Genomic DNA, 144,179 nt, shown 5'->3' with positions numbered 1-144,179 from the left:
TTAGTTGCATCCCATGAATTTTGGTATGAAGTATTTTCATTTAAAGAAGTGGATCTGAGTGGAGCGAGAGGAGGTGTGTGGTGAGTGCTGTGATGCGCTTCCTTATCACCCTTCAGAAGGGAATAGCGGATGCCATCAATTACTGAGAATCCTCCAGGCAGAAAGCCTTCCACTCTAGGCCCCCTTCACGTACTGCCTTGACTGATGAGAGCTGCCTCACTCAAGGTTATGCCTCCTGCCTCGGGTACTCTGCACCCAGTGCCTGGTTGATCTGGGCTACAAATTCCCCACCCTGTCTCCCAACTTAGGACAGCACTTAAGGGTCAGCTTCAAAACTCCCTCTGGAGTCAGCTCAGGTTTCTTCTGATATTTCATCACAGCTATACTTCCCCTTCTGTCCAATCTTGTTTTCTTCCCTTTCTTCCATCAGATATTGATCCTAAGACGACTCTTTAAAAATCTTCTGGCAGAGTAACCTCTGTGTCATTCTTCTTCTCAGAGAATGAAACCTACGAGAGAAGGCTTTCTGGAGGAAAGGACATTCAGCCTGGAACTAAAGTAAGTCTATTTAAGAATATATACAGTGAGTACCAACAGCTCACAAGGTTGGAGAGTAGGTGTTGGCACATGTCTGTGTGCTAAAGTAGAGGGATGCTGGGGAAGCATGTGTTATGAGAGATAGAACTGGAAAGGCAAACTTTACCTAAATTACACAGGGTCTTATAATCCACCTTGAGATGTTTGGAGCCTTAGATCCCACTACTAGTACTCTAGCTGTGGGTGCTAGGCACAGCTCATTAATTAGAAGAGCTAGGTGGGAACTCTTTACTGGATAGAATTCAAGAGTATAAAGGGAGCCAGATTTCCTTCAAATAATAAAGATATTATCATTTCTTGAAGTGTGAGAGCACTTAGCCAACCACAAATGTTTGCAGATAAAATGATCACTAAACGATTATAGAATTTCTAACTACCCAATTCCTCATTAGAAGTCCATTTCACTGTTGACTTACCCAGCAGGATTTTGGAAAATGTTTTCACCCTATGGGGACCATGCAGCCTTCTCCTCTTATCGCTTGCGGGCAAATAGCACCCACTGGGAAAATTCTAGTGCACAATGTCAGTGTTCAGATATGCAACCAGATCACTGCTGTGCTTTATTAAAGGCATAAATCTGAACTTGTGCTGAATATGTGCAAAGTAAATTTGATTTGTGCATCTTTATAACATAAAAGAGTTACTCCAGTTTCCAAAGGCGGCCTACTTGCTATCTCATTAAAGGATCAGCACCACAGTAATATTTTTCAATAGGTGATATCATTGACAGGTCTGCATTTCCTTATTTCAAATTCAGTGGAGAATTCAACATAGTCATGAGTAAAATCCAAGCAAATGCCTACTTCTTCAATTGTTAATTATTCATCAGATATGGAAAATAATGATTTTATGATTATAAAAAATGCAGTTAAAATTAGGCCTTTTGGTTAGAAAAAGAAATTTGAATAAGTATTTAGCGAATCTAAGTAGGCGTGGGTGACAGAAGGAGAATGAAAGAGGAGAAAGAGAGGAAAGTGAGGGAATATCTACCTGTGCTTGATTGAAGAGAAAAATGATGATGATTTTCTAAAGATTGGAATAAGCTCTTCAAAGATCTGCCACCAGCAGAAAAGTCAGCAGAGTCACTTTGATAATGAATTCAGCTGAAAGTAGCAAACCCTGTTGCATAATACAGTACTTCAAAAGCAGTGTCGCAACTCCTGGGTGACATACTGTTAACCTCACCAGCTCAGCGTATCCAGGAGAAAACGATGTTTGTGTATAAAGTTTCATAAAAGGGACTCGTAGGCATAGGGATATTTTGTGGTTTCTATTAGGTTCAGAGCAGCTGCTGAATAATTGAAAGCACCAAAATTCAGTCGCTCAACACAAGGGAAGTTATTTCTCACACGTACAGAAATCCAGTGAGGATTAATCATATGCTCCCACCTACCTGCAGCGGAGGCTGGGGAATGTAAGCCATGCCTATGAAGCCACTTCTCAATGTCACCTTTGTACTCTGGCAGATTTTAGTGGGCAGTTAACTCTCCTCCACCTGTGCCATCACTGTCCTCAGAAAATAAAAAACAGATCCCCTTTTGATGTGTTTTTCTGATCATTTCTGCATTGGAATGCACACATCTGATCTAGTCTAGTCCTCTGCCTTCATTTAGAAATAAAAAGGATTCTATTCAGTTCAATGTAACACAAATTTTTGTACTAAATACTATAGGGATCTAAGATTGTTGCAGGGCAACTGTAGAGTCTGTGAATATTAATAGTAAATAAGATATTGTTAGGATCGTCAGGGAATACATAGAGAAGATGTTCTAATAAAACCCAATTTCAGTACAATGCAGTAAGTGCTAGGCTCCTTTAAGAGTATCAGAGGTTTACCCTTTTTTAATATTTTAATGAAGCATCATTCATTGGAGGATTAATTGTCACAAATTATCACAATTGTGCTGACATTTGAATTAAGTTGATTTATGTCACATGCCAAAAAATGAAATAAACTTTATAAGATTTTAGTAAATTTCTAAAATGTAACCATATCGAGAACTTGGCATTGCATCAAAAATGTCTGAGATTTTAAAGAAAATTCTTCTCAATTCTGTCTTTCCAAAGTGGAGGAAGAACGTCAGGCAGACTCAGAGTAGCCAATGTCATTTTTAATTCTGTAACATAGCACATGGAGTCAGTCTTTTATTGACAACTAATAATTGATATTTTGTTTTAATGAGATTTAGTTCAACAAGTTCTCCCAGACTGAGGAGTCTGAGAAGTCACACAGTAGCACAACCACAGTGCATACAATAAATAGTTCATCTCGACTATATCATTACTTTCTATGTTATTCAGTGTTCTCCACAGCCCAGATTACTACTCCCAATTCCACTCTTATATTTTTGCTCAAAAATCAAATGCATTTTGGAACTTCATGTGTAATTAGATATTGTAATGGAAAAAATCAAACCCAAACGGTCTGGATCTGCCATTGGGTGACCCAAAATATGCATTTAAACATGCAGTGTCTTAGCAGTTTCCTCTTGTGTGAAATCAGAGTTTCAGATTAATGAAGCTTCCGTGCCCTATGTATCCTGTTTGGTGAGTCTATTATTCTAACACATTTCTGTATAACTATGTTGTCTATGCAGGGAATTTCAATGTAAAAAGTCCAGTGGACATAGGATATTTCAATAATAGCCCTTTTGTTATTTAGTTGTAAACTTACCTACTTGTTCAATTTGGAAGTCAGTTTGTTTATGCTACCTTCTGTTTATGTCTTTAGCTTCTTCTGTGCTATATCTCTCTTATCCCCATCCCCATGAATGCAAAGTATTGACTACCTGAAACTTAATTCATAAGCTACAAGCTTAAAACCTTGCACAATTCTTATGTTTGTCACAACTCTGCTGAGGAAGATAATATATTGAAAAGAAATAGGCTCGGTCTTGGGAATACTTCCAGTTGTGAGTCCTTGGCAGGTTTGGACTTCCACTGGAGAATAAAAGTAGCCAAAGCTCTAGTTCAAAATCTTTTGAAAGATAAAGCTATGGGGATTACTCTAATGTAGTCAAGGTGTGCATGGACTTTGAGTACAGCTAATAATCAGCTCCCTGGAAAATATGATGAAGACATTGGCAGATTATCAAAGTTCAACAAAATCAACTTCATGCACATCCGAGACTACCGTTTCCAAAATAGATTGCTGGATTGCAGGTTTACCGTTTCATTTGGAATGTTACCTTTGGGAGTATGGGAGGCATTTTTCATAACCACAGGGAAGGGGACAAGAGCTTTGCCCCCCACCTTCAGTATGTGTCCTGATGCTGTTGTCTCTTAGCGTCTGAAGCTCAAAGTAGCTTCCTCCAAAGCAGAAGGCCACCCAGGAGCTGGAATGAGAGGAGCGTGTGGAGGAATTTGTGGTGAAATTTGGCTGCAGTCCCTGAAAGCCCCCTTTTCTGTATTTTTAAAAGAGTGTTGAGTAATATTTGAGTGCTTATAATGAGATAGATGTTCTACACACCAAACTCGGCCTCTAGGGATTCTGGAGCTGCACTGTATTCTTCTCAGGGTGATCAGTCTTCAGAAGTGACAAAAGATATTACTTCCCGGTTTGAAAATACAGAGAAACTAATAAAAGTATTTCAGATCATGTGAATTTCCCCAGTAATCTACCTACATCCAGGATTCATAGAAGAGGGTTTAATTTTCATAACTGAATATACAAATGCCCTTTCTATTGAGGAATTACATCACTTCTAGAAGTCGTTTTCAGCTAAGGAGGGGACGTGAAGGTTGTATCAGAGTCACTTGTGACACTTTTTCAGCTCATACATTCTCCCCTCTCGACAGACTCCATTTCTCCCTGAGATTCTAGGGAATCCCTGCCCCTGGTCAGCATGGCTATAGTCTGTCACTGTGATCAATAGTTACTTGTAAGAGTGGGTTGTGGCTTCTTGATATTGGAGTGGGACAAAAGTTGAGAAAAAGCTCTTCTGTCTTGGGACAATGCTTACCGACAGTGTCCCAAGCTCTTTGGGGATTTACGAAATTAGTAACGGAGACCTGCAGGCGGTGTTCATTATTTTTTAAAACAATCCTGTGGAAACTGTAAACCTACTGACAATAAAGCTGCTTCAGCTGCTGGATAAAACCTTGTCTCTCCTCTATGGGCTAAAATTATATCAACTCATGGTGATAAGCGAACTATCACAAGCTCTGTACAAGCTCTGATGAATACTTACATATTCCTTGGTGAATAGAAATGGAAAAATTAATTAATTTCTATTTGTCTGGTCATTTGATCAGTAGACTGTTTCAAAACATGGAACACATAGAAGAAAAATAATTCCAAGGGCAGGTGGCAACTCAAATTTTGGCAACCATTGACCTAAAATGAGGTAGAATTCAGCACAGGAGAAGTATCTGTTGATTTCCCTTTAATCAATAATTTATTAATGGCAGCATCTATATGTATATATGGGCACAGATATGTATATTGTTTTAAAATAGGATGGAACAAAGAACATCAAACCTATTAATTAAGGAGAGGGCTCTCTATATATTGACAGCTGTAACCATTATTAATTTTAATTATGATCTTCTAAAATTATTCATGTTTTATTATCTTCAGTAAATTTGAATTCCACACCCTTACTCTGCCCGGGATGGGTGATGTGGGTGACAAGACTGTGGGAGACCCAAATTTAGAATGCATTTTTACCAAGTTACTCTCATCAGTAAGTTCTGGTTCTTAAGATATGAGTGATCGACCTTAAAAATATATCTGCTAATATGAATCTCATTAAAGTAGTTCTTACTACTTTTTGTATAATGGTTGATAAATTAGAGTCTGGACACTTAGGTCTCTTTCTTTCTATTATAGAATTAGCATGAATTTCTACCAGCAACTTATTATTAGCAAAGTTGTTGTCAAGGCAAGAAAATCACAAAGCAGAGATAGGAGGCTTTGAAAGCTACCAGGCTTTTAACTTTCAGGGAACAGAAAGCTCTTTGTCCTTTTCTCTATTTTCTTCCTAATTCCAATTAGAATTGGAGGGAGAAGGATGAAAGGTGACAGACTCTGTGAAATGGCAGTGAGAAGGGTGACAAAGATTTGAGATGAACAAATATCTGTGTCTGTTGGCTTGATTTCCAAGGTATCGGTAAGAAAACAATGAAAGAAGGCTGACTTGCGGACTTTCCTTCATGGAAGAAAGGTGTCATTTAACTCTGAAACTAAAGTGCATTCTAGAAGGATTCTGCTTTTTAAAACAATAGTTAACAAGTTCTTGAGACTCCAGGTCATCCTTTTAAGTAACAAGTTCTTGAGACTCCAGGTCATCCTTTTAAGTTGCTTGAAGAGAGAGCAATAATACACTGTAAATATCAACCCCAGTCCACTAACATATTTATTTAACAATAGCTTGGCACTCTTGGAGTGATTCCAGGCTGCATGATTTTCAGTGTTCAACTGGTGGTCATAGCGACTCTTCAGTCAGATTTTGACAAAAGGAGGTTGGGCAGAGAAAGAAAGAAAAGACATGAAGACTGCCAAGCATTTGCCTTGTGAAATAACATTATAGGGATTCATCTTTTTGAAATCCCTTTCTCATCTCTGCTTGTTTCCATTGTAAAGCAGGAATAATAATCGGGAACTTGAAAGCAGTATGACATCTGTTCCACTTCATGTGTCTAATATCTCTCCTCCACCAGCATGCACTCTATCTAGACAGCAGAGGAGAGAAGCCCAGAGCACAGCCATCAGAGAATCAGCATAATACAGACCCTTTGTTCTGTGGTCCAGAGTGTCAGAGGGCTCGGAACAAAGTCAGGAAGAGAGTTTTTCAGATGCTCTGAGAACCTAACAAACAACTGCCAGGAAAAGTCAGAGATCATTGCATTGTCCAGCAGTTCTGAAATGATCTTTCCCCTGCTCAGAACTCAGTGAATTTTTTATCCTTTGTATTCTTCTTCCGCATCACAATACTTAATGTAGTACTCTGTATGCACGTCGGCCTCTCCACAATTGTGGGCAGGTTGGAAATATGATAAATTGGAAATAATAGGATGGGGCAGGGTGAGGGCCATGAAAATGCTCCACTTGGATCTAACGTGGGGAACATAATTGATGGGTGGTCCCAGTGATGCCTTCCAAGTCCTCCCTTGGGTTTGTATGGGGCTTGCTTTTGGCAGGGCTGCTCCTGTGAGGGCAGGACTCTTCTCATGGGTGACTTTAGCTTGCAGACTCTCTTTAGACGTACCCAAGGCTGTCTGGAGCTGTGCTGCAGTGTTAGACCCTTCCTACCAGCCCTCCCTCCTTTTCCCTCTCCTTCCGCAGGAGTCAGAACTGCAGTGCCCCCCCACCCCGAGGTTTCCCCTGCTCCTCCAGTTTCCTCCCCTCCACCCTACAAAAGGGATTTTCTCCAATGAATCTCTTGCAGGTCTAATACTGTGTAGGCAACTGCTCCTCGGAGGACCTGAGCTGAAACAAAAGGGAAAGAGATTTTCTCCCACACTTTAGAGCTCTAAATTTGATGTGAATAATGCATTAGAGAAAAGCTAAGGGACAAAAGGCAGATATTCTAACGGAATTCCAAACTGTGCTTGGTCACCCTCTCTCTCCTTTAACTGTTTTGCTTCTTCCCAGCCCATAGCAGGGGTTGGTCAACATTTCGGTAAAGGGCAAGATAGTAAATGTTTTATGCTTATGGGTGACATGGTCTCTGCTGCAACTACAAAACTCTGCTATTGTAGAGTAAAAGTACCCAGAGGCAACACATGAAAGAGTGGACATGGCTGTGTTCCAGTAAAACTTTATTTAAAAAAAAACAGGTGGTAGGGCATGTTTGGCCTGTGGGCCGTAGTTTGCGGACCCCTGGTCTTTCAAGTTCATATTGGAAATTTCCTTTGGCTGAATTATTCAATCACTTATTTAGGTCCCTGGGAACTGAGAAGATCATTTAAAGCTAAAAAAGAACAGGAGGCTCTGTGTTTTGCCTTGGTATCTTCTCCCTTAGAGATACCTCACCCTGTAGTCAGCATTCAAGGCCCTCTTTCCTGGGGATCCGGTGTCTTATGTGCTCCCAGATCTCTGTGCTTTGCTTATAAATTTGCTAAGCACTCCACTTCCTATTCTGACAAAGGAAACTTCATTTTTCTTGTTGCTGGAAATTTTAAAACTGAAATATAACAAGACGATGACTGCATCTTACAAAAGCTTCTAGCAACTACAATAGGAGTCACCATGGCAACACAAATGTTTTTGGATTAAGGCATTTTGGAGTGGGAGCTGATGAGGAAAAGAAAATGTTGCATGCAGCCAACTGAGGTTTTGACTTTAGCTAGAAAAAATACCTTGAAGTCTCCCCAGATGTGTAGGGATTGGGAAAAAGGAAGTAGAGCTGAAGAAGGTCCCATGGCTGAGAACAAAGCCAGGTAGGAGGTGAGTCAATCAAGTGGCCAGGTATTCTGCAGCCGCAAGTGAGATGGGAAGGTTTTACTTCCCGGATTATGCTTCACTGGTCGTGAATTTGGGTATTTTGTGATTCATATTTTGTATGCTTGAAGTCACTTTATTCATATCCTTGCTCAGATATTACACTTGGATTTTACTATTCTCAAAGAAAGGATTTAGCAAAGGGCACTGGAACCATTTGGATTGTCTTTGGCACTTGTTCCAAACTTCAAGACAGAATGGCAGAAAATGGCCTCAATACTTGGAAAAAGAACTGGGATGGTGGCAATATAAACATTGACTCTCCCTCTTGAGAGAGATCCGTGACTCAGAATGGATTTCCAAGCCATATCCTTTTGTCTCTTGGCACTTCACCCTCATCCCGTTGTCCTTCCCTCCCTCTTTGTTCTTGTTGAGGACTGAGACAGAGCCAAGCCAGCAATAAGTAATAGACGATAAAACTTCATTAACACAGAGCCTCTTAAAAATAGTAACAGTCTGCAATACTTGTAATGAAGCACCCATAGTTGTGAGGATTAATCATTTAATTAATGATAACATAATTAATATAAATCATTAGTGACAACAATAATAGTTATAAAGTGGTAGACTAAGCAGGATCACAATGACTACGAAAATAATAATGAAATGTGTATCATCTCATTTGATTTACACAACATCGTGTGTAGTTGGCATTTTCAAGATTAGAAAATTTAGGCTCAGAGTTTAATTCTGATTAAACGATTCTACCAAGGGCATAAAGCTGATATTTCATAAAGTGGAAATTTTTGGCTAGTCTGGCCTCTAATGACTGAGAAAATGGTTAGGCTCAGAACTTTGAAGTCAGATGATCTGGGTTTGAATCCTGGTTCTACTCGTTCATAGTAAGTTACTCAACCTCTGTGTCTGCCCCGCAAAGTTGTTAGGAGGATTAAATGAGTAGTATTGGGATAATATTTAGAACCACGTTCAGCATACTTACTATTATTAGTGTTTGTAAAATAAATAATTATACCCCACTGGTTCTGAGAATTTGAATAAATTAACTGACATTAGGAGACCTGACCTTTCTAAGCTTCAATTTCTATTTATCTGCAAAATGGAGATAATAATGGTATCTACCTTACAGTTATTTACAAGCCTAATTGGACTTAACATAAGTACCTCATTACAGTATCTGGGACTATTAAGGGCTCTATTTTTGTTAGCTATTGAACTAGTCTGGGTTCTCTAGAGAAACAGAACAAATTATATAAATATATAATATAATAATATAATATAATATAATATAATATAATATAATATAATATATTTTAAACTATAAGGAGTTGCCTTATACAGCTGTGGAGGCTGAGAAGTAAGTCCATGATCTGCAGTCAGCCAGCTGGATACCCAGGGGAGACAACGGTGTGAATTTCAATCTGAATCTGAGTCTAAAGGCAGGAGATCAAGGTCCCAGCTCAAAGACAGTCAAGCAGAAAGCATTTGTTCTTTATCAGCCTTTTATTCCATTCAGACCTTCAATGAACCCCATCCACATGGGGGAGGGTGATCTGTTTTATTCAGGCTACCAGTTCAAGTGTTAATCTCATTCAGAAACACCCTCCCAGACACACTCAGAAATAATGTTTGTAATGGACTGAATGTTTATGTCCCTCTAAAATTTATATGTTGAAATCCCAAACCTCAAGGAAATAGTATTAGGAGGTGGGAGTCTTTGAAATGTTCTAGGGTCGTGAGGGTGGAGCCCTTATGGAAGAGTTTAGTGCCCTTTATAAGGGAGACCCTAGAAAGATCCCTTCCTCCTTTCACCATGTGAGGTAACAGGGAAAAGACAGCTGTCTGGGAAGTGGGCCCCCAACAGACACTGAATCTACTGGTGTCTTTATCTTGGACTCCAGCCTCCAGAACTGTGAGAAGTACATTTCTGTTGTCCATAAGCCACTCAGTTTATGCTATTTTGTTACAAGAGCCCAAATGGATGAAGACAATATTTAACCAGATATCTGGGCACCCAGTGGCCCAGTCAAGTTGCTGCATACAATTAACCATCCAAGCTAATATGGTTATTTTTGTTGTTACTGTATTATCTACTTTTGTGGAGCTGCAACCTGTGCAGATAGATCAACCACATCGACACTGAAATATAAACAAGTATAAATGGCTAATGTGGGTGATGTCCATAATATTTTAAATTTCGTAGGAGCACACACACGTTATTCAAAGATTAATCTGCTTGGCTGACAAAATAATTTCAACTACATTTTAAGGCCATTTCTTCTTATAGAGAGACATCTTGTTCAGGCACCAGACAACTTAAGAATAATGGGTTGATTTAAAAGACAGTAGACTCAGAACTGACCAGTGTATAAAAATAATTAAGACCTTCCTTAAGTGTTGGAATTTTAAGGCTTCGATTGGACAGCAGACTTTTAAAACTGCAAAGTTAAGGCAGAGTTCTCGCCAGACAAAGCACCTTTGCCTGTGAGGGGGATTTGTGAAATGTCACAGATGGCTTCCTAAAAAAGACCCAGAGGAAATTCTTACAACCTATGAGCAAAGCGGCAGGTGCAGAACATAACTCCCCTCAAGCTGCCCCTATGAACACGTAGAGCCTCAGCCTGTGTAACCCGGGAAGACCTGGGCCTGTGTGTGATACAGCCCCTGCCTACCTCTCCAGCTCTATCTGTGTCTCCTCCCCCTTTCTCTCCTTCACTTACGTTCGACTTTTCTTAGTTCCATAGTTAGCTGTGCTTGTGCTCGCTTTCAGGGCTTTGCACCTGCTACTCCTTTCTGTGAAGAATGTTATGTCCTCACTCCTGGCTAACTCCTTCTCATTTTTCTGTCCTAGTTTAGCTATCATTTTTCCAAGGAGGTTTCCACGATCCCCCAGGCAAGATTAGACCTCTCTGATGTATGCTCCGTGAGCAGTATTTTCCAGTGTTATAGCACCCATCTCCCTTAATTAGTTTTCTTACTTCATATTTTAGTAACTATACGTACTAAGACCATGTAAACTCCTGAAGGGCAGGGCCTGCATTCATTCCAAATTCTCCATTCTTACCACAGTGCCTGACACATAGTAGGACCTCATTAAATACTATCTTTGATTGAATCTAAGATACATTGATTGTAAGACACACCAGTATTTCATCTACCTGTAGGAAGAAAAACACTTCCAATTAAAGTATGACATCATACTTTTTTTGTACCATTTAGCTTTTTTTTTTTTTTTTTTTTTGTGGTACGCGGGCCTCTCACTGTTGTGGCCTCTCCCGTTGCGGAGCACAGGCTCCGGATGCGCAGGCTCAGCAGCCATGGCTCACGGGCCCAGCCGCTCCGCGGCATATGGGATCCTCCCAGACCGGGGCACGAACCCGTATCCCCTGCATCGGCAGGCGGACTCTCAACCACTGCGCCACCAGGGAGGCCCCATTTAGCATTTTTTAAAGAGTTTTTTTTTTTTTGATATGAACCATTTTTAAAGTCTTTATTGAATTTCTTACAATATTGCTTCTGTTGTTTGGTTTTTTGGCCGTGAGGCATGTGGGATCTTAGCTTCCCGACCAGGGATTGAATCTGCACTCCCTGTATTGGAAGGCGAAGTCTTAACCACTGGACCACCAGGGAAGTCCCACCATTTAGCATTTTTATTCTATATTTAACAGAAGACATTGTTTAGTCTTGCATAGGTATAGATTTTTATCACATATCACTCTTGTACTTATATGAAAGGAAAAAAATGGAATAAATTTGTAAGTACATGTCCTAAACATCTTCATATTCAGAATCTGACTCTTCTGATCATTTTATTTTTTACTGTGGTTAACGATACATCACATAACATTTAACATCTTAACCATTTAAAATGCACAGTTCAGTGGCATTCAGTACATTCCCATTGTTGTGAGATTTATTTATTTATTTATTTTTGCGGTACGCAGGCCTCTCACTGTTGTGGCCTCTCCTGTTGCGGAGCACAGGCTCCGGACGCGCAGGCTCAGCGGCCATGGCTCACGGGCCCAGCCGCTCCGCGGCATGTGGGATCTTCCCGGACCGGGGCACGAACCCGCGTCCCCTACATCGGCAGGTGGACCCTCAACCACTGCGCCACCAGGGAAGCCCTGTGAGATTTATTTTTTAACACTTAGTTTAGGTGTTCTTTTTTCCTCTGCCCCATCCCCCCACCCTCAAAATATCCTCTGTGCCATCAAGCACATTGGTGAGGCACAACTTAAAAAGATGATCAAGTATTGGCTCTGAGAATTTCTTGTAAATTTCACACCCATTCCTCAAGAATTTATATACACATGTCCAGGCAATGACAACTCCATCATGACTGCAGCTAGGCCAAAGTGATTTTAAGATGCATCCTATTTCTGGAGTTGTTGAAAGTGAAACAAAGTGAAACAACACACATGGCATTTGCCAAATAAATACTGCAAAACAAGCCAAGTAGAGAAGCTTCAGAGGAAACTAACCCTGCTGACAACTTCATCTTAGACGTCTAGCCTCCAGAACTGTGAGAAAAGCAATTCCTGTTGTTTAAACCTTCCTGTGTATGGTAGTTTGTTATGACAGCCCTAGCAAACTAATACAACATCCTAATGAGGGAAGAGAAGAGGGGATTCAGAAAGATAATTACAAATGAGGGAGGAGTGCACACGAATGTTTTAATAATTTACAGCAAGATTGAGCTATTAGTGTTGTCCAAGGAGTCCCAGGAGCAACTAAATCTTCCATCAAATCACAGCACTCTTCTTCCCAAGGCACTCAAGGAAAATATGGAAGACATGGATCAAAGACAAAACTGCAGCACTTTGTGGTGAGCAAGGCTAGGTGTCGAATTCCATTAGAGAACTCTGGTTTTCTGGGCTGGCGAACAGAAGGCGGCCTTCTCTCTTACCCTGACTTCACACCAGTTTTAGCCTCCAGTTGGTTATGCAGGAGGAATGTACACAGAAGAGAAGAAAATGCCATTCTCGGCAGTTTCAGCTTTTTAAATTTATTGCTGAGTAAATCCGTGCTATTTATATTTCCCCATAAAGTCATCAATTTCATTAAAATTTTTAAATGTATTAGTACAAAATTGTACAGATTTTTCTTTTCTAATAAAAAATACATTTTCTGTATTTATTACAGACCTTTTCTCATTCCTTGTTTTGTTTGTCTTTTCCCTCCTTTTTCTTCCCTACTCTTTATTGCCTCAAAAGAGAATTTTTTTTAAACATCGTTATTGGAGTATAATTGCTTTACAATGGTGTGTTAGTTTCTGCTTTATAACAAGGTGAATCAGCTATACATATACATATATCCCCATACCTCCTCTCTCTTGCATCTTCCTCCCACCCTCCCTAACCCACTCGTCTAGGTGGTCACAAAACACTGAGCTGATCTCCCTGTGCTATGCAGCTGCTTCCCACTAGCTATCTATTTTACATTTGGTAGTGTGCATATGTCCACACCACTCTCTCACTTTGTCCCAGCTTACCTTTCCCCCTCCCCGTGTCTTCAAGTCCATTCTGTACGTCTGCATCTTTATTCCTGTCCTGCCCCTAGGTTCTTTAGAACCTTTTTGTTCCTTTTTTTTTTTTTAGATTCCATTTATAGGTATTAGCATACGGTATTTGTTTTTCTCTTTCTGACTTACTTCACTCTGTATGACAGACTCTAGGTCCATCCACCTCACTACAAATAACTCAATTTTGTTTCTTTTTATGGCGAGTAATATTCCATTGTATATATGTATCACATCTTCTTTATCTATTCATCTATTGATGGACACTTAGGTTGCTTCCATATCCTGGCTATTGTAAATAGTGCTGCAATGAACATTGTGGTACATGACTCTTTTTGAATTATGGTTTTCTCAGGGTAATGCCCAGTAGTGGGATTGCTGGGTCGTATGGTAGTTCTATTTTTAGTTTCAAAAGAGAATTTTAATTCTACTGTACCTGGTTCCCTTGGAATCTTCAAAACACTTGTGCTCACATGCTGCCATTGCCTCTTAACCTGTGCTCTTAATGTTGGTTTCTTTGTGTCATAGGGGTCATGCTCTCTTCCAAGCTTATGCGACGATTCTCATGATAAATCTGTTTCAGACCTATGCTCTCCTTCTGAGTCTTCCTTATCTTGTTCTATTCTCCTGTACTGCAGCTTTTCTTCACAGGCTGTATTTTACTAGCTTGTTGTTTACTCTTCCTTGAAGGAAATGGATCTATACCTGGTGTTTATAAACACATACAATATGTAGATTGCCTTGATCTCACTCACCATCCACCTGAGTGTTTGTTCAATCTCATATGCATGACAAGAGAACAAATTGCTACACAGTTTCCATTTCCATTTCTGGAGTTTGGCAGCCTTTCACCTGGTAAACCCTGTTGAGGTTCAATCATGTGACACCCCTCCTTCAGCTCCCCGTCCCCAACTTCCTTCTGTAACAATTCGAATCAGCACGCTAGATGAAAAAGAAAAATACTCAGAATATTCTATTCCTAGGACTCTTTTTGTGCATGCACTTAAGACCTGTTCCTACTTTCTAGCCTGCTGTTTTCTGAGTGTTGCAGTCTCTCTATGGAGAATAGAGAGGTATTATAGAAAGAGAGGTAGGGTGTCTTGGGGACGAAGAAGCATGAGACTATCATCTTGCTCGCCTCAAAAAATAGAATCCACGCAGCCACAGGATTCATGCTCCATGTTTTAGTTAGGTCATATCCTCTTTTTGAGTGGGCAAACAGTGAGAAAATAAAACGACATTTTCCTTTCCATTATCTTGCTTTTCAGAGAAACAGGTTTGCTCTCTTTTCAGAAGCAAAGTATTTGTGGGGCCTTTTCCAGTTCCATTTCGTTATCTTAATTCTAGTTTTAGGCAAATGTATGAGTTTTAATCTTTCTCTCTGACCTCTAAGTGGGCAATAGCTATGTCCGTCTTGCCATTTTACTTCTGACATAGTGACAGTGTTCCCAGTAAATAATTCACCTAATAAATTGATGTATGTCACCATTGTTATATTACTAGGGTATTAGGAAAAAATGTATCAAGGACAATTAGCCAGAAGAAATTTTAAACTAGGTTTTCCTATTAAGGTAGGTTTTGTTAAAATTTCAGGGCCAATTTTATTTCCTTTCCACCTAGTAATGTGGCTATAGCTATAACATAGGCTAATGACTTGATTTGGAAACTTTGATGTGCCAGAAATTGTATTAAGATCACTCGTTCATTCCACATGCATGCATTGAGTGCCTATTAAGCTTGGCTCTATGCCGTGGTAGAATTCTTTCCAGCCCCATGGGAATGAGGATTTGGAAGTGGCTATGTAAATACAAAGAGCACAGGTTAAATATACAAATATATTTTTATATTAAAATCATTGCAATCAATTGTGAGATATAATAGAGTTATATAGAATGTACAATGAAACACAGAAGGAGTGACATTTGAGTTCTGTTGTGGGTCTTTAGAGAAAGCTATAAAGTCTAAGAGTTATGGAGGATGGTGGTCTAAGAGGAAGAGCATTTCTGGGGAAGGTAGTAATACCTAAGGTCTGGAATAGTCAGGGATTTGCTTGTAGTTAATTGTGATCGAAATAAGAGGGTGGAAAATAACTGGAAGGGTTTTGAAAATGCAGTTACCCATGGATCACTGAGGATAACTTTCACCTAGAATTCATGGATGGTACTAGATTCAGAAGGGTGGTGGACCATAAGCCAAAGTGATAATGACTAGGGAAGATTTTTTGCTTTGCCTAATCGTGTTTATGTCCTGACAAAAGAGTCACAGATTCAATGTAGATACGACTAATTGAATACAGAATACACAGATGAGTGAATGCCTCAAGGAAACATTATAGTGTAAGAGATAGAGAATGATAAGCCCCTGTTGGTTCACAGGTAGTTCCTCTTTACCAATTTGCAACATGCTGAGTGGTTGATAAAATTGAAAATGATCTTACCTTATCTCTAACTATATTCTTAATAGTTATCTCACTATTGATACCAAGCAGAAATATCTGCTGGGTCCACGGGCAATATATTAGATTTAAAAACCTAGTTGTAGTCTTTTTTGAGAAGAAAACTGGAGAATGAGAGTATCTAGTAGGGCAACTGATTTATAATTTAACATAGTTTTTCTTTATAAAAATCATATAGACAACACTTTATTTTGAAGAATTAATTGTATAGCTTGACAAGCATTTGATTCTATCACTAAGCACTGGTTCTGAACTATTTGATATTTTAAAGTATTGTTCTGTCTCCCTGCTCCCTCTTTTTAGTTTTGGGTAATAGAGTTACTAGATTTCAGGATTGGGGGTCCTAGACTCCATGGGCGTGTGCTGTCCAATATGGTAGTCTTGAAACATGGTAGCTATTGAACATTTGAAATGTGGGCAAGTCTGAATTGAGATGAGCTGTAAGTGTAAAATGCACAACTGATTTCAAAGACTTAGTTTGGAAAAAAGAACATATTTCTTTCATAGTTAATGTATATATATATTGAAATAATTAATTTCATCTGTTTCTATTTTTTGATGTGACTACTAGAAAATTTTAAATTACATATGTGGCTCACATCACATTTCTATTGAATAGCATTGCTTTAGACTATAGAAAAGTTGTCATAGGATTGTGAGTCTAGTGGTATAATTTGCTTAGATATCAGTGAATATGTAAGCTTTAATCATTCTGTTAGCCCAAAACATTCTGATAATAAGTGTCTCCAAATAAGTACCTATTAAATTCTGTTTTTTTTTTTTTTTTTTTCCTCATGAAGCTAAGATGTTGTTAAGAGAATTTTCTCTTTAAGTCTTTGGCTGAATAACTTCTTGTTGACATAATGACAGTTTTGGTAATCTAGCAGTCACGATTACATTCTGGGCAAGGTCAGTAGGCTAACTGATCTTTCAAGTCTAGGGAAAGATAAATTTCAGCTTCTCTGATGGAAATGGCTTTGAACTAGAAGTCAGAAGACCTGGATTATAGCCAAAGCTTTCTTGGCCACTTATAAACAGTCTGCATATTCGTTAGTAATAAATTATTTTGCTGGGAGCCAACCATATGTTTCCATATATATAAAAAGGGGAAAATTGATAATAGCAACCCAACCCACCCACAAGGTTATTATGGCAAGTTTATGTATAAGATGATAATTACAGTACAAGATGTGCTTAAGTTGTCATAGCTTGCACTTTCATGAGGATTTTTGCCTACATGAAACTTTGCAATGTCTTTTACAGAATAATGGAAACCTGCTTCCCAATGCCCATAATTGGACAGTATATATTATAATTGGTCATTATTGCTGTTCATCACCTTGGGATAAAAGAAGCTGGCAGGTTACCTCAAAGGACAGATCCAGCGATCTGTTGACCTTGATCCTGGATGAATCAATTTTTAAAACTCCATGCCTTTTAAAATGGGGGTAGAGTGGGGTGAGTCACAGAAAATCTCAGGCCTTTGAAACAATTCAGGAGAGAGATTCATGTGGCTGAAGTTTGAAAATCCAGTGTGGGTAATTGTTGATTATTAATTAATAATACTGAGTTGAGTAGCAAATAAAGGGATCTTTTCTGGAAATCTTTAGATGAATGTTTGTATCTTAAGGGTGTGAATCTTTCACTGCTTTAGTAAAGTACCTTATTAATTAATTGGGTTCAGCAAGGAGAAGGGAGTCTTTCTTGATCTTTGGCCAAAACTATCCCCTAAAATAGACCAAGAGAAGGAAATATAATCCCGTGGCATGAAATTGTGCCCCTCAAGGGAGCTATTCTCAGCATCAAAATCACATATATTCTTTTGGAAATATTTTTGACTCTTCCCTTTTCCTTCCTTTCTGCATTAAAAATAATTTAAAAGCAAAATAAAAAAGATCTGCTGCTGCATCATTCTTTAACTAGTTCTTGCCTCCATAAGGTTCTACTTGGCTGAAATACATTTAGAGTTTCTTCAGTACCTATAGAAAGAGAGGCAAAACTTTTCCAGGATGTGGCTTCTATTTATGCTTGAAACTTGTATACTTAATTATTTGTCTGTATTAGCCTTCTGCTACATTTAATTTTGTTTTGTTTTGAAGTTATTGTTTTTCATGCTTGGTTTATATGCTAGTCATTGTGCTAAATGATTTGCATGCGTTATTTTACTTAATCTTCTCAAAACCTTAATATCACCATCTCAGAATTGAGAGGAAAACTGATGGAACCTAGCTCATCTCTAACTCAGAGCTCATCGTTTATTCCATGCCTGTGCTCTGTGCCCAGTGCACACAGCTTGGAGAACAAGCAATGCCATATAACATTTAGTTTTCCATTTAATCACTTCATCTCACTTGCCCATGTTAGCAGTAAGTCACAAAGAGCCCTCCTCTTAAACTATATGTATTATCTTCTATATAATAAGCTCCTAGAGGGAATTATCACTTATGGTGTCTTTTGGTTACTGCTGTGTCTAAAACAATACCCTGGGCTAGTAGGAGGTAATAAAACTTTATTGAGGAGGATGATGATGATGTTGATAACTATTAGAATGTGGTATTAATAGATGATTTCACTTTCTCTTCCCTTCCCACACACATTTTTAAAAACTTCAACCTTTGAAAACTTCCCACATTTCTCTATCCAGACAGTTCAACTTCATTTCTATACTCCACATTCTGAACCTCCACAGAGTGGGAAGCTCAGCTAGCAGGATTTTAGAGGAACTAGTCTTCTTTTGAAATAAAAATTCATGGCAATCCCAGGGAGTGGCCATATCCCAACAACAAGACGGAGTTGAGACTGGGCTCATCTGTCGATGATGTCAGAGTGAAGTTCAATACTTTTCTGAATCATGGTTCTTAACTAGTAGAACTAATTATTAAAACTAATTAATTAAAACCTGCCTCTTGTAGCACACATACCACAAACAGTGGTACCACACTCAGCAAATCCCACGAAAACCTCATCTGTGCCTCCTCCAATCTATCAACTCATCTAAGCTCTTTGAGATCATTAAATGGCAATCCAGTGGGAACAGCAATGTAGTGGCTGACAGTTTTTGTTTTAAATGCCTTCATTTGCTTTAGTTTTAGTTCCAAGCAAAATGCTATAAATAATGCACTGTACTTACATTTATAATTTAAATGCACACAGCATTATTATACTGTACTGCAACAGCAGCAGGAGAAGCTCCCTGATAATATTTTGCCAGCATGCCAAAGACACTCTGTCCTTTATCAGAGTTTATCACACACACACACACACACACACACACAGGCTTGGTTTTTGTTTGTGAGCAAGGGTGTACACAGATATTACAAACACCTGATACTAGAGAAGGGTGCTCAAAATCTAATCAAATGTAAAAACTTTTGCACAGCAAAGGAAATCATAAACAACTCACAGAATGGGAGAGAATATTTGCAAACTATGCAACTGACAACTGACTAATCTCCAAAATATACAAGCAGGTCATGCAGCTCAATATCAAAAAAACACAAACAACCCAATCAGTAAATGGGCAGAAGATCTTAACAGACATTTCTCCAAAGAAGACATACAGATGGCCAAAAACACATGAAAAGATGCTCAACATCACTAACTATTAAAAATACCTTTAAAGTCAATTTTATTAAGGTATATTTTACATATAAAAATAAACCCATTTTAAGTCTACAGCATGAGTTTTGGCAAATATGTACACCTCTGTAATCAGTGCCATAATCAAACTACAGAAATTTCTATCATCTCAAAAACTTCCCTCTCTCTTGGCATTCCCCTTATATCCTGGCTTAAGACAGCCACTGGGCTGATTTCTTTTCTAGTGCTTCATATAAATGAAGTCATAAAATATGCATTCCACTATGTCTGGCTTCTTTTTTTGCAGCATAATGCATAATGTTTTTTAGATTCATTTTGTTGGGTGTATTAGTAGTTTTTTCTATTTTATTTCTGAGTGGTATTCCATTGTGTGACTAGACTATACCACAATTTGTTTAGTAGCATTTGGCTATTATGAATAAAGCTAATATGAACCTTTGGTTACAGGTCTTTGTATAGGCATGACATGTGTTTTCATTTGTCTTGGGTAAATACATATGAATGGAGATGGTGTGTCATATAAGAAGTATATATTTAACTTTCAAAATTTTATCTCAGAAAGAATCTGCTAAATTGTTTTTCAAATTGTTGAATGATTTTACATTCCCACTAGCAATGTATGAGAGTTCTAGTTTCTCCATATTTCCATCAACACTTGGCATTATTGGCCTTTATAATTTTAGCCACTCCTGTGGATATGTAGTGGTATCTCACTGTAGTTTTAAACTTGCATTTTCCTGATGAATAACTGATATTGAGTATCTTTTCATGTGCTTATCAGAAAATCATATATCCCCTTTAGTGAATTGTCTTTTCAAATTTTTTTTCTGTTTTTAGGGGATTGACTTCTTATTTTTAAGCTTTTTGAGCTCCTTATATGTCCTAGATCTAAGCCATGTCAGATATATATAATGTAAATATTTTCTCCTATTCTTTGGCTTTGCATTTTCAGTTTATTAACGCTCATTTGGAGAGCAGAATTTTTAGTTTAAAGTTCGACTGACATTGTCTTTAATTTTGGCCTTTTGGGCCTTATCTAGGAAATCTTTACTGACATTAAAGAAGGCAAATGTTATAGATCTGGATTTAATGTTTAAGGTTATGACACTTTAGAGTCAGTTTTGTGTGTGGTATGAGGTAAGTGTTGAGCTTTGCTTTTTCATCACGTGAGTTCCAGAACAATTTGTTGAGAGGACTGTCCTTTCCCCATTGAATTATTGTGGCACACTTGTCAAAAATCAGTTGACCATATATTCATGTATATATAGGAGAAAAGCATACATTTAATTCTTTCTGTAATCTCTATTTTATTTCATTGATTAAATTCTATTCTTAGGTCAGTTCTGAACTGTCTTGATTTAAAGTAAGTTTTTAAATCCAGTATTGTGAGTCCTCCAAATTTAGGCTTTTAAAAAAATGTTTTAGCTATTCTAAGTCCATTTTATTTCCATATAAACATTGGAACCATCTTATCAATTTCTACAAAGAAGAAAATTAAATTCAGCCTGAAACTGTAATAAATCTGTAGATCAATTTGAATAGAACTGACATCTTAATAATACTGAGTCTTTTAATGAATGATTTAGTATTCTTTAATTTCTCTTAGAAGTTTGACAGTTTTTAAGTGTACAAGGAGTGAAGATAGCTTGTAAAATTTATCCCTCAGAATTTTATATATACTGACATTACTGTAAATGGTATATATATTTTTTTAATTTTCATTTTTTGGTTACTAAACAAATCAGTTGATTCTGTATATTGATCTTATATTCTTCAACTATTACAAATTAATTTATTAATTTTGGTAGGTTTTTTGGAGATTTCATAGGATTAATGCAGGACTTTGTCACCTTTGTTTATAATGGGATGATAAAGTGGTCCTGTTTTAACTATAGCCAGGAGCATAATTGTTAACCCGTTTCTATATATAGGTAAACTGAGATTAGAAAGACTAAGTAATAAAGTGATGAAGAGCAGGGATTTGGGGTTTAGGTTGGAATCCAAATTTTTACTGCTCACTAGTTGTACCACCTTGGGTAAGTTATTTAATTTTCTGTCTTGGTTTCCATATATCTAAAATGAATATGCTGCTGCTGAGAAAAATAATAAAACAAATATAATGTAATATTAGAAGTTGTATCTTATCATTGTTTTCTTATTAACTGAGATGACAGATGTGAAGGTTTTAGCACAGTGCCTGGAAACAGAGCCTCAGACACAGTGTCACTAACCAATGATATTATCCGTAATCACTTTGGTAGAATTCTGACTTTAAGTTCAGGAATGTAATATTGATGAACAAGATAGATGTTTTTTCATTATTTATCAAAACTGTTTTTCCTTTAAAAAGTATCCAGAACAAGAAAAAGGTGTTCAGGCCCATAGGATAAATCCCCTTGAAGAAAAGACAAAGTATACTCATTTAAAGGAACACGAGAAGTCTTGTTTGTGTTTGTGGGGAAATTTTGACCGGAAATTCTGTAGATAATCCATGACATATTCTCAATTCAAGGTACTTATTAGTTAATTAATCACAATGATGGATATCTTCAATATTAGGCAATAATTAACAAATTCACAGCCTTGAGACTACCACTCAAAACAACTTTTAAAGGACTTATCCACTTTTCTTTTTAGAACCCCATAAATTCTCGATGGAGAAAAATCAGGCGGAAGAGCTAGCATGCTCATTGTTGAAGGTTTGTCAGTGTCCTAAGTTGATCCTCAAGAACTTAAGTTTGGCAGGTAGACAAGAAATAAGATACAGATTTGTCAGATATGTAAGGGAATATTTCAGCTCAGCAAGGGGAACTTAGAAGTCTTTCTCTGCCGACTGATCACAACCAGTGTGTCAGACAACAACGTCCACTTATTCTTAGATGACAACAGTGCCAGTTAATTAGCTCTTGTTTATGTTTTGACTATTGATAGACTTAAATTATATTCATATTGTCATGCAGAACAAACACACAGAAAGGTTTGCCTTTGATCTAAATACATTTTTTCCTTGGCTGCAGTGACATTTGAACTGTCTATCAGAATAAAAAACTTAGAAGAAATCAGGCATAAAAAAATAGGGGCGGGGTGGGAGGGGGGGTGCAAAAAAAAAAGTCGATCATCTAAATCAGATAATTAAAAAACATCTGATTAATGAAAATTTTGGCTTGAAAACCAAGTGCCCTATTTCAACAGAGGTTCAAGTTGACTTATAAAAATGCAGACATTACCTTTGAGATTGACTTTACAAAATGCCATGAATATCTCTGCAAATTTCCCAATCCTCTTATCACTTTGACTTTTTAAAGATTTAGTGCTATAGTTGTAAGTATAAAGCATATTCCTTATGTATAATTTTTGAACTAGAGTGAATTTCATTCTTTCATTATGTTTAAAAAGCTTTCCTTCTTCCTGATCCTTATAAACTCCCTTCGAACAATATTTATTAAAGGTCAAGAAAATGGTTTTTCGGGCTTTCCTGGTGGCGCAGTGGTTGAGAGTCCGTCTGCCGATGCAGGGGACACGGGTTCGTGCCCCGGTCCGGGAAGATCCCACATGCCGCGGAGTGGCTAGGCCCGTGAGCCATGGCCGCTGAGCCTGCATGTCTGGAGACTGTGCTCCGCAACGGGAGAGGCCACGACAGTGAGAGGCTCACGTACCGCAAAAAAAAAAAAAAAAAAAGAGAATGGTTTTTCTAGAAGTCAAAATAGCATATCACTTGTAGTAATTTAAATTGCAGAAGAGTTTGTATCTTTACTACATTCTGTGTAACAATGCTTTTGCTCTGTAAAGCATTCTGGGGGTGTTGGAATATTCTTTTGAAGACAAATGCTCCATGGTTGGCATGCTCTAGCCACTGTTGCACCCATTTAAAGACTTCTAGGTTAGAGTTAAGCATGGGCAAAGCATCCCTCAAGGGAAAGTGTAGGTACTGGAGATCCTAGCCTTTTTCTATACCCTATTGTTCTTTTTCTTTTTCTTTTTTATTCCCCATTTTTCTTCTCAAAGAAACATAAAGAGGCACCAGTAAAAAATATAAGTATTCTTGTTTGGTGTTCTTGATTAGAAGTAGTGCAGACATCAGGGAGCAAAAACCAAAATGATTATTCACATAATCCTCAACGCTGACCATTTTAAAATACACTGCAACAAAATAAATTGTAAAAGGTAGTTTTAAATGTACCCTTCTGTCTCTACTACATTGTCCTCATGTCACTAAGATAATTTAGCACCGAAATCAGCTTAGGTAATCGTAAAAGTTAAAGAGCTGCCACTGGCAGCTTTTTCGTTCCAAAACTTTCCACAGAACTTCAGCCAACATGATGTCTTGATCCCTTGTGTCCAAGGAGTGGTCAAGGTTTATCATTCAGCCTTCAACAGAAGAATTTGACCCCGACGGAGTGGCAGCTATAATCATATGGTATTTTTAGGAAAGTGATACACTGAAAAATAATATCACAATTATGTATTTATGAAATGTTGGTTTCTACAAACTGGAGATTTAACAATGATTGCTAGAACAAATCAATACATTTCTAAAAGAAAATAAAAATGCACAGAGATAGTGTCAATCAAATGGATTATGAAAAATCACAGTCCTGTTATCTTTGTAATGAATGCAGTACAGTGTCATAAATGCCCTTACATCCTTGTCACACAGTGTGAATTACAAAGAGAAAGACCAAAGAAATGGTAAATTGACTTCCCTTGAACAGGGCCTGATACGTGAATCCTTTGTCCCTTTCTCACTTATTAGATGCCTTTCATTAGTGAGTTCTCATAGTCTAATAATCAATCCAAAAATACTCATAATTATGGGAAGACAATATGATTGCCATTTTCACAGTCGTATTATCATATTTTTAGTGTGTTGAGTACAGCAAGTATTTATGAAAAGTAACACATGGAAGTATGAATAAAATATCTTTATGTACAAAGTGGCATGGCAGGATTTCGACCCAATATTTAATAATACACTTGCAAATTTTCCCTGCATTAACATAGTGGAAAACAATAAATACAAACGTTAGGTAATAAAAGAACACTGAGAAAGTAGGAAAGTCTCCGTGGATAAGAAATGTTAGTTCTGAAAACTTTAAACTCAAGGAACAGTCATTTCATCAGTGAAGCCACCTGCCTGGGCTGTCAGGTTACCTGCACACAGATGCCCCTCCTAAAATTCCCTCCCCTAGGAATGTTCCTATAAAATGTGATAATGTGTTTTTTTCACATCTTAAAGGACAGGAGAGGCCCAGGATGGTTTCCGATTCTCTTGGATTATTGCGTGTCATCTGGACATCACTCTATTGGGACAGGTGACTGGTGCACACTGGTGAGCAGGATTGGAGGTCAGGATTGAATCCACAGGGCTTTCTCCCTTTCTACCCCTGGAGCACAGAAGCTGAAGAGTAAGCCTGTGGGGTGGAAAAGGGGGAAACAAAAAAGTTCAGATTCTGAGAAAGTAAAGAAGTAGAGATGCTGGGGGAGACCATCTCTTGGTAAGAGATGTTAGTGACCAGCTGAATTTTTCCACCCAGTAGAGTCACTGGAATGTCTCATAAGCACTTCAACCTCAACAAGTCTGAGAGGAAACCCACTAGACTGCCTCCCAAACCTATTCCCTCTCTCTCCGTAATTCCAATCTTTGCTCTTACCTTCATGATCCATCCAGGCACTCATGCTAGATGTGTGGGCATAATCTATACCCCTAATAGTTCTCCTTCCCCAATGCCTACATTCACACAATCCCTACCTCTGGAGAACGTTACCTTCCAGACAATTCTTTATTCTATTCTGCCTCTTCCTCTGTATCCCTACTGTACCTGCAGACCTGGTGAAGCCCTTGTCCTTTTCCCGGGGAATACTGAAAGAGTCCTCTGACCTCTCGGCTTCCTGTCTTACTCCTGTTGAATTAATCTTCCACACTGAACACTCAGTGATGTGTCTCAAGCACAAATCTCATCATATGCCTCTTCTGATTAAAGCGCTTCACTGTACCCTATCACTAACGCGACATCGTTCGAGGTCTGTTGCTTGGGGTAACAATGTGAGTAATTAAGAAATTGATTGGCAACTTTCATGCTTTGCTGCCGTGTACTTATCAGGGAGAAGAGTGAACAGGCAACTCTGCACTTCTCCTTCACAGAAAGGAGAGTCAGGGCTTTGGTTTATTACTTTGGGTTTTCTTGTTTGTGGTACAGAAAGAACTTTCTGTATTGGCCCCCCAAAAGAGCAGGAGATGGAAGCTTCTGTGCTTTAATTGGGAAAGGGGCACATGCCCGGCATGGCAGGGTAGGTGCTGTCGTGCTGCTGATGGCAGTGCTGGTGGTTTGCTGGAGTCTGGGAGGAGGATGATATGGTGGGGGTGAGGGTGGGCAGTGGACCAGGGTGGAGACCTGCATCTTGCTCCCTCATGGCATGGTCAGTGAGGCAGGACCTTTGCTAGGGATGGTTGCATTGCTGCCTTGCAGTGCGGGAGCCAGACACTGGTTACCACCGTGTCTTACGGGACAGTTGGAAGAACGGAGAGTGGACACAGGATCCAGGTCAAGTCTTAGTCTGTGGAAAGGACTGTAAAGCAGGGCATTTCTTTCTTTTTTTTTTGCGGTATGCGGGCCTCTCACTGTTGTGGCCTCTCCCGTTGCGGAGCACAGGCTCCAGACGCGCAGGCTCAGTGGCCATAGCCGCTCCGCGGCATGTGGGATCTTCCCGGACCAGGGCACGAACCCGTGTCCCTTGCATCGGCAGCTGCACTCTCAGCCACTGCGCCACCAGGGAAGGCCCCATGATAGATTCTTTAATCATATTGACAACACTTTATAAGCAAAGCAGCACAATGGTTCTAGGAGAAAATGTCATTCTATCCTGGTTTTATAGATGTGGAACCTACTGCAAAGCATTATAAAGAAATTTGTTGAAGGCCATAGACCAGGATCAGAAAATAAATCTTGTTTTACTTGTGATGTTTTCTTTTTAGCCCCCATTATTCATTTTAAAATGTAAGAAAAATAATTGAAAAACATATTAAGCTTTTCTGGAAGTTCACAAAGATGCTTTTAGATTATCAAGGGTATCATTTAGAAAATTAGAGAAGTACAGTGAATTGTATCTGCAAGAAAAACAGAAATGGGTAACATTCCACTTTGTTGAGGATCTGTGGGATGAGACTTTCATACAAGTTATTGGTCTTGCTGCCCCTTGATTCTTCGTTGATCTGAAACTCCCCTCACTTCTTAAACTGGCAGGTGGCTTGGAACAGAACGGACAGGAGACCTACTGGAGAGGGAGCGGCCAGGTGGCAGTAGGTCTCCTCCCTTCTACAGCACAGGATTGCTCTCAGAACAATCAAAAGACTTTCTTTTCAGTTCTAAAATTGTTTTCCTCCTCATTTAAGATAGATCTTGGACATGTCTACATGCAATTTAAAAATTGTCTTGATAATCACTTTTGCTAGTTGTATAATGTCATCGATTGGATCATACCTAATTTATCTGAAATTTCCATACCACTGCACATGCTGTTTCTAAATGTTGGCTACCATTCTTTGTATATTAATCTTTAATCACATTTCAAATAATTTCCTTTTGAAAATTTCCTAAAAGTGAAGTTGCTAGGTGACAAATGTGAATATGTTAAGTCTGTTAGTGAATATTACCAAGCTGTTCTTTGCAAAGATTAATCCAGTTAATCCAATTTATACTGTCAAATGCAGCATATGATACTATTTGCTTCACCAGTATGATTTTTAAAAATTAGAAAAAGAAAAACTCAAGTAATTGAAAGTTATAATTTTTTTGGTCTTAATTCCATTTTTGATTAGTAACAGTATAGGAACTCTTCTATAATTTTATATTACCATTTTTATTTCCTCCTCTGTGAATTGCCTGTTCATGGCCTTTGCTCACTTAAAAAATTTCTGATTTGTATAACTGTCTTTGTATATTTAAAATATTAATGAATTGGTCTCATATTTATGACAAACATATTCCCAATTTATAATTTATAGTTTTCTTTATGATAATTTTTATGTTTGGAAGTTTTAAGTCATGATGTAGTAGAATTCCTATTATTTCCATTGTGTTATATTGTTTCATGGTCTGAAAATTCTTAATCAGACACATAATAAAACCTAACAAATTTTTCTTCTACTTTTTTTTACATTTAGTTTTTTTATATATATTTTCCCCATATAGATATTATTAGCTAATGTCCCTTCACACTCATTATTAACCAACTTGTTCAGACCATTTGTTGGCATCGGTAAGAAAAGGATGTGCTTTCCTGCTCTACATTTTGGCATAAAAATTCTGGCCTTAGCAGAAGTCCTATGTAACAGCAAATCAATTCCTTGTCACTTTGTCATAAAAGAATTAATCTCTTGTCATAAAAGAATTAATCTCAGAAGAAGATAACAGAGCATATTTGCATTATAAGTGAGCACAAATATGTATAGAAGTACATACAGCTAATGTATCTCTAATCTTTGATTCCAGTGGCCTTCAAAACTTACCACAAGTTATTTTTGCACAAAGAGCCATTTTGAGGGAGGTATCAGCTAATAGCTGAGGGGAAAATGAATTATACAGGGAAAGTTTAAACTAAAATAATCATTTTCTTATTCTAAATAAATTATGGTCCCTAAATATAGCAATAAATCTGCAGTGAAAGATAATATTTTTTGAAACTCCTATCAACCTTCCTCTTGTTGACATAAAAGTCTTAAGAGATTTTAGAACTAGATTGAATTGATCAATTGTATCAATCATGCCCATATAGCTTTTTAATTTTTTCTCTATTTTCTTATTTCTTGTGTGTGATTTCATGTTCTCACTAGACAAAGCTTTGCAGAGAGGGCAAGGATCATAGATTAAAGGTATTTTGGAATTCCATTAAATATAACATTCAGCACAAAATAGATGATCATTATACAAAGCAGCAGGCATTAAATACATCTAGAAATTTATCCTGAGGTGAAAAATTTTAACATGAGTGAATGTTTCCATATCAGTGTTTGCTGTTGCATAGCAATCCAAAAACTTCTCAACTTCTTTTCTCAACTTCTAGTTCTGATAAATGCATTCCTATTTATCCTGAATTTCTGAGTTGATATCTTATTTCTAGGTGATATCTGATTTCTAGGAGAAAGCAATTACTCAGCGGTTACTACATTTAAAGTACAATGGTCGCTAAGAGAAATATATTGAAAAAGGGTAAGACAAGTAGACAATAGAACTGACCAATTTCAAACATGTTTCTTCCCATTACTTTCATCTTTACTCTTCAGAACATTGTTATGTAATTCCACAATTACTCAGAAAGGCAACAGAAGCTATTTACCTCTGCAAATCAAAAGACATGAGATTAGAGGCTAGGAATATTTTTTAAAGTACAAAAATTGAAAGGAATGGGAGTTGGATAATAATTCATTTTGTTGAGCTTGTTTGGGTCAATACTCTTCCTTTTGTCCTGTAGAGAGACTGTCTCCTGCATAGAGACTTTTCTTTCTTTCTCTTTCCAACTGAACAGAAGACTTCTTCTTCCTCCAAACTGGACAATTAGTCACTAAGATTTGAGCATTTTAACAATCTGGAAAGCATCCTTTTACTAGCCACAGCATTGCAAATAAACCATAGCTTGTACGGAAGGAAGCTTGCCATATACTAGAGAGGGCTGGACCACGTCTCCACAAATTTCTCACACTTCTCAGGTTCTTGAATCTTGCATCTGAAAGAGTGCATTGCAAAAGGATAGGCAAAGGCCCAGACTCCTCTCATCCTAACCCACCCCTTGCTGGCTAGAGAAGGATGAAATTCTGACACTGATGCATGTCTGGATGACACTCCTTTGTTTACGTCTCCTGCTCCTGGCCAGAGAAGCATGGCTGGCATCATTTATTCAGTAAACACTGGCTGAGTATCCATAACAGCATTGTCTTTGTGCTGGGAAGTAGACATAGGTAGTGGGAATAACAATGATATTCCCCCCGGAAGCTACCCAGAGTGACTACCATTGTGTTTAGGCCAATTCTGGGCATACACCTATTTATCTGTTCTTTTGCTTTTCTACTATTAGTTGCTAAAGGGTAAATTTCTCTGCAGGTTCTAAAAATTATCAAACACTAATTGTGAGGGCACTTAATCAATGCTGCTTGTGAAAAATAAATCAAAAGAAACTTTTCTTAGCCAATTCTAGAAAAGCAAAAGACAGTCCCATGCTAAGCTGGAAAGGTTAATTCCAACAGGCCTGAAAACGGGCTGAGTTGTTTTACTGAAATAAGACATGTACCTGCATTGCACTGACTCCTGGTCAAAGAATGGAACACACAGAATAGCAGTTGCTTGTAACCATAGTTTTGAGAGGTTTCAGTTATTCATTGATTAACAATTAATGTAACGAGATTGATCACCTTGCATCTGGTCTCATTGAGACACCTGGAGGGCTCTGTCACTCATCTAGTTATACAGCAAGAATGTGCCTACATGACCGTCTGGGTACTGTAAATTCCCTATAATACAAGCAAGTTCCATTCCAAGAGTGTGTTCGTAAGTCCAATTTGTTCGTAAGTCAAACAAAGTTAGCCTAGGTACCCAACTAACACAATCAGCTGTATAGTACTGTACTGTAATAGGTTTATAATACTTTTCACACAAATAATACATTAAAAAAACAAAAAATGAAGAAAACATTTTTACTCTTACAGTATGGTACTTTGAAAAGTACAGTAGTACAGTACAACAGCTGGCATACAGGGGCTGGCATCGAGTGAACAGGCAAGAAGAGTTACTGACTGGAGGAGGGAGAGGAGGTGGGGGACGGTAGAGCTGAAGGGTCGTGAGGTATAGGAGACAGAGTGCAATTTCACCCATGCCTGACGTTGATGGAACACATGTTCGCATCTTTGAAAGTTCACAACTTGAAGGTTCATATGTAGGGGACTTACTGTATAAGAAACCCCAGCTGAGGGCTTCCCTGGTGGCGCAGTGGTTGAGAGTCCTCTTGCCGATGCAGGGGACGCGGGTTCGTGCCCCGGTCAGGGAGGATCCCACATGCCGCTGAGCGGCTGCGCCCGTGAGCCATGGCTGCTGAGCCTGCGCGTCCGGAGCCTGCGCTCCGCAACGGGAGAGGCCACAACGGTGAGAGGCCCGCGTACCGCAAAAAAAAAAAAAAAAAAAAAGAAAGAAACCCTAGCTGAGAGTGCATTTTGGATCACCTTGTTTGAGGTACTTTGTGCACACATCCATGGTTCCTGGCTCCAGAGAGGAAGTACATCTGGGTACGGTTCTTACTGAGAGAGGACATTTGGACCTCCCACCTGGCATCTCTGGACCCCTCTCCCTGAGCCAGCCTTTGGCTGTGATGCACATTCTTACCTTAATGCAGCTGCTATGTCATATACTTTTTTTTTTTTTTACTGTCATTTTGGGCCCTTCAAATCTTCCTTAGCAATAGAACCCTGTCTAACTGCCACTGTTAAGTACGTATATGCTGAGCCAGGCAGAGGCAAACTGCATCTATGAGGAAACATTACCAACAGGCAGAAAGAATGAATTGTATCATTCCTGAGATAGGCAGGGCAACTGGAAGAATCTTCTACAGCCCCCAAGACATTTATTTCTCTAGCAAGTGTTCTTAGAGTTTGTTTTTAGACAAATAGAAAATGGTGGTTTAACTGACACAAGCTATTAACTTTTCAGGTTATAAAAGTCTTTAAAAATAATCTGAGCTGCAGCAGGCTAACAAAACAGATATTAATGAGTATCTCAGTGAGTGAAATTAGGGAACTTACATATTTATTGCCCAGGTGTGGAGAGGATTCATCAAGCTGTCAGTTCTTGGTTTTTCCTTGTGCAGAGTGCTCACCTAAAAACAGAAGATATGCTTTGATCTATAAGCTCAGGGAGTGAATAACGATGAAAATAAAAGTTTCTTGGCTTGTTTTTTGTTTTTCAAGGAAAGTCCAATTTCCCTTCAAGAACGTCATTAGAGCCACAACTTAACTCTTGGTATTGCCTGGAAATTGTTCACCAAGATTTATGAGCTTTATTCGGCCACTGTTTATTTTTACCCTAGAGGAGCAATGCTAACTCACTCCCTGCAGATAGGGGGTGTGAGTTGGGAGGTGATAGCAAGAGAGGCACCCTAGGGAATAAATTATTCAATTTTGCTTGTTCCATAAGCTGGCTCTGCCTGAGCAAAACTACATCATATATTTAAAATGCCATCTTATCAGGAAAACATTCTAGGGTCCTTTGTTTAAATAATTCAGTGAGAGTTTTGTGAAAATGAATTTATAGGCCAACATGAATACTTTGGTGACATACAAAGCAGCACAGGGAACATTGCTCAAAATAACAATGTTATTCCATCATCAATATAAAGATAAATATTAACTTAGGATGATGGGGAGCTGAGAGGCCCCAAGCTTTTTTTTTTTAATTTATTAATTTAATTTATTTTTGGCTGCATTGGGTCTTCGTTGCTGCACGTGGGCTTTCTCTAGTTGCGGCAAGCAGGGGCTACTCTTCATTGCGGTGCTCAGGCTTCTCATTGCGGTGGCTTCTCTTGTTGCAGAGCAGGGCTCCAGGTGCACAGGCTTCAGTAGTTGTGGCTCATGGGCTCTAGAGCGTGGGCTCAGTAGTTGTGGCACATGGGCTTAGTTGCTCCGCGGCATGTGGGATCTTCCCGGCCCAGCACTCGAACCCGTGTCCCCTGCATTGGCAGGCAGATTCTTAACCACTGCGCCACCAGGGAAGCCCCCAAGCATTTTTACTTGCTCTTGGATTTGTGTTCAAAGCATTTCACATTACCTGTGTCTTTCATGTAGATTCAAGTAACAACAGCAGTCACATTATATAAAAGCAGTATGGGTCCAAGTGTCCAGCTTTGAGAACAAATGTCATTGTTTTGCTCCAGCTTTTATCTGCCAGCTAGGAAACCAGTCTTCTGGGGACTCCATTGATGTCACCCGCTACCTGCACTGTCATGGCGATAGTAAATAGTACCAGAGACCTAAGAAGAACAAACCTGGGACTCCCCTTCAAGAGTTCCTCAAGTCTTCTGCTTCAAAAAATGTCAGGCTCAGAGCAACAGCCCTCACAGCCCCTGCCCCACTACAACCCTTTGCTCACTATTGTTTATTTAACAAAAAGCACAGCATGTCCTGGAATCCATGGCTATAAAGTACAGGAATAAGAAGTAAACAAAAGAAACATTTATTGAACCCCTACTGTCTGCCAGAGTCATGTAAAACAAATCATACGAAAAACTTCAATTCTTAATATCTCCCAAAGTCTGTCTAACTGGGAATAGAAAGTGTGGAAAGATTCAATAACCATATGATTCAAATAACAGTTACAATAATGATATATACGGTAAAAGCAAACAAAGTACATACACACTTAGAAAAAAAAAAACAACTGGAAAGAAATACACCAAATGCCAATACTGATCATATCAAGGTTTTCTCTTATAAGTAATTTTTAATTCTTTTCTATTCTCCACTTTCCCCCATTCTCCATTATGCATAACGTGGTCAAATATTAAAATGGCAGTTTAAGCCATGAAGAGATATTCAAGGCAGTAATGCGTGCTGACTTGCCAATCAACAGTTAGAGGAGAGAAAGACCACGTACAGCTGGGACAGTCAAGGAAGCCTTGGTGTAAATGCAGAGATTGATGCAACTATTGAAGGGCTGTGAAGACAGATGCTGAATCTCTGTATGGTTTTATACATCTATGAATCTTTCCCTCACCTTTACAGTTGTTCATTTCTAGTTGTTAATGAACGTTTGTAAAGCATAAATAAACAGAAAAGTAACTGTACATTTAATGAGTAATTACCATAACATACTGATTAGTATTAGTATACTAATAATATATGAATAATATATAATCACCACAATGTGTAGGAGGGGAGGTGGGAGTGACAAAGGAGACCAAGGTGCTGTCTCCTCCTTCAAAAGAGCTTGAGTTCAGTGAGGAACACAGAGGATAGGAGATGAGTGACATCTGGGAAGTACATGTTATTAAGTGGTTCAGAATTTGAGCAAGTGAAATCTGGCACATCATGAAAGGCCTCGTAGACATGCTAAAGTGTTGGAACTTAATCTTAAGTAATAAAAACTTATTAGAGTTTTCTAAGCAAAGGAAAATTATAAACGGATTCAGATCTGCTTTTTCTCCCTCCAAATAGTTCAAAACCAAGTGATGCTTTGAAATTAAATTCAGTGATACAGTATTTTCTTTCTTTTGTGGAATCATGTATTCCTTAATTTAGGCAATTTTCTTTATATTTATATAGCCTTACATGTTAAAAATGAGATAATGTACGTTAACTTTCTGAGGAGTGGTGTAAGTGGGAATCATGTTTAAAATGCATCGTCACATGTATATTTTGTAGTAAATCATGAGGATGTTTAACTTGGCAAGACTTCTTACTAAACCTGAGTGGCATCTTATATGTTCTCATAAAGGACTCCGTGATCTGCTATGTTTGGTGCTCATTTTTTTCTGAAAGCACATTCTTGTGTATGCCCTAATAGGCTTTTTCTTTTACATTAAAGAAAGCTCCCAATTGAAATAATCAAATTTTAAACATTATGGGCCACATTTTCAACGGAAGAACCCTGCTTGAGAAAGAACATATTTAGAAGAAGCAGGAAGTGTGGCTGGATGAACATCATGGCCAATTAGAGGAGGAGGATTTGAGGCAAGGAACTGTCTTATCCGGAGAAAATACTCAGAACAATAACCATTACACATAGAGGCTTGTAGAAACCCAGAAAACTTAGCATCCACTGGCATTCCCCCTGAAGGTGAGTTGCTGCAGAGCTCTGTTTCCTTGGAAACATGATATATTGACCTCTAAAATGGCAAAATTTATTTTGAGATGTAAGACCAGAGTTTATAAATTGACATACTGACCAATCCAATGAATTCTTAAGACCATTGGATCTCAAATTTCATGCTGTTACCCACATTGGTGCATTAATTAATACTATGTCCCTTAGGCCATGTAGCACATAATATGAAATATAACAATCATCAGTTCTGAGTGGTAAGTAGTCACACATTCATTCTATCAAATTCTTTTTCTGTATTTTTTAACTATTTAAAAATTTTTATATAGGAGATAGTGGAAATTTAGGCTAAACCTGTGAACTTATATAAAACCTAATCCTTTCAGACTATTCTAGTTATATTTTAGAATGGTGTCACTATTAGGGAAGAGATATTTAAGTGAAAATAATTATAATAATGTAATTTCTATTGAGTGTGGTGAGCATAATTTTATAAGGAAAGCATATTTGAATAAGTTTTGAAAGAAGGTAGAAAGAGATTTGTTTGCAGGTGTTTCAGGAACCATCAAATCCTGTTAATGGTGGACAGACTTTAATAAAAACTGTGGTAGTACAAAGAGAATTTGGAGAGCATTGTTTTAGATTATCAGTTCTAGGCTATTGAAATCAACTCTGAGTCACCCATTTTAGTTTTCCCCTATTACCAAATATTTTCTATAATCAGCTAGGTTGACTTTTGAGAGATTATTTTATTAAAAGAAGTGTGCTTCCTAACTTGAGGTTGGCAGAAATAAAAGTACCAGAGACTAGATCTTATTATTTCCATAGAAATATTTCCTCCTTAGACCTATGACCTGAAAAGCTACTTATGAAGAAAAGGAAGTTTGGGTAGTTAAGGGTCTTCTTAACTATCCCACCATGATCTACCCACTTATTATTGCAGTTAGTATGAGGGTGGGAGATAGTAGCTTACACAGAATTATCCTTGGGCCTTGAAGAAGAATCAGAAAGCAAATCTGCAACCAAGAAACACAAGGTTTCTCTGTGGATTTCCCCTCCTGAAAGCCGCGATTCTGGTGTCAATTGTCATTTCCCTGGTAGAAATAGGTAGCAGAGCAGGTGGTCCTGATCTCAGCCCCCTCCTCACCAGGAGAGCCAAGGGCTCCTATACAGAGGCTTCTGGTCCACAGCTTGGAGACCCCCAGAAGCTGCCGAGTGTTTGGTTTAAATCCCGAGGGGATAAAGGAGCGTGCATGAAATTACAGGTTGTCATGCTGCTTACAAGTCACAGGCAGATTCTGAGAACTTTTCTTGATAAATGGTGTAGTCACACTCTGGGTCCTTCATAACCTTACTCAAGACTAGTTCACGTTTAGTCTGGTTGCCTGGAGGTTTTCCCTGACCAAGTAGAATAGGCTCAGCTACTTAGTCAAGGCTGGTAAACAGCTAGGAGAACCTGGTGAGTGGTTTCCAATTATCTGTGGAGGAATTTTACTCTTTCATTCATTCATATGATTACCTTCAAGAGAACAGTGTGGGAATAAAGAAGTGTGTAAGAGATACAAGAATGAAAGTCTCTCTTAAGAAAATGGCTCCCATGAGGGATTTGGCCATGTCTCTGCAGATTTTGGGTACCCTTGCTTTTCAACTCTTTTGTTTATCTGTTGTAGTTTGGTCTGGTTAGAATCTCCTACCTGAAATGGGGATCTCATTCAGCCTTTGATATGTTGTTCTTCAGTTGGGACTATATTTATAGCCTTTTGTTTTACAAATTTTTTTTTTGCACCATATTTATAATGTTTATCATCTGATAGCTCTCACTTCACATAACATATGTATTATGGGAGTATTTTGTATAGGTAAAATTGGGGGGACTGGATATAGTAAATGTCTTGATGTAACTTGATATTTAATTTAAAGCCACATAGATTGTTTCATAAAACTCATAATTACTTTTTTTTACTTTTTATTTTTTTGTCATATTGATGTTTTAAATATTTTGTTTACTCAAAGCAAAAATGTAATCTGTGTTTTTTAATTTTTAAAAACTATCTAGCCTCTCATTTTTCATTGCTTACAATACAAATATAATTCATACAAATCATACCTATATTTTGAAAATCTTTTTAGATTTCAAACCAAACAAAATCAAAACCTAAGAAACTAGAAAAAAGAAATGTAAATTTTATCAACAGGAAATTGTGTTTTGTCCTTACTGAGAAGCTCAATTAAAGTATTTGAAGTGATATAAAATATGATATACATTTTAACTGATGAATCCTAGTTCCAGTTGACTGTACACAACCATTACCAAAAATGAAACAAAACAACAGCAATACTTTAAAGAAAACCCTGCAGCATACTTAATGTTTTTTCTGCCACTACTGCAGAATAGAAAATGCCTCTAGTCACCACCCATTCTTTAGAACACATCTGCATGCAACCTCCAAAAGCCAGATAGTCTAATAATCTTACCAAAAATGATATTTCTAGGGCTCATCTTTCCTTCATAGGAGAATTTTGTATTTCTTGGGAGTTAATGATTGAGTTTTTCTAGAGAAGTTATGCTTTTTGGTTATGTTCACATGAACAAAATCGAAGTTAGATTTTGAAATAACAATTTTTCATCTAATCGACAATCTGGGAGCTTACCAGACTCATGAGAAATTGTCTTAACAGTGAGAAGCTTCACACTCTCTTTATCGGACTGAGGTCTATTTGGAACAGAAAACATTAAGTTAGCACCACAGTAATTAGCATTACATATCTGTGAAGGAAAGTAAACATGATACAAACAGAAAGAAGAAGATACACATGCATATATATTTTTTTGTGTTTCTATGGCAAAACTTGTGTTTCTTCATGTACAGACACATATACTTTTATAGCACTTTCATTTCTGGAATCAAGCCAATAAATCTCTGTTATTCTGTTACGGTGATGATCAGATCATCAGCTAAATTAAACATCAAGATGGGTCATGTAGAGACTTCCCTGGTGGTCTGGTGGTTAAGACTCTGCGCTCTCAATGCAGGGGGCACAGTTTCCATCCCTGGTGAGAGAACTAACATCCCTCATGCCGAGTGGCACAGCCAAATTAAAAAAACAAAAACAACCCCACCTGTCATGAGGTCCATGTTGCACATGCCTCCACTTCTGAATTGTGAGGGGAAGACATGGAAATGTTTCCAAACCTTTTGGACTGATCTGAGTTCTGGGTAATTCCTTTTCATGAGGTCGTGGATACTGCAGTATAGTGTCTGAACTGTCTATTTCAACAAGAGTTCCCACCTATCCCTTCTCAGACTCAAAATAGTTTCAAACCCCAGTTCCTCCCCTTGGACATCTCAAGAACCTCTACTTTTAATTAAGAAGGGTAGGTGGTGTAGGGACATTTTTCTTAAAGTTCACATCCCAATGAATATACAAAAACACCCACAAAAATGCAGGCTACAAAGTCAGGTCAACACAGAAAACTTAACCGCAGAATTTGGTTTTGACATTAAAATAGTTTGTCTCTTTGCAGCACCTTGATTGTAACAGTTGGTTGGATTGCTAACAACTGCTTTGTTTGTTTTAGTAAAGTCGAAGCAAAATAACCATCTGTTGTTAAAGTAAAGCCACTCAGAGCTGTCTCAAGGTGAAGGCATGATTTTTCCCTAATTGTGAGAAGCATATTGAAAATTTCAATGGGAAAACTATTTTAAAACTCTAACTATGTTTTTCTATGGTGTTTTGGGGCAACTTTTGATTTCTGATATTACCACTTTACCCAAGCTTAAGAGCCAGTTGTTGGAACTTCTCAGTTGAATTTCTCATACTTGAGACCTCTCTGACAAATAGGTAGCCAAACCCCATGTACTACGCCTTCTGCAAAATGCTTGAAAAACCCGAAGAAGAAGTATGAGTAGAGGATCAATACTTTCCCCTATATAAATGACAGGGTCAGAGCTTCTAGAAGAAAACAATGATGCAGCATTACTTACTGGTCATTTCCATTTTCAGGTGTGCCTAGGAGGGGAGGGAATTTTTATTAGAATTGTGAGAAGCTTGGCTGCAAAAAACCTGAGACCCCTGCCACTTTCTGCTCAAAGATGTCTCTAAAGCCAATTTTTAACGTTTCAGTCTCTCACCCCATTCCCCGTCCCACTGACCATTTCCTCAGACGTGGTAACTACTCATTCCTTAGTCACAGCTAATACATTCATGGTATAGTCTCAACTAGACTAACTCCACTGAACTTAGCTCTGGACTAATTTTTTTTTAAACATCTTTATTGGAGTATAATTGCTTTACAATGGTGTGTTCGTTTCTGCTTTATAACAAAGTGAATCAGTTATACATATACATGTTCCCATATCTCTTCCCTCTTGCGTCTCCCTCCCTCCCACCCTCCCTATCCCACCCCTCTAGGTGGTCACAAAGCACCGAGCTGATCTCCCTGTGCTATGCGGCTGCTTCCCGCTAATTTTAATCTTATAGTTTCGTATCACTGTGTGGAACTATTATCCATTATTGTACATCCCACAGACACCAAAAAAGGTTTCAGTATCTCTGGAAACAAATTCTTCTCAGAGTATTGAATTACCTTCTTAAAACAAAGACTTGAATTTTTGGCTTTTCTTTATATGTTGCTCTCTCTGGGGACCTAAATCTCTGTATTTGTGGTGAGCCATGATGCTGATATTGCTTCTAATTGCATCTGAAGCCCACGGATTCAGCTTCTCAGAAGTGCCCTACAAAACGTCACTGAGCCTACTAACTGTAACTAATCTTTTGCCTGCTTTGCCAGGCTGTTCCATGAGGGTCGGTAGAAAGCAAGTCGGGCCCATGAGAACGCAGAGTGATTCATTTTGCACAAGAGCATGGCCTCTCGGGAGCAGATCATGCTGGTCAAACCTTGCATTAATCTGTGACCTATTAGGCAAAATATTTAATGTAATCACTTAAGGTCCTTGCTTTGTTCCGGATTTTGCTGTGATTTTATTCCATGGCTTGGCTCCCATCTCTTGGATTTCCTTTCATCTCTAAGGTAGCTCTTGTCATCAGGATATGCCTTTGAATATCATTCCCTTGACTTTGACCATGATTGTTTTATAAAGACGTTGATTTCCATGAAAATTTTGGCTACTGCTATTTCTGTCACCTTGGCTAAGTTACTCCAACATGAATCTTTATCCCTAGAATTTAATTCATGGCACGGTATGCTGTTCACCAACTAGATCTAACTTCATCTTCCCTACCATCAGTAGGGTTTTAACAACATTTAAAAATGCCCATTATAACTGTTATGTATGATATCACCTGTACTGCTCATAGCCCTGTTTCACAATGAGCAGATATTTTCTTGTTTGCCTGTTTTAATATTTTTTCTTAGAATACTGCAATATGGGTTCATTAGCAGATAGATGCATACCAGCAGACTACTTTCTGCATATATGCCACTGTTATTTGGGTTAAAGCTCACACTACTGTCAACATTATCCAGATAAGCTTAATTTCATACAGAAATCTCTGATTCATATTGGCTTCCAGAGAGCACAGTGGGTTTACGAATTTTCTGAACTTAATGAAGTCTCACCCACATACTTGAAGAGTGATTAACGCTGGGCATTTAATGGTGCTAATTTAATGATAACAATGCTGTTAATTCTGTTTGGAAAACAAAGTTGACAAGTAGATTTGGCTAATTGTACAATTGCCCAACTTGGTTATAAACTATTGCATGTCTTCAGAATAACTCTCCATAGTGGTAGGAATCTCATACCTTTTTTCTGAATGATCCAGTTCACCTATAAAGTCCCCTTTAATAGAAAGTGTCAACTTTTCAAATAACTTATTTGCAAATCTTCCTATGCAAAGCAGTTTTTCAGTACAGGGTATTTTTACTAATGGATTTAGCCCACACTTTTTTTTCCCTATCCTGTATACTCAACACCCACTGGCTTCAACTAGATTGGTTGAGTTCCCATAAAAGATAGGATTGGTGGTTTAGAAACTTAGAGAAATTAAACTGATTTATAAAAATGCTATTTCCCCTCTGGAAACTGAGTGAGGAAACATATTTCAGACTTTATTAAGAATTTTATTCACTAACTCCCAGAGGGAAAGACATTGATTTGTTTTCTTCTTATTTTACAGCAAGAGCTAAAATGGACACTGCTGTTTTCATATCACTACTTTCCCTTGCACTGTCCTGCTCAGGCTCCAAACTGTCCGCGCCCTGCACAGTCAGGGATTGGCCTCAGGAACAGCATTCATTAGTGTCCTGGGGGCACATTGTCCATGGGGTAAACAAAGAAGAGTGTGGCTCATAAAAATGATTCATTTTTACTTTTTAACAGTATATGAGACTTAGGTAGAGTTCTGTTAGTGAACTGTTTAGAATTAAAGTGAGGAAAGGAAAGGTTCTATTTTACTGAAAATTACAAAATTTAACTCAACAAGCGTATCATAAGTCTCTCTCTGCTATTTATTATGCACAATGCCATGTGAGTCATATGTAGTTTGTGACTTGGAGGGGTTGCCTGAAGTTATGGACTGAATGTTTGTGTCCCCTCAAAATTCATATGTTAAATCTTAATGCCCAATGTGATGGTATTAGGATGCTGGGCCTTTGGAAAGTGATTAGGTCATGAGGGCAGAGTCCTTAGGAATGGCTTAGTGCCCTTATAAAAGAGACCCCAGAGAATTCTCTTGTCCCTTCTGCGTCCCAAGAAGACGCAGGCAGATCTGAAAACCAGGAAGAGTGCACTCATCAGACGTCAAATCTGATGGTGTGTTGGTTGAACTTCTCAGCCTCGGGAACTGTGAGAAATAAATGTTTGTTGTTTAAGCCACCCAGTCTATGGCATTTTTGTTACAGCAGCCTAGACAGAATAAGATGTTTGACTTGCAGGGGGAGCAGGCTTATAGAGAAGTAACTATATTATAGTGTGATGAATACTATCATTAAATTCTGTGGAATTAGAAGTAATAGAACACTCCACTCTGCTTAAAGAGATGGGGTGTCAAAAAATATGGATTAAGTTTGTTTTTAAGCTAGATCCATATGGATAAGATGGAGATTAGGTGTGTTATAAAAGTTAAGGTGTGTTATAAAAGTTAAGCAGTGGGCTGGACATTCTAAGAGAAGGAATAACATGGATGAAGCAGAATACATGGCACTACATTATACAACCAGGAAGGTGTCTGACATGGAAAGATAGATTGAAGTTTAAGATAACATAGGTGAGTTCCTGGGAACTGGAGGGGGATTCAGTGGAAGCATGAACTAAAAAGAGAGCTCAAGTTCCTGGCACAGAAAAAAGACTGAATAAAGACCGAAAGAAATCTCAATAAAATCGGGACTTTAGTTAATAATGTATCAATTTCAGTCAATTAATTGTGACAAATAAACCATACTAACGTAAGATATTAATAATAAGGGCAGATGGGAACTCTCTACCTATCTTCACAACTTTTCTGTAAATCTAGATCTATCCTAAGGTTTAAAAGTTTATTTTAAAAAAGGCTTTAAAATGTAATGCCATTATGGGAATCATAAATATTCAAGAGGCAGGGAGAAGAAGATGAAGCAGCAAAAAGAAGAAAAAGAGTGAGGCTGTAAAAGAAGGCAGTGTCATTTTAAATGAAAGAAGAAAGACTTTCCAAAGCTAATGGAGAGATTAAGGAGGATAATAAAGAACTGTTAGACTAGAATCCCTCTAAAAATTGCAATAGGGTTCAATCCTGAGGAACTGATTCAATTAGCAGAACACACAGTTGTGGAAGACACCTTCATAGGAAGGAAGCCATGCCTCCCAGGAGGGACGTAAGTCACAAAACACTCTTCTTGAAATTATGGGTCCCAAAGTGAAATTCTTAGCGATACTTCCCTTTATTCTCTGTTATATGGAAATGGAACAAATCTTCGCTATAGCTAACACATGTCATTTCATGCCTTCTTTACTACCATATTCCCCTGACTGCCCACAAAACTAGGGCTTTTTCATTTTAAAAAAGTGTCCATATTAGGTATTATCTGCCATTAGTAGCTAATTTCTACTCCTTACCTTCACCAGTATTCAATGGATTTCTATGCCCCTTTCCCTCTACCTCTGTGATCAAGCAATACAGCAGTTTGTTTCTGTGTATGATTCCTCTCTCCTCTTAAGAGTTTAAATTCAAGTTTAGACTGAGCATGTATATTCTCCTTTTAGGAAAACAAAATGAAACAAAACACTGTTACCTACCTGGGTCTGTCTTCCAGCACATTCGATACAAACCCACCAAAGCAAAGACTGAAAGTGTTATTGCAATCAAAGCAATAACCACAGGCAAAATAATACCTAAAAAGTATTGGAGACATTGTCAGTTAGAGTGGCTATTGAATTTCACAACAAATAGTTCATGAACTGAGGGAAAGCATGTATGCTTCCTTTCTTCTTTAAACATCATTCTATTTAAAAGAAGTTTTTTTTTAAGCAAAGAAGATAATTATCTGATTCCTGGGTTTTGCCCTAGTTGTCATTTCTGATGTATCCACTTGATGTCAGTCTTGTAGCCTTTCTGAAATGAAACTCCAAACCTAAGGAAGACAGTTCCCACTTTCCTGGTGACTGAAGGAATGAGGAGATGGGAGACTGGCCAGGCAGAAGCTGTCCCCTATGGTCAGAACCATATTCACACTTTATATTCTTTACTACTTTATAGTGAAGTTACTAATACATAGCTTGGATGAAGGCAGTCAGAAGGCACAAACTTCCAATTATAAGATAAATAAGCACTAGGGTTTTAATGTATAACATGATAAATAGAATTAACTCTGTTGTATGTTACATAGGAAAGTTGTTAAGAGAGCAAGTCCCCAGAGTTCTCATCACAAGAAAAAAAATTTTTCTATGTCTTTAATTTTGTATCCATATGAGGTGATGGATGTTCACTAACTTATTGTGATAAGTTTCATGATGTATGTAAGTCAAATCATTATGCTGTACACCTAAAACTTATGCAGTGCTGTATGTCAATTATATCTCAATAAAACTGGAAGAAAAAGAAATATATATCCTCTTCTCGTTCTAGTGGAAACGCTCTATTCATAAAGCTGGCTTCTTAAAAAAAACACTAATATCTTTCTGTAAAATTATCTTAGGACTAAAAAGGCATACAATAACATAAGTGGATATAGATGGATATCATGGTGGAACAATATGGTCCAAGAAAGATAAGCATGTGTGTATTTGTGAATGTCTGCTTGGGGGAGTGGTGTTGCTACAGTAAACTAGGGTGAGTTTTTCCTGTTCTCATTAAAAGAAGGGCTTTGCTGTTTGTTTGTTTTAGCATCTGCCTTCTTTTCTGATGGTCATTTCCCAGGTTAAAACAAGAGTGAAGAAAGGAAAAAGCTGTCATAGGGATATAAGTAGAGATATAGATGTTATAGTTACTATTTAGTTAGGTGTTCTCATCTGCTGGCATATGTCCTCCTTATATTTACCGGGGGGTTGAGAATAGCTAGGCGATTCATTTGTAGGGTGGGTTACACTCCACTGTTATGGTTAAATATTTGTTTTAAGTAAGTTCTGCTGGGTTCATATTAGACCTTACATGAGATCATTAGTGCCTCCCAAAATGAAGATGGCATGAATCAGCAGCTCAGTAAAGGCAATACTGACTTATTGAATGGAATGACTTTACCTAAACCTAAGATAATCTTTTATCATCACAGCTTCATATATATTCATCTTATTCTTAATTTTCAGGGAAATTAATGAATATTCTCTATTCAGTCCTAGCATAAACAGTGGCTGACATATATATGTTTTTGCTAAAATGTAACTTTTCTTAAAAGGCCATTTTTAACATTAAGATAAAGTTTTGTAAAGGTGAAAATTCATTTTTATGGAGATCTCTGCCCATGCACTTTGGCTTATCAGAGATTAGTCCCATCAATTCACTTTGACCCCTGGTGGTAGCTGCTTAGCACTAAGGTAAGAAAAAAAAATCCCCAAAGTGTATGTATTAAAACCAGACTCAATGGGAGGAAACTTTCAATTATATAGGATTATAATGGGATTGCAGGTTCAGTAAAGTTGAGAAAAGGCTGTCTATAGTTGAGTCCCTTCCCTTATTGGTAACATTCAAACCTTCTGCAGTTCTACTGCCTTGAACGAAGATGCACGTATTACTCACTGGAATAGGAGGGGCTGGGTGAAGAAGAGCTTGCATTTTTTGCGTTCTCAGTGCCTATTATTTTAAGAAAGAAAAAAAGTCACCTTTGGTTAATGTGTGCCAATTCTCACAATCCTCCCCCCCCACCTCCCCACTCCCCGTTTAGGTGAGCCTCTGTGATTTATAGGTATGAGTCTTGGAGTGAAAACATTTTATCTCATTCTGAAAGAGTTCTGTCTTATGACTCAAGATCGGTAGGGAGTTAATGTATACAATCTGATGAGTTTGGACACATGCATATACCCATGAAACCACCCCCACAATCAAGGTAATAGACAGAGTCATCACCTCCAAAAGTTTCCTCGTGTGCCCTCCCTCTTTTGAGGATGTGCAGCTTTGTTGTGTATAAGTTATACCTCAATAAGCTGTTTTTTAAATTGGTGAGGTTTTCTTGGTGAGAAAGGGTCAGGCGAAGCAAGCTTCCACTCATACACACAGAAGTCATACCTTGAGACTGGGAGATGTTTTCCAGAACTGTTACTGATACTGAGGATAATGTAGGGCTTCTGGAAGGCGATGCATCTGGTTGTAGAGTGTTAACTGTAGGAAAATGATAAATGTAGCGTCAGATGATAGTATTTGCTCTTCTGACTGGATTTCTTTGCAGATTCAAACAATTTGCATTTCTGATGATCTGTAAAAAACTGCTTGTTGTTGAATAATGGGATACATACAATTATACATTAAATCACGAGTTCATTCTATCTCCTCCTGTAGAGATGATTAAATTTGGAATGAGAAAACTTGGGTGTTAGTCTTATATCTTCAAGAACTGGCCAAAAATACTTGAGCAAGTTTCTCATCTTAGGCTACAGACTGTATCACCTACTGCATGAAGTTCTGTATCCCATAAGAATGCAAATCAATGCAAAAGCATTAATCACATTTTAGATATTACAACTTTGAGTGATAGTGATTTTTTTCACTATAAATACTTAAAATGGACATAAGTACACAGGACTTCAGATTTTATAATGTTTCTTAGTGGTCAAAGAGAAAGATTGCAATTGAGACTTTGGTTGGAAGAACTGGGGGAAAAAATAATAGAAGATCCCTTCATTTTTATCTCAGCAGTGATTTACACTTGTATGCCTTTTCTAGAGTAACTGCTGCTTGGACGCATTTCCACCACTGTCCATGCTCTTTTTACCATGGCAAATGTTAATTTTAAATTGATTATTATTATTTGTTTGCATAAGTCAACATTTGCCATCTTTAGTCAGAAGGACTAAAACAAAAAAATAATAAATAAAAATTTATTATTCAAAACTCATAAATCTCAATAAATTTCAAGGAAACATAGATAATTATATGTTTTATAAGTGTACAACGTTTATTCTTGTGAATCTGTAATAAAATGTAATTTGTATTTTGAACATTTTTTGAAAAATAATTCTTTTTCTTGAAATATGAAGTAATATCTTTTAATCACACCTGTTTGCCTTGTCTCTACACTGAATTGCAAGCTCCTGGAGTGTGAGGGCAGTAATTCCCACCATCCACCACACGAAGCTCTGACCACTGTGGGTATGCAGTAAGATGTAGCTGACTGCTTGAATAAACTAAGAGGCACCTCTTACAATTATGGCCCCCTTAAGAGTGTGAAGGCCATGCATAATTGCATGAAAGAAATTGATATTGCCTATGACTGCCTTGGATCTTTCCCTCTTTGTCACCCACAGCCCAGCATGCACTGCATGCTTATGCATTTTTGACATTTGTGGGGGGAGAATAATGTTAAGAGTCTGTTCTTGCCAGGCAAGAGATCTGTGGGAGGAAGCTAGATATATGCCCGTAAGAACAAAGAAAAATGTCAGGCTCGTGCACTGAGCAGGCAGAAAAAGGAATCTTAAATACAAGAGTGGGAACTAGCTCAAACCTTGGTACTTAGTTGCTTTTTCCAGTGTCAAGTGTTCTAGTGAGGATGAATGGTCTTTTGGTTGTGTTGGTAGAGAATGAGATGGCTGATTAAATAACCAATGGCATTAATTCCCCTGGGATTTCCCAAGGGTTAATTTTCAAGACTCCACATTCTACCTTATTACCTTCTCATAGACAGGCTAGGTGGCGGCTACAGTTCTGAGTATAATCTATCTGGTTCAGATGAAACTCCAAGCTTTCCTCCTTAAAAGGTTAAAACGTGTTGACTGTCCAGTGCCATTATTGCTAATGATCCACAGGGAGGCAATAGAATTAACCCTTCTTAAAAGAGGATTCGTTGGCTCCTTGAACAAAGACTTATTTTTTTTCTTTTAACCGCAAACTTTAGTTAATAAATCATTTCTGAAACCAGCACACACGCACACACATACACACATACACACACTTCACCTCTATTACATTGAATGATTTCTGGTGTCTTCTAGTCTCTTTTACTTCATTTTAAAAAATAATAGTCATGACCCACTAATGGGAATTAACTTACAGTTTGAGAAACCCTGTCCATTAGCGTGATCATATTGATGAAATTACAGGTCTTGGCTGAATTCATAAATTGTGAGTTTAATGTAATTCTTCCTGCAATTAAGATGGAGCCATGGTATGTTCAGAGCTTATGATTTCTGTGGATTTCATTGAGACTCTATTATGCCACGTTACTACTAAAGCGGCATCGGCAGAGGAGGTACAGGAGAGGTACAGTGGATGGTTGAGAGCATGATTCTGAAGACTGAGTACGCGGGCTCAAATCTGACTCTAGCACTTATTTGCTGTGGAATCTTAGGCAAGGCACTTAAACTCTTTGTGTCTGAGTTTCCACTTCTACAAATGGTGATTATAATTTTTCTACATCATAGTGTTGTGAAAATTAAATGAGTAAAAATAAATTTAAATTGCTTAGAAGTGTTGATACTGATATGTTTATAATATATATAATTGCTATAAAATTATGTTAATTTATATTATATTAATATATTACTTTATAATAATATCCTATTGTTATATTGTGATTAGGCACCTACAGAGTTGTGTCTTTCAACCAAAGTCAATTTATCTAATTTTCTCAGATATTCTAAGTGTAAAGCTATATGACTCTTCAGACACTTACATGTTTTCAGAAGCTTCTTTGCTCTAGTCAGGAACTGGAGAAACTGGAGTATATGGTGTTCTTAGATGACATCAGTTTGCTCTTAGACCTTGACTTTTGGTGATTGTAATGATTATTGAATTGCAGATATGCTATGCTATGACTTAAATTTAGTTTGCAAACTTCAGGCCAGAAATCGGAGCAGGCTGTTTGAGGCAGAGACCTCAGAATAAAGTCTTTTGTAATAAAGAGACTTGCAGAACCAAGTCTATTGTAATAATGTATACCCAAATTTACCCTATGGATTAGTCTCCAAAATTTACAAACAGCTCATGAGGCTTAATATCCTCAAAACAAACAACCCAATCAAAAAATGGGCAGAAGACCTAGACAGACAATTCTCCAAAGAAGACATACAGATGGCCAAAAGGCACATGAAAAGATGGTCAACATCACTAATTATTAGAGAAATGCAAATCAAAACTACAATGAGGTATCACTTCACACCAGTTAGAATGACTATCATCAAAAAATCCACAAACAATAAATGCTGGAGAGGGTGTGGAGAGAAGGGAACCCTCCTACACTCTTGGTGGGAATGTGAATTGGTACAGCCACTATGGAGAACAGTATGGAGGTTCCTTAAAAAACTACAAATAGAGCTACTATGTGACCATGCAGTCCCACTCTTGGGCATATATGTGGAGAAAAACATGGTCCAAAAGGATACATGCACCCCAATGTTCATTGCAGCACTGTTTACAATAGCCAAGACATGGAAGCAACCTAAATGCCCCTCGATAGAGGAATACATAAAGAAGATGTGGTATGTATACACACACACACACACACACACACACACACACACACACACAGTGGAATATTACTCAGCCATTAAAAAGAATGAAAACAATGCCATTCACAGCAACATGGAGGGACCTAGAGATTCTCATACTGAGTGAAGTAAGTCAGACAGAGAAAGAGAAATATCGTGATATCCCTTATATGCGGAATCTAAAAAGAAATGATACAAATGAACTTATTTACAAAACAGAAACAGACTCACAGACTTAGAGAATGAACTTATGGTTACCGGGGGGGGAAAATGGGGAGAAGGGATAGTCAGTGAGTTTGGGATCGACATGTACACACTGCTATATTTAAAATGGATAACCAACAAGGGCCTACTGTATGGCACAGGGAACTCTGCTCAATGTTATGTGGCAGCCTGGATGGGAGGGGAGTTTGGGAGAGAATGGATACATGTATATGTATGGCTGAGTCCCTTTGCTGTGCACCTGAAACTATCACAACATTGTTAATTGGTTATACTCCAATATAAAGTAAAAAGTTAAAAAAAAAACAAATTTACCCTATTGCCATCTGACAGTGGAATACATTTGGCTCTTGCTGTAAACCAATTACTAGGTAAATCATTGGAAGTTTTAAAGACAGAAGACCTTATTGATGTCCCAGGGTACCTCTGGTGGTTATGAGAATGCACCTCATGGAAGGCGAACTACAGTGTAATTGACTGAGGTTCCCCACCTGCTCTCTGAATTCCATCATTGTGTTTGTGCTGATGCCATACCTCCTGCAGGCTGCTCCCAGCCAGTGATTGAGCCTGGCAAGTATATGAAAGCAGGTCTGCTCCTGGGAACCATGGGTTTCTCTGAGGAGGGACTTGAGCTGGAGGAGTCCCTGACGGCCTTCTCAAACCTTCCTTAAAGGAAGGCATAACATACACAGATATTAACAGGAGAAAAAGTGTGAGAGGCAGTAAGGGATAAAATATTCTAGTGTGAGAAAGAAAATAAAACTGTGTGTTCTATTTTCATTTCACCATGTTTCCTATACTTCTTTTTGATATTTGCGCATTTGATATGTGTTTGAGGGGCTAAATTCAATTGAACAGAATGCTTATTCATTTTTTTCATTATTTATAAATAATTGGAACTGGTCTCTAACTGCAGTTTGATGGATTCATGTCTCACTTTTAAAAAAAACTTTCCAGCATTTGTCACAATAACTCATTCACTCCTCCTTCACACATTTTCTTCATGTGGCTCCAGTAGAGCACACACTGCTGGTTTTTCTCCTACCTTATGTCTTATTCTTCTCAGTCTCCTTGGCTGGTTTCATCTCTTCTTCCTGACTCAGTTTTGGAGGGCCCCAAAATGTAGTCCTTTGTCCTCATCTCTAACTACACTAATTTCATTGGTGATTTCAGTCAATTTCAAGGTTTAAATAGAATATCAGTGCAAATGATCTCCTAATTTATACTTCCAGCCTAGACCTCTTTCCTAAATTTCAGATTCGTAATAATGGCAAATAATAAAAATCTGAAACTCAACATGTCCAAACTTGAATTTCTGCTCAATCTGAAGCCTTTCTATCTTAGCTGATGGCAGATATTCCTTCCAATTGCTCAGGCAAAAAGCCTCAGAGTTATTTTTGATTCATCTCTTTCTATACTATTCCAAATGCAATCATCAAGAATATCTATAGGCTCCACCTCCAAAATATATTTGGAATTCAGAGATTGCATGCCACCCTATGACCCTATGACCACACTGGTCCAAGCTACCATCATTTCTCTCCTCGAAAATTTGCAAAAGATAATCTTGCTTCACTTGACAGTCTCTCCTCAGCAATCAGAGTTATACTTATAAAACATGAGTCAGATCATGTCACCCCTCTGTTCAAAATCCTCAGTGTTTTTCCATTCCACTTACAGAAAAGTCACAGTCCTTGAAATAGCCCACCAAATCTTAGTTAATCTGCCTGGTATATCCCCTGCCTTTCTCCCTGCCCTGTTTCTTTAACACACCAGTCCTCTCCTCAAGTTGTAGCTCTGTTTAGATGCTCTTCCCCCACGTATTAGGTGGCTCACTTCCTTCTTGTGTTTTCTCAAACCTATTTTATGACTTATCTTGACCACTTTTTCAATACTGAAAATGGTCCCCACCTCTCTGGCACTCATAATCCCTCCCTTCTACACTGTTCTACATCTTCTCTTTCTCATAGCACTTATCACCTCCCACCTTGCTTTATAACTTGGTGAATTAATATGTGTATTGATTATAGTTCGTCTATACTTATACTAGAATATAAGATCTCTAGGGCAAGGATCTTTATTTTGCTCACTGATATTTCCCAAGCGCTAGAGCAGTGTGTACAAGTAGCGACCATAAGTTTTGCTGAATGGACAAACAAATTTTTTGGCAGCAGACGTGACTACTGTTGAGGAGGAAGTGAATCCATGTGTTTTCCTTTTTTGCCTTAATATTAGGATGGGTACTTATTTAAAATCATTCTCATTAATTTTTTTCATTCATTCTGAAGTAATAGAAAAAAATAGACACCTACTCTGGGTCCAACAGTAGATGCTGAAGGAAATACAGCAGAGTACATGAGATAGTTATTTCATTTAAGGAGCTCTCACAGGGAAGGTGAACAGCACAAAGTTGATAGATGTGAAAAAAAAAAACCCAGCATGTCAGGGATTAAAATAAGAGATACCATGTTATTGTTAATTGAATTTTACTTATAAATTAATTCTTAACAGAAAGAATTAGAGGTGCTTAAGCAATGATATAGGCCATAAGATGAATAAAATAAAAATGAGAAATCAGAACAAAAGAAAATGGAAGAAAAAAATAAGCTCCTTCTAAGAGTTAATACCAAGCATCAATACGGTTGCTGGTGTTGGCCATAAGAATTGATTCTGAGCATCCTGACACTCGGGAAAGGGAGCATGGTTTACTCTAGGCTTTCATTATCAGAGTGGAAAATGATCTATTATATAAGTAAGTGGCACATCAGCGGTCCAGTCAATAAATGCTATGAGTATGGTTGGTTCCATTCTCTGTTTTGGGAGGGGAATATGCTGGTATGATCCCTGAGGTCTCTTCTAGCTTTAAGATTTAGATTCTTGTCAGGGTTCCTTTCCACTCAGATTTTGTCATAGGTATTCTGCATTTTCACTTTTAACGGGATCCCCTCATCTACTTAATGGGCAAAATGACAAAAGGAAACTTTTCTGCCTTCACATGATAAAAATTAATTTCTGCTCTCATCAGACCTGAACTTTCTGACCTAGTTGTACACTTCAAGCTATGCAAAAGCAATTTTTATCCCAAAGTTCTTTCACTTTGCTTTGGGCCATCAACATAACTAACCAGAAGTAATAGCATCCTCTAACCCAGGAATAACTGTGACTAGAGATTTGTTTACTTTAGGTAACTCTGTAGAAATATATGTTGAAGAAGGAGAGCATATTTTTCTTTTGTGATTTAATATAAATAGTTATTAATTTCCAGAAAATTATATACAATGCACAAAGAATGAATGGGGCACTGTGCTAATTACTTCCATATGTGCTAACTCACCTTATTCTTAAACATTTTTATTATGGCTTTAAAGATGAGAGATACTGTGGCTCAGAGAGATAAGGTAACATGTCTGACAATAAGTAGAAGGGCTAAGACATAAGCCAAGTATGACTCAAAACCCTATCTGTTTCCTTTCCATTATGCCATGCAACCAACAGATTTCAAGTGAGTTGAGTCCGTCTTACTTGTTAATGGTATCATTATCAATGAGACCAGTGAAATTTTTTTCTCAGCATTCTGAAAGTTTTAGAATGTTCTCATCTCTCTCCCAAAATATATACATCATCTTACCTTAAATTCACAATTTGGATAGTATGACCTGAAAACACTGAGAAGCTTTTCAATATGTAACTCTTCCTGTGCCATATGCTTTCTGAGAATGGGAGCATAAGCGATCCAAAACACGGACATGAAAATATTAAAAAGGATTTTATTTTCAAGTTATGGGTCACTATGTGCCAGGCATTGTTCTAAGTGTTTTACACTCACTATTGTATTAATAATATTTGCATTTTATAAAGTGGAAACTGAAGCCCAGAGAGTTTAAATAATTTGCCCAAAGTCACACAGAGCTGGGGTTTGAATGCAAACTCTAGACTCTGTTCAGTCAACCAAAATTCTGTGCTGCCTAAGCTGAAGCTCCTCAGTCGGAATGAGTTCTAAGTGCATGCCTCTTATTTTTGTTACATGAAATATTATCTATTTCAATTTCAGCTCCAATCGAGAAGGTATTCTTCCTACCAAGGCAAACTAAACACCTCTGTCCTTCAATAGGCCAAACCAGACTCTGCATATACATACAAGCAGACAGAATTATTCCTAGTGTATTAAATAAAGCACATTGTAGAGCTCATTGGAAGAGCTCACACCCTTAGCAATATCATTGAAATGTGTTTGTTCTTAAAGTGAGTGTTGGCTAGCTAATCAGTTGAGACTGTGAGTTTTTATGACCTTTCAGTGTAGACTAGAGAGCCACAAGAACAGGGCCAAGCACTTCTTAGAGAGTTATCAGATCCCTGAACTAGAGGAGAACCCAAATAGCCATACCTAGATTCATAGATTCATACAATTTCCTAAGTGGAAGTTTATGCCAGACCCTATCGCATAAATATTGATATATTTTTCATTCCATAACTGAATTATTTTATTCTCAACTTATTTTCAAACAGCATAAAATTTCCAAGTTAATAAAAACAACTCTGGATATCACTTCGCTATGGGTATATTTCTAGTTTGAGTGCGTATCAAGATTCTGTCATTCAAAGTTCAAACATTCAGGTAAGTAATCCTCTGTATAAAAATAATTCATGCTTCACATTATATGAATTCTGAGAGATGAGTAACCAATCCCAGGCATTACATAAGATGTCAAGCATAATGAATGAATCAAGACAGAGCATCCTCCTTTCCAAAGGCCAATAATCAGTTTTGATGGGACTTTTGTCTGTACTGGCTTCTGATTTTCCATTAAAATTCATGTCTACGATACAACTGAGGTCCTGAAACACAGTTGAGAAAGTAAAGAAGACGGGTACAATGAGAACTTTCACAAGCTGTGCTGGTGACAATGAGAATGTTGCTGTGGTGATTAGTTTTATGTGTCAACTAGACTTGGCCATGGGGTTCTCAGATATTTAGTCAAGCATTATTCTGGTTGTGCCTGTGAATGTGTTTTTGGATGAGATTAACATTCAGATCAGTAGATTGAGTGAAATAGATTACCCTCCATTAGGGTGGCTCTTATCCAATCAGTTGAAGGCCTGTATAGAACAGAAAGGCTCCCTGGAGTAAGAAGAACTCTTTCTGCCAGATTGCCTTGAGCTGGGATATCAGTGTTTTCTTGCCTTTGAACTGAGATATCGACTCTTCTTGGGTCTTGAACTTGCCAGCTTTCAGACTGGAACTTACACCGTTTGCTCTCCTGGTCCTCAGCCCTTTGGACTGGGACTAGAAGTATACCATCCATTCTCCTACCTTTCCAGACCTCTAGTTTGCCAACTGAGATCTTAGGACTTTTCAGACTCTGTAATGCATGAGCCAATTCTTTATAATCAATCTCTTTATAGATTTCCATGCATATATACAAACACACACATATATATATATATATATATATATATTCTTTTTGTTCTGTTTCTCTGGAAAACCCTGACAAATATAGTTGTATTTTCAGAAAGTTAACGGAAGATGATTTATTCCTTTCCCAATACTCTGAGGCATATTGTTCCATTTTTCTCTGGAGCTGAGGTCTCTTATCAAAGAAATCAAGAGGTTCATTTTCAAGGACAAGTTATTAGCTCTGCCTGTCTGTGAGAAAATGATAAGGCTAAAGAAAAGTGAATTCTATCATTGCTTTAAATTGTTGTAATGGCCACATGATGGCTGCGTATATCTCTGGGGAATAAATAGTCTTTCATCACTTTTTAGTGGGTCTTTCTATCTCCTCATTAGCTCTGAATTCAGAGCTAAATTTTTCATGAACCCCTTCCTCATCTTTCTTAAAATGCTTTTTCCCACCCAATGTATACCACAACAGCTAAAGGGGAAAACAATCTCTTCCTCCTCTGATCTTAACATAAGGTTATCTGAGGCTCATCTATGACACATCACTTTATACCGACATGACTGCTGGAGTTATTATAGTTATTTATAATATTGACTAGTCTTTGGTAACCCTTAATGGCAGGCTCCACATAACACTCAAACTCTTAGCTAGCGTTATGTGTGATGGAACAGAACAAATATTTATTGAATGCCTCAGTTAGTGGTGATTGATTGAATATACCATTCTGTATATTTGGCAGGGGATTATACAAAATTTGGAGTCTCACCAGGTATGTTACAGTGGTCAGGTGAAGTTTGACTTTCCCACATGCTTTAGATATTGGGCATGAATTCCTCATGCTTAGCATTGGTAAACTCAGTTGTCCATTCATACTACCTTTGCTCTGTTGAATGGAATGAATGGACATGTCTTCTGACTTTGATCATTTCCATCTAACTATGACTATCTTTTATCTTTATTACATAAAATTGAATGTCATATCTTTGTACAATTGCTTATAATTCACATTTTATATATAGTTGCCGTACTTATCCTGAATTCCAAAAAAAGATCCTACATAAAACAATCAACAATTTCAACAAGAGAGTGGTAAAAACATAATTTTTCAAGAAAATTAAAGTCAGATGCATAATCTGAAAGAAAATATCAAACATGAGAACTCAGTATGTTCTAGTCAAAAACTAAATGTATATTTAGCTCATATTTATGGAAGGAAGCAGTACTAATAATTCTGTGGTCAAGAAGTCTACCTCAACTTTACCTAAAAGAGAAATGTTAATTATTTTAAGGAAGATGCCTCTCCTTGATCATATGGGTGAATATTTGTGAATTTTTTTGAGTGTATCTGGATTTAGTCTTTAGCCAAAACATACATCTGAAGTTTGAGACTGACTTTTCTACAGCTGATAGAATCAGCCTCATTTCTTTCTAGTCTGCTATTCAAATCAATGGTTTGTCTATTATTTGTTTTAGGAGAATTAGTTTCTATAATTCAAAATTAAAGTCTAAATGGGCTTTTTATTACATTTAAAAATCAATTATAGCTAAAGTTGGCATTGTGTTAATACCATTATTTCAAACAAAATAAAAGATGCTTCAGTCTCCCCTTAAAATGAGCTGACACTTTGTCAGCTTCCCAATTGTCTTTCACCTGTAACTTCTCCTTGATAACCAGTCCATGAAGCAGGGGGACAGGACTTCTCCAGAACAGTGCAAAGCATCAGCCAACGTAAAGCTACGCTCTTTGCCTGGATGTAGTATTTTTATGCTTTGTTTTGCTTTGTTTCTCCCAATGTTTTTTTCTGTTGCATTTCTAGACTATGTAGATGGAAATAAGAATAAAAAATATGGTGATAAGGTGAAATAGAGTTAACAATATAAAAATAACTTCTTTATTCATTTGATGTATTATGTAGAAGATAAATAATGAAAAGTTAAAAGCATAATAATTTCCATTTCTAATTCTTTGAAAGTAGACTATGATGATTATTTAGGACATTTGCTGTGAAAATGTTATCAGAGTCACTTATAATTTTCATGGCTTTATTTTTCCAATTTTTAAAAAATTTACATGATCTTACAAGTTTACTTCATGTATTTCTCATTTTATATATACCAAAGGTGGTTATTACTGAGAACCTAAGAGATTTGTCATTTATATAAATACCAGGTAGGATGTAGGAAGACAAAAAAATCCCCCAAACAATTATAATTTCAAAACAATAGGAAGATTCAACATTATCATTTTCCTCTGCCCAATAATCTTTTTCAATTTCTGCTGCTCCATCATCCAGAATTTATTCAGTTTAAAACTAATGATGGCAAAGCATGAGCACTTCTTGAAGTGATAACATTTTAGGCTGTTAACTGTGGTTTATAACATCATCTCTTTGGATGCCAGGACCAGGCTTTGTTAGAAAGTAGAGAAGACAGCAAACACACACTCTATACTTCTGAGAGAGGGCAAGCTGACCACATAAACAGACCAGGAACAGAGGAAAATTCCACAGGCTTTATGCATTTACCAGAACTGGTTCCACTCATCCCAGCCCCAGAGCACTGAGGCACATCATTGTATATTCTCCGGGACTGCATTTTTTTTAACACAAGGTTTCCTAAATATTTTAGTTGCCACGTAATGTTTTCCTTTGTGCTATTTCACCCTGTCCTCAGACCGATTGATCTACTTTGTCTCTTTCTTGGGATTTTACCCAGGAATATTTTCAGAGAAAGAAAATTAACTTACCTGGTGTTTCTGTGGCTTTGATTGAACTCTGAATCTCAGCTTTAGAGGAAAGAAAAGAAAATTGCTAAAATTAAATGTTGAATATCAAATGTACTCTCACAGTTGTTTCAGGTGGTAAATAGATATAGATCTTAGCTCATTTCTGATTTACTTTTATCAAATCATAAAATCAAGAGGCTTCCTGATTAGAAGAAACCTCAGAGCAGGGGTCAGCCAAATTTTTCTTAAAGGGCCAAATAGTATTTTAAGCTTTGTGGGTCATAAGTCTCTAGTGACTATTCAACTTTGCCATTGTAGTGTGAATGCAGCTATACAGAATACCTAAAGAATATATATGGCTGTATTCCCATTAAACTTTATTTACAAAAACAGGTGTGGGTCTGGATTGGCCTGTGAGCTGTATTTTGCTGAATCCTCTTTTGGAGCACCTAGTACAGCCCCACATCTTGAATACGCCTAGATAAGCCAGACAACTACAGAAATTTTGGTAGGCACTTCATGAGTGGCACTGCCATGTGTCATATTCCTACTAAGATATTGTGCATCTCCTGACCTGAGGAAGATTCAGAATGGTTCATACAGATTCCTCTGAAACCTAGGGAATTCCTCTAAAGTAAATATAGCTCAGAAGAGCTTCTACAAATAAAATCACCTGAGAAAATTATAATCAAAGATCACTTCAACAACTTGGAGTGTGTGCACCATGAACCAAGATTTGCCAAACGAAAAAATATAGAAAAAATTTGAAACAAATAGAAGCCCAGTAATGATAGTTTAAAAATATTCACTTGCTTCCTTTGTATTTTCACTTGACTGTCTCACCAGCATCTTAAATTTAACATGCCCGAAACAGAACTCTTTTTTATTGAAGTATAGTTGATTTATAATGTTGTGTTAATATCAGGTGTACAGCACAGTGATAGTAATTCAGTTTATATATATATATAATATATATATATAATATATATATATTATATATATATATATTCTTTTTCAGATTTTTCCCCTTATATGTTATTACAAAATATTGACTATAATTCCCTGTGCTATATAGTAAGTCCCTGTTGGTTGTCTATTTTACATACAGTAATATGTATATGTTAATCCCAAACTCCTAATTTATCTCCCTCACTTCCCCTTTGGTAGCCATAAGTTTGTTCTCTATGTCTGTGGCTCTATTCCTGTGGGTCTATTCCTGTAAATAAGTTCATCTGTATCTTTTTGTTTTAGATTCCACATATAAGCAATAGTATAATATTAGACTTCCATGTCTCACTTACTTCACTTAGCATGATAATCTCTAGGTCTATCCATGTTGCTGCAAATGGCATTATTTCATTCTTTTTTATGGCTGAGTAATATTCCATTGTATCTATATACCACATCTTCTTTATCCATTCATAACTCTTGACTAGAATCCTCAAACCCACCTCCCCCCTCACCATCTTAGATCAAAGCATGGTACAATTGTCTCCCAGGTGCACAAGCCAAAAACTAGTGGCCTTTCTTATTCACTTCTTTTTCTCACCCCATCAGCTCTAGCTTCAAAATATATTCCAAATATGTCTCACCATTCAATCAAATACTGTTCATCTAGCACCTATATCTGTCCCCTTGGTACCTGCAATAACCACCTAGAAAACTCTTTTGGAATTTGAATTTGGCTGCTCCAAGAATAAGGAGTTATTCTTCTCCTCAGTGCAGCTGGCAGTTCTTCAGAGCACGTGGCTCCTGCCTTCCTCCTCAATTCACTCCAGCTGTTTCACCCTGCTGGGCATCTCTGTGGTAGATCAACGTCCCAGGGCTCCTCCTGCCTCCGGGGTCCCTGCTTGCTCTTCTCTAGCCTCAGTGCTGCCCTCTCAGGTCTACACTGGCTCCTTCCCACCCTTCACGACTCTGCTCAGGTTCCACCACTCAGAGAAGTCTTCTCCAACCACCTTATCTAACGTTGTACACCTCATTTCCCTCCACGCTAGTCCACCACTCTGCCTCATCTGCTCAACAGTCCTTTTAGCACTCCAGGGCATTGATTTTTTAAAAATTTGTTTGTTGTTAGTTAGAATGTAACTCCAGGAGGACAGGATTTCTTGTTTTACTCAGAGCTGTAATCGCAGAGCCTACTACCAGGTCTCTGGTAAAAAGATAAGGAATGAACGAATAACAATAGAAAGTAATAATTATAAAACTAATTCTACCTCTTTGAATTCAATTTTTAAGAGAAAATGAATGCCTTACTTAATATTCCTGCTTGGATAATTATAGCTACTATTTTTCAAGCAACTCTTATGATCAGTTCCATATATTAATTGCTGATGTCTACAAGAAAGACGTTATTATTTCCATTTTGCAGATTTGCAAATATTAGTTGAAAGCAGTGAAACTGCTTTCTCAAAGGGAGGACCGTGATTATAATTCAGGTCTGTTGGTTCTAAGGTCCATTCTCTTTTACTCAAAGAGACAGCTTTTCCTTCCACTAAACCGTTCTGAGTGGAAAGCTTATGTAATTAATTCCTACTTTTGATAACTAGTTAAAATACTTTTGAACATGGCATAATGTTGTATTTGAAAGTTGCAGTTAAAATATTTATCAGCTGCCAGAGGATTAGAATACAAATGAAATCAAAACCTTTTGTTCCTCCTGCTTTTAATATCAGGTCATAACCTTCTTGCTGATAGACTTTACAGAGAATGAAAAAATTTTAAACTCATATCAGACAAAACCTTCTGACTATCCTTTTTTGCATTTTCTTCATCCTTCAAAAATGCATAATGAGAGAATGGACTTGGGGACACAGGGAGGGGAAATGGTAAGCTGGGACCAAGTGAGAGAGTGGCATGGACATATATACACTACCAGTTGTAAAATGGATAGCTAGTGGGAAGCAGCTGCATAGCACAGGGAGATTAGCTCAGTGCTTTGTGACCACCTAGAGGGGTGGGATAGGGAGGGTGGGAGGGAGACGCAAGAGGGAGGGGATATGGGGATATATGTATACGTATAGCTGATTCACTTTCTTATACAGCAGAAACTAACACACCATTGTAAAGCAATTATACTCCAATAAAGATGTTTTTAAAAATGCATAATGATTTTAGAGGGACATATTACACAAAAGAAAAATAACTATGCCTTAAAGATGTAGCTGAATATTAAAAAAATAACATATAACAATTCAAAATCCGGGCTTCCCTGGTGGCGCAGTGGTTAAGAATCCGCCTGCCATTGCAGGGGACACGGGTTCAAGCCCTACCCCAGGAAGATCCCGCATGCTGCGGAGTAACTAAGCCTGTGCACCACAACTACTGAGCCTGCGCTCTAGAGCCTGCAAGCCACAACTACTGAGCCTGTGTGCCACAACTACTGAAGCCCACGTACCTAGAGCCAGTGCTGTGCAACAAGAGAAGCCACGGCAATGAGAAGCCCACTCCCAGCAACGAAGAGGAGCCCATGCTCGCTGCAACCAGAGAAAAGCCCGCGTGCAGCAACGAAGACCCAACACGGCCAAAGAGAAAATAAATTTATTAAAAAAAAATTCAAAATCCTTTTATTGAGTCTTAAGAGGTCCAGACTTTTATATATGAATGAATATATTATCATTCTGAGGACAAAATTCTGTAAATCTTAAATATTTAATCAATACTGGAATATATATAACTTTTTATCCTAAAATCAAGGATGTATTATTCTGAAGATAATAAAGTGTTTTCATATGGCATACTATTTTCAAATTTGGATTCAGTTCTGTGGATATAAAATCTTAATAGAGAGGAATGCTATGGAATATGGCTAAAGTATTATTCTTGTTTTTTTTTTAATTTATAAATTTCACAATGCAAATGTGTTTTTAAGAAAAGGAAGTAGGTGAAGTCAAATAGCAAATAAGTGTGTAACCTAGTCTCAAACTTAGAAGTTTAGTAAAAACTAAATCCTTAATCAGGGTGGTTGGCAACTTAAAATTTCTTGGTTGAGTTTGTCTCTCATATGAAACTGAAGTCTTATGAAATGCAAATGAACTTTGAAATGCTAAACTTTAATCCACAATTTAATCCAAAGCTAAACTTTGCTTAAGCTATCAGCTTTTAAAACAGAAATAATAAGCAATAATACAACAAGTAACTTTGCTAAATATTCTTATCTTATGAAGGCCATTATATTTACAGCTATATATAACTGTATGTAATTACACACACAACATGATTTATCATTAACAGGCCCAGGACAAAGAAATATATACAGCCATTTCCATATATAATTCTTTTCTGATTTGCTTAAAAATAATTTACTATGACCAATTCAAATTTTACTTTTTATTTCCACCACCCCCCCTTCCAAACAAAGCATTGACTGAGTCACTGTACATGAGATGAGTTCTGGTTTGGCTAAACTGTGACTTGTGACTAAGACCTTGTTATCCTGAGTATTCGTCCTTTATCAGCCCACATGAAATGGTACAAACTAATTAAATATCATGTAAGAAACATTGTAATTAAGTTCCCAAATAAATGTCATAGATAAATGGTGACATTCACAAGAGAACTAAGGAGGATAGGTGATCAGATAAATTAGTGTTTTCTAAAGCTTGAGATGCATAGCATTGTAAGAGAGATTCTATGATGCAGTACTGGAAAGTGGCATTAAATAAGATTGAAACACTAAATGAGAAAGTTATTTTCTTTTCAGCTTTTTTGTTTATTTCAATGACGAAGTTTCAAAATTTCAATTTGATGCAAATATGTCAGTAATACGTAGCATGTTCTTATCATTTTTTTTTTTCACCCCACAGCGGGAAGTACAAATGCAGTCCCCAACAATCACAAATTATTCAGTGAAGTTTTCCACATTTGGGGAAATCACAGGGGTCAGCACAGCACATCCAGAGTGCTATGGATAAACCTCGACGGGGGACAATCACCTTCATGATCCTGGTATCTTCCCTTCCAGGTAAGTATTTGATTTATTTCTTAAACAAGGACAAGCAAGCCTCACACTCAGAGCCTTTGGCAAGCAACAAAATCTAGCTAGAATTTTGTTTTATTTTGCTTACATCATAGTGACTTTCTAGCTTCTGTTTATGCCAAGTCAAACTGGTTTTTCATTTATGATGGTTTACTTTTCAAACAAATTTAAGACTAAAAAGTGCATCAATTGAAAGAAAGTACTAAATAAATAATAGTGCAGATGGTACGCATATCTGGCAACACTCATTAAGTTGTGGGAAATACTGAGGTAGCATCTTGCAGAGGCTCTTGATAGTTGTGTAGAATTTGAATAAGCAATTGGAGGAAGGACAAGGGGATGAAAGAAGGACCATACAGATGAGGAGGGCAGCAGGAACAAATACCACAGTCAGGAATAAATCTGGTAACAGCAAGAGAACCACCCTGGCGAGAATCACAGCTTTATATTCAGCCAGCCTATCAGTCTGTCAACCTCTCATGTTGATTGAACTCCTACTTGTCAAGCATATGATGCACCCAATTAAAAGCTTGTTGTTTTCTACTTCCTTTAGGTACCTTATGTAAAACAGTTGTAATGAGAACAAGTGTGGTATAGTGACTTTTATGGGATTTGAGGTGAGAAAAACAGGGTTTGAATTTCATCTTTTAATTTAACCTTGGCCAAGTCATTTAGTCTTTCTGAACCTGTTTTCTTACTTGTGAAACTGGTATCATAAATACCAACTTTGCCTGGCTTTTATAAGGATTATCATTAATAAAATAATAGCTAAAATGTATTATTTACTTTCCAGACGCTGTTTTAAGCTTTATATATTTTTACCTCTTTTAATCTTCACATGAATCCTGTAAGGGTGTAGTCTTATTACAACTACTTTACAGATGAGGAAACTGAGGCACAGAGAAGTTAAGGAGCTTAGCAAAGGCCACAGTCCAAATAAATGGTTGTGCTGTTATTTGAACCTAAGCTATCTGATTTCAGAATCATTGTTTGTAACCAATAAGCTAACTTCCTCTTGGCATGATTGTAGAGCCCTATGTTTTCATTTTAAGAAGGGTGTGGTGCCTTGAAAAGCACAGGCTTGGGCAGAGGCCATTCTCATGTTCAACCAGTAGTATATCTGAAGTGGCTACTTGATTACTACAATTATATATGATTTTTGTGTTAAACTCCATACTAAACTAGGATAAATTTTGCAAAAAGGAAACATATACGATCAACTATTTGTTACATATAAATGTTATTAACTCTGACTAAATAACCTACTGATTACTTATAAATGTTACTCATTTTTACTTAACAAAAGTCAGATTTTTCCCTTTAGATTTCAAGTCTGTAATATTGTATATGCTGTGGTAGCAGAAGCTCTAAGTGGCAAAAGCCTGAGAAGTATTTTTATCCACGCACTTGCCTTAGTAGAGTTATGTCCTGGCATTTGCCCATCTCAATTTGTCTTCTACCTATAATCTTATTCCACATTCTCTCCTCAGCTAAGACAAAATCCACCAAAGGGAGAAAGAGCAATGGTCTCTCCTTCCCTGTCAATCTCTTACAGTGTGAACTATACCTGCTTTCAAATCTGGTTATAGATATCTGAATGACTAAGTTTCCAGCAAGAAAAGCATCTATTTTGCTTTCTCCCCTCCATCTTCCTTTTACTTTTCTCTCTTCAGAAACCAGCAGGTATGCAAAGGAAATTAAAAGAGTCAGAGAGGATGCCACATTTTTAAGCCACTGGCAGAAACAGGGAACTCAGGAAGAAAAGATTTGTAATTTTACAACAGAGGTTTTTTTTTTTTTCATCTTTATTGGAGTATAATTGCTTTACAATGGTGTGTTAGTTTCTGCTTTATAACAAAGTGAATCAGTTATACATATACATATGTTCCCATATCTCTTCCCTCTTGCATCTCCCTCCCTCCCACCCTCCCTATCCCACCCCTCTAGGTGGTCACAAAGCACCAACCTGATCTCCCTGTGCTATGCGGCTCCTTCCCACTAGCTATCTATTTTACGTTTGGTAGTGTATATATGTCCATGCCACTCTCTCACTTTGTCACAGCTTCCCCTTCCCCCTCCCCATATCCTCAAGTCCATTCTCTAGTAGGTTTGTGTCTTTATTCCTTTCTTACCCCTAGGTTCTTCATGACAATTTTTTTTCCTTAAATTCGTCCTATTTTCCCACAGTTTAGTTACTGGAGGATGGGGACTCCTGTGATTGACATTTCTTTGAATCATCACTCAGTGCCCAGTGAGGTAGCCCTACCAATGGACAATGACAAATGCATGGATGTTGAAATCTAGGTGTAACAAGGGTAAATTAAGGACATGGTCTGGAGTGGGTTAAATGGTGACATCCCCCTCCCCCTGACTTCCTTGGAAAGATATGTGTACCTAGAACTGGTGAATACAACCTTATTAGAAAAAGGATCTTTGCCAGTGTAATTATGGATCTTGAGATGAAATCATTCCAGATTGAGGTGGGCCCAAAATCCCGAGAAATTGTCTTTATAAAAAAAGAAGACACAGACAGAAGAGGAGACACAGAAGGGAAGGCCGTATGTAGACACACAGGGAAAAAGACAATGTGAAGACAGAGGCAGAGATTAGAGTGATGTATCTATAAGCCAAGGCCGTATGTAGACACACAGGGAAAAAGACAATGTGAAGACAGAGGCAGAGATTAGAGTGATGTATCTATAAGCCAAGGAATGCAGAGAATTACTGGCAATTTCCAGAAGCTAGGGGGCATGTCAGGTCACCGATGCTCTGCAAAAGATTTTTAGTGAATAAATTAATTTACTGATTAATCCAAAGGGCCCTCGTTTCTTTATAAAGTCAGATCACTGAATTAATGAGGATTTCTATCTTAAAAATCCTAGTATTCTAGAAATTTATCTTCTACAGGCAGAATAAAAGAATAAAACAGGAGAAATACACACAACTTTAAGGGAATGGGAAATGATTAGAAATGTTTTGAGAACATGCTTTTTTGATCTACATTCCACCTTTCTAGGGGGTAAAGCAACAGACCTCAATAACTCTTCTCTACTCTAAATCAAGCCTGCATTTAAGATAATGTACCCACCGTGCCTTTATCTGATAGTCACTCTCCGAGGACCCATTGCCCATATGTTTAAGAGGTGTTCAACCTTCCCCTGCCTATAGATTGTTTTGTTCTCCTTCTGTTTCTCTGTCTTGGCTCCATTAATTTTGAATGTTTGTGTGTGTGAGGGGTGGAGATGGAAAGGGAGCATTGCCCTGCTAACCAGGAATCTGGGCAGACTCCTGGTCTCATCAGGCGCCGATGGAAATGTGTGCAAACTCATTATATCAAGTGGAGTCCATGCTTAGCAGGAAGCATCTTGAGGAATGAGAGAGATCTAGGGAGGATGGCTGCCCAAAGAATGAGTTTTATAACAAAATTTCTAAAGGACTTAGCATAGAACTGGTTAATCAAATGGCAAATGCAAAGGGAAGCAGTAAGTACCCTTCTTTCATTACCTTGCTTTCCAGGGTGTTTCATTTTTCGAGAAATGGCTTTTTGGGTGTATTTTTTAAACTACTTGGAAGAAGGCCACTTCAGACTGTGTTTAGAAGCTAAATAAATACAGGAGTCTCCAGAACTGAGATGCAGAGGGCATTTTATTGCATGAATCAAGGCAGAATTAGGAATCTCAAGTGACCCATGGGATTGACCACAGACTTCTAAGTGCGAATTTTAATAAACCATGGTCCTTGAATGACATTTTCCACATCAGACACTGCCTGGGTGGGTGTCAGCGCAAAGTACAAATTATTTGAGTTTCATCTTCAACTGCTACACATTTTGCAGATGCGTATTCACTTTTATTCTTGTTTGTCTTGGGGGCAGTCATATTATGAGATGGAGGGGGTTTTGGTTTGCCAAAGGTACTTTTCAGACATATATTGCCTACACAATAGGTTCTATTCATCAGAGCCCAAAACACTACCACAAAAAAATGTTCTTCTTATGAAGGAAAAATGACCCTCTTCTTTAAGTTCCTTTATGTGGTGACTAATTAAATAAAATTATTAGTTTACAATTATGGTGTGAAATTCAACTTTTTCTAGATAACCTTTTTTATGTCGTGCCTAAGATGATTACAATAAAAAAGGGGGAAATGGAGGTTCTCGATGTGTTTCTAGACAACAGTGGGCCTTGGGCGTCCACAGTCCCCACTTGCTGTGTCATTCTACCTTAGAGGTCTCCCAAGAAGAGACTTGGAGACTGTGAGTCACCTGTAGCTGCTTTTCCTTAAGGACTATGGGTATGCCAACAGTACATCCAGTATTTATAATGAATGGGATCTGATAAGGCTCTTACAGAAGATTGCTAGCTTTTCTACTCAGGATAGTTTGACTAAAAGTACAGATTACTTCCAGTCACAGAGGCCAGAATAAGGGAAGTCCTTGTTGTGAAGATACATGGGGACTGGAACTGGAAAACTGTCAGGAATCAGGGGATCTCTCAGAACTGCTACTCTCTCTGTCTCGCCTGAACAACTTAACCTTGCTCGCGGGGCCTCTCTATTTCTGCACATAGTCTCTCTCCATTCTTCTTCTACCAACTCTGCTTACTCATAATACCTGCTTCCTTATGCTGCAGGCATGCACACCAATCACCGTGGTTGTCTCAGACTCACTCTACTAAAACCTTGCTACTACAGTTCCTCTGACTTTTTGGTTTCTTTGGGTTTTCTAGTTCAGATTACCCAGAAGGGAATTTTATTGGCCTAGATCAACATTCTCTTTCTTTTTGTTTTTAAACAAATCTTTATTTGGAAACTCACCACTTAAGGCACTCATTTTAAGTACACAACCCAATAATATTTAGTAAATTTATAGAATTGTGTGACCATCACTATACTCCAGTTTTAGAACCTTTTCTTCAACACAAAAAACTTCCTTGGGTCTTTCTGCAGTCAATCCCCAGGCCCATCTCCAGGTGTAGGCAGCCACTTATCTGCTTTCTGTCCCTATAAAAATATCCTTTCTGGATATTTCACAGAAATGGAATCATATACGTTGTATTTTGAGAAAGACTTCTTTCACTGTATGATGTTTTTCAGATTCATGCTATTACAGAATGTATCAGTATTTTGTTCCTTTAAATTGATGAATAGTATTCTATTATACGGATACCCCATGTTTTGGAATATTACAGATGAATTCCAAATGGAAAAATCAAATGAGATATTCTATTTTGCCAGTTAATGGACATTTGGATTATTTTCAGTGTTTGACTATTATGAATCATGCTATTCTTAACACATTAACCACACCCTGTTTTGATTACTATAGCTTTAGAGTAAGTTTTGAAATTGGCTGTGTTCGAGTCTTCCAATCTTGTTGCTCTTTTTCAAAAGTGTTTTGACTATTCAAGGTCCTTTTCATTTCCATATATATTTTAGGATTGGCTTATCAATTTCTATGCAAAAAACCTGCTGGTATTCTAATAGGGATTGCACTGACTATTTTATCAATTATTGATCAACTTGGAAACAACCGCCGTCTTAAAATATCAAGTCTTCCAATCCATAAACATGTAATGTTTGTTTGTTTATTTATTCTTTGCAATGTTAAATACGTATTTGAATTTTAATCGTGAGGTTATGCTGATGCCTTTGGTTTCAATATGATAATGCAGTGTTTTTTTCCTTCCCCTATTCTGTATTTGTATCTCCCCTTTTCACATTGAGAACACATCTATATGTTTTTTCAATCTTGTAGTACCAAGTATTTAGATTCGCTATATTCATTTCAATAAAACAAACTCATCAAGTGGATTTCAGGATTTCTCTGCAGTGTTTTCCTTTTCTCTCCCCCTCTTTACCTGTTCTACTGAGGAGGGTATGCAGTTAAGACTATGTTGTTTAAAGTACTTGGATTCTTTTTGTGTGCTTTTTTAACAATTTTATATATGGTTAGGTAAAGTGTCTCTGTTTGTATTTAATTTTTTCTATTTCTGTCTTTGTTGATGGTTATATACATAGAAACAAATATATTTGTTATGAAAATTGACGGTAGATTATTACAGTATAAAACCTAAGGAAGCAAATGTTCAAAACATTCATCACTGGCTTTTAAAATTTTTTAAACATACAGAAGCAACACACTCACATTCTACTTTTCTTTCCTCCGTGATTCCATCTTCCTTGTGAACCCTTGAAATGGCTTTGTGTGGCTAAAGTCAGAATCAAAATGATGTCATTTTTGCATCTCACTAGCACTTTCCCACTGGCAGTAATGTTTTAAAATCTGATTTCTTTGCTCAAGTACCAGATGTAATTGTACTAATGAAAAATTTTCTTTTTTGACCCTTAGTGGGCTTGTCTGAATCACTAAAACTAACAAGTGGTCTTTTCACATAATACTAAAATAAATGTATTATTTAAATTGTGTGTGCATTACATTAAAAATGCATAAATTGCCTTTCCCTCCCTGCTCTGCTGTGTATGGCCTGCTGGCTCACACCTGCCACATCTCCCAGATGTGCTCTGATACCAGGCTCCACATTGTGAATGTCCAGAGCATGTGATCAGAATAGGCTCAGCTCTGCTTTGGTTTTAGGGGTCCCTTAGTTCTTTTGCTCCTCTTGCCTGGAAACTGACCCCATGATGTGTCCTTTTTAGGGTCCCAGACACCCACTAGAGCCCCTCCAGGTGATGTGCCAGGTACCACTGACTAGTCTTACTTAGTTCAGTTATACTCATATGACTATCTGCCTTAAGACAAAAAAGTCAGGGAGGTGGCAGCGTGCAATAAAGAAAAGAACACAGGGCAAGGAATCAGATATGCCCAGTTGTTAATTCTGGTACTCACTAGCCCTACTGATGGGGACAAATCTTTCTTGATAATTCACTCCGTTACCTCATTAGATCACTGGCTTATGATAAAAGGATATAACTCAGGGACAGCCAGATGGAAGACATGCACAGGGCAAGGTATGGAGAAAGGACGTGGAGCTTCCATGTCCTCTCCTAGTGCATCACTCTCCTCAAATCTTCACATGTTCACCAACTCAGAAATTTCCATTTATATATTTAATTTCTCACAGAAGTGTTTTATAGTTCAGTGTATAAATCTTGCATTTCTATTGTTAAATTTACTCTTAAATACTTTATTCTTTCTGATGCTATTATGAATGGAATTATTTCCTTATCTTTTGGATTGCCATTGCTAACATAAAGAAATATGATTTATTGGTGCATATCTTGGATCCTCTGGTATAGAATACTCTTTATTAGTTCTAGTAGCTTTACTGTGAAATCTTTGGGTTTTCTACATAGATAATGATGCAGTCTACTGAGAGAAACACATTTATTTCCTCCTTTCCAATCTGGATGAATGAGTCTATCTGTCCCTTTCTATCTATCTATCTACCTATCTATCTATCAGTTTATTGCACTGTCTAGAACCTCTAGTTATAATTTTGAATAGAATTGGTGAGAGTGGAATCTTTGTTTTGTTCCAGATCTTAAGAGGAAAGTATTAAGTCTTTCACTATTAAGTATAATGTTTGCTGTATATTTTTCATAGACATCCTTTACCAGTTTGAGGAAGTTCCATTTTATTTATATTTAATTGAGTTTTAATTATGAGTGGGTGTTATATTTTGTCAAATACTTTTTCTGCACCTACTGAGTCTACTAATATGGTGTATTACATTACTTGATTTTCATATGTAAAACCAACCTTGCATTCCTGGATAAATTCCATTTGTTCATTCTTTATATCACTTTTCATATGTTACAGATTTTTTTCTAATATTTTATTAAGGATATTTGTATCTGTTTTCATGACAGATACTGGTCTGTAGCTTTCTTTACTTGTGTTTTCTTTTCATTCTTTTCTATCTTTGGTGTTAGGGTAATACTGGTCTCAGATAATTATCTGTGCGATGTTTCCTCTACATCATGAAAGAGTTTGAGAAGAATTAGTATTACTTCTTTTGTGAATATTTTGATAGAATTCACACTTGATGCCATCCTGCTTGGAGTTTTCTCCATGGGCCCATTTTAAATTTCTAATGCAGAATCTTAAATTGCTTTAGGTCTTTTCAGTCTTTCTATCTTCTTGAGGCAGTTTTAGCAATTTGTTTCTAAGAATTTTTCCATTTCATCAAAGTTGTCTAATTTTTTGGCCAAGCTCACCTTTTTGTGCCAGGTGATATCATAGATTATTGCTCAGGCTTGGACTGATCCTCCTTGGCATCCACTCATTTGTGGCTATGGAGGGATAGAGTATCACTGTACAAGGCAATGTTGCTAAATTGTTCTCCCATTTGGTAGAGACTAGGAGAGAATATAAGTAAGGCATTGTTCTTTGGTAGCTGTGGCCTGGAAAACATTCAGAGTTTAGTTCTATCCAATATACTAGTTTAACATTTTGGCACAAATTCTTGTACTTACTCTTGGATTGGGAACTTTGTAATGTTGAAATAGCATTTGGAAGATTTATCACTGTTGTTCTTGTAGTGATGAACTCAGTCTTTGTGACACCTTTGGCTGTAGATCCTAATTATGTAAAAAAGAATGAGTAACCATCAGGGGTGTAAACAATCACTAGATCATATCATTAATATTAATATAAACATCCAGTTACAACTTGAAGATTAGTTACTTAAAGTCTTCTGATCAAGATATAGAAATCCAGTGTTTTGATGTCTGTCTTTTGGTGAGTCAGTTAACAACATTTTTAAAAGTGGAGGGACATTAGACTCTCCTACATGTCTGATATAGGTTATTTCACTTGATCATAACAGTAATTCTATGAATTAAGTAGTAATTATGATCATAATTTTACGTATGATTCTGAAAAGTTATATAATTTTCCCACAGTCACAGAGAGCCAAACCTTTCTGATGTAAAACTTGGTTGCTCAGCTACCCTAGAAAGGGGGTGGTAAGGCAGTAGTAATACTTGAAAGTGGTAGTATGATTCCCATGCTGTCTAGGAGAGAATTTTCAGGTAGGTGGAATAGCAGGGAGGAGAGAGATAACAAGAAGTAAACAGAATAAACTTTTAATTATATTTAGTTCATTTTGGGGGGAGGCAAAAAGGAAATTCAGCAACAAAGAAAAAATAAGCTGAGTTTTCAAAAATTGCATTGGAATAAGGTTACTTTAAATAATCTATATTTGCACAAATATTATAAAACAAAATGATTGATGACCTTCAGTCTTTTCAAAGTCTAGCATGGGGAACACTGAGTTAGTAAAGAAAAGACAGGCATGCTGGTTAGTGCACGCTTAGTGTTAGCTAGATACGATGTTGGCTGGAGATGGGGGCAAGACAGTTTAATAGACTCCTACCACAAAGAGGTCTGGAAACCTGAACTGCCGGTGCCTTCCAGAAGTGCCAATCAGCTTTCATTCTATGGCAATAAGCATCTATAGTGTAAAGCAAATTCTTAGTGCATTTCAGAGATTCATGCTAGAGAAGTTTATAGTTTGCAGGAAGACCTCATAGACAGTGGGTAAATATGTCTTCAGGCAAAAAGCCTTTAGAAATTGGTATGCTAAAGAAAGTGAATAAATTTGAATATAGGCTATAGGATTAACACTGCATATGAGAAAGAATGAGTGAAAATGGTCACCAACTTCAAAGGAATCTTGAAGTATTAAATTGAGAGGGAAATATTTGAGGAAGAAAAGAAATGTCTTATTATATAAGGAAAGCAGAAATTGATCTTTGTAATAGTATGGAAGTGGGAAAGGTACAGAAACTCAACACTTGAGGACGGAGGAACGTGGGGATAAAGATCTTGCTTCTCACTGGAACTCCAAGAACATATGCTTTGAAAACATCAGAACAGGAGTTCTTCTTCAGAAATCTTCAGAGAAGAATTCTTCTGCTGAGCTAAAATTGGAAACCATGAAAAAGCTATCCTGATGGGCTAAATAATTCCCTCGTATAAAGCAGACTCAACAGTCTCGGTGATGGGAAAAAATAGAATGTATAGCTAGGGAAGCTGTGAGGAGCTGCCAGTTTATGAAAATACAAAGAGAAAAGGAGAATAATGGAGTAGCTGGGGGTACAATCCCCAAAATTTTATTTGGAGAATTGCCTATTATTAATGTGGAATATACTTCACAAATGAGAACAGAATTAGAGCCCACACTCAATTCAGGACAGGTTGTCAATTACACATGTCAATTAGGCCATGGAAGGAGACAGGAATGTTTTGAAAGTGATCCAAATATTTAGAAATATTCATGGTGAACTATGAAAATAGAACAGAATGAAAGATGTATTAAATGAAAAGTGAATAGAATGAAAAATGTGGAGACTAATGCTGCCATAGGCATAAATTTTCAAATTTTACTGGTGTACTAAATATTTCAAATCCTAATCTCAGAAGAAAAAAAAATGGGTAACTTACATTTATTAAAATATGAGAATCATAGTCTTATATTAACATCTTCTTGGGAAAATGTTCCCAATTGCACTTCAGGTTCACAGGTAGTAGATTCTGGACTTCTGCCAAGAAGTGACTGACACCTCAGAGCAAAAGGAAACCAATCTCAAAGCTGTTCTTTAAACTTATACAGTTTGCTCTCTTTCAGTTTTTCTGTCTGGCCGTTTTCCCCCAGAAAACACTATATATCAGCTGTGGTCTACAGGTGTGACTCACACTGTTAAGTCTAGGTAATAATATGTGTATTAGATTTGACAAACATTTTGCTTGAGCAAGACTAATTTAAATCACAGCATCAAGATAATAGTGGCTTTACCTTTAGGACTTGTGTTTTTGAAATTTATGTTCTTTTAAGTCTTAGAATTTAATACAGGTGGAATGTATGAAAGACAAAATATGAGTAATTTTTAAACCATATTTAACTTGGAATAAAGAATCAAACACAAGAGATGCTTGAGAAAGTCTCATCAATACCAGAGTGTAAATGCAGAGAAGAGACTTTGACTCCAACCAGAGCCCTAAGTTAGAACCATCGGCTAGAACCAAGCAGAATGAGGAATATGGGCTGTTTTATAATTTGTCTTGGCATTATCAATGCGAAATTCATGTTATATGTTTTGGGAGGTTAAATTTTGGGGAGTAAGCAACAAATGTGAACATTAATTATATTAGGAATTTAAAGTGTGTTTACAACAGACTGACTTGAAAGGGAGGATTTATGGAATTAAATTGCGAAGCAAAGAGGATTAAGCAGCTTTATTCCTTTGAAATTACATAATTTGACTTACAGTATTGTTTTGTCCAATATACATAACAAAAGCTTCTTGTGTGGTCACTTTGTCTTCAGAAATAGAATATAGGATAAGCGACTTTTTGATGAAATCAACATTTACCAAGATATATGCTATAGAATACTAGTACTTTGGTATATTACTTTGTCTATGTTAAAAAACACGTTTATAGTCAAATTATTTGGAGCTGCATAGATTTTGAAGTCAACAGTTACTAAAACATACGCTATAGAATACTAGTACTTTGGTGTGTTATTTAGTTTATGTTAAAAACCCCTTTTATAGTCAAATTATTTAGAGCTGCATAGATTCTGAAAAAACATCAAATGAATGTCTTTGTGTTAGGATTACTGAGAATCTTTACAGATGTTGTTGCGCATTGTAAAACCCTCGGAGGGTAGTATTTTCTGAAACAATTGCCCAAGTAGCTCCATTTTCAGGGATCATTTTATGGGCTAGTGCTTCATAGAAATTATGTACCCATAACAATGAGGGTAGTCTGGGGTAAAATTAATTAATATCCTGATTCATTTAAGTGACTTCTGAGGTAATATTAAAGAGCCCATAGAAAGACTGTGAAGGGCCTAAATGTTTATACCAATGATCCTAGGAAGATGTGTCAAAGCAGTGGCAAAGAATGGCAAAGAAGCTTCTTGAGGTTTTGCTCAGATTCTTCTGAACGCCTCCATTGGAGTGAAAAGGAATACTTCAGAATGTAAATAAGTTAAAATGCTAAACCCAAGGGAAAAAGATGTGAAGGAATGTCGGCCAAATACCTGAACAATTCAAAGAGAACGTAAGACGTAGTTCCCTCTAGTACTCACTCCTGAGGAAGAGGAGCTTAGATCATGCAACCAGACTATCCTGGTGTCCCCAAAGTTTCTGGAGAAGCACAAAATGGTGCTGGTGAAGGAATGTACGTAAAGTAGGACTATAGCTTTCAGTGGGAGACAAGAAGAGGGGAAAGTTTTATTTCTATATAGATTTAAATTTCCTTTTTCTTTTCCATATTATTTAGAGGGTAGATTAAGGTAGGCATTAAGGGTCCCTTGGAATTGCGTGTTTAGCAATGTCCTACCTCTTGCAAAACCATCAAGTACCATGTAGTATGACCCCAGGAAAGTAGGCCAGAGCAGACTACTGAGACCTCCCTGCTGTTTAGGCCTGGCCTAATAAGGTGTTTAGGTGTCTCCAGATTTATCAGTTCTCTAACCCAATTTACCAGGGTAAGCTCATATAGGAACTTGGGACTGATCCTAGGTCATGAATAAACTTATATCTGTACTTAGAGTGGCTTTTTGCATTATATATCCCCCAAATCAAGTGGGTTGAGGTATTTGGTGCCCTCAGAGCAATGTAGTAATTTTTTAATCCCTTCGTTCTTTCTTAGAGACTTCACTAACAAATAGAGGTTGACTTTCTATTTCCTTAAAATCTATTTTAAGTGTTTCTTGGAGCCAGAGCAAATATTGGTAGGAGCTTCTTCTTTATTTTCTCATATCAATTGATCCTATTTACCCATAAGTTCTTACATATAAAAGATCAGCAACAGTGCTTATGGGGACATTAAAAGCTTCTCAGGGGGCTTCCCTGGTGGCGCAGTGGTTGAGAGTCCGCCTGCCGATGCAGGGGACACGGGTTCATGCCCCGGTCTGGGAAGATCCCACATGCCGCGGAGCGGCTGGGCCCGTGAGCCATGGCCGTTGGGCCTGCGCGTCCGGAGCCTGTGCTCCGCAACGGGAGAGGCCACAACAGTGAGAAGCCCACATACGAAAAAAAAAAAAAAAAAAAAAAGCTTCTCAAACATTTGAGCTGCCCCTTTGGAAAAACTGTAATTAACAATTACAGATGAGGTTATTCCCAGCTTAGGTGGAGGGTGAAAAAGAATTGCTTTGCTTGTTTTCCAGTTGTAGAACACATTCATTACTTATTTTACTATGAATAGAATTTAACTAAACAGAATAATGACTTATTTCAGTAAATTTTAACTGTACTACTAAAGTCCTAAGGGTTCAGTAGGGAAGCCTCACAGACTTGGTGGTAAGAGAGAGAAATGGCTAGCAGTCCACCCTGCACATACCACCACACTGCTTCAAAATGGGCGGTTGAACTTCTATTTGTCTGATATATTCACATTTTGGACTTTCGCAAAAGATTTTATGAGGAAATGTTTCTGCTAATTACAAACAATTTTAGACAACAACTAATTGCATTAATTTTGAGGGTCCTAAAATCAGACATTGTCTGACCACACTGAAAGTAAGATGAACAACATCAGAGTAGGCAGAAATAACAAGATCTTGTGTTATTGTGAAATTCATCTGCTAGTAATGTTTCTATACTATGCTCAAGAATATCACCTTTCACTTGGACTTATTTACTCTTTTTAAAACACAATGCTAACAAGTTGGTTGTGTGTGTTTATGTATGTGTGTATGTGTTTTCCACTTAAAGGAGCAACCTAAAAGAAATAACCATTCATAGCAGGCTGGCAATCTCACCCAAAATATAGCCTAAAAGCAGGGAAAGAACCAGAACATGCACCAAAAAGGGAAAAGAAAGGCAAAAAGTTACAGAATTCTGTGACTATTTTGTGTAGGAAGGAAAAGTGCTATATAAGCACTGTTAAAACCTGAGGGGCTCACTATTTAATAGTGAAGTCTAAATAGTTGAGATGAAAATAGTAATACTTACTCATTAAGTAATAGTTGATTATGAATTAGTTCAATAGAGAGAAAAATTTAAAATTAAAGAGCCAACTTTCAAATCCCAAATTGTTATTATGAAGTTTGTACTTTTTGTTAAGTCATTTAAGCTCTCTGAAACTCAGTTTTTTGGTTTTTAAACAATTTTAAAATAATCTTTAAAAAATGATAATATATCCTGAGGTGTGGGCAAGATTATGGGGTAGGAAGACCCTGAGCTAACTCTGCCCACAGGTACAGAGAAATTACAACTATTTACGGGACAACTATCTATGAAAGTCACCTGAAGACTAGCAGAAAAGATTTTCCACAACTAAAGATACAAAGAAGGAACCACAACAAGACAGGTAGGAGGGGTAGAGATGTAGTATAGTCAAGACCCACACCCACAGATAGGTGACACACAAACAGGAGGATTATCACAATTCCAGAGGTTCTCCCCAAGGAACGAGGGGTCTGAATTCTACATTGGGACCCGCTACCTGCATGTCCTACACTCCCAGGAAAATGAGTGCCCAGAACATCTGGCTTTGAAGGCCTGCAGGGCTTGTGTAATGGGAGAGCTAGAGGGCTATAGGAAACAGAGACTCCACTCTTAAAGGGCTCATGCAAAGTTTCACATGCTCTGAGTTCCAGTACAGAGGCAGTAATTTGAAAGGAGCCTGCGTCAGATTCGTTTGCTGATCTTGGAGAGCCTCACAGAGAGAGAAGAAGCAACGCGGATTCTCCTTGGGAACATAGATGCTGGCAGCAAACATTCTGGGGAGCTTGTTCTACCATGAGGATGCTGGTGATGACAAGCACAATTTTGGAAACCTCCTTCCAGCCTTGAAGTGCCAGGGGCTTACCCACCCACCAGCAGGCAGGCACCAGTCTCTAGAGATCTGGGGCTCTGCAACCAGCTGCTCTGGGTCCCAACCCGTCCTGCCAACAGGCTGTCACCAGCCCTAGGACTCCCCAGGTTGCACAGCAGCCACACTGGGACCTGGTCCTATCTACCAGCAGGAAGGCACCAGCTCCGGGACCTGCTGAGTCACACAGCCAGCCATGCCAGATCCTGGCCCTACCTACCAGTGGGCTGGCAGTCACCATATGAGTTACAGCTTGGCAGCCAACTGGCCTGAGGGCCAGCCCTGCCTACCAGTGTGCCCACAGTAGTTGGTTCCACCACAACAGAAGGGCCCACACAGTCAACACAGGGGGCACCCCTAGAGCATACAGCTCTGGTGACCAGAAGGATGTGGGCTGCTGAGCCCCATAGGATGTCTCCTACATAAGGCCACTTCTCAAAGATTGGAAAACACAACCAACTTATATAATACATAGAAATAAATGTATAGAGATAGGCAAAATGAAGAGACAAAAGAATATGTTCCAAATGAAGGAACAAGGCAAAACCCAAGAACTAAGTGAAGTGGAGATAAGTAATCTACATGATAAAGAGGTCAAGGTAATGATCATGAAAATGCTCAGTGAACTTGGGAGAAGAATGAATGATCACGTTGAGAAGTTAATAAAGAGTTAGAAAATATAAAAAAGAATCAAACAGAGCTGAAGAATACAATAACTGAAATAAAAAATACACTAGAAGGAATCAGCAGGAGATTAGATAATACAGAGGAACGATCAGTGAACTGGAGACTGAGTAGTGAAAAATCACCCAAGCTGAACAAAAAAGAAAAAAAGAATTTTAAAAGATGGGGACAGTTTAAGAGGCCTCTGTGATAAGATCAAGCATACTAACATTCACATTATAAGGGGTCCTAGAAGGAGAAAAAAGAGAAAAAAGCAGAGAACATATTTGAAGAAATAATAGCTGAAAACCCCCCTAACCTAGAAAAGGAAACATGCATCTATTTCTGGAAATTACAGAGAGTTCCAAACAAGATGAACCTAAAGTGGTTTACAGCAAGAAACATTATAATTAAAATGACAAATATTAAAGACAAGAAGAGAATCTTAAAAGCACCAAGAGAAAAGCAACTAGTTACATACAAGAGAACTCCCATAAGACTATGTGCTGAATTTTCAGCAGAATCTTTGTAAGCCAGAAGGGAGTGGCATGATATATTCAAGGTAATGAAAGGAAAAAACCTACAACCAAGAATAATCTAATTGGAAAACATATCATTCAGATTTGAAGAAGAGATAAAGAGTTTTACAGGCAAGCAAAGGCTAAAAGAGTTCAGCACCACTAAACCAGCTCTACAAGAAATGTTAAAGGGATTTCCCTAAGTGAAGTAGAAAAGACCACAACTAGAAATATGAAAATTATGAAAGTAGAAATCTCATTGGTAAAAGCAAACATACAGTAAATGTAGTAGATCAACCACATAAAGCTAGTAGGAAAGTTAAAAGACAAGGCCGTAAAATCATCTATATCAACAATAAGTATTTAAGGGATACCTAAAACAAAAAGATGTAAAAGTTGATGTCAAAAACATTAAACATATATATATATAGAGAAAGAGAGAGATAAGTATATATAAGCCTCATGATAATCACAAACCAAAAATCTATAATAGAGACACACATAAAAGAGAAAGAAATCCAAACATAACACTAAAGATTGTCATCAAATCATAAGGGAATAGAGCAAAAGAAGAAGAAAGGAACAGAAAAGCAGTACAAAACAACCAGAAAACAATTAACAAAATGAAAATAAACACACCTATCAATAATCACCTTAAATGTAAGGGAATTAACTGTTCTAGTCAAAAGACATAGAGTGGCTGAATGGATTAAAAAAACAAAACAAAATGAAAAGCAAGACCCATATATACACTGCCTATAGGAGACTCACTTCAGATCTAAAGACACACATAGACTGAACAGGAGAGGATGGAAAAAGGTATTCCATGCAAATGAAAATGAAAAGAAAGCTGGGGTAGCAGTACTCATAACAGACAATTTAGACTTTTTTTAAAATTTATTTTTAAAAAACCACTTTATTGAGGTATGATTGCTCAAAGTGCATTAAACACTTCATACATTAGACACATTTTTATGATGGTATATTTTAGAGCTACTTACTTCTTTTTAAATCCATGTATTATAATTTATTTAACCAAACTCCTGTAGGTGGGCTGTTCAGCTTAATTGAATTAACAAACAAATCAAGCTGAGCAATGTGCAATATTGCCCATTCAGGCTGGAGTTGAAAAAATGAAATATTTTCCTCCCTTTCATCTAAGTCTACACAGCTCTGACCCCCACATTTTAGCAATTGAAAAAATAATTAATTCTGACTGTTGGTCAGAAAAATGCACCTTCCAGAGCATTCTAGGAAGTCAGGCAGAGGGCAGCTTGCCAGGACACAGCCCTTCCAGTGGGAGTAGCATTCTGAACTCTTGAATGTAAACTGCTGGCGGTATTTACTCCACTTTGAGTTACTCAAAATAGACTTTAAAATAAGACTGCAACAAGAGATGAAGAAAGACATTACATAATGATCAAGGGATCAATCCACAAGATCAAATAATTTTAAATATACATGTACCCAACATAGCAGCACCTACATATATAAGGCAAATATTAACAAAAATAAAGGGAGAATTGACAATAACACAATAATAGTAGAAGACTTTAACACCCCCATTGCATCAACTACCAAATCTGAGTCAAGAAGAAATAGAAAATCTGAAAAGACCTATACCAAGTAAAGAGATTGAATTAGTAATCAAAAGTTTTCCACAAAGAAAATCCCAGGACAAGATTTTTCACTGGTACCTTCTACCAAACATTTAAAGAATATTTACCATCAATTGTTTACAAATTTTTCCAAAAATTAGTAGAGAAGAAAACACTTCACAGTGCATCCTGTGGGGCTATTATTAACCTGATACCAAAATCAGACAAAGACAACAGAAGAAAACTACAAACATATCTCTTATGAATACAGACATGAAAATTCTTAACAAAATAATTGGTAACAAATCTAGCAACATATAAAAGGCATGATATACCATCACCAGGTGGGATTTACCACAGGACTGCAAGATTGGTCCCACATATGAAAATCAATGTCATATACCATATTAATAAAATAAGGGATTAAAAACCACATAATAATCTTAATACACTAAGAACGGCATTTAACAAAATCTAACACTTTTGCATGATGAAAACACTCAGCAAACTAGTAATATAAGAGGACTTCCTCAACCTGATTAAGGGCATCTCTGAAAAACCTACAATAATATCATACTTAATGATGACATACTGAAAGCATTCCCCTAAAATTAGGAACAAGAAAAGGATGCCCTCTCTCACCACTTCTATTCAATATTGAACTGGAAGTTCTAATCAGGGCAAATAGGCAAGAAAATAAAAGACATCCATATTGGAAAGGAGGAAGTAAAACTATCTCCATTTGTAGATAAATCTTATATATAGAAAATACTAAGGAATACACACACCACACACACACACAACTTGAACCAATAAATGAGTTCAACAAGGTGGAAGGACATAATATCAATATATGAAAATAAATTGTATTTCTATACAGTAGCAATGAACAATCCAAAAACAAAATTGAGGAAAATGATTCCATTCACAGTAGCAATAAAATGAATAAAATATTAGGAATAAATTGAACAAAAGAAGTGAAAGTCTTCTGCACTGAAAGCTATAAACATTATCAAAGGAAATTAAAGAAGACCTAAATAAAGGCATCCTGTATTCATGATTTGGAAGACTTAGAGCTGTGAAGATGGCAGTACTTCCCAAATTGATCTATAGATTCAATGCAAGCCCTATCACAATCCCAGCTGACTTTTTGCAGAAAGTTAGGACAAGTTTATCCTAAAATGCATATGGAAATTCAAGTGACTCAGAATAGTCAAAACAATCTAGAGAAAGAAGAAAAAGTTGGAGGATTCACATTTCCCAATTTCAAAACTTAATGCAAAGCTATGATAACCAAGACTGTATGATTCTGGCATAAGAACAGATATATAGATAAATGGATTAGAATTGAAAGTCCAGGAGTAAAAACCTACCTTTATGGCCAACTGACTTTTATCAAGGGTGCTACCATAATTCAAATGGGAAAAGAATAGTCTTTTCAACAAATGGTATTAGGACAACTGGATAACTACATGCAAAAGAATGAAGCTGGACATCTAACTCACACTATATCAAAGACTTTAAAAGCTGAAAGTATAAACTTCTTAGAAAACATTGATCTAAATCTTTGTGATCTTGAGTTGAGCAAGTATTTCTCTGATTTGATCCACTGCACAAACTACTAAAGGAAACCAGAATATGTCACCCCAAAATATGCATCTTTGATATAAAATTATTTAAAACTGAATGCAATTAAGAAGTAGCAAATGCATTAAAATATCTCCCTTTTCTGCCTAAAGGCAGGATATAAGTTTTCCTTTTACTGGAGACAGACTCATCAGTGCAGAGAAAGTACCCTTATACCTTTCTGGTGGGAATGTAATATAGTGAAGCTGCTTTGGAAATCAGTTCCTCAAAAAGTTAAACATAGAGTTACCATGTGACTCCACAATTCCACTTCAAGGTATTCACTGTTGACCTGAAGCCAATGGACTGACAGATATTTCTCCAGCCAAGATGCATTTATTTGGGATCAGAAGAGAATTGCAATTCAGGGTCTGCAACCATGGCAAGTCATGTGTAAGTTCCCACATGGCAAGGGAAGAAGAACATTTGTATAGAGGGGAAAAGGAAGTGGGGAGGGCGATAGTAAACAAAGAGTCCCTGACTTTTCATTGATTGAGTCCTTGCCAGGAAAGAAGAGAGTCTCTGCTTCCTATTGGGCTCTGCTACTGTCTCAGGGTGTGAGAGCTCCCTCTTCTGGCCCATCAACTCTATTTGAAATACTGAGGTTTCTGTTCATTAATTTTTGACAATACCCAAGAGAAATGAAAACACATGGTCACACAAAAACATGTACATAATTGTTCTTAGCATCATTATTTGCAATAGGCAAAAAGTAGAAACAACCCAAATGTCCATCAACTAATAAACAGATAAACAAAATGTGGTCTATCTAAACAATGAAATATCATTCAGTCATAGAAAAAAATAAACTACAGATACATGTTATAGCATGGATGAATCTAAGAACATTATGCTAAGTGAAAGAAGCCAGACACAAAAGATCATATATCATATGATTCCATTTATATGAAATTTCTAGAATAGGTAAATCTATAGAAACAGAAAGTAGTGGTTATCAGGGGTTAGAGGAAGGGTGGAATGGGGAGTGATTGGTAATAGATGTAGGGTTTCTTTTGGGGGTGATGAAAATGTCCCAGATGTTTGCAGAAGCTTGTGAATATGCTAAAACCCACTTAATTGAATACTTTAAAAGGGTGACTATTATGGTAAGGTATGTGATGATATACATAAAAGAAAAATGATGGCAAAGCAGATACATTACTCACCTTCACCATTAACTACTGTGGTTACTGAAGACAGTGTTGACAGCAGAGATGTTTCTAAGAGTTCCTTGCTGGTAGCTCCTAGATAGATGACATTATTATTAATTACAATTTCATCTCACCTGTCATGGAGTAAAGAAAAGTAAGTCAAATCTGAAGGTGAATCAAAGTCCTTCTATAGGTACTGGGTAAACCTTTGTCTATATTTTTCCATTTTCCAGCTTCTTTTGTCCAAGGTGAGGAATGTAAGTACTGAATGCTTGGGTGGCCCGATAAACACACACACACACACACACACACACACACGCTTTTGTATGAGAGGTCCCAAAAGCAAATTTCTACTGCAGATTGTTACTTAGGTCTCTTTAAAAGTGAATTACTTAAAATCATTTTATTTTTCCCAGTGGGAAAAATTACCTGGTCAATAGGACCTAAGAGTAATGTGCCTTTTTTTCCCAAAATAAGATTTCATTTTGTTGATTCAGTTGTGGCTTTGAAACTTCCAATAAACATAAATAATAAAGGAACTAGCAAACTCCTGTAATTAATTAACTTTTTTCATTTATGAAACAATCCATTGATTTCCCACTCTGTACAAAGCCCTCTCCTAGGCTTCTGAGGGCAGTAACTAACCCTTAGTCACCTCTTTTTTCCCATGCCCCTCCCCCACTCCCCGCAGTTGCCGCATGCTCCGACTGGCCCTTAGTCATCTTTTTAATCTTCATTGTATGAAGAATAATTCCTTGCATAGAGTGAGCATGTAGTAAATGTTGTTTCAGATACGATGGCACTCATACAGGACGGGGGACCAACAAAAGGATAAAGATCTGCTTTAAGTAGTGAACACAACTTACTGATTTGCTACTCATGGTAGCATTCCCTTTTCTCTTAAAACATGTTAGAATGTTCTTTTGTGATTAGGACAAGGGTTCTATTTTTACTATGTGACATTCATAAAATCTTGGTTCTTATATATACACATGCTGTGTTTGAGGGAGGAGATATTTGGCTCTGCACAGTTTACCTAGTACTTTATTTTTTTATATCTTTATTGGAGTATAATTGATTTACAATGTTGTGTTTAGTTTCTGCTGTACAACAAAGTGAATCAGCTATATGAATACATACATCCCCATATCCTCTCCCTTGTGAGCTTCCCTCCCACCCTCCCTATCCCACCCCTCTAAATTGTCACAAAGCATCCAGCTGATCTCCCTGTGCTATGCAAACAAAGCAACTGACAAAGGAAGCAACTGACAAAGGATTAATCTCCAAAATATACAAGCAGCTCTGTTATTAATACAGTTTCATCTTGTTAGCTGTGCTGCTTAAGTGGGGAACTGGAATATTTAGAAAGATATTTTTATGACTGAGAAATGACAATTTTTTCTTCTCTAAAAATAAACTTTGTATATGTAACCATCACAATAGGATCATTCCCAAACAGGAAGTGACCCAAAGCGATATCATCGAAGAAGCCCACTGTGATCTCACGGTTTTGTATTCAACCCAAAATAACACGAGTTTCAAAATAATGAAATAACCTAGACCTTCATAACACAGATATGAGATTCCCAAATTATTTTCCTATGATTAATTTATATGGGTGCTACTAATTTAATTTGTTAAAGTTAAAGTAAATTTCATGAAGAGTTAATCCTACCTTTAGTAGTTATTTCAACTGTTGAATTCTCTGCAACATTTGGTGTTGACGTTGTGTTTGATGTTGGTACAGATGTTTTTGTTGCAGAAGTTGATGATAATACAGGAGTGGTTGTATTTTTGACTTCTGAAAAAAGTAAATTGTGTTAAAGCAGTTGCAGTAAAATTTACATTTATTTTGCCAATCAACAGCCTAGTATATTTAAACAAAGTAAACTGTATGTATACTACTGCATCGGGTATGGTTTTGGAATTAATTTTCTAATTGTAATGAATTCAGCCCTGATTTCAGTATTCATACACTAACTCCATCTGCTTCTCACCAATGGCGTGAATTTTTAAGATGGTTGGCAGAAGCAGTCTGTGGTTCTGAAACAAAATAATATCTGACAAAACTAGTGAGGAATAAATGTATGAGTTTGAAACTTAACAATATTTGTAATCCAACTAAACTAACATTGTCCGATGAAATAATTAAATAGGCACTCTCTGGGCAGTGGATATTTTACTGAATGTTTTAGAGCATGTTAAAGTTACTAAATACTAAAATCTCAGTATTAGTGCATCTCTTTTTGGTACATAGCATTTCTCTCTCTCTCTCTCTCTCTCCATATACTACATATATTTTCTAAAGAGACAATAAATTTTAACGAAATTCAACAATTGCAACAAGCCTACATTCTTGGGGATAGAGCCACCATAAATCTGCCTTTTCAAATGACTTATTTCTCTCAAAGGCACAGAAGTGAAGACAATACATTGTTATGTATATTATATATTTATTTTTAATAATTATTTTTTTGGCAATAGAAAACCAATATCTTACAATAATTCTTAAAACTTCCATTGCAATATTATTTTTTAAAAGTGAAGTATGTAGGATTTAGTACTCAGTGATCTATGGAAAGATTTGTTTCATATAATATTATTGTAACTTATTGGCATTTATATATTTTTTAATTCTGCATTTGTTGGATTTGTCTCTGTATACTTACTGTTATGTTGCAGATAAAAAAACAGCAAACAAATGTTTACAAAGGATGTGGAAAAAATATTCCTGTTCATGGAAAGTACTATTTTTATGTTGTTACTTTGTATACAGAACAGTTGACCCTTTAACAACTTGGGGGTTAGGGGCGTCTTCCTTCCATGCGATAGAAAATCCAATTATAACTTATATGTGGCCCTTCCTATCCAAGGTTTCTCTGCATCCAAAGATTCAAACAACTTCAGATTGTAGCACTGTAGTATTTACTATTGAAAAAATCTGCGTATAAGTGGACCCACGCAGTGCAAACTCACGTTATTTAAGGGTCAGTTGTATACAGAGTCAGTACAACAGGTAGTTGAGAGGATGGACTTTGAATAACAAAGACTCATGTTCAAATCCCAGTCAAACTGAGTATGTCATTACAGTAATTGTATGTCATTTGTATGACTTCTCAAATTTAAATTTCATCCAAAATTTTCCTCTTTGAATCTGAGAAAAAAAAATCTTTCAACTCATTGAAAAGCAATATTTGAGATGTCATGAGATAGAGTGTACTTCCTGGTTTCTTTTATAGACTTGAGGGGCTTGGGAGTGTTAGTGCTTAGCGCTGACTTTGTTTACAGACAGCTCACAGAAATTGCTTGATGTATGCAGCACATACCGATGTGTTCCGCACATACAGGAATGACAGAACTGCTTTTTCACGGGCCTTACCAAAATCAAGTCAAAAGCTTTTTTCACCTCTGGAGAAACACTTCACACCCTTGGTCTTACTCCCATCCTCTCCTTCCCCTCAATACTCAGCAGAGAAAAGGAACACAGCGTGTAATGAGGTTACCTTTTCTCTATTAGTCATTTTATTCTCACTATTTTTCTTTCTGTCCTGGAGTCCATGATGTAACACTAATTTCTAAGTTTAAATTGAGATTGAAGAAGAAGTTATTTGAAGAGGCAGATACCCCATGGACTGGAAATTTCCCCAGTAAATAACTTGAATGATCTCTCTCTGTTGACTTGCTAAATAGCAACAACCTTAATTTCTGAGTATAATCAACAACTCCAGAGATATTTTTCATATTTCTTTCCTCCCTCCCTTACTTTTTTCTTTCCTTTTTTGCTTCCACACATACTTATTGGGGAACTAATATGAAAAGCATGATTAGATACTGCAAAAGACTCTATGTTGCACCACATAGTATCACCCTTGAGTAGCTTTTAATCTGGTAGGGAACATAATGCCTATACACAATAAATAATAAAGAATATTCTGTATGAGTTGTGTAGACCAGTGTTTTTCAAACTTCAGATTATGATACAATTGAAGAGTAATTTAAGTCTATTTAATACATTGCAGCCAGAGCTTTTTTTCTAAATGAAAGAGAAAGAGGCAATATTAGATTAATACTGCAAATAATGAGGATAAGTATTGTTTCATGAAGATTTTGTTTAGCATTGTGTGTGTGTGTGTGTTTGAGAATGAAATGTGTGTTAATGCAAAATGTATCTCTTACTGTGATTCCAGCTAAAAATGTGAAAACTGTGGGACAAGAAAAAATTGGGGCAAGAATTTATAAGATAAAAAATGACCACCCTGCTGGCATGAGCAAGGAATACTTCATGAGAGAGTTGACATAGGGGCTGGAGCTTGAAGAGTGAGTAAAATGGTGACACAGGAAGAGGAAAGAGCATGAGTGAAGGTCTGAAGTGGGAGAGTGAGAGGTATTTGAGGGCACTGCAAAGAGCTCTGTTTGGCTGGATTGCTGTGTCCTATGACAGGACATGGTGGATGTGTCTGGTAAAATTCTGGAGACCAGATTGTAAAGGACTTTGAACACCAAGCCAGAGACTTGGGACTTTATCTACGAGTCTGTGGGGAGCCATGGGAAGTGACCAAATGGAAATTCAAACGTAGGAAACACGATGGGGAAATAAGTGGGGCAGAGAATGAGAAGATACCAGTTGAACAGAATTGAAAGCTGACATTTTTATGTTTACCAATGTGGTCGGCCCTCTTGAAGTCATCATGTGAGATCGGTGAGTTGTCATCCATACAATGACTTGAGGCAAACTACAACAAGACACATTTCTAGCTACTTATGTGGTAAGGTTGAAATGTGCTGTAAGGCTTCTCCTCCTCACCGCCCTTCTACACATTTGGCCATGGATTTCCCTGAGTAAAGCCTTAATCCATTAGCACTCATCAATGTCTCCATTACTAGTTCTTCAGATTGTTCAACAGAGAGTATTCCCTCTTTTGGCAAGGACTGACAAACAACCCCTAAGAATACTGAGTGTCACTATGTGCCAGGTAGTATGTGAGTACTTTCCATGGATTATATCATTTAATTCTAAGACCCTACAATGTTTATACTCTTAGATCACCATTTTACAGATGAGGATCAAAAATGGTAAGCAACTTGTCCCTATTATACACTAGGAAGTAATACAGTTGGAATTTGAATCCAGACACCTTTGACTCCAGAGAAGATACCCTGAACCATCACACATCTGGCCATGGGAAGGTGGCTCCATGCCAAGCCACATACCCCCACTCCACCTGCTTTCTGCCTTTGACGGAGTGTGATATTAAAAATGTGGATGTGACTAGATGCACCAATGTTTTACCTCTACATGCCTAGGATGAGGAAACAGACAAAATACCTCACTGTTTTTTTTCTTTTTTAATAACAAGCATTCATACTGTCATGTACATATACATAAACACACACGTAAAATGTTTTCATATTAGACTGAAAGCTTTAAAATATTTCCAATCTTTTAAAACTATTTACAATTGAAAAATAAAAATAGAGATTTACTGAGTTAAAAAAAATTCTGCAAATAGAAACTTTCCTCATACGGTGGAAAAGAAGTATTCCCTGTAACTACCACTGTTGAAGGTTTCATTGACCAGGATTCAAGTAACCATCAGTTATGCTTTTACTGTATTATCTGTAAATCTCTTCTAGGTCTGATTTGATCTCATAATAAACCATTGAGGAAAATGGTTAATTCTGAAGTGTTTTCTTTTCATAGGACACTGTGAGGTAGCATTTTCCCTCTCTTTATCTCCAAAGTGATTAAAGAATAATTTAACAAGGAGACCTGTGCTTCACAGCTTTGCTTGTGCCAAACCAGATAGTCCTGCTCTTGGGAGAAACAGATGGCATTTCATCCTGACTCTACCCTATATCCATACACTCCAACTGAGAGAGCACAAGGGATGCCATAACACCCGTTTCCTTCACTATGAAAGGATGAAGCATTATTGGGATTTTAATAAAATAACTATTTTAATTATAAAAATCATAAGAACTTTGAGAATTCAGTTTATGGCTAGAAACCAAGATTCATACTTTATCCTGTTTTCACATGATCAAGTCATCGACTCCAATCTTCTCAGACATGCTTTGTAATTACATTTAGAGGTAACTCACAAATAGTCTCTAAGAGTTAGAATTTCATCCAACCTCATAAGGAGCAATTGCTTCTCCAGCTTTCTTTTTTCCTACCAATTCTGTTTCTAAAGTCCACTGAAAATCCACTACTAAAGAAGATTGATCTTGCTTCTTCTAGATCAACACAAACACTGAATGACAGTAACTTAGAATTCTAGAACTTGAGATCTGGAAAGAACTTTTCAAAAAGATCTTAATGTAATAGAAGTCCTACATTTTATAGCTTAGCAAATGTATGAGTTTAAGGTAGTTTCAAAAGATCATAGCACCAATTAGTAAAAAGTTAATTTTTCTAATTCTACCACTTGGGTACGTGGAATGCAATTGTGGCAGAGACAGTGCTGAAGTTTCCCTTTGAAAATATTTACTTTGCCAGTTTTAACCATAAACACAATTTCAGAAGAGGGTTTTAAGTTCTTTAAGGAAACAGAAGAATGGTTTCTTTAGAAATATATAATTACAGTAAATTAAAAATGCTAACTACTAAATGGTCTTATAAACCTTCAAAGTACCATTATTAGGTAATAATCTCATCACCTAGATCAACTGCTCTATGGAATTGAAGGTAAAGTAGCTAATTTTATATTTCAATAACTTACAACATACAATTTCTACTATTTCATATTGTCTTCATGCAATGCCATCTCCCATATATGCCACCCCTTAGGCTTTTAGGAACTTTATACAGATTTTATCTTGAAATAAAGTAATTGTCAATTTTCAGTTGTCATTTGTGGTTGCTTCTCCCCTATGTATCATAGCTTATAGTGAATAGAGATCCACTTCTTAATGTTTGTGTGTGATGGCAATGCACAAATTGGGGTATTATAAATAGTGAGAAGGTCCTTTTTCATAGTACTTTGTCAGTAGTTGCTAGCATTATAATTTTTGTTCAACATATACCCTATATCTTCTTTGTCAGAAAAGAAGTAGCAAAGAATTAGCAAAGTTTAAGTGGAAAATTTCAATTTTCCCTCACACATTAAAAATATATTAAAATGTTAATTACATAGTATAATATACAAAAATTTATATATAAGTAAAATATATTTCTATAGTAATATAATAAAAATAAATAAATGCAATATGATACCACTTTCTGTATTCCCATCAAAAGAGAGCCTTCGTGAAAGACAAGGCACCAACTCCTTTTGATTATCAGTGTCATAGCAACACGTTTTTCCATTAATGGTGATCCTTGCTCTTTTATACAGCACAGGTCACTTTGGTTCATTGCCAACCAAATTAAATGAAGTTAATTTTTTTCCTCAATCAAAAGAAAACAATAATTATTACGTGATGATGTATTCCTGATGACTTCTACTTGCATTGATCTAAAAATTTCATGATATCCTATATGAAATGTATAAGTAAACTACTAGTCAATGAGTTACATACCTCAATAAACATTTACTAAGCATCTATTTCAATAAGACCTAAGCAAAAATTAAAAATATGTTTTTCCTAGAGGATCTTAGACTTTATTTTGATACTCAAGCTATACATGCATGAAACACCTATAAGGTTATGCTAAGGTGCCATATAAAAATGGTGCTGTATAATTAATACTATGCATAGCTCGTTGTGTACAAGTGAAATCAAAGTAAGGTGATGTCTCTCTATGTGCCTAGGATAACGAGAATCATTTTCTCCGTGGAACAGATTTCAAAAGGAATCAGATAAATGAGCACAAGAAGGAAAGAAAAATCATGCTTCATGGTAGAAAAAGAAGAAAGGATATTCAAAGAGAAGGGCAAAGACAATAGTGCCAAATAAAACAGAGGCTATATAACATAAGGCCTGAAATGGGGCCTTGGGGATATTAGACACTTAAAAATAGAATCTTTTGGGAGAGGAAAACAGAAAAATTTAATTTTCAATGAAAACATCAGAGCTAGTGGCAACTCAAAAAAAAAAAAAGGATTTGAAGTTTACTTTTTCAATTAAGGCTAACAAAATACTGTAGTGAGCACAAAAGGCTTTAGAATGCTTACCTTTCCTAGGTGGAATGAATTTGGGGGATAAGTTAGAATAAAGATGCAGATGTAGAGAATGGACTTGAGGACACGGGGAGGGGGAAGGGTACGCTGGGACGAAGTGAGAGAGTGGCATGGACATATATACACTATGAAATGTAAAATAGCTAGTGGGAAGCAGCCGCATAGCACGGGGAGATCAGCTTGGTGCTTTGTGACCACCTAGAGGGGTGGGATAGGGAGGGTGGGAGGGAGACGCAAGAGGGAGGAGATATGGGGATATATGTGTATGTATAACTGATTCACTTTGTTATAAAGCAGAAACTAACACAGCATTGTAAAGCAATTATACTCCAATAACGATGTTAAAAAAATAAAAAGAAGATCTCCTCTCTCACAGAGAGGAAAATACGCAGGTAAGTGGGAGAGAGCTATGCCTTAAAGGCGAATCTCCTCGGGTTGCAGCCATCTGGCAGGTGGGGAAGGAGTGCCAGGCCTGGCAGGATCGAGCATGGACAGGTGTCTCAGCCACCTGGCCCCTCTGGGGAGAACGGGAAGGCAGCAGTACATTGGTGAGTTTCTTAAACAGAAAACAACAATATCTGCAAAATGGACCCGAGAATCCAAGGTGTTCTGGCTAACACACAGGTGGAGGCTCCCAAGGCAAGTTTCCTCCACTCACCCATGTGTCAGGTTTGAAATTATGGGGCAATGCAGGTATTTTTCCTTTACAAAATAACTGTGATTCTTTAAAACTCGGGTTGCCTAATAACGAGATATTTGAGATTGTGGACTCTATTATAAGGGGACTTTTTGTATACTGTATCAGGTTTGGAAAGTTTCAGCTCTTTGAGGTATAAAAAAGCAAAGGTTATATTTAATATTTATAGGTGTGGGAGTATTAGGGGAAAGGAGTGACCTGGCCATACTCCTGGGCTCTTAGATCAACCACCCCCAGATCCTTCCCACCATGCTCTGCTCTGACCCCAGAGAAGAGCTGTGGTTCTGTGGCTCAAAAAGTATCTTCCCAGGAAACAAGATGCTTAGGCTTTGCAGGTTCTTGTCGGCACCAGCAAACCTTACAAGCAAGTCTCTTGGGTTTGTCTCAGGAAGGGGATCAATCCAGGGCCCTCTCAGTCCTGGGAGGAACAGCGCTGCTCTGTCCTTTCTCTGGGCTCCACACAGGGGCAGTGATAACGGAGGAGAAGGTGGTCCTCTTCTGTCTCTAATGGCGCCCCCAGCTTTCCTCTGAGCTTAGAGTGTCACCACTTGAAATCCTGGGTCTTCACTACAGGCTCTCCTGGCATTTCTTCAGGAACAGGAAAGGCCTCACTAGACACTTTCCACCAGCAGTGACATTAGAAGAGTGATTGACACACGTGAAATGACACCACAGGAGGTGGAAGGACACACAGCCTTGGCAGTTGTGACATCAGCTAATTATGTAACTGTGTGAGCCACTTCACCACTTTGGGCCTCAGTTTCCTCTCTATGAAAAGTGTCTGTTGAACAAAATCTCTTCAGCTATAAAATTATATTACCTGTAAGATTAAATTACAATGTAAATATCCATTATGGCAAATAATTAAGCATAAGTTGCATTTCTACATACCAAGAAGGAGGCTTGTACTTTAGCAGTTACATACAAAGGCTTTATAGAGTTATAAACTCATCACCTGGGAGAAATCTAAGCCCCAAAAGGCATTCTGTATTACAGGGAGAAAATGATTATGTTTATTTGCAATCTGATAATGTTACCTGGACAAAATGTATTTCCCTTTAGGGTGTTAGTCTACCCAGAAATAGAGAAAATGTGAAAGACAAAGTTTGGAATAGATATTTGGAATACTTTGTGTTGAAACTTTTTTTTTACGTAGCAGAACAAATGATGAAATATTTTATATAGGGAAGCTAGTATCTATGTGAAAGAATAGAGCTCATATACAATAAGCTAGACAGCTCCTTCTCAGCAATGTGTGTGTGTGGGTCTGTGTGTGTGTGTTCATGTCTACACTTAATGAGTGACAGCTGAGTTTGTAAAAAAGTCTACAGTATTGCATTTGAAGCTAGAAAATGATATTTGGCTGACTTTGAGATGTCATATTTATCATCGCATCTACTCTATTTTTGTCTTCTCTAAGTGTAAAGAAAAACTCTCTGATTTTAAATGCTTTTTAATTTGTATCTGTTGAAAGATGGTAATTTCAGTTATTAAGGGGTAAAATAAAAGGACAAAAAGTTATTTCTATCTTCTGAAAAGTCAAAGACAATCTCTTCTTGCCCTAAAAAGAATTATTTGAAGTGACAAAAAACTTTAAATGACAGACATTCCAAGAACACAAACATGTGTAACAATAATTGCTTTCACTGACATCATTTGATTTTAACAATTTCATAGAACAGTAGAACAGACAATACTATTATCTTCATTTTATAGATGAAGAAACTGAGGTCTGATTGTGACTTGCCAAGAGTCACAGTAGAAGGTGTTAGAGCCTTGTTTACACTCAGATGTTCTAATCCCATCTTTCATGTGCTTTTCCTCTACATTGGCTAGTCTTAGAACAGCAATGTCACGTTTGTGGTTGCAGTATTTCTGTGCTACTATTCGGTATTATTTAGAGTACTTTAGAGCACAATTTTTTTCCTCATATTGTTGCTAATAATTATGAAAACAAATGAAACTAATTAAGATATATAAATTACTGAAAGTAAGAAGCATTTGTCATCAGTAGTACCTCTGTTTTTTTTGTTGTTGTTGACCAGTCACATCATCCATCAGGGATTATTAAATAAAACAGAACAAAATCTCTTCACTCGAAGTTATATCTTATCTTGTTCATCAATAGAATATTAGTGCAAAACAACTTTATTAAAAAATTTTAAAGCAAGAAAGTCAACTTTTATTGTAATATCATATGACTCAGAAAATTTATGAAGGGCTTTCTAAGACATGATTTTTTTCAGTGTCCTTTATTTGTTAGTTGTTCTGGATTTAGGGAAATGATACAAAAATTTTTTTTTCCTTTCTTGTTTTGGGGTAAAGCAACAGTGATATAGTGAATATATTATTGTTCAGTCTCACTTTTACAGCAAAATCACCAATTAATTTACATTGATCACATCAAAGAACTATTTTGCCCTCTTTATTTCATTTGCATCAAATTATTTTTAGCATATATATTCAGGGTCTCCTGAGAATGCAAGAAAAGACACTAAATAAATGAAAAAATATCTTAGCATGGAATAAAACAAGGGGCAGTGTAGTGTAGGAAGTAGGTGACCACAGGTCTCCACAATTTACCAGCTATGTGACCTTATGCAAATTACTTAATCTCTTTAGCCTCTGTTTTTAAAATTATAGGAACATACCCTATAGGGTTTCTGTGCAGAGCAAAACATTAATATATATAAAAACTTGAGAGATGCAGCTAACATCTAGGTTACACTTGAATTTATCCTGATTAAAAAGTCGATGACATGAGATACATTTTAGAGCTCTATCAATAGGTCAAATTGATGTTTCTTGCTTATACTGTCCCTAAATACTTGATTAACTACTTACAGAGCCATGTCCAACACAGTCAGTAAGTTCAAGCTAGTAAAGTCTTTCTGAATAAAACGTAAGCTCCTCCCTAAATCATAACCTGATTCTCCCAATTACATCCTAACTTTGACAACAACTCTGCCAGATTTTATAAATTATTTTTAGTATTATCTTTTTCTGATATCCTTTTACCATTTCTTTTAAGAAACTGTGATTATAATAATGGAACAGAAAGATTACAGGATAGAATAAAGAAAACATGAAAGTCAGTTTCATGTAATAGAAGAAAGAGCTTTTCCATGTTGCTGTTCCATAGGTCCACGGTTGCTACCATGCGGTGGGCATGGTACTATTGGGATCTACAGAGTTTCAACCAGGGATCGCTGAATCTATATTCAAAGTAAATATTGTCTGCATATTGAAAAAAATGATTCACACATATATGCTACCATTTTAAAATTTATATAGTTTCTATTGTGATTAATGAAATACAAATGTTTAAAAATTGCTAAATATTTAGCAGCATTCTGTTTTCTCAATTAGTGGGTGCAATTATTATCTTACTGGGAAGGGGTTCACCATTTTCATGTAAATGAGGTACTTATCTTCAAAACATTGGGGGACCACTCCTTTGTGGATCTCAGTATGTCAATAACAGTACAGTTTTGTTCATTTGACTAATGACTTTATATAGCATCACAAACTGAGCCAGAATTTGATATCTTGTCTTATCCATTCCCTGCAAATAATTAGGGTCAGTCTTTAAACACCCATGACTCATACTTTTTAATTAGAAACAAACAAGCAAAGAGTTACAGAGAAGGGGATTTATAGCTCTTTGTTTCCAATATGTGCCAGTTCTAAGTGCTAGAATAAAAGCATACTTTTTCTTTCTGTTAATCTCCACACTGGAGATGGAAAAACTGCTCAGTTTTGCTCAGATGGAACCGCATGCCCAGTAGGAGCCTATCAGGTATTTATATAAGAACAGAGAAGAAGTCATGGTGTCTACTTTCTGATTTTGGAGACTAGCTTTTATATGGTATATTTTCCAAATTAAAAATATTTTGAACATTCCTTTAGGATGCCATCGAAGAGTCACTTGTGATGGGTTAACTAAATCTAACACATTTAAAAATAACTCTGCGTGTTGTGGGACAGATGCAGCCTTTGGAAAAAGAAAGAGCTTACACTGAACATTGCAACAGATTTTTGTTATTTAATAGTAGGCAACAGACACGTTTACAGAATATGTTTTCAAAGCCTGGTTGGAAAGTATCTTTCTGATACATTCAGCTCTGCTGACAATGGAAGAAATCAGGAAATCCATATTTAAAGAGAAGGAAGACTGTATACTTTTATTTCTCAATCAACTCAAATTTGCCTTGTCATTTAAAAGTAGTGCCCTCTTGCATAATATCATTCAAATTTAACTAGAAGAATGAACCATTCCAAAATCCCTTCCCAAATGCCAAGATGACGACTAGGATGGAAAATTTGTTCTTATCTAAGAACAAACAGTCAGGTGTACACTTGCCAGAGTGATTTTGGAAATTCAAAAGGATGTCCAAAACTATAAGAAATGTAAGAGAAAGAGCTAGAGAGAACTGAATTGTTCTGCCCAAGGAAATGGAAATGATCTGTTATTTTTTACCCTTGAGGGTAAAAGAGCAGAAGATATGGGGGGAGAGGAGAGAGAATAGACCAAGAAAGAAGGTAAAGCATCCAAAAGACTTTTAAGAACGGAGATATCTAAAACACATTCTTAACTTTGCAGCACTCTGTTGTAAAACCTCCCTTCCTTCAGTAAAGTCACCTATTCCACATGCAGTCTGAAAATACCCAGCAAGACTTTAGTTAAGTGGATCTTTCTGGGCATGCAGGAAAGAAAGGGGTACTACATTTTGGTTGTTGCCAGTGCAAAGTTAAAGAAAATGTCACAAGAAACCAAGTGGAGTACAAAATTTGAAGGTTGCAGGAAGGTGGAAAGAAAGGTGAACATGAGAACTCAATCCTCCCTCCACCAAGAAAGATTTGAAGAAATGGGCTGCATTGGGCTTCTTCCCAGAGCAGCAAGTAAGTCTATAATCTGAACATGTTTTTACATTAAAGGTGGAGATATCCAGGAGTTATCTGAATTATATAAAATTATTTTTATTTTATTAAATGCTGTTTACTAGACTCAGAATCAAATTTGCTGAGTCACAGTTATGTGTTTGCTGCAGAAGATAATTGTAAATTTGCTCTATAGCAAGTTATTCCAGAGTTGGCTATAAATCGTTTGCTTCACAAATATGGCAGGATGGATAATCAGAACAAATAGACTATGGAGCTATAGAACAAGTACTTCAATACAGCAGCGATAATTACTTAAATCTGAGATACCACCAGTATTAAGTAATAAAGTGTTTTCTAAGTGTGAAGGTTACCATTAGATCGCAGTTGACATTTATTTGTAAACTGATTTTTTCTGGTTTTGAAGATGAATTCATGCCAGAACAATTAAATTTACTTTCCTAACAGCAATATTAATGAGAGAAAACCAATAGCTGTAATCTCGCATTATTATCGATACATACTTAGTTTCTTTTATCCAGTACGCCTAAGAAACATGGTATAACTAAACATTTTTTAACGTCTTTATTGGAGTATAATTGCTTTACAATGGTGTGTTAGTTTCTGCTTTATAACAAAGTGAATCAGCTATATGTATACATATATCCTCATAACCCCTCCCTCTTGCATCTCCCTCCCACCCTCCCTATCCCACCCCTCTAGGTGGTCACAAAGCACTGAGCTGACCTCCCTGTTCTATGCAGCTGCTTCCCACTAGCTATCTATTTTACATTTGGTAGTGTATATATGTCAATGCTACTCTCTCACTTTATCCCAGTGTACCCTTCCCCCTTCCCATGGCCTCAAGTCCATTCTCCATGTCTGGGTCCTTATTCCTGTACTGCCCCTAGATCCATGAGAACTTTTTTTTTTTTTTTTTTTTAGATTCCATATATATGTGTTAGCATACAGTATTTGTTTATCTCTTTCTGACTTACTTCACTCTGTAGGACAGACTCTAGGTCCATCCACCTCACTACAAATAACTCAATTTCATCTTTTTATGGCTGAGTAATATTCCATTGTATATATATGCCACATCTTCTTTATCCATTCATCTGTTGATGGACACTTAGGTTGCTTCCATGTCTGGCTATTGTAAATAGAGCTGCAATACACATTGTGGTACATGTCTCTTTTTTTATTGTGGTTTTCTCAGGGTATATGCCCAATAGTGGGATTGCTGGGTCATATGGTAGTTCTGTTTGTAGTTTTTGAAGGAACCTCTATACTGTTCTCCACAGTGGCTGTATCAATTTACATTCCCACCAACAGTGCAAGAGGGTTCCCTTTTCTCCACACCCTCTCCAGCATTTATTGTTTGTAGATTTTTTACGATGGCCATTCTGACCGGTGTGAGGTGATACTTCATTGTAGTTTTGATTTGCATTTCTCTACTGATTAGTGATAACTAAACATTTTTATTAGTTTAGAATCATTGTGTAAAATATACCAGAATAATCAATTTCAAGCAATTCTAATAGATTGCATTAACATTTATCTGTGTATCTCCCATTACTAGTGTTTGACAATAGGCATTTATTAACTGTTTATTATATGCTAAATATAAGTTTTACCTGAATAGCCAGAATCTTCAAACTATTATAATTAATCTATCACTTTAAATAGAATTACTACCAACTAAAAATAGAAAATACAAACTTGGGTTTAATTTATATTGAACATATGATCTACTATTGAAACTTCATACTGAAATAAAATTTCTGAGTTTAAATTTGTTGATGAATCATTATGCCTTTATGCTTTATTACTATTTATAAACATTTCTCTGCTTTTTTTGTGAACTCAACAGTGTTGAATGCTGCATAAACTTGGATTTATGATTTTTTTCTGATATACGGGTCATTTTAAAATCTGGGAAGAATTTATGGGGAATTTTCTATGTTTTTGGCATTTTTCTTATTTCTAGTGAGACTTCTTTAACATTTGAAAGCATTATACTTCCTATTCTCCTGGGTGATAAAGGTTGAAGTGAAATGTGTTTGCTAAAATTCAGAAGAGTCACTTACCAACTATAAAAGTGTCTTTAAAACTCTTGTCCATTTTAGCAACTTCCTAGTGAGAAAAGAAAAGCTGGCAAAAGGAAATGCCATATTTGGTTATAGCAGCCTCCTAAGGTTTAATCTCTAGTAAAGTGTGTCCAAAATTTCATTCACTCCTGTACAAGTTTTATGAGCTTATTCATATTCTCTACTCTATCTGCTATTGGTTCCTTACTCTTTTTCTTAAAATCAAGTCACTTAAAAAATTAACTATAAAAATAAATACTATGACAAAATTCATATTCTATAAAGATATCATTGACTATGATGGTTCCATGCTTGAGTCCTGCTCTCCCTATGTTGAAAAGTGAAATTAATGAGTGTTACAGCACAGTAAGACATAACACCAAACATACACTTGTATAACTGTAAGTATCATAGAGATTTGAGTCAATGTTGTTTAATTCCATTTATGCCTAAAATTATCTCAAGTACCACCAGTTGTACCCATTACATACCCTGGAAATACTGCTTTGGGTGAGAGCCTTTTTGTTTGTTTGTTTGTTTGTTTTGTGGTATGCGGGCCTCTCACTGTTGTGGCCTCTCCCACTGCGGAGCACAGGCTCCAGACGCGCAGGCCCAGCGGCCATGGCTCACAGGCCCAGCCACTCTGTGGCATGTGGGATCCTCCCTGACCGGGGCACGAACCGCGTCCCCTGCATCAGCAGGCGGATTCTCAACCACTGCGCCACCAGGGAAGCCCTGGGTGAGAGCCTTTTAAGGCCACTCAGTAAGTTTTTTTTTTTAAATAAATTTATTTATTTATTCATTTTTGGCTGTGTTGGGTCTTCATTGCTGCACATGGGCTTTCTCTAGTTGTGGCGAGCAGGGTCTACTCTTCGTTGCAGTGTGCGGGCTTCTCATTGCAGTGGCTTCTCTTGTTGCAGTGGCTTCTCTTCTCATGGGCTCTAGGTGTGCGGGCTTCAGTAGTTGTGCCTCGTGGGCTCAGTAGTTGTGGCTCACAGGCTCTAGAGCACAGGCTAGGTAGTTGTGGCACATGGGTTTAGTTACTCCGTGGCATGTGGGATCTTCCCGGACCAGGGCTTGAACCCGTGTACCCTGCATTGGCCGGCAGATTCTTTACCACTACACCACCAGGGAAGTCCCCACTCAGTAAGTTTTAAAGTACCTTGTAATGTCCTAAATTTTAGCTTCTCCATATGACAGAATGTCAGCCCGAACTCCGTTTTTATCCTTCCCTTTTTATCTCATACCACCATGTGTTATTCCCATCTTTCTTTAAGAATCAGGGTCAGAGCAGCCCAAAGCTCACTATTGTTTAAGGAACTGATAATACAGGTAGAAACTAAGGGATGAATAGGTGATCAATAATTATTTAATGTCTCAAATACCTATGTGGAGAAAATGTTACACAGTTGATCCTTGAACAACATGGGGGCTAGGGGTGCTGACCCTCTGTGCAGTCTACACATAATTTATAGTCTGCCCTCCTTATCCACAATTCTTCCTTATCCTCTGTATTTGAGGTTTTGCATCCATGGATTCAACCAACCTCCAATTGCATAGTACTGTAGTATTTACTAGTAAAAAAAAATCCACATATAAGTGGACCCACACAGTTCAAACCCATGTTGTTCAAGGATCAACTGTGTAAAAAAAAGCGCCATATGACCTACAATAATCCAGTTAGAATCTAAATCATGTTTTTAAAGGAGAGTGTGTTGAGCTGCATTTTTAATATCTTGGATAATAGTAAGGAAATTTGCAATATAAAAATAATTAAATTATTATTCATTTACAGGACAAAGTTTAGTAGGAATAAATATAAAGTAAACAACAAAAGAGCAAAAGCAAAAAATGTGCAAATTTAGTAAAACAGGGTAAAAATAAATACATCAGAAAAAGGTGTAAAGGCAAAGGAAACCCCAAGCAAGAAATGAATAATTAATATGATACTTATCATATTATAAAATATATTTTATAAAATTATACTTGCAGGGCCTCCCTGGTGGCGCAGTGGTTGAGAGTCCGCCTGCCGATGCAGGGGATACGGGTTCGTGCCCCGGTCTGGGAGGATCCCATATGCCGCGGAGCGGCTGGGCCCGTGAGCCATGGCCGCTGAGCCTGCGCATCCGGAGCCTGTGCTCCGCAACGGGAGAGACCACAACAGTGAGAGGCCCGCGTACCGCAAAAAAAAAAAAAAAAAAAAAAAAAAAAAAAAATTATACTTGCAAATGGAACTGTATGACGAGATCGTGCTATACAACTAAGAAGTAACTATTGCTATTTTGCTCAGTAGTGGTTAGATTTTTATTAGAACATGAATTCAATTTACATATCTGCAGTTTAAACAAATAGGAGCAAAATTGTCAAAGAACAGAAACTTATGTGAGTAAAGAGGTAAACTGAATTCCAGGAGGAGAAGAAAAAGGAGTTGGAATGATTTAATCTTTAATCTGAGGAAATAATATCTGAAACTAATTTAATCCTTTCCAAATTTATTTCTTTAATATTGTTTGTCTCCTTAACTTAATTTCCCAATGCATGAATGAAAGTTAAAAATTTCACCCTAAAATTTCACCTTTTTGTTTCATTAGATGAAAAAATTCAGTAATTATTTTACTAATGTGCAGAGAAAATAAATGGACAAATACAGTTCATTAATAAATTAATTCTCATGTAAGCACATCAAGAAATGCAAATGATAACTATAAACCAAATTAATTAGTAAAATATATCTGCCATGAAAATAACATGATAACTTCCTTAATTAGAATGTATAACTTTTTAATTATCTATGTTGGAAGAATAGAGAAAACTATATGCTTATAAAATTTATTACTGTTGGTAGTAGTAATATAGTATCACAAAAAAGGTAATAAAGCATCATTCTAGTTCTATCTGCACCAGTTCTTCAATGGTAAATTAAAGCTCTGAACTTTATGAATTTAATAGGCAAGGATGTTGCCAATATTAATCGAATATTTACTGTGGATATAGTTTAAGAGAAAAGAATTTACCTTGCAATCTAGAAAAATTCCCTTGATACAGGATGTTCATTCTGTTCATCTGAGTGTCAAAAACTCAAATGTATTTCAAATTTTATGTGATGACACTTGCATTAGCTATCTATTGCTGCACAACAAATTATTCCTAAGCATGTGTCTTAAAACAATAATCATTTATTGTCTCTCACAGTTTCTGCAGTCAGCTCAGGGCTTGATGGGTCTGGAAAATCCATTTACAAGGTGGCTCATTCCCCTTGCTGGCAAGTTGATGCTGGCTGTCAGTGGAAGGTCTCAGTTATTTTCCACTGGGTCTCTCTGCCTGACTGTTCTCACAACATAACACGATGGCTGGCTTCCCCCAGAGAGAGCAATCTGAGAGACCTCGGTAGAAGCCATGTGTCTTTTACTACCTAGCTTTGGAAATCACATGTCACTTCCACTGACTTCCAAGACTCACACAATTCAGTCCTAAGTAAGTGTGAGAATGGCCCACCCAAGTGCTTAAATACCAAGAGGAAAGGATCATTGGAGGCCATCTTGGAGACTGGCTACCACATTACTTACAATTTGTTGGATTACTTTCAAGTACAAAGATTATTCAATTTTAAAAAATAAATTTCTGTATTCTGGAAGAAAGTTCAATGTTTTGTTTAAAATCTGAATCTACCCACTCAAATTTCCCATTGCTCCCCAATAGATAATCTGGTTTTCTATCCCTTAAACATGGCGTTTTTATTTCCTACTCTGTAGCTTTGTTCGTGTTGTTCCTCCCTCTTTTTTATTTAATAAAACTTTTATAGAACATGGATAATTTTTTTCTTTAAAGTTCAACTGAAGCTGTACTATCTGCATGAATCCTTATTTATTAGTTGCATCTATAGTGACTATCCTCTCCTCAGAATTTCTAAATATGCAATTCTTAAATCACACAATTGAACATTTAATGAGTCCCTTTTCATTCATCTAACACAGATGATAACTGAACGCCTACTATGTTCTAGGACTGTGCTAGGTGATGGCATAAAATTAATTATTTATTTCCCTTACCAGTCCAAAGAATTCACTTATATATCTTATATTTAAGATGCTGATATTTAATATATGTTTTGCAAGTATATTCTTCAAGTTGTTAAATGTGTGTTTTTGCTTTTTTTTTTTAATGTCCCCAAGTATATATTTTGTGTGCAGAAAAGGTTTCATAGAGATTAATTTAGTTTTGAAGTTAGTATTCAGGTTTTTTTTTTAATTCATGTAATAAAAAGTCTATTTCTCTCAAGTTTTTAAGTTCAATTTACAAATGTTATTATTCTACTTATTAATGTAGAAAGTTTAGCAATCACTTAGGGTCTCTTTAACATTTAATCCCATTTATATATTTGGTTAATTAAACTTCCTTAAGTATTTAAAACTCTATTCATAAATTGAAAATAGTTAACATATACCAGTTTGCCTGCATTTTAGGGTTTTGTAGAGATAATGTATGTAAAAGTGCTTTGTAAAATCTCAATTAATAAGCAAATATGGCATTATTGTTAAATTATAAAGTCAGATGTGCCACTTTGTTGAAACGATTTTATAGAAAACAAAGCACATGGCTTTGCTTATAAGTACTTTTAAAAATGGTAAAAAAGTTTTAAAGTACTTCTCTTACCCTGAATTAGATGGAGATAGGAGAAAGTCGAATCTGAATGAAATTAAAGTCCTAAGGAGGATTAAACACTACTCCTTCTCATGACAGCCTATCTGAAATGCCAAGAAGCATACAAAGCAAGCTTCAATCTAGACTTCAGAAGACAGGTCCTAGCCTCACAATAAGGACCTGGTGGAGACCAGAGATCTTGAGGTACACTAACATAAGGGTCAGGCTTCAGTCTAGTGGGGCAGATTTACAAATCAACTACTCAAATTAAAAATGATGAATGCCTCTGACTACTAAATAATCCCAGGTAGAAACATCTTACAGAAGGCTACCTCAATGCAAGAGGACAAACCTGAGCAAAGGCAAGTCTTACATGAAAGGTTTCTGACCCTAAGTAAGTAAAGGTGAATGACAACCTGCAATAAGAGAATAACAGAATGAGACTGGGAGGAAATCAATAATAGCTAAATTAAAACTTTAAAAAAGTACACAGTGTCTCCCCTATTCATAAGGGATTTGTTCCAGAGATGTGAGGGAAATGGGGAACTTGCAAATAGTGTATGATTAATGACAATAGAGATTTATTTGCTAAAACAAGATTGTTCTTGTCACAAAATGCTTCCGAGGGCTGCTGACATTTCTCTCCATAACTTTCTTTTCGTGGTATTTCTTAAGGTTTTCTCTTTTTTCACTTAGGATCTCTTTAATGACAGTAAAAGTTATTAAATATTATTTGAATGCACTTTTTTATTGTTATCTGTGACAAAACAAGAAGTATTCATAAAACACTTCTGCAGCATAACAATTACAGTGGTGTCTCAAGGAAAAGCACCTATGCAGCTTGAGTTACAAAGCGAACTTTCCATTTTTTTCTGCAGAATACCATTTTTACTTGAAAGGATGATTTACAAAAGATAGTTATTTATTTATTTATTGAAATACAGTTGATTTACAATGTTATATTAGTTTCAGGTATACAGCAAAGTGATTCAGATATAAGCAGCTTTTATTTTTCCTTTCTAATTACTTTTTATCTATTTTTCTTGTTTTACTGAACTAGCTAGCATATTTAGTACAGTGTTTTATAAAAGTAGCATTGCTGGGCAAGAATGTTTCATTCTCATTCTCAAGCGAAAGCTAACATTTCTCCATTATATATAATGATTGCTGTAGTTTTTGAAGGTACCCTATCAGATTAAGAAAATCCCCTATAGTCTTGCTTCTTAAATGTTTTTATCAAGAAGAAATGTTGAATTCTTAAAAGTGTGTTCCCTGCATGTGTTCAGATGATCCTGTATTTTTATTGATTTGCTTCTTCTCTCCTTTTGCTTGATTAGTATTGGCAGAGGTTTAGCAATCTTATTAATATACACATGAATTCTTTGCATTATATATTTCTTTTCTATTTCATTAACTTTGCTTTTATTATTATTTTCTCCCTTATACTTTATGTGGGTTTACTTTAGCCTTTTAAAAATTATTTTCTTTCTAATGTGTGCATTTAAGACTATAAAGCTTCTTCTAATTACTAGTTTAGCTGTATCATACATATACTGTTATAAAATATTTTATTTCTCTTCATATTCAAAATATTGTTCTAATTTCTATCATGATTCTTTTTTCTATATCCATAGGTTTTTTTTTTTTTTTTTTTTTTTTTTTTTTTTTTTTTTTTTTTTTTTGCGGTACGCGGGCCTCTCACTGTTGTGGCCTCTCCCGTTGCGGAGCACAGGCTTCGGACATGCAGGCTCAGCAGCCATGGCTCACGGGCCCAGCCGCTCCGTGGCATGTGGGATCTTCCCGGACTGGGGCACGAACCCGTGTCCCCTGCATCGGCAGGCGGACTCTCAACCACTGCGCCACCAGGGAAACCCCATAGGTTTTTTATAAATGAATATCTTCATTTCTAAGCATACAGAAATTTCACTGTTCTAATTATAATATTGGTTTATAGCATGATTACAATAAACTCAGAGAAAATACACATCCAGGTCTTTAGCTGTTTCAAAGGAAATGTTGGTGTAAGACATCTGGCACAATATGTGAACATTAAAGTTTTAATCAGGTACCAAAATAGGTAAAATTACAAAGGGGTGGGATAAATCATTGTATGCAGAATTTCAAATAAAATATCCAAAACCTGTCTGTGGACCCTTGAATCTCTTTACCCACTGTGTAACATAAAAAGAATAAAAGTGTGGAGAGAGATATAGATATTATTTGAGAAGAGGTCATCTTTGCAGAATACTTCTTTTGAATCCCATTCCAACTTCCTTCACCCCTAAGGAGCCAGGTTCGTCTGTCCCCCTGCAATTCAAACCTACCTTACTATGTGGTCCCTACAGCTGAAAGGCATAGTGGCCTTGGATCTGATTTACCCCTGGGAAATCAAGAGAATGAAGGATTGCTGCCTAGGTGTAGGACCAGGAAGCTTATTACTATGTTGAGAATAAGCCTACCTGAGCAAAGAGTGTTAGAGAAAGAGATATAAGACTGTTTCCTGTGGACCAAATGAAGAGCGAGAATGAAAGAGTGGGCTGTTTTGAGTCCTGTTACTTGGGACTGTGTGGAGAGTTGGACACGTTAGCATCAAGAAGCTCTGAGGTAACACAGGATTACCAGTGCTTTGGAAGGAGTAACCACTGAACTCCCAGACTAGGATCCATCCTCATGAACCAAGTTGCTGCATGGGGAGACAGGTCCAAAAGCACACCTTTGTGGAACCCATGAAAATGCACTATTTGGCTATTGGTTTTAACCATCTTCCAGGCTCTGGGCACTACATATGGTGCCAGGTCAAGTAATAAGTTTCATTCAACTGTCTCATTCCTCTCTTACCCTGCTCCCAATGTGGAGTGGTCAGAAGGGGGCTGGAGAGGGAACAGGGAACCAGAAAATAGAGAACTGGTAAAGAAGCCAATTGTAGAATTCCATCTGACACAGGCATGAGCTACAGGAGAGAATTTTCAGTTATGATTTTGTATCATATATTCTAATTTTAAATTGATAGCCTCTGCAAACTTTGTTGTCCACAAAACTGTCCATTTCTTAAGAGTAAGCAAAAAAGTCATGGAGCCTCAATATTTTTATTAAGGGCAGGAAGTTTATGTTCACCAAATAAATTGTAAAGAGGTGATGGGAAAGAAAAATAAAGTAACATTTTAATTGTATGTTATGATTTGTTGTTTCTAAATTGTTTAAATTATTTTCAAAGTTTTATGCTTTCTCAAGACTGTGAAACAAGAGTACTAATCAGGGCTAAGTTAATTAGTTATAGCATATTGTAATAAAAGCATTAATCTTTATGAAAAATAAAAAAGAAAATGATGACTGGAATGTCTTTAAAATTCTGAGATTGAGCTGACAAGCCTAGTTAGTTGTAGAAAATTGTCCCAGAACCCTATCCTTTCAAAAATCTATTGAACCACCATGCACATGGTGATAGCTTTGAAAATTGCACACGTAATGCTTAGATGAAATCCTACAGGTGAAGGGATTAACCCTATGCCCACATCTGCAAAGCAGCAAATGAGAGAGTCAGATTGGGTGGAAGTGCACATACTTTTGTAGGAATGAGAGCATTCCCCAATTTAAAGGGGGCACTTAATACTCAGGTTTAACCAAGTGCTGCTGTGAGGACATATGAGACCCAGAGTTGCCAAAAGAGCTGAAAATAAGATTTTCTCTTTCTTTCTCTGTCACCGTTGTTGTTTTGTGAAACTTGCTGATTTTTAAATAGTAGCCTGTAGTCATAAAACATTGTGTGGCCAAACAACACACTTGTGCCAGTTAGATATCAGAGGTTTCTAGTTTGTAAAACTCTGGAAGAGAGGCTGTTGACTTCTTTCTAAAACTTATCTTATCCTGGTTTATTAAGAAATAGCAGGGTAATGACCAGTTTACAGTTTTGCTTGTCATTTTCTAATACTGGAGGTTTTCCTGTATATATTGCCCAGATTCATAACCTCACCGCTTCTCCATTTCTCTTCATGCTCAAATGCTAATCATTTAATCCTCCCTACCTTCTCAAATTCCTCTGGCTCTTAACAGTTCTCTGGGAACCAGAAATACTTGTGTTTGGATTATCAAACACATCCTGACCCCACTTGAAACTTTGATAGGACTACTATAGCTGTTTCCCTAATCAAACCATTATTCAAGGTGGCTAATTTTCTTGAGCAGCCTATACAGCAGAGGCTCATGGTCTTTTGGTATTAATGAAAACAGAAGGGAGATTAATAGCAGAATGGAAAGCAATCAGTAAGATCTTACAATGAGTAGGGAGTAAAGACTATCTCCTTATAAAGAGATGGTCCAAAAAAGCTGGAATTTAAGCCTATGTGACTAGGGAGATCTCAATGTTTCCACTAATATTTGTCTTGGCCAAATCAAGTTTACTATTATCCTAAACTAGTGTAAGCAAAAAAAAAAAAAGAAGAAGAAGAAGAAGAAATTAGGTTACACTGCATTAATACCAAAATTTTCCCTGAAGGCACTACACCCTAGCACTTTTCTGAAAGATAAACACCTCCAGACACCTTTGGTTATCTTGCAGGTATGGGACAGTGCAAAGAGCTCAGATGACTAGTCACAAACTTGAGTCTAGTCCAGGATTTCTCAGAGTGTATTTCAATGTACAAGTGTATAAAAATTATCTGCAGTAATTGCTGGAAAAATAGTTTTCTGGGTTTTACTGAAAGGGAGTGGGCTGGAGATCACTGGGAGTGAACACTGGGAAAAAATATTTTAATAGATATTTTAACATTGTGGGCTACTGCTTTGAGTCACAAAGTGCGAGTCCTTGGGCTTTTCTCCTCTGATAATGAGCACAAGTAACACCAGCTTGGCCAATCCCCTGGCTAATGTCAAGGATTAAATGAGATATTTGATCAGTGAAAGTGCTTTGAAAATTCAGCATTCAGCCAAAGCAATGGATGGAGGAATGAACTGGCAAGAGACTTAATGATAAGAAAGAACTCTACAAGGTATTAGATCTGTAAAAGTGGCTAGAGGGCCATTGGGGAAAGCTCTTCCCAAACCATTAGAGCATTTAGAATGTCTCCCCATCTATTTGTAGTGAGGTGGATGGACCTAGAGTCTGTCATACAGAGTGAAGTAAGTCAGAAAGAGAAAAACAAATACCGTATGCTAACACATATATATGGAATCTAAAGAAAAAAAAATTTGGCTCTGAAGAACCTAGGGGCAGGACAGGAATAAAGACCCAGAAGTAGAGAATGGACTTGAGGACACATGAGGGGGAAGGGTAAGCTGGGATGAAGTGAGAGAGTGGCATGGACATATACACGACAAAATGTAAAATAGCTAGCTAGTGGGAAGCAGCCCCATAGCACAGGGAGATCAGCTCAGTGCTCTGTGACCACCTAGAGGAGTGGGATAGGGAGGGTGGGAGGGAGACGCAAGAGGGAAGGGATATGGGGATATATGTATATGTATAGCTCATTCACTTTGTTATACAGCAGAAACTAACACAGCATTGTAAAGCAATTATATTCCAATAAAGTTGTTGAAAAAAAAAAGAATGTCTCCCCATCTCTCTATCAGCCTTCCTCCACTTCTCATTCTTGACCTTTCTCCATCCCAGCCCCTTCAGAGAGCCTCTGTCTATCAGCCTCAATCACTTTCTCCATCTCTTTTAACCTCATTTTTCCTCTCAGTCTTTTTCTGATGTTCAGAAAATTTCCTTCTCTCTCTCTCAGTCCTTTTTTCTACCCCTCCCTCAGCCAAGCCAAATACAAATAATGCCATGTAGAAAAATGGAAAAAATATCTTTCATTGGTATGTACTCTGAGAAATGTTGCTCACGGCAGAGAATTGGCTTTTTCACATGCAAAGAAGATCCGTTCTAACAGCCCTATCTGAAAATTCCCAAAGGAGGTAAACATTAGGGAACAGAATTGAACATCTTGCTCCAGAATGAACATATTTAGGAATAACAGAATGAAAATGAAGCAAGATAGCTTGAGGCTAAATGTACAGAAATTGCTTGCTACAGTAAGATCATACAATTGTAGATCCAGAAGAAAACTTCAATATCGATTAGTCAAACCACATCATTTTATAGATGGAGAAATGAAAGTCTTGAGAGGTTAGAAAAAAAAATTGCTTAGCTCAGTCACACAGCAAGCTTGTGGCTGCTGGTGACGAAAGCCAAATGGTCTTGGCTCAGAGGACAGCGTGCCCCACACAGTTGCACAGCGTTGGTCTGTGACACCAGCCAGAGCTCAATGAGAAAAGAAGGGAAGAGAACATCATTATATTCCAAATATATGGAAGGAGATACAGTAGGTTTTCTTTTATGTAATACGCTCGTAAAATAGTATATGCGTTGTAGGACTTTTGTGTTTTTATTTGACAAAGGAAAAAGCTGTTAGTCCCATGTCAACTGCCCAGATGGCATTTTGATTATTTATTGATAAGTGACAATTTTAAAACCTGGGAATAATTGAATTATTGGATACCTTTACTTCTGAACAGGATTAGTTAGGATAAAGTAATTTATTCGACCTTCTGAACCAAGACTTCAGAAACAGAGAGGTGGCTTCTGTAATCAGTGTGTCTTGAATTTCCATAATTTTACATTTTGTTCTAGTGGGGGTAAGGATTATTCTGAGCTAAATGATTCAGGATTACCTGATGAATGGTGCCTAGAATAAAAGGATACCAATTTTTTCTTGTGAGCAAGACACAGAAATGATTCAGCACTTGCCTTCAGATAATCACGCCATTCTTGTGTGATTTGGACAGTTGATGTAAACGAAAGGCAGTCATTTTCTGCTATTCATACAGATATAAGACCGTAGGTCAACTTCATAAAGCAAATCAAATAAGTTCAGCCAATGAAGAGAGTATCCTAAAATGACACTCACAGCTTCTCCACAACCCAGGCCAAGGATAAAAATAAATACTGTGGGCTTCCCTGGTAGCGCAGTGGTTGAGAGTCTGCCTGCCGATGCAGGGGACACGGGTTCGTGCCCCGGTCCGGGAGGATCCCACATGCCACAGAGCGGCTGGGCCCATGAGCCATGGCCACTGAGCCTGCGCGTCCGGGTCCTGTGCTCCGCAACGGGAGAGGCCACAGCAGTGAGAGGCCCGCATACCGCAAAAAATAAATAAATATATAAACAAACAAACAAATAAATAAATAAATATTGTCCTCAAGTCACTGAAAACAAAGCCAGGAATGACTTGGGTATTTTCAACTCTGCTGACTTTTGAAGAAATACAGTTCTCCAAATTAAAGCAAGAGCCAGTTGGTCAGCATCATCTCTGTTCAGAGATAGGTCATGGGGAAAACAATGATCAATTAGACCTTGTCCTTGTTTCCAAGAGATTTATGTTTAGTTAGGTTGTAATGGACTCTAATAAGGGGTTTTTAAATGATTGACAACATTGTCATTTTCTTCTACTTTGCAAATCTAGAGAGTTTTAAACGTTAATTGATATAAAACTTGCACCCAACAAATGAGGCCGTCAGAAAATGAAAAAGAAAAAAGAAAAAAAAAGTTTATAGATTCACATAATTTAATTATCTTAATCCCAAGAATGCAATTATCATTAATAAACCTTTAAATTAGTAAATTATGTGCATTTAAAATGGTGATTCTCACTTTTTAAAATTGGATTTTCAGGGGGAGAGATAACTGGAGGATGTCTCATTGTTGGACAGAGGAGTTGTCAAAATAGCCTTGAGCTGACAAATGCAGGAGTGGCCTCTCTTCCCTAGGGAAAGTGTGTGAGAGTTCAGCATTTATGTCCTCATACTTACTGAATGCCCTAGGAGGACGACTTCACAGTTCATACCACACACACACACACACACACACACACACACACACACACATACACAAATCGTTCCTTTTCCCACTTCAGTTAAAAGTAAGTTCGGGGGGGAAGGGGAAGCTGGGATGAAGTGAGAGAGTAGCACTGACATATGTACACTACCAAATGTAAAATAGATAGCTAGTGGGAAGCTGCTGCGTAACACAAGATCAACTCGATGCTTTGTGAAGACCTAGGGGGGTGGGATAGGGAGGGTGGGAGGGAGGCTCAAGAAGGAGGGGATATGGGGATATATATATACATATAGCTGATTCACTTTGTTGTACAGCACAAACTAACACAACATTGTAAAGCAGTTATACTCCAACAAAGATGTGGGAAAAAAAAATAAGTTCAATGTGTGATACAAATGATTTTCTGTGTTTTGTGTGTGTGTGTGTTTTTTAACTTGGGCATAATTTCAACACATGGCAATTTGAGTGTGTAGCAGCCATAAAAAATATGTAAAGGTATATGGCTAAAAGAGCAATGATGGATTGGCAGTTAAAGGCCCAGACAGTAAAGAAAAATTCTCAAATTATGAAGTACATTCCTCTTCATCTATTGATTCCGTGAGTTAAATGTTAGGTTGCATATTAATAACTAAATTTTAATAGTGATTTATGACTTACAGAGCATCTAAAATAGGTTTTCCAATTATCATTTAACACCAATATTGTGTCAACAATTATCATTTTTCTCATTTTTAGTTAAAGAAACTGAGGGTAACAAGCACTTAGTGTCTTGGCTGGCTTCAGCATACTAAGAAGCTGGATCCAAAGTTGGTTGGTTCTCACATTAAGAACAAAGTTCCTTCCACTAACCTATCCCACCTCTAAGAGTAAGCAATGCCCAATACTTTAAGATAAGAAATAATATTTGAGGATGTTGACTATTCTCAGACTAAAAAGTTAGAATTTTCATTAAACACAAGTACAGTTTTGCTTATTAATTTGAATGATTAGTTTATACAGTGAGTTAAATAACTTACAAATTTGAAAAGCATCTTAGATAATATACCAGTCTGTATATGTCAAATTGTACCTGTATATATTATGATTAAGAACATAACTGGCAATCGTATTTCATTCCTACTTCAATTCTATTGTGAAAAATTAAGTGCTGGTTTTTCTCTTTGTGAGAATGAACATTGTAATTATTTAAATATTTGCTGATTCTAGATTGGAATCAACTTGGCAATAAAGTAGTTTGTCTAAGGAATGGGATGTTATAATCTGTAGGATTCTGAGTTCCCAAACTGAGCAAAACATAGAGTCATTATAGGCTGGACACTATTCTCAGTGTTTTTTGTGTATTACCTCACACGATCCTCCCAATATCCCTATGAGGTAAGACTGTACTCATCCCTATTTTATAGCTGAGAAAGCTGAAGGTTAAGTAACTTGCCCGAGTTCACACAGATAGTAAGTGGCAGAGCTGGAATTTGAACCCAGACAGTCTGGCTCCAGAAGAATTATAGACGTGACACTAAGTAATTATTTCACTAATAGTTATTTCCTCTTTGCTTCTTTCCTTCTCTTCTAAGTCCCATATTAGCTGCACTGACATTTGTATCAGAGCCAAGAACATTATTTTTTTCCAACCAACATAACAGTGGGTAGGTAGGGAAATGACTACAACTCCTTTAACCCATCCCCTAATAATTAATTGAATCCAGGATATTAAGTGGCTAATTAGCACTAAGTAGAAATTCATTCATAGCACTGTGGTCTTAGTTTGCAGTTTAGAGGTGCTGAAGGGGCTATGAGAAGCAGCAGTGCTTCCAAACGACTCAAGTGGAAAGTCTCTACCCTATTCTTTTGATCAGAAAAACTCAACTTATTGCAGTTGTACTGCATTGGAGGATAGCAAGCTAGAAGGGAAGATTTTGAAGAATAATATTCTCCGATTTGATTTTAAGCACTATCACTCTAGGATAACTTTACACTATCTCCAAGCCTCGGTGTCCTAATCAGTAAAATGGGAATGATAAAGCTGGCCTTGAAATGTTGTGATGGAAGTAATGTGTGTAAAGTGCCAGGTACAACAAATGGTAGATGTTGTAACAATACATATCTTGGTTAACTTGGACCAGACCTAGTTGTGATCTCCATTTTTCTTTCCTTTTTTTTTTTTTTTTTTTTGGCCACACCTTGCAGCTTGCAGGATCTTTGTTCCCCAGCCGGGGATGGAACACACACTCCCTGCAGTGGAAGTGCGGAGTCTTAACCACTGGACCACCAGGGAAGTCTCCATTCTCTGTTTTTTGACACAACTAATTTAGGTTTAGGCCAGAATATGACTGATTAAACAGAATAAAAATCAGTTTACATTTCAGATGAGCAGCACACTAAGAAGAAAATCAATGACGTTGACATTTTTGACTACCAGCCTCACAATATAGTTCCTTATTGACTCTATACAGACAAATGATTGCCTTAGGAAAGGACCTGCTTTGAATGTTGTTTAACTTATTCAACAAAAGCTTTTTCGAATTTTTTCTTGAAATGCAGAGGAAGAAAGTTAGTGAATATCAATTAGAATATCAGAGAAACTCTGGTATAATGTATATATTATCATCCAAACCAAAATGTTCCCATCAGAAAATAATCAATCCTGAATTTCTCCAAAAAGCAGAGCCTGAGACAAGGGTTTGTATGCAAAACAAAGTTTGTAAAGGAAAGTGATATCAAGAAAAGGAGTAGAGAACTAAAATAGTGAAAATGGAGCAGCAATAGAAGAGGAAAGCATTTATTCACTGGCCCCATTCTTCTTTTGGGCAAAGCCTGTCTCATAGGGTGCTAAGACTCCTGCACTTCTAGCTCAGATACACAACAGTGCCAGGTGGGTTTCTGTAGGTGAAGCATGCCTTAGTATGAGAACAACAGGAGACAGGAAAGCAAGAGATACTCATTCACATGAGACAAGATACTGTCAAGCTACACCTGAGAGGTTGCCATAGCAATGGTTAGATTAAAGGCATCCAGAGAGGATGTAGGTGGCTGCTTCTATTTAGAGACTAGTTATGATTATCTCTACTGATATGTCATTCTACAAGACACAAAACCCCTATTCAAGTTTAGAAAACTATTTATTTTATGGTTGCCGAAATTGGGGAATCATATAGTGGCCCTTCTAGATGTGATTGACACCACTAATGTTTCCCATGCTACTGCTGATATTGTGTGCAACAGTAGAAAAAGAAAAAGGATCTTACCTGTTAACTAAAAGAGCTTCTTTTAACACTCAAGAGGCATTATTATCCTAACCTGACAGAGCTATCATGACCCACAGGAATTCAGTAACAGGAATGGAGACATTTACTACACAGGAATTGAATGGAATGTCGTTTAGAGTAAATTCCTGCTTTGACATTCAAGGTTTAGAAAAACACATCTCAAATTGTTCTCAGAAGTGAAGAGGAAGTTGGAAAGTGATGACTAAGAAAAAAGAATATAAGGAGCTTGGACTAGATAATTATTCACAAGTTAAAATATTTACCTGAAGCTTGAAATATAACGTCATCAATGAAAAGGAAAGGATGGGCAATTATCCAGTAAATTAGAAGCTTTTTGAAACCTTCAGACGTTCATCTTTTTTTCCTCAATATCTGAATAATTACAATCAGCAAGAAAAAATTGCCCATTTGCCAGTGACAACTCTTATGAATCTCTTAAAAATAAGAATTCTAGAATGATCACTTCTACTTTTAAAGATCATTGAAGAAAAAAAGAGTAGTAAACATAGTATGCTAAATAAAAGGCTTGGAAACTTTTCCCATTGAATTTGTTTCCACACTGATTCACTCTTTCTATAATAGATCACCCACTTCAGGTAAGACCTATTGATAGTGACTAAGCTAAGAGGAAGTAACAAGTAAGATAATCTGCTCTGAAGCAACACATATGTTACCTAAAATAACACATGTATTAATGATGTATGATATTTATTTAATTTTCTTCCAACTTCTCTTATGTGAACTTTGCTTTTTTAAAAAAAAAGCCATTTTGTATTTTTGGGAAGTTGGTTGGTAATAAGGTTTCTCTTTGAATATTTATAACCATAGAAGATATTACATAAAGTATTTGATACCCAAAAAAGGAGAAGTAGAATCAATTGTATTTAGATATTCTTCCTCCCAGTGATTATAGTCAGAGTAGTTTATTCATCCAGGTTTGCTGTAAATTACTGTCACCTGGTACTAGGTCGTCCACCTACCCCTAACATCATCTCCTCTGCTGGAGTTTGGGAATTGACTTACTTTGATAAGAAGCCCCTTTCCATATATTTGGCTCATGCTTTCATAGCCAGGAATCAAAATACTCCACTTGTTTTCATGTTATGTTCTGTGATTCATACCTGTCCACAACTCTTTCACAAGGATAAGGTAGTAAACAAAAGTGATTATCAGAGGAAGAAATTAAAAATGAATAGGCAACTATATCATTCATTTATGCATTCATTCAGCTTATTATATCCTTATTATGTGTTTAGAACTCTTACTATACAGACTATAATAAAAATGACCCTTACTTTCATGGTGCTTATAGCCTGGTACAGGAGATAAGATATGCACACATATAACTAAGATAAAGTTGTAAAATAAGTGCCATAAGAGAGTTATAAATATGGGCATCCAGCAGAGAAATAAATTGCTTCGCTATGTTATTAATCTTCCAGTGAGCAGGACAGGACTAAAAACTCTTGGCAGACGAGTGTAAAGAACCCTCATCTCCCACCATCACCTCCAGGGGCATTCCATCTACCAACCAGACAATTTTAACCTACCATTGGACATCTCTATTTGAATACCTTATTAAGACTTCGAACTCACCATGTCCAAAATCAAGTTCATCATTTTCTCCCGAAACCATCTCCTCCTATCTTTCCATACGTCTGGTCCCAATCCATTTCCCTACTGCTATTATTCAAATAACACTCTACATCTCCATCACTATCTCCCTCATAGCCAGTCAGTAATATGTCAAGCCACAAACTTTCTACTTCTTTAAAGCTCTTCCCTAGACCCTTCTTTTCATTTTATTGACAGACTTTCAGACTTGCAATAACATTTGAACCATTTTCTTTAGCTTTTCTCTCTCCTGACTGCAATAGTCTAATGTATACCCTGTTGACAGATTAATCTTCTCAGTTTATGGTCCCAATCATATAATTCCCATGCTCAAACACATTTAGAGAATCCAGTATAATTAACTATCTGAGTCAATATTTCTCATCCTGGTATCCAACATATCCTGAGGCTATGTTTCCAACACTTAACCTCTGTCCAATCTGTGACCTCCTTACATTTCTAGACTGGAACATACTGATGTTTTAAAGTTCCTATTCAAGAAATTCCATCCATCCAACCTGTTTTTCAAGTTTCAAAGTTTATCATAATTTCCACTTTTATATGAAGGCTTTTCTGATGTTCCTACACCCAAAACTAAGCTAGCTGTGAATTCTCCACAGCATTCTTTATTTACCACTAAGACTTACGACAGAATCAAACTTATATTTATTTGGCGCTCCTCTCTCCCCACCACTTCTAGGACAAGGGCTGAGTCACAGTGATCGCTATAAACCTACAGCGTCTAGTATAGTGTTTGTCTTAGAGGGTGTTCAATCCATTTGTTTTTCCATGACATTGAATGTTCAATCCCTAACAAATGAATTTCAACAAGCAATTAAATTCTTCTTCAGACACCAATAAAGCGACGTGTGTTCCTGCTTGCAGATGGCTAAAACATTTTAATCTTTCCTAAATTAATGTAAAGTTCAAAAAGCAAATGGCACTTGAAAAGTAAATTGCTTCCAGGGTCTCCTTTTTCTTGGAATCCTTCTTCATTTAACTTTTCTCAGTCCTGACAGTCTAAAGCTCATCAGTCTAGACTTAAAAGCCAAAGGAGCTTAAAAGCCATGCAGGGGTCTGTTCAGTTTTAAATACAATTTAGAAAACCTTGGGAAAGAATGACAGTTCCTTTTCAAGAACCTCCCATACATATTTCAATAGAACAGCTTTCCAAATTGGAAATTATAAAATATTGTACCGCTCACCAAGTAATAAAGTCACTCACTGCCATGCAGAAAGATTTCCTTGGTTTTCACGAAGAGCACAAAAAACTATATTGTATTTATTTAAATCTGAAACTGACAAAAAAGTCAGAAAAGTAGTCAATTTCTCTAAAAGATCATTATTTAGGAATAAATTACTATGCAAAAAATCATGGATCTTCTTGACAACTTGTGAATTCAAGGCAGATGAAATGCCTCCTTCTGTACTCCTATAATCAACTCTGCTGATGAAATATGTTAAGCATTCTAAGCTTGGGGAACATATAAAGCTTTGAAATCAATGTGTTTCCGGTACAGGGGGTTAGGAAAAGAACTTAATAAATCAGCTTAGGAAATGCTTCATTTCCTGAACTGTATCTGGGAAGGAAAACATAAAACAGTCAGAACCAGGTGCAAAAAAAATCATACACGTGGTTGGGAAAATCTCTTCCAGTTCCTTGTAGGCCTCACTCCGATGGTCAATTTATGCTCCTGGGCCAGCACTTCTTTTTCTAGGATAAATGGGGTAGATTTTACAGACACTTGCCTTAAATTAACAAAGGCTCCCTGGCAGAGGTCGAAGGAGATAGTCATTATGTAACCGTTGTCTCTGTTCAAATAAGAAATTATCTTACTCTTGACATATATACACTAATATGTATAAAATGGGTAACTAGTAAGAACATGCTGTATAAATAAATTAATTAAATTAAATTTAAAAAATTATCTTACTTTGGTTAATAGTTCATTAGAAAGAAGACACTATTAGTAGAGAGGTTGGGCTCATTACCAATGAGCTAAAGGACGCTGGTTTTTTCCTAAAATGATCATAAGAGAAAAATCTGCCAGGTCATCTCTGGGTTATCCTTCAGCTTTCCAGCTTCCTTACGGTCAGGTTTTGTAGGCTGCTTCTATTGATTCTATTCCACTTTGCTTTCTGAAGTGCATGTAATCCATTCCTATCTATCTCTCCCATGCAAACTGAAGAGTTACTTATAAGCTAGTGCATTGATTTCTGTGTCATCTCATAAATATTCTTTATTTTTAAAAAATCAGAACTTTGTAACTCATCTAAGTTAAATTTTCTGATCTTATACCCACTGCAGCTTAACCCTGGAAACTCCCAGATGGATTGTAATCAATCGTATGTGATTTTGCAGTGTTTGGGTACCTGTACTAAATTTATATACATATTTTGAGAAATTAATGATAAATATTGTTCAAGAAGGAGTGTGCTTATTTTTTCCTACCTAATCACTGCAAATGGAATTTTGTAAGCAGTGAAGTTTGAAAAGAGCACATGCACAATAAAATTAGAATTGAGTTTTTCCCAGGGCTCCTCAGAGCCAGAATCAATGTGTCCCTTTTATGATAGTTTGTACTTTAGTTTTCGCACCTATTAAATCTGTCTTATGTTAGATTTACATGCTTATTTCTCCCAATAGTGCATTTGCCACTGTGGGCAAGGACAATGTCTTACTCATTTTTGTATTCCTTGCACTGCTGGATACATGGTGAGAGCCTAATAAATATTGATTAAATCTAATTGCTTACAGTAAATCCCTCCGGAAGGGTTAAAAGTCAAATGTAATAATTTCTTGCAACTGGTCATTAATATAGTCAGGGCTTATGTAGGTGCATATATATCCTTTATCTAAGTTTCAGAACCTGCAGTCAGTGGGTAGGGTTTTTATGTCTATAAATTCACTGAAATGTTATGCAAAATATTGTACGTATATGTGTAGATCTGTGTTAATTTCTAGAGCAAGCATCCATAAACTTTAATCAAGTGTCTCTCCTCCATTCTCACCCTCACCCCTCGAGATATTAAGATTCACTTCCCCAGGCAGTTTCATCCAACCTCTCAATTTATCAGAGTCAAAAGATAGTTGGGACAAATATAGGCCAGCATCTGCAGAGCAATGTTTCTGATTACAGCCTTTCACCAGTACATGACAATCTTGTTATTTCTAGACTTACGTCTGAAAAGAGCACATTTTTGAGAAGTAGTCCATTTTTAGCCAGCATTTGATCCCCAGATTGTTACTCTCTGAAAAGGCTATTGTATATTCCCGGTACCTTTACCATGCCATGGAACACACTTCAAGGCCGCTGCAGCGGCAAACACTTTCCTTCCGTGAAAACAAACATCCTCTCTGTGGAGCCTTCTCCACGCAACCCCCGTCCACGCACACACACTCAACTCAGCAAATGCACTGCTGCGTCTACTTCTCAGGGGAGGCTCCCTGAAGGTAAACTGAGGCTCAGAGCCGCCCACTAGTGATTTCTGATCCACACCGTCAGAACAATAAGAGAAAAGGGTACCTGCGTCGTCCACACCGCTACAGAGACTGGACAGAAGAAGACAAAGTATGGTCCCTTGAAGCAGTTTCATGGTGCCTGTGGATCGTCACAGTGGCTCTTCACTCCAGAGTCAGGCAGGGACAACTCCCTCCCAGCCTGGCAGGGCCTTCTTAGCAAATGGAAAAGGTGTGCTGGATTTGAACAGCCACTGCCCATGCCTACTTATTTCGGGGGCTCTGATAAAGAACAGGAGGAAATGCACACACTCCCTTTGGGAGTTCAGCAGAGAGGAGATTTATTGTTTCAGTCCCTTACAGGAACTTTTTTTTTCTCTTCCTTTGGCAGCCACTTGTGTTTTTGTTACTACATTATTTTGTTCTTCTTCAACAAAAAGGTCAGGACGGGGTTTGAACAGAAAGAGATCTTTCTTGAGAATGGATCTTACAGGCTTTCTAACTTTTGTTTTGAAAGTATGTTTTGGAGTGTTTATAAAGGGGCCTCATTCAACAACGACTTGGTTTGGATAAAGAGGCTTTAATTGCCTGAGGGTTAAATTTTAGAGCAGAATCCACAAAGAATCAACTTTTCTTCTCTCTTTCCAACTTGAAAGCCAGATTAGTAAAGACCACCTTCTGGAGATAAGTGCAAAACTTTATTAAGTAGATCATGCTCTGACTTGAGTAAGTGAAAAGACTTCTTATCTGATGGCCAGGGAGGTTTTTCAGGATATTTCTAATAGAAGTAAGTAAAGACATGTGAATGCTCACTGCTCATTCCTGGTCTTATTGTTGGAATTCGATGAAGGAAAAGGAAAAAATACTTATAAGACCCTGTGGATACTCTTCTCTAGGAAATGTGATTGGAATGGCACTGGGATGGGATGCCCTTGTAACAAATCAATGAAGTAGGGAGAGATGGAGTCTTTGGACCAGAATGCCAATCAGGCAAGATACACTGTGTATTAGGGATCTCTTTAATGTTAATAGCAATTGATTAAAACATGGTGCTAATGCAGTCTCAGCCCTGACTGAAATCCCTGTGTGTGTGTGGCAAATAATTCTACACTTCTCCCCAGCCACAGGCCACACGTCTAAACTCAGCCAATCGTCCTTTATATACCTTTAGGCATGAAGCCCCTGGACAAAAGAGTGTCAGTGGGTCAATATTAATTCATCTGTTCCGCCAAGAAAACTATTCCAAAGGTACACCTTTACCTGTTTATAAGGAGGACATACATTTCACTGCTGCACGGTGCAGGGAAGGACTTATTCCAAGAGTGGATAGAGCAAGTTGATTGATCAAAACACCCCAAAAACTAGGTTGTTTTATCCTAAGTTATACCAAGTCTCAGAAGAGCCTCTAAGTGTCTGTTTTGTGTATAAAACCTAATTTTACCCTCTCTTCTAAGTAATTTTCTAAAACAGACTGCCTTTGGAGCTGTTACTTTATTTGTCATATCCTGGAGAGTATAAAGATAGCAATGTATGTGAATAGATGTCACATGCACTTTCCAGAAATAAATTGGGGTGTGGCCATGAACTCACAGTGGAGCACTCACATTACCTCACTTCCTGCTCCTTGCTCTGCTTTAACTAGGGAGTTTTCAGCACACATGGTCAGTCCTGATGTTGGTCACAATCATTGTTGCAGGAATTCAATAGCATTTTGATTTCTTTGATTCTGATGCCTGACTGCTAGGCATTTCCGTGAAAAACATTAGATGCCTATTCCAAGAATGCTTGATAATAGAATGTCTATTTAAAAGATAAGACCTGTAGATGAAAAAAATAAAAACAAAATCTGAGAAATGCATTTTTAAATGGTTAGGCAAAAAAAAAAAAGGAAAAATAGGAGTAATATAGTAGGTCAGCTTTATCTTAATAGATCAGGGGTATTTTTAAGGTAAAAGAATTCATTGAAACAGTGGCGACTGCAAGAAGAGACAGATCAATGGTATAAAATAGAAAGTACAGACACAGAAATATATATAGCTATCTACATATATACATAGGTATATTTGCCCATGTGTGTGTGGAGAGATTAGATACAGATGAATTTAATATACAGTAAATGTGATGAGTAGAATGTATTATTTAACAGGTGATTTTTGACAGGTTTTTAACCATCTTAAAAAAATTAAAGTTAGGTATCTACTTCCAATACCAAAATAAATTTCTTATATGTTAAAGATTTAAACGTACAAAACAAAATTATAACATTCTAAAAGAGAACATGGGTGACTATTTGCATACAACTGGGGTAGAGAGGACATTTTATGCATAACTCCAAAAGCAGAATACATAAAAGAAAGACTTGATTTTTTTCTTACATAGGAATTAAAAGATTTTTGGCTCAACACACAAGATGAAAAGGCAAATGTGAAAGTTCATGAAAAAGTAATACATAATACAGATTTGATATCCTTCATATGAAAAGACCTTTTGCTAATCAATAATAAAACAATGACTTTGCACCTGAAAATAACAACATCATAGAAGAAACAGAAGGCCAACAAAATGGAAAAGTATATTTATCTCAGTAGAAATTAAACACATGGATATTCAAGAACTGAGATAACAGAATATTTTTTTTTTGCCTTTCCAATATAATTAGGAAAATATATTTTCTGACAATACCCAGTTTTAATTAATGTTCAAGGAAAGTTACTGTCTTATTCTTGGAGTATGACCTTTCAGGCGGGTGTGACCTGACAATATACATCAAAGTTATTGATACATCAAAACAATATACATCTATGTTAAAGAACCATACTCTTTGAACTTGCAGTGATATGTTTAGGAACTTATGCTAAAAAGGAAGATGCTCATTAAAGTTTATGTTATTACAAACACTTGTCAAGGACATTAATTATTGGGGAATAAGATGGAATATTCTGCCACAAAATAGTATTAAAAAACTTTTATGAATGTGGAAACACCTTCATGATATTTTGTTGCATGTATCTATGCATTTATATGTACATATGCACATATACATATCTGTGAATATATACATATATTTAAAATAGAAAATGTTAACAGTGCTTATCTCCTGGTAGTGAATTGTGGATGGTTTTTATCTTGTATTTTTTTATTTTTCTTAAAAAGATTTTCAGAGTAAAACATATTATCTCTATCATAAAACAAAACAAAACAAAACTTTTGTTTGATCTGATACTTTTTGTTTAATTTAATATTTTGAGGGAATATTTATACAAACATTTTGTATTCTAACCTACTTGAATGTTTTAATTATGTGGAAGTGTGAAATTTAAGAGCACTTTATTAAAAGAAAACCTGTGAAGAGAACTAAACCACCCTAATCTGAGAAATGAAAAGATGTTTTTGCTTTTGTTTTTTTCACAATTCGTCCTCTGTATTCTTTTTTTTTTTTTTTTTTTTTTTTTGCGGTACGCAGGCCTCTCACTGTTGTGGCCTCTCCCGTTGCGGAGCACAGGCTCTGGACTGTCCTCTGTATTCTTATTGAATCTGAGAGATAAGCTGTTGTGAGGTCACGCAAGAGCAATCTCAGAATTCTTTCGCAGCACATCTCAAGGTTTGCAGTTGACATCTTTGACACTGAAGAAATTGTATAGTGAAGACTCCAACACTGATGGGCATACTTTAACTTGTGTGGTGCTGAGAAGATTATTCAGCTGGCACCATTATTGAGCCCCAAATTAAACTTCCTTTCCATCCTTGCCTTCTTCCTCTTTCCTAGCGTGTCACTGAATAAAATCACCTAAAATGGTAGGAAGGCCAAAAGGTGCATGAACTAGCAAAGAGCGTGAGCTCTGTGTTCAATCCTGGCTCCTTCTTTTGGTCCTTCATGGCTCAACTGAATTACTTCGCCTCTTTATGCCTTGGTCTCCCCATGAAAAAAAGGGGATATTCACCATGGAAACTTCAAATGTGTTTAGAGAGTTAAGTGAGATTCCAGAAAGTCTTCTAAAATTGTATATTAAAACAGACAATCCTTAACCTTGTAGTTTAGGCTAAAATAGATTGTCTTCGTTCCATGGTATGCTTTCAGATTGTTCAGATTTTAAATAAACCATATGATTCCAAAGTGATTGACCAGTTTCCTAAGAAGTATTCCGATGATGAGAGTCCCAAAATATTGTTGACAGCAGATTAAACAGACTCCCAAATCTTATTTTTAGGAATTTATTCCATGCTCCACTTTTAAATTTCTTTAAATATCAGGTCCTTTCTTCAGTGGAGATAGAACCTAACAGATTACTTTTGTTACTTGGCTATCTGAAATGGGAATTGGGGAGTCTCCTGAAGGTATTGGGAACAGAGTTGAAGACAAACAGGCTCATGGTACTAGAGATATTAAGCCCCCCTCCTGCAAAGCCAAAATGGATATGAGGATCAGTAGTGGGTGGGCCCAGTCATTTGGCCAAACTTATGCCAGTAAAATATCTTCCTCACTTACTGTATTTCTAATAATCAACTCCCAGTGGCCAAGGGCCAGTGCTATTTCATTATTGCTAAAATTAAAAGAAGACATGGTAAGCTGATTTATTTAATTTTTTTTTTGTGGTACGCGGACTTCTCACTGTTGTGGTCTCTTCCATTGCGGAGCACAGACTCCGGACGTGCAGGCTCAGCGGCCATGGCTCACGGGCCCAGCCGCTCCGCGGCATGTGGGATCTTCCCGGACCGGGGCTCGAACCCGCGTCCCCTGCATCGGCAGGCAGACTCTCAACCACTGCGCCACCAGGGAAGCCCAGTAAGCTGATTTGTGAAGTTTCCAAAGAGCTTGTCTTTTACATTCTGCAATGGTCCATTATAATTTTACACCTCAACATATAAAGACAATTCTCTCACCTCACACTAACTCCCTAACCTTATAGGGTTCAATCTCTAAGTCTCGATATATAAGGGCATAAATATGGGAAAATTGTAAAAGCACAGTAGCTCATGGATAAGATATACAAAAAAGTTACTTGAGTACAAAATTCTTAGTAACATTGTCATTTTCAGGAATCCCCTTGACAAATGGTGAATGTGCTTGCATGTCAAAAGTAGAAATGACTGGGGCTCATTACTCTGTAAGGCAGTTCTCCTGTTGGACTATGCTTCTTGTTAAAAAGTTCAATCACCATTTCTCATCCTTATCTGCCTTAAGAAGCTTTGGAAATCATTGTCATAAATTGGTTTTTTGTGTACAAAACTGAGCTTAAGGGTTTTTTCCATTAATCATATTAATAAGGAAATGAGATTTTTACAAGCACTTTTGGGGAATAAGATAGAATATAATTCATTTAATTATATCTAATGAAGCACAGGTATGATTACTTCTTTGGCATTCTGTAATATGTAAATGAACTCAGAAATATTGATAAATAGGCAAATATTAAGTACTTCATTATTTGCTCAACTTTCCATTTAGCTCAGCTGTTACCACATACCCCAAGTCCAAGATTTCTGCTCCGATGTCTTATTTTTGGTGTGCTAGAAATAGTATCTTAGGGAAATATTCTTTTCTTATGTCAAATGACACCTAATAAAAGTTGAGTGAGTAGTATATGCCAGGGATTTTTTACAGATATGTCCATATAAAAGTGTGGCATAATTAAATGACATCTAAGTGCTTTCACTTTATATATACTCCATCCAGCTGAACTAATTTACCTATTCAGATTTTACTCCTTTTTTTCTACCCATTTTAGTTCTTATTCTGTTCCCCAAATCCCTTTTCGCATCGTTCGTCTCTGTGACCATTTCGTAATACTCAAAGGAATCTTTCACAGGACTAGATCTGAAACAATTTAAAAGCATGATGAGGTGATTTATTTACTTCTCCCTTCCAGACTTCCAGACAAATGGAAGTTGAAGTTAATTTTCTAGAAACTGGGTTGTTTTTTCTCTTTTTTTCCAAATAAAGAAAGCCAACTGCAGGCACAGCTTTCTGGTATTCATAGAAACATATAAACTTAAAGTTAGAAATGGAGTGTCTGTACTGGTTCGTTCCTCTTAATAAACCCCTCTTTACCCATAACTCGGGGAAAGAGTTACCTTACTAATGGCTCCTGGGCTATTCCCCCGGGGATTCAAGAAACTGCCTTTTGCTCTCTTTGTCTATTTTGTTCCCAATCTTCTTTGGTCATTCCCTCCCAGGATCCAGCCGATGCTCTTCATAATGGCCTCTACCTACTGGTGTTTCAGTTTGGTGTCCCCTTGGGCGCTGTATCCCAGATCAACATTTTTTACTAACCTGTGGAGAGATTTCCCAGATGATGATGTTCCATACACCCCACCCTGACTCTTGTCAAAACTGGCTGATGGGCTTCCCTGGTGGCGCAGTGGTTGAGAGTCTGCCTGCCGATGCAGGGGACACGGGTTCGTGCCCTGGTTCGGGAAGATCCCACATGCTGCGGAGCGGCTGGGCACGTGAGCCGTGGCCGCTGGGCCTGAGCATCCGGAGCCTGTGCTCCGCAACGGGAGAGGCCACAACAGTGAGAGGCCCACATATCACAAAAAATAATAATAATAATAATAATTATTAAAATCTGGCTGAAATTTGCAGTCAAGATTTTAATGCTTAATGAAAGCCCGGATCCCTGTATTAGGTAGGTTCATGTGACAAGTTCTGGCCAGAGGCTTTAAGGGGAAGTAACATGTGTCACTTCTAGGACAATGCATAGAAGAGCAGGTATGAGTCCTCTATGCTTTTATTTCCCTTCATGACAACCTTGTATCCCTGATGGAGGAGTTTGGGTCTGTGGGTGACAGTGTGGGCAGAGCCTTCCACCTCCAACACCATAGACCTGTTCTGAATTTGCATGAGCAGCACATAAACATTTATTGTATTAAGGCACTGAGATTTCAAGTTTATTTTGTTACTGAAGCTTATTCTGAACAATAGAGGATTCTATTTATTACCTTCTCTTGAAAAATCTTGATTTGATAGAATTAAGACCAAATTGGTCACACTTTTCAGACATCATTCACCTCCCACACTAGATAGTAAACTTCTCAATGGCACATCATTTGTCTTGGTCATCTATCCCATAGTTTAACACAGTGCCTGATGTAAAATGATTACATTTTTATATCAACTAGATTGATTTCTCAGCTCTGATACTAACCTTTTAGGAAGGCCTTGTACTGAGTCCTATTTTCTCCTCCATATTTATCTGCTCCATTTTTCCTTCAGCAGTAAAATGCAGTGGAATCTTTTCTTGATCCAATTGAAGGCTCATTGACTGGCCCAAGAGGTGGGTGGGCAAGGAAGAGGTCCAGATAGTTCTTAGAGATTATGTAGGTTTCCTTGTTTTACTGAAAGGAGTTAGTATATCATTAGAACATGGGCTTTGGGGGACAGACAGTCTTAACTCTGTTATTTTCTCATGTGGCTAAGGGCAAGTTAATAAAGCCCTCTAATCCTCATTTTCTCACCCTTAAAATGTAGAAAAAATAATCTTTTCATGGGGTTATCAAAATAATACATGAGATTTACATACATAAATTATCGAAAGCAGTTGATACTCCTCACATCCAGTCCTGTTACATGACACTAGGATAGAAATAACTTTTTCTTTAAGTCTTAGTTACTCATATGATAATGACAGTTCTTAGTTCTGAAATTGTCCAGGTGATTTTAAAAATTAAAGACAATTTGAATGAAAGTATTTTAAAACTTATTCATTTCTATATGAAAGTAAGATTCAATTTTTTAAAGTTTTCTGAAAATTAAGAATATGTTTCATCATGTAATACAAATAATTTTAGGAAGAGGGTGTTAATAATTAAGAATCTGGCCATTATTAAATGCCATGCCTTGCCAGAATGCAAACAATTTTAGTAAAATGCAAATGGTTTTTGAACCAAGCTTCTCAGAATAAATCACTTCCATTTCATCACCAAATAAAATTGTTTATAAATGTTTTCAACTTCATTAAACTAACACTAGCTTAGTATTTTCCCATCCTGTATAACTAAAGATAAAATTACCTTGGATGAACAACAAAGCTGGACATAATTCGACCCATTCTTCCAAATCCAGACTTTGGTCAGAGGAAATGACATAGTAATGACTTTCACAAGCAGACGAGTGCTGCTTCTGAGCACACTTCCAACCATAGAATCCGAATTTCCTGCCTTAGGAGTTTTTAGATTCTTATATCCTGGTTTGGCCTGACAGTATACCACTGGCAGTTTTTTCCACGTTTATCCATAACTCTTAATATTGGAATCACCCTATGGAATTTTTCAAAAACATACATGTTTAAGCCTCAACCATAAAGTTTCTCTTTAGGAAGTCCAGGGTGGGGACCAGGCATACATACGAGAAAAAAATATATATATGTATACTGTTGATTTTGATGGACACCCTCAGTTAATAATTACTGATTTAGATCATTATTTAAAAAACACTCTTTAAAAAAATGTGTGCTTGCTATTATTTAAAAGGAAGCAGCTGTGCTTCCTAGTCCTCACTCTCAGCATCCATTCCAAAAGTCTTCGCTTTAAGAATCTATAACTGGGCTTCCCTGGTGGCGCAGTGGTTGAGAGTCTGCCTGCCGAGGCAGGGAATGCGGGTTCGTGCCCTGGTCCGGGAAGATCCCACATGCCGCGGAGCGGCTGGGCCCGTGAGCCATGGCCGCTGAGCCTACGCGTCCGGAGCCTGTGCTCCGCAACGGGAGAGGCCACAGCAGTGAGAGGCCCGCGTACTGCAAAAAAAAAAAAAAAAAAAAAAAAAAGCAGCAACAATATCTCAGAAACTCACTTTTACAGAATTTTTATTGCTTTAAATTAAAATATTAATTCCATTAATTCCATTTATATTGTCAACCTCACAGCTAATTAAGCCTGTCATGATCTTTTCAAGTGACCATGAGTCCAGTCTGTGGAAAGACATTTAGTTTTTATGATTCTGAGCTCTTAAATCCCAAACATTCCAAACTGCCTTGAATAATTGTTCATGAACCCCTTTTAAATCTCATTATATTTGCATCCTGATTCATAGAACAAGAATAAAATACTACCAACTCATGAAGTAATGGTTATATTCAAAGTGGTTTTAGATTTTTTCCTTTCTATTTGGCTGAGGTGTTTTTGTGAACACTCAAATTTGAGACGTGGTGACCAAGGTGTGATTCTATTAGAATGGCGTTCTGTCTAATCACTTTATAATACCATGTTTTGTTTTGTGCTGCCCAAATAATCTTCTAATAACACCTTTGCAACCCAAGTAGAATTCTCTTGGAAAAAAAAAAACCCAAAACAACCGAAAAACATATTGACCCATAGGGCAAATGTATCAGCTCCTTAGCAGTAATTATGTTCTATTAAATTACTAAATTAGCATTTGTGTTTTTCTCCAACCAGCTTCTTTGAGTGTAACTAGCTTGGTTTAATTCTCCAGATTCAACAAATTTGAGTTTCTGGGTCTACAAAACTGAACGCTAGATACTGATCCATTGTGGCCCGACCACGTATTCCCTCTATGAGAGTCCTGCCTGGGCATCACTGGAAAAGCAGTGCCTATTCCTTTGGTTGATTTTCTTCATGATGAAAATAATGAAAAATGGAAGCTCCTGCTATACTAAACATATTTTTCCCCTTTGATGTTCCAGCAGACAAAGATGTAGAAGACAAAATATGAGGCTCAGGACCTCATGGCCCTTTAAGAGGCCATGTAGAACCTCTACTCTGCAGGAGGCCAGACTTCCTCTCCACCTACTGTCCTTTCCACAGCCTTCATTCTGCATGAAACACCATACACTGATGAATGAAACTTCCACCAGAGACAGATCTGAGGGCAAAAGCAGATTTATCACAAAGCTAATGAAATTTATGCTTCAGAGACTTTCACTTGCATATACTAATATCAAGGTTATCTAGGTGGGACTTAGCAAAGTTTTCATGTAGTTATATGTTTTTGCTCTAAACTTTATAAAAGGAAGATGCTTTAGCTGAAATCAGTTAGGATTATTGCCTCTCTCTCCCTTGTCTCCCTTCCTCTTCTGCTGGGTAGCATTGGAATGGATATTATTAGGATATGGCTTAGGGGAAATTGAGTTGGGAATTTAGTTAGGATTTGGTGACATGTATTTTTTGTGGTTTACAGTCACTTCTATGTATTATTAAGTTGCTAGTTGCTTCAACGTACTACTGCCTTTCAGGAATGTCTTCATTGGTTACTGCACTGATAGGCATTGTGTTGTACATGGATAGGCATGTGTCTGATTATGATATGAATGCATTTGATAGTTCTTGGAACTGGAATTTTGTGGACTGCGGAAGCAAAATAATATTTGAAATGTATGGAGTCAAATGGTAGTTTGTGAATAATTCTAATCATGAAATGCATCAAATTACATGCTGAACATGTGGTTCCTTTTGTTCCCTTCTGTCAGGAAAACAATAAATGCCACATATTCACATAAAAATGCAGTGTAATTTTTTTCTTTTTTGATAAGAATCGTGAGAAATAGAATTTATCATGTTGCCAGTATTTCTTAGATTAGTAGCAGAAGTAGCAAGTATATATGTGTGCAGTCACAGGTTTAGACATCTCAACTATAAGTAACCTAGAACAAATTTTGTTCAACCCAGCTAGAGAAAGAATGATTATCTTTCTCTTCTCCCTGTAGAAAATGATTTTACAAAATTTTGTCATATAAGGAAGTGATCAAATATTACAAAGCCAAAATATGTAGAAAATAAGTATTACAGAACTGTGTTTTTTGTGACTTTTGTGATTTTGTTGGCTTTTAAAATACGTCATCAGTTGTGCTTTTTTCCTCTCATTCTAAATGAATAATTGCCTTCATACCTTATATCTTTTCCTTAAAAATAACTATCACTTTTTATAAGCTTCAGTCCCCACAAAATCTTTTTCTTGTCCCTCCTGAGGGAGCTAAATGGAGGACGTTAAAATGTCTGAAATATTCAACTAAAAAATAATGTGGTTCTGGAAAAATGTCTCTAAATCTGTACAGGGTAGCATGAAACTCTACCAGTTCTCTGTTTTTCATTTTCATTCTCTCTCTCTCTCTTTCTCTCTAACACACACATACACACACACACACACAGAGAGAGGCTGTCGTGGCTTTTCATACTTTAGAGAACAGAACAGACATTCTCTACATTCAACATTGTAATTTGCATAGATAATCACTAAGCCTCAGTGAGAGAATTCTACAGTAACTTTGTTTTCTTGTTTCCCCAAAAGACCAAATAATACTTCCCCTCTATTGACTCCAAATCTACTTGGAAAGATCACTCTTCTCAAGCCTTTATGTCTCTAAACAATGTTTACCTACTCTGGGTTCCTGAGAGCAAATCTTTAAACTCCTCTTATATTTCTGAGCAGTTGTCCTTGATTACTTATGCTGCAAATGCTAACTAAGAACACAACTCAAAATCACGTGGAAGAAAGGCTCTGTTCTCTCTGGGAAAATCGAAGGAAGATACTCCTTGATCAGATGAATAGATCATATAACTAAATCTACAAAACTAATGACTGGATTTTTTTTTTTTTTGTACAAAGTCTTTGAAGTAAAGGAAAAACATCTAGCTGGATGAGTTTATGCTAATAAACTTGAGAGGTCCTCATTTGGTATAACACTCATACTAAAGTCTCAGAAGCTAACTAGGTCAGTGTCAGGCTCTGAACCAGCCTCCCTGTTCTTGGTCCAGTGCTTTTCTGGTTACACTCCTATTCTCTGTCCAGAACACCATCAAGAGACGGTAGGTCTAAAATAGCCATGGATTAAGGTTCAGCATCACAAAATAAACCCAGGGCTTAAGAACTAGTTAGAGTTCAAGACTTGTGGACAATTTTGGAATTCTCAGAATAACTGGAATCAAGCAAATAAGATGCAACAGTTTATAAAGATTAAATCATCATTTGTTCAGCAAATATCTATTGAGTACCTATTATGAGCTCATCACTGGTGTAGGGAACAGGTATAAAACAATAAGACAGATATAGTCCCTGCTCTCATGGTATCTAAGATGTGAACACAAATCTTATTTTAAAAATATTTAATTAATAATATTTAATGATTTACTGTATTAGTTTGCTCAAACGGCCATAATAAAATACCACACACTGGTGGCTTAAACAATAGAAATTTATTTCTCTCAGTTGTGGAGGCTGGAAGTTCTTGAGACTGAATCAAGATGCTGCTGATTCAGTTTCTGGTGAGAACCCTCTTCCTGGCTTGCAGAGGGCCTCCTTCTCACTATGTCCTCACTTGGTGGGAGAGAAAGAGCCAGCTCTCTGGTGTCTCTTCTAAGGGCATGAATCTCATCATGAGGACCCAACCTCATGACCTTATCTAAACCTAATTATTTCCCAAAGGCCCTATCTCCAAATACCATCACACTGGGGCTTAAGACTTCAACAAATGAATTGGAGCAGGGGGATGGGATTCAGTCCATAGCACTTACTTAATTAAAAATATAAAAACATAATTATAAATATTTAATTATTAAAATCATCATTTAATTAAAGTTGTAATGAGAGTTACCAAAGAAATGTGAATTATGGGGCTTCCCTGGTGGCGCAGCGGTTGAGAGTCCGCCTGCCGATGCAGGGGACACGGGTTCGTGCCCTGGTCCGGGAAGATCCCACATGCGGCGGAGCAGCTGGGCCTGTGAGCCCTGGCCGCTGAGCCTGCGCGTCTGGATCCTGTGCTCCACAACAGGAGAGGCCACAACAGTGAGAGGCCCGCGTACCACAAAAAAAAAAAGAAAGAAAGAAAAAGAAATGTAAATTATGCAGTGAAAATATATAACAAAGAAACTCTATTCTAGTCATTTAGAATTCTCTGAGGACTAGACATTAACTCAAGACCTAGAAGATGAGCGAGTCTTAGATATGCAGAGACCTCGTTGGGAAATTGTGAAAGCCCAGAAACTGAAAAACCTTATTGCGTTCAAAGCAGAGGAAAAGAGGTCATTGTGGTTAGAGAGAAATGAGCAAGAGGGGGGTAATCCAATATGAGATCAGAAAGATTGGAAGGAGCCAGGTCATGCAAAAGCCTGCGTGATAAGGATATTGAACTTTATCAGAAGGGTCAAAAGTTTTCAGGGACTTATTCTAGGCAGGGGGGTGAGTTGCTGATGCCTTGCGAAAGAAAATATTATTTAAGGAGATATGCAGAAGGTTATATTGAGCTGACCTGAAGCAGGACTGAATTAACAATTGAGGACAGTAAAACGTTGCTAAGATTCTGACTTGCAAAATTCAAAGACTAGTGGTGCCATTCACTGACAAAGAACAATAAAAATACACAAGGTTTCAGGAGTGAGCTCATAAGTTTGGTTTTGAAGATGCTGAGTTTTAGGTTCTCTTGAGATATTCAAGATGAGATATAAGTAGCCACATGCATATATCTATCTGAAGATAAGAGAAAAAGCATGAGCTAGAGATGTGAATTTAGTGTATGTTATACATACACGGTCATTTAAAATAAATGCAATGGATAAAATTGAAAAGGAAGAAAGGGTCTATGGTAATTCTCACATATGATTGTTGGATGAAAGATGAGTCTATGAAGACAAAAGGAACTTCTAAAATATAAGATTAAAACCTCTTGACAGAGAAAAAAGAAGAGTATCTCAAGAAAGGTGGAGAGACCCACACTCTGGAATACTGCTACGAGGTTAAATAAGATGTGGACTTTAAAATGCCCCTGTGGATTTAGCAACATCTCAGCAGGCAATGTAGAAGGAAGCCATCTTGGAACGGTTTAATGCATGATTAGAAGATTGGGAACTATCCTGAGAAAATGTAGACTGCAATTGTATGAGCATTTTTTTTTTTTTTTTTAGTTTAACTGGGAAGAATTGGAGAAGAGAGGGAATTACTGGGAGGTGGAAACTCGTTTGGAGTGGGCCAATTATGATTAGGAGACGGGAAACAGGAAATGTAGATTGCAAGTACATATTAGAGATTTTTCTGCTCAGCTGAGAAGAGAAGAGAGGGAAGTTACTACTGGGAGGTGGGTGTAGGGCCTAGGAAATTGTTTTGAAAGATCACTTATACTGCAGTGTGGCAAATAGATTGGAGTGGCCCATGAGAGGAAACTAAAGATAAGGTCATTGTTTTCATACAGACAAAAGATGGCTTGACCTAGGAAAGAAATGGGTTGAACTAGATGAATTCAAGAAAGATTTTTTAAAGTAAAATATGAAAGACATGGTGATTATATGTACACAGAGAGAGAGAGACAGACAGAGGAGTCAAGGATGGTTCCCACGTGGAGCATTAAATTTTGAGTATGGATTAAGTTTGAGGTGTCTATAAAAACACCAAATAAAAATAAACAGAAGTTGGGTTGGGCCTCAGAAGAGAAGATTGGGTCAAAGGTATAGTTTCATAGGAGGCAGCTCTGGATTATGTGTGGTAATTAAAGCCATGCAATGGATGCAATAGCAAGGGAGAGCAAGTAGAGAAAGGAGAGAAGACAATCTGGAATGCAACCCTGAGGAACTCGACCACCTAAAGGAATCGCGGTAGAGGAGAAGGAAAGCAGCAAGCCGAAAGATAGGAGGAAATCTAGAAGTCCTTGTCTTGGAAGCCAAGGGCAGAGAATGACTAGAGAAGAAGAATATCAATTTGCAGCAAATGATGCTGACAAGTCAAATAAGATAAGGATTGAAAAACGTTATTTGGATTTAGGCTCATAGAGGTCACTGATGACTATACTGGGAGCCATTTGAATACACGGTTTGGGTTAGTGTGAAAAGCAACTTCAGAGCTGATAGAATGTAAAGAAGAGACAGAGTATATAGACTGCTCTTTCAAGAAATTTGTAAAGAGTTGAAGAAACAGGAGTAAATGTGAGCTGCTATGAGGCTGCATCAGCCATATGTACTTTGTGACTCATATTCCTTTGGCACCACCCGCCTCTCAGATGCTCAGCCTCAGTGGCAGCTAAACAGCTCAGACCAACACAGGTTCCTTGTCTGGGCCTGACCAGTCACTTGCCCCTAAGAGCAACAGGATCTCTCTCGGCTCCTTTAGGCGGCCAAGCTGACCAGTTGCACCACAGGATCTTCTGGCTTCTCCTGTCACTTCTGAACTTGGATGAATCACAACCACAGCCAGACTAACATATTCCAGTGTGGATTCTGGCATCCCAGAGACTCAGACCACAAACCCCAAAGGGCAGAGAAATTCACTCCTCAAAGGCCAGGCATTGCCCTCTGGAAAACAAGAGCTACACAAGGGTTAGGCAAATCGATTCCCTCACCTTTCTTCCTCCTGGTACTACTAGGGACACATTTTCTTCTTGCAGCCTTTCCAGAGAAAGTGCAAGAGTCAAGCAGTCCTATCTGTTGAATAACCTCCTGCATACTTGAGAGCTAATAATGAAGGGGTATCTGTTTGATAACACCTCATTTTATGTTGCTTTATGCCTTCCCTGCCTCACTTTTCTTTTCCTTTCAAATATGGCATTCGTGCTTCAATTTTTGTAACAGGCTTCCTAGTTAATAGTAAACCTGAGCTAATAAAAGAGTCCAGGGAGACTTTTTTTTTTTTTTTTTTAAGATAGGGGAGACCTGAGCATATTTAATCCCTGAAGAAAAGGATCTTGTCGGGAAGAAAATGTTGAAAATGCAGGAGAAAGGGAGACTCATCACTGAGGTGTCGTTTTCAAGGACAGAGGCAAGAGGGGTTCCAGAGCATGCATGGAAAGTGAAACCAAGTTTTACTGAGCTCTAATTATGTGCCAGGCTCCCTTCTCAATGATAAGAATATACTATTATTATTTTTCTAGTTCTCACACAATGTGTTGAAGTAATTTTCACCATTGTCCTCATATTGTAGATGAAGAAACTGAGGCGCAGAACCACAGGGAATTTTCCCAAGTCACAGAGAGTTTAAGTGGAGGAGACAAAATTATATTTCAAGCATCTACTTCCAGAGCCGGTATTCACTCAGTGTATTTTACTATGTACCTTTTATTAGAAGAAGATAATTTCCTCCATTGTGGTTAGAAGAAAGGAAGAGAGGTTCACCACAGTTGCAGATATGGAGAAGTTCATGGTGGGAAGATGAGGGGCTTCTCATGAGATTGCTCCACATTTCCCAGTGGATGGCACCATCAACTAAGAGTGAGCAGGAAAAGGGTATGTTGGGAATTTGATAACAGTACAGAAAAGTAGAAATCATTTCATCTCTGGCCTAGGTTATTGCAATAGCCTCTAGTCCTTTCATACTTCTTCTATCTTCATCTCTCTCCAATCTGTTCTCAACGTAGCAGCAGCATGATCCTGTTAAAACTCAATTCAGATCATATCATTCTGCTCAAGCCCACCAATGACTTGTCTGGTTCAGATGAAGAACTGGGCAAGAATTAAGACCTGTTGTGCATCATATCATTCACTTCTGTCCCTCCTAGTCTCCTGTCTGAGATCTTCTCCTACTCCTCTCTCCCTTGTTCACTCAGCTTCAGCCTTCCATGAAAACACCAGCCATGATCTCAGTGCAAGGCCTTTGCACTCACTACTTCCTCAGCCTGGGATTCCCTTTCTCCGGATGTCCAAGTGGCTAGTTTCTTCACATCTTTCAGGATTTACCCCAAACTTGCCTCTCAGAGACTTTCCTGGCCACACTAAGATGTCAACTGTCCTACCAACATTTCTTATCTCCATCCCTTCTTTATTATTTTCTCCTTAGCACTTATAATTACCTATCATATTATACACTTAATTTTTTGTCTTGTTTATTGTCTACCTTTTCCACTAGGATGTAAAAGCAAGGAAAGCAGAGCTTTTTACCTCCTTTTTTGCTCCTATATCCCTAGCAACTAGCACAGTTCCTGCCTCATAGATGCTCAATACATATTTGTGGAATAAATGAATTGTTATAGAGAGTGGAGAGTCAGGTGGTTATTAAAACGTGCTAAGGTAATACAGGAACAAAGTTGAGAGTGGTGACCATGAGTATGTGATTTCCTTCTACAGCTGTTAATTGCTGGGAGACAGGCACAGGGAGACAGAGAAGGAGAGGGCTTTTCTTCCACAAAAATTGGTCTCAGAGATGTCTTTTCTCTCTGGTTTTCTACCTTAGACAAAATCTTGGATTTCCTTTTATGTCTCATGCAACTTTAGACAGAAAAGAATGAAAAATGAGTCACTTTTAGAGGACTTCTTAAAATTCAGACAAGAGTTATTAATTGTTGGATACATGATACGTATTTCAAATAGAGGGAATTGTTTCCACATCCACAAGATGAGCTTCAGTTTAAACCTTAAATTCTACATCCATTTTTTTCATCTAGGAAAAACGTGTATTTGTTGGCAGATCTGTGAATTTTCAGCTTAGATGCTCTACCCAGTCAGTGTTTAGGTTTGAAGGGTCACAGATCAGGTGTGGAGGGCTGATATGTAAGTTAGTACATTTCCTTCTGATTTTCTACCCCCAAGGAATGGAAAGGATTGAGTCATTAAGTGATAAGAAGCTTCCTAATTGTGACAAACGAGTCTTCTGATGCAGCATGAGGAGTGTCTCAGCTATAATCGAGAAGATGGGAGATAAAAGAGATACTGTAAAGGGAATTTAAAGAAGGCACAATGATCCTCAGATCAGTGGTGACACTTGCACAGGAATGGTGGGTTTCAAATTTGCTTGACACAGGAAGCCTCCAAAGTGTTTGCTCAACGCAGACTCCTGGGTCTAACTCAGGATCTAATGTGTGAGTGCCTCTAACGCTGGGCCCTAGAGTCTTAATTTTATGTTAGTGCCACAGCTGATCCTATTGTACATTGTCTATAAACCAAATACAAACAAACATTGTTGTAGAACATAGTCCATAGTAAAAAGAAGGCAAAATTAGCTTCTAAGTTACCAAATTGGTGAAAGTTAGACACTAAAGCTCCAGCGTCTTCCAACAGGAGGAAATTCTATGGCCTCAATAAGAGTTTTTTAAATTTTATTTTAAACAAATGAATAATGTCATTGCTTGATCATTTATTTTAATTTTTATAATTGAATCAAAACAGCAATTAGAAGAGAGAAAGATGCCTTCTAGAGGCAGGCAAGCTGAAGTCCAATACTAAGAGCTAACAGCTGAGAGTCTGTTGGGGAATGAGGAAAACAAAAACTATTTCCAAAAGGTTTTTGGAAATAAAAGCCCAGAAAGAATGGCAGTCTAGGACCTTTTTAAGTAGGGATAAACAGATCTCAATAGCTCCAGACGGTATCACTGCATTTCAGATTAGTAATGTCCCTGAGTTACTAATGAAAGATGCAATCATTTTTAGTATTCTCCAAATATGACTTCGGGGAAGTGTAATGAGTCTTACAAAGAGTTAGATGCACAAAAATAATATTAATGTAGATTAGAGTAAATTTCAGTGATTTGGAAAATTAACAGAAGTGGAAAAATTTATCCCCAGATAAATGAGATACTTAACATACTTTCCATGTGGTTAGTGGTTAAATAATTCCCTTGTATTGGACCTGGGGCTAGCCTGGCATAGGAAGTGGTCTGGCGGGTAGTGTCATAATTTGTATTTATGGTGCCAGAAACTGGGGAGGATTCCTGCCTGAGACCACTCAGGGCAGTGAGAGTCAGAGAGGAAAGCCACACCAGTGTGCAACAGAGCTTTGTCACTCTAAGCGCAGCCTCTGAACCAGCAGCTGCAACATCACCTGGGAGCTTGTTAGAAGTACAGACTCTCAAATCCCACTCCAGACCTCCTGAGTCAGAATCTGCAATTTGACAAGATTCCTGGGCACAGTAAATTTGAAAAGCACTACACTAGTGAGAGCTGGGATTTCAATGTCAAGAGATGTAGTTGACGTTGAAAATGTGAGAGTTCAGAGTTTGGAATCACACAGAGACTGGGAATTCAAAAGCAAATTCAAATTATATAAAACTGCCAAGAATAACTCAGGGGCATCCATATAGCTCTTAAAGAGGGGGGAGAGGTGATCGGGGTCACAGGCAGGACAGATATCTTACACACATTTTTCCTAAAAACTCACACAGATTTATCTCAATTTTTCTTCAAATGTTTTTTTACTATAACATAAAAGAAAAAATGCACAAATCATGTGTACAACTCAATGGGTTTTAAAACTATTTTAATGAGGTATTTACATGCAAAAAAATCCATGATCACTTTTGACAAATGTATACACCCAGGCAATTACCACTCTGACCAGGATATATATCATATTCATCATACCAAATTAATTTTCATCCCCAAAGGCAACTAGTGCTCTAATTTCTATCACCATAGATAGTTTTACTTGTTCTTAATTACATAGAATATATTAAGTATTATTATGTACTTTTTTGTATCTAGACACTTTGCCTCAACATAATGCTTTTGAGAGTCACCTCACTTTGTTGCACATATCAATAATTAACTACTTTTTATTTATTCATCCCTGTACAAACATACCACACTCACTCGTCCGTTCTCCTACTGATGGACAGTTGGGTTGTATCTTGTATTCTGGCTTTTATAAATAAAGCAGCTATAAAAATGCTTACACAAGGCTTTTGTGGACAATGTTTTCTTTCTATTGAGTGAATATGTAGGTGTGGAATTGCTATTAACTTTCTAAGAAACTGCCAGTTTTCCAAAGTGGTTGTACCATATTATGTCCTCACCAGCAATATATGAAAGTTCCAATCGCTCCACACCTTTGCCAGTGTTTAGTGTGGTGTTACCAGTCTTTTCAATTTTAGTCACATGAAATGGTTGTAGCTGTGACATTGTGCCTCGTTGGGGTTTTATATGCTTTTCCCTGTCGACAAGTGACGTTGAGCACTTCTTTTTGTGTGCTTACCCCTCATCTATCTATCTTCTTTTGTGAAGGATCTGTTGAAATCTGTTGCAGATACATTTTCCTAAATAATGATAATAAAAATAGGCACAATAATATCTCCCATTACATATGTTTCTCATACAATGCTTTCTTGACATTCCTGCCACTAGAGGTGTATGTCACTTCATCTTAAAAATAAGTGAGACAGTGCCTACCTTACCTGGTTTTCTGGGGATGCTCTCTCTTGAAACCCAGCCATCATACAGTTTGAAAACCCATGCCGTCTTGTGGAGAGATCCCCGTGGATAAGAAGAGACAGCCAGCACCAACTTGCATCATGTGAGTGCACCCTCTTGCAAGTGGATCCTCTAGCCCCATTTGAATTGCCTTAGCTGATACCAAGTGGAACAGAGTCAAACTGTCTCCACTGAGATTTACTCAGATTGCAGATTGATGAGCAAAACAAATGATTGTTTTTGTTTTGAGACTTAGCTATAGAATGGTTTGCTATGCAACGTTAGAATATACTTCGGTTGCTTTATAACAAAAACTAAAACGTGACAATGGCTTTGTGATTAAGTGGTGAGAGAAAACCAAAGGACATTAGTAAAATCCTAAAGACATCAAGCAGAAGCTTAAGAGAAGGTTGGCAGTGAAGGTTTAAAGTTATGTGAAGAAAATACTGGAAGCAGGAGGAAAGGGGACCCTCGTAATTTATTGGTGAGATATGTGGCAATACTGGCATCTGAGGTTACATGGAAAATAGGAAATTTGCCAAATTTATCAAATGAACTCCATAATAAGTTTATCAGGGGTCAGTAAACTTTTTATTAAAGGGCCAGAAAGTAAATATTTCAGGCTATCTGGCTGTACAATCTCTGTCAAAACTACTGAGCTATGCCATTGTTGTGTGAAAACAAGCATAGAAAATACATAAATGAATGTGCATGTCTGTATTATAGTAAAACTTTGTTTACAGAAATAGACATCATATCGCAGGACATAGTCTGCCCTCATACAGTTAAAGAGATATCCAAGTAGAATATTGAAAGGTCCACCTTATGTATTCTTGTTTGTGATAAAATGCAAGAGGAGAGAGATGAGTTTAAGAATGACTGGTTATAAAGTAAAATAAAATAAAATAAAATAAAATGAAAAAAGAATGACTGGTTAAATATAAAGAAGCCCGTACTTTCTGGATTTGAAAATAAAACTGTTCCTCTTTCCCAGCCTTTCCAGATGGCAGAAAATTCTCAAAGTAAGAAAAATTTCAGAGAAAAAGATTCAATCTAGAGGGATACCTTAAGATCCATTGTTAAGAGCTCAGGAAGATCTAAGGCGATGCTTCATAAAATCTTTTAAGTAGAAAAAAAGTAGGAAGCCATGAGTTACAGAAAATCATTTTCAGGGAGCAGTATTTGACCATAATCAAGAAAGTGACGATGTATGCCCAGCTGGATCTCTAACTTGCTACTGACTGGTAACTGATATGTGTCTCCAATTTTCCCCCCTTTTGAATGTGTCTGTAGCAGTTATTCGGTTACTCTTTGCCTCTTTCACCAGTATATGTTGGATGGGGGCGGCGATGGGGGGACAGGATGGATAACTTGTTTCTTTAGTTCACAGATCTTCATATTGAAACGAACCACATTTAGACGTTAAAACAAATTCACCTTGTCTTCACCAATATCTCATTTAGATGACAAAATCCTGGATTTTAAAATTGAGCCTGGTGAAGTAATGGATGAGATATGTATTTAAGGGTTTCTTGAAGGGGGTGAGTGTATTTCAGTTGTGAAAGGAATACTAGTGATTTGTGACTACAAGGTAGACTGTGGCAGTTTTAAAACATGGTCCCAAAATTCACTGACACTCCTTTCATTAGGTTCTATAGCTCCTTTCATTGTTCTCGGCTCTGTGACAGTTTGACTAATCTTATATGGCAGAAAAAGCATTGTGACGTTTGGGGAAGAGTCTTGTGCCTGCAGTCTCCCAACCCCTACTTAGTCACATAAGAATGGGTCTTGCGACCAAAACACTTCCTCACCAAACACTTTCTTCCTCATAGCCAGTGCTGGACTTTTCAACTTGTGTGAAAATATCCTTCCCTCTTTGACACTCCATGTGTACTCCTTTGTTCTGCTTAAACATGTCACACAGCACCTGACCAGCCCCATTGCAATACCTGTCACCTGTAAGAAGGGTATGGGATCCTTCTGCTGCAGCATAGGAAGGATGTGTGCAGGCTAACTGCCCTGCATAGGATGCAAGGAGGAACGCACAGGCTATGGGAGACAGACACCCACTACTGAAGCGAGCTCTGTCTCTTCTCCATACACGTGCTTGACTGTCTTGTATTTTCCTTGGCAACTTCAATACCAAGATGCGATGGGCAGAAGTGTTGAGACTTCTACTCCTGATAATAGGTAACAGGTGCCACTTACTCAACAGTGCCAGTGTCTGAGTAGACCTTAATGATCTGAAGCTTCCACATTCTCTTGGGATGCTTACTCTTGGAACCCAACTGCTCCACTACGAGGAAGCCAAGCAGCCACATGGGCAGGACATGTGCAGTGTGTTATGCACAACACTCCCTGATGAGGTACCAATCTTCATCCAAAAACAACTTCCAGATATGCAAATAAGTAAGCCTTCAGATAATTCATTCCAACCACCAGGCATTGAGTTACCTCAGTCCTCATGCCATTTGAGCTCTCACCATATAAAGCAGTTATATGCTATCCCTTCTGAGTCTTGCTCAAATTGCAGATTTGTGAGCAAAATAAATGAGAGTTTTTGTTTCAAGTCATTAATCTTGGGGTGGCTCATTACTCAGTGATAGAAAGCTGGAACAAAGTATTTTGCTCATTTTTAAATTGAATTACTTGTTTTACAAGTTGGTTTATAGAAGTTATTATATATTCAGGATACAAGACTTTATCAGATATATGTACTAAAAATATCTTTTCCCCGGCTATGACTTCCCTTTTCTTTCTCTTAATGCTGTTTGGTGAAGCAGAAGGTTTTAATTTTAATGTAGTACAATTTATTTTTTTTCTTTTACTAGTAGTGCTTTCTTCGTCATCTTGAAAGAAACCGTGCGTACTCCAGGTTCATAAAGTTTTATTGTTTTCAAGAAGCTTAGTAGTTTTAACTTTTACATTTAAGTCTAAGATCCATCTGAATTGCATTTGCAAGTATGTGTGTGGTGTGAGACAAGTGTTTAAGTTTGTGTTTCTATATATTAGCTAGCTGTTTCAGCAAAATTTGCTAAAAAGATTTTTTCCATCCCAATTGAATTACCTGGGCACCTTTTTAAAAAAACAAATAACTCTGTTCCACTGGTCATTTTGTTTTCATGATAGCATGATTAAAGTGGCCTGATAGAAAGTCTTGAAGCCAGATTTGGTTCTTATTAAAAATTATTTTGGTTATCCCAGATCCTTTGTGTTTTCATAAATTTAAAATTAGTTGTTAAATTTCTACAAAAGAGTCTGTTGAGATGTTGATTGGGATTGAGTTGCATCTGTAGATCAATGGAGAGAATTACTATCTTAACAACCGTTTTTCAACTCCTGACCATGGTTCATCTCTCCACTTTTCCTCATAAATGTTTGATAGTTTTCAATGTGCAGTGGTTTATCATCTTTCATTAAATTTAATCCTAAGTATTTTATATTTTTTACGTTACTGTAAATGGGTTTTTAAAATTTCCTTTCCAATTTATTGCCTCTAGCTTTAAAAAATACAGTTGATTTTGTATATAGACTTTATACCCTGTGACTTTGTTAAAATTATTTCTGAGTTCTATAAGCTTATTTTTTTAAAGTTTTAAACATTTTGTATGTAAACAATTTTGGTACCTGTTAAAGAGAGTTTTAACTCTTTCTTTTAAACGTTATGGCTATTATCTCTTTATCTTAAATTATTGCATTGATTAGGACCTCTGATACAAAGTTGAATGAAATGATGAGAGCAGACACTTTTCTCTTTTTTTCAATCTTCATGGGAAAGGTTCTTTTTTTTACTATTAAATATGTGTTACAGGTATTTTTTGTAGATGCTCTATATCAGATTGAGGAGATTCTCTTTGATTCCAACTTTGATGAGTATGTTTTAAATTGTCCAATGCTTTTACTACATTTTTTAGGTATTTTTCCCTTTATTCTCTTTAATATGGTGAATTACATTGACTGCTTTTGACTTGCATCCCTCAATAGTGAATTATTTATTTTGTATATTGCTGAATTTTTTTTGCTACTGTTAAGGATTTTTGCCACTATGTTCATGGAGGTATAATGGACTCTAGTTTTTCTAGTGTATTTGTCAAGTTTTGCTAATAGAGCTAAGCATGCCTCATTAAACAAGTTTGGATATGTTCCCTTCTATATTTTCCAAAAGAGTTTGGATAACATTGCTTTATTTCTTCATTAAATGTGTGGTATGAAATACCAATTAAATCATCTGGATCTGAATTTCTTTATGGTAAGATATTTAATAACAAATTTAATCATACATTTACTTTTCTTACTGACTAGGGTGTTCTCTCTCTCATCTCTTCCTGACCACGAACTCTTTATCTATCTATCTATCTATCTATCTATCTATTTATTTATCAATCAATCTAATCATCTAGCTAACGAGCTAGCTATGTGTCTATCTATATGTCTATTCTTTGAATCTCAATATAAATGTGATTCCCTCGTCAAGCCTTGCCTAATTCCTCAGCCTCAGGCAGAGTCAGTAGCTTCCTCCTCACTATTCTCTGTTCTCTGTTCTTACTATTCTTACATCAACAATGCTTTAACTTCTATCATTATTTTACCTTATTTTAACATCAAAATCTGTAGTATACGCTTGAAATATTGGACACCAGACACACATTAATAACTATCACCATATAATAATATAAAATAAAGGTTTTTTAATATTTATATATGTGATATTCTGCATGTTTACTGGTAGAAGAGTCAAGATGCAGTGACTAATTTTATTGTTTGCCTTGAACAGATAAATCTAGATTAATTTCTGAGTGAATTTATATCCACACCATACTGAAAAAAAAAAATGATGTGCCAGAAAGTACCAGTGCACCAGCTATTTCATAGCAATTTGTGTTCATCTCACCTTCATACTGCAAATACCTTTCTTGACATCTCCAAATATATTGTGAATTATTTGAGAGGAAAAAAATCACCATTTTTATTCATCTCTGTCTTTTTTACCCTCCAACACAGTGACTAGCACATAGTAGGCTCCCAACGACTGTTAGATAAAAACATATTTTAAAAAAACTTATAACTCTGGAGGCCGAGACTGCAAAATTGTATGCTCTAAAACTATGAAGGGATAATGAGTTTCTTTTAATAGTTTATTTTAGAGATGGGCCACTGAATTGAATAGACATGGTAGAATGAAGAAGCTTGGGAAATAAGACAGGTCTATGCAAAGAATCTCATTAAATGTTTAATCAAAATTTCATGACCTGTGTAGGGAATTGAAAAGACTCCCTGAGAAGTCATAAAAATTAATTTGGAAGGGAATTAAACATGGCTACTCATAGTGCTGTGTAAGTAATTTTGTGTCCCATGAAGCTCCCTAAATGTGTTTATGAGCTGAGCATCCTGTCCTGAGCTCATGAAATAGGAAACAGTGCATCAGTCTTGGCATCTCTTGGTAT

The 144,179-nt window shown here is 37.1% G+C and overlaps 1 protein-coding gene across 1 annotated transcript; it reads right to left on the bottom strand.

Annotated features, from left to right (window-relative positions):
* Positions 1-31,393: 31,393 nt before the first annotated feature.
* Positions 31,394-118,832, bottom strand: EMCN (endomucin; the record flags this gene model as incomplete). Its single annotated transcript, XM_079702085.1, has 11 exons — positions 31,394-31,428; positions 37,020-37,081; positions 38,354-38,378; positions 42,602-42,697; positions 44,538-44,591; positions 45,024-45,116; positions 56,807-56,845; positions 70,199-70,303; positions 82,131-82,202; positions 83,785-83,910; positions 118,763-118,832. 11 exons carry the CDS (start codon positions 118,830-118,832, stop codon positions 31,394-31,396), a joined length of 777 nt encoding a protein of 258 aa, XP_079558211.1.
* Positions 118,833-144,179: the final 25,347 nt, after the last annotated feature.

The sequence above is a fragment of the Hyperoodon ampullatus genome, assembly GCF_949752795.1.
Source record: "Hyperoodon ampullatus genome assembly, chromosome: 1".
In the NCBI taxonomy this organism is placed as follows: Eukaryota; Metazoa; Chordata; class Mammalia; order Artiodactyla; family Ziphiidae; genus Hyperoodon; species Hyperoodon ampullatus.
Note: the sequence above shows the minus strand (reverse complement) of the source record. Positions and strands in the feature narration are given on the sequence as shown.